This window comes from Urocitellus parryii, chromosome 4, assembly GCF_045843805.1.
Source record: "Urocitellus parryii isolate mUroPar1 chromosome 4, mUroPar1.hap1, whole genome shotgun sequence".
In the NCBI taxonomy this organism is placed as follows: domain Eukaryota; kingdom Metazoa; phylum Chordata; class Mammalia; order Rodentia; family Sciuridae; genus Urocitellus; species Urocitellus parryii.
This window is the reverse complement of record NC_135534.1, coordinates 64,436,576-64,556,327: the sequence shown is the minus strand read 5'-3', so window position 1 is coordinate 64,556,327 and position 119,752 is coordinate 64,436,576. Positions and strand designations below refer to the sequence as shown.

The following is a 119,752-nucleotide window of genomic DNA, read 5'->3' as shown; positions in this document are numbered from 1 at the left end:
AGAGTTGTTGTCCTTGTCCAGTTCAGATAAATACAAATCTACACTTCATGTTGTTCATATACTCTGAAGAGTAGGAAAAGTGAAGGGAAAGGGAAAAAGAAGGAATAAAGGAAAGGTTCTTTGTATATATGTAAAAGGATTCCCAAGGCTACTAGAATATTTCAAAAGGTCAGAAAATCTAGAACCCTAAATGGAGGTAAAATCAGAATCTATGGATAAAAAGATATCTTGTCAGTATCCATGAATCCATTGGAATGAACATTATTGTTGCCAAATTCTACTGCTGATGTCATGTGTTATGAAGGTATATGAACTTACTCAACTTCTCACATTTTTCCATATTAAATGTGACCAGAAATCCTTATATATCCTTCATTCTTTAGCTACTGACTAATTTTGTGTCTAGCCTCTAAAAACTAAGAATTTATTTTATTTATTTATTTATTTATTTATTTTAGTTTTCAGCAGACACAACATCTTTCTTTGTATGTGGTGCTGAGGATCGAACCTGGGCCACACACATGCCAGGCGAGCGTGCTAATGCTTGAGCCACATCCCCAGCCCCCTTTTTTTTTAATATATATTTTTTTAGATAAAAGCTAAGAATTTCTTGGGGAAAATAAAGACAGCTTGACATAGGCCACTTTCCAGGTACAAGACTTCTGCTTTTTTACTTCATCCTTGAGCTATCAAGGACAAGTATGAAGTGTGTGTGTGTGTGTGTGTGTGTGTGTGTGTGTGTGTGTGTGTGATGCTGGGGATTGAACCCAGGGCCTTGTGCATTCAAGGCAAGCAGTCTACCAACTGAGTTATATCCCCAGCCCAAGTGTGAATTTTTTAAAGAAAAAAAATTATAGTTGTAGATGGACAGAATGCCTTTATTTTATTTATTTTTATGAAATGTTAAGGATTAAACCCAGTGCCTTACACATGCTAGGCAAACATTCTATCACGGAGCTATAGCCCCAGCCAAAGTGTGAACTTTTTATGTACTTATTCATCTTTGCATCCTAGCATTTAGTCCAGAGCCTGGCCCATGGTATTATGCATCTGGCAAACTGACTTAATGTTTCTTCTTCTTCTTTCTCCTTTCTCCTACCTGTAACTCATCTCTACTATGACATTTCCTGTTTGTATCTTCACAGGTGGCATAGTGGAGACAGAAAAGGGAGAATGAACATAGAATATGAATTCAGATTCAATCCTACTTCTGTCATTTATCCACTATGGTTTTGAAAAAGAGAGAGTGGTAAATGCTTTGGGGATTTCAAGTTTGGCTAAAATATAGATATATAGAGAAAACTGGTGAGAAAAGACATTAGAGAGGCAAGATAGTGTCACATTGTTAAAAGCCAAGGGGAAGCTTTGATCAGTCAAGACCAGTGAAGAATGGAATAATGGAGGAAAGAGTGGAGTCAGGGAGTCCAGCTGGAAGACTAAGATGGTAATTTAAGTAAGAAGGAAGAATTTAAGTTAATTTAAGTTAAGGAGGAATCAATATGAGAGATGTTTAGGAGGTAGAGGACAGACTTTGGTAACCAATTAGATGTAAGCAGTAAAGGACATTCTGAGTTAGAATATGAGTACTGAGCATCAGTCTTTTGAGTTTTTTTAGATTTTTTTTTAGTTGTAGATAGACACAATATCCTTATTACTTATTTTTATGTGGTGCTGAGATTCAAACCCAGTGTCTCACAAATGCAAGGCAAGTGATCTACCACTGAGATACAACCCCAGTCCCTGAGCATCAGTCTTTAACTAGGTAGTAGATTAACCAGTTTCACTTTCTCCCAGGCATGGGACCTGCTGTTGCCCTTTCTTTGTTTCAGGGAAACGCCTGTGGCCATCAACCTAGAGTACAAAATAGATTGAGGTTCATCCAATCCCTCCTTAACTCCATAGGAAAGATAGAAGAAAAGGGGATGGAATATTTGGTTGCCACTGCTGCCTCAAGTCAATCCTTCGGGTCTAAATTCTGGATGATTTTGCCCTTCATGATGAGGAAATATTGGAAGAAAATCAGCTATGATAATAGGGCTAACAAAGAGAGAATCAAGTAGTAATTTATGATCACTTCACTTTAAAAATGATTGGACTTGGGGCTGGGGATGTGGCTCAAGCAGTAGCGCGCTTGCCTGGCATGCGTGCCGCCTGGGTTTGATCCTCAGCACCACATACAAACAAGGATGTTGTGTCCGCCAAAAACTAAAAATAAATATTAAAATTCTCTCTTTCTCTCTCTCTCTCTCCCCCCTCTCTCTCACTCTCTCTTTAAAAAGAAAAAAAAAAAAGAAAGAAAAAAAAATGATTGGACTTCCAGGCGTGATGGTGCACACTGGTAATCCTAACAAATTTGGAGCCTGAGGCAGGAGGATATCAAATTTGAGGCTAGCCTCAGCAACTTGGAGAGACCTTGTTTCAAAAAAAAAAAAAAAAAAAACGCTTGGTAGAACACTTGTCTAGTACATGTGAAACACTGAGTTTGATCCTCAGCACCACATAAAAATAGATAAATAAAATAAAGACATTGTGCCCATCTACAACTAAAAATAAATAAATAAAAATGGTGTGGGATGTAGCTCAGTGGTAAAGTACCCTTGGGTTAAATGTTCAATCTCTAGTACCACAAAAAAAAAAAAAAAAAGAAAGAAGAAAAAGAAAAAAGGACAAATCCCTTTCTTTTTTTCTCCTCCATGCCATTTTTCATGCTGCCATCAGAGTGAAGTTTTATTTTTGTTGTTTTGCTTTTGGTACCAGGGATTGAATCCAGAGCACTTAGCCACTGAGCCACATGCCTAGCCCTTTGTAAAATTTTTTTAAAATTTCGAGACAGGGTTTTAGTAAGTTACTTACAGCCTCTCTAAGTTGCTGGGGCTGGCTTTGAATTTGAGATAACTCCTGCCTCAGCCACCTGAGGTGCTAAGATTACAGGGATGATCCATCATGCCCAGGCAGAATATTTTTTTCTTTGGTACTGGAGTTTGAACCCAGGGTCACATTATCACTATGCCATGTTACCAGTCCTTTAGATTCTTTGTTTTAAGACAGAGTCTTACTAAATTACTGAGGGTCTTGCTAAATCGCTGAGGCGAGCCTTGAATTTGTGAACCTACTGCCTCAACCTCCTGAGTTGCTGGGATTGCAGATGTCTGCCACTGTGCCAGGCCAGAGTGATAGTTCTAAACACAAATATGATCTTGATACTCATCTGCCTAAGGTTATTTAATGTCCCCACCCATGCCAATTAGCAGTGCTATTCAACAGAACTTTCTGCAGACATGTAAAAAAATATCTGTTCTGTCCATAGGCAGCTACCAACCACAGTGGCTATTGAGCACTTGAAATTAAACTAATCTGACTTAGAGACTGGATTCTAAGTTAATGTATTTAATTAATTTAAGTATAAATCTAATGTGTCTCCCTTTAGTGGCTTATAGGATCAACTCCAAACTCCTGAATATGCATACCTAGTCCTTTATTTTCTAAGTTCTATTTCATTTCCCACCCTTTCAACAGCCAAATAAAATCCTGTAATTCTGTAATCATAATATAGTCTATCACATCTCCCTGTTTTTGCACTCTCTGCTGAGATGATATTTCTTTACTCATTCATCTGGAAAATTCATATTCTGCTAGCAAGACACAGGTTAATAATACCTTTCTAAGCAACTTTTTCCAACCACTGTACAGGAATGGTGTGTTCTCTTTTCTATACTTCCACAATCTCTTTCTCCTGCCCCCAACACAGACTACTGTAACTATTTCCTTATTTATGTATCTTCTCCATTGGGTTATGAACATTTTTAGAGAAATATTCTTTAATTTTTTTTTGTATCCTCAGCATTTGACATAGGTCAAAGGACATAATGAGGCTCTAACAAATGAATGAAATAATTAATATGTACATATTGAAAAGTTGCTAGATAAAACTATGGATTTTAGATTTTTCCCAGATCTTGCAACAACAACAACAACAACAAAAAAAAAAAAAAAAAAAAAGGATGGAGATACCTGGCATTTCTGGATTTATTTTCACAAGCTAGACTTCCTTTAAAAGCTTTAGGGGCGGAAAAAAAAAAAACCACCCTGCTCCAGTACTCAGCATAGCCACATCAGAGAAAACCTTAGGGAACAAAAGAAAAAAAGAGAGGCCCTTTATGTTTGATCAGGTTAAACTTCCTTTAAAGTAATCGTTCTATACTCACCTATAATATAAAGTTTCCCAATTGTGTCAAAAAGCTCTAATTTATGGCTTAAGTGAAAATATATAAATTAAGCTTCCTCAAATTAAAAAGTATTTTATCTTCAGTAGGATTTTTCTGCTTCTATTTTTTTTTTTTTTTGTTTAATTTTGGTACAAAGGATATCATACTTAAAAGGAACAACAACATAAAAGGTCAGAGGCAAAAGAGGCTGGCCACCTAGGAAAAGACAGAAAGATGGTGCTTACTCCCAGCCTCTTCTTAACCTATTTTCTGTTTGTACAGGTCTGGGCTGAGTGAGTAGTGATTACCTAACCCTGGAGAGGCACCTAAAGGATGATGAAAGTGATTGAAAAAAGGAAGTTCAAGTGGGTAGTGAAGTCGTAGTAGCCATCAGAATGAGGAGAGAGGGTGCAGTGAACCACTTACCAGGCAACTATGTATGCAATTCAGACAAGAATTTTTTCTAGAAGCCCAAAACCTGTATTCTGGTTGATCCAGGTCAGCTCAGCTCCAGCACAGTAATACTAGAAGAGTTCCTGCTGCATAGAGTTCCTCCAGCATAGAGATACCAGGATACCTGTAAACCTGAGATTCTATCCTCATCTACCCTCTCATTGTTACCTCATTTTATAATTGTTAACTAGAGACCCATATCCAGGCCAGTTCTGAAAAACAACCCCGTTAATGAAAGACCCCCGTTTCCCTGTCCAAGGAGAATCACAGGAAACACTGGCTGCAAAAGCTCGAGGTGGTTTATTGGGACACAGGCGCCTGCGGGTGTCCAGCAGAACCTCAGCCGGAGCTTTGGTGAACTGGCACACCGGGCTTGGGGATACAGAGATTTTTATAGGGTTTGGGCCAGGTTGCGCGGGAAGCAACAGGTTTCTTATTGGTTTGTTTAAATCTAGCATATAGGCCACCTAGGGGGTACAGGTCTGCATTCCAAAAACCACAGGTCTGCATTCTATTCTTTCTGTTCCTGCTTATCTGTTCCGGTTTATTCATTCATGCCTCAGGATGCGGGTGCTCTGTTCTTCAACCGGTTGTCCGGAAAGCATGCCTGGAGCCTGAACCTGTTTATGGCCTGCCTGATACCTTGGTTTCATATCTTGGCCTTAGGTAACTGGGCTAGGGTCTTTCAGTTCAACATTATTGCAGAGCCCCTGAGCAGTCAATCTCTCCTTCCCCAGGCCACATGGAGAGGATCAAAAGGAATTAAGTTATTTCTATACATCAAATAAATAAGTGAATAAACCCATGGAAACTCCCTCCACTGGGCATGTGGTGCATGACTGTAGCCACAGCAACTTATGAGGCTAAGTCAGGAGGATCCCTTGAGCCTGCAAGTTGAGGTCAGTCTATGTAACATAGTGAGACCCTGCCTTTAAAAAAAAAATGTTGTGGATATATGGAGCTCAGTGATAGAGTACCCCAGGTTCAGTACCCAATCCCAATATGACCAAAAACAAATCAAAACAAAACAAAACCTCTGCAGTTGAAGCTGAACCATATTTGGATACCTAGGAAATCTACCTGGGAAGGTGGGGTTAGAATTCTAACTTCTTTATTTTCTTCTTTCCTTCCTTCCTCTCTCTGACTTGGAACACAGCTATGAGGCAACACTCTAAACTTAAGGAATTCAACTTTGAGAAGGTTCCTATACTTTCGTAATCCTACTTCAAAGAAAGCTTCCTCCTTTCTTCTGAGGTATTTTCTAGTCCAAAATGTTATAATTCTTGAGTTTCTCAAGACTGTACTACTCTAGAATCCTAGTATCATAAAGACTAAAATCTTCTAATGCCTGTGGAACAACTTTCAAAGGGATGGTGAAGTTGTGGAATGGCCAGTTCTTAGCAGCTCTCCTTTCCTACCTGCCCCACCTCCAATCTGCTATCCACTCGGTTCAGTGTTTAAATGCTCAATTGGGAAATATAAAAATTATGGCACATTCATCCACGGAATACTTTATCCTATGGGTTTTGATTGAACCCGCAGGCAGCTTAATCACTGAGCCACATCCCCAGCCCTTATTATTTTTTATTTTGAGACAGGATTTAGCTAAATTGCTGAAGGTCTCGCTAAATTGCAAAGGCTGGCCTTGAACTTCCAATCCTCCTGCCTCAGCTTCCAGAATTGCTGGGATTACAGGCGGGCATCACTTTTAATGCACTCTATTAAAATGATAAAAAAAAAAAAACCAGTATTCAACCAACAAATACATATTAGTTTGTCCCATTGTATTAAAAAAGATTCACAGAAAAATAATGACAGCAGTTAATCATGGTTTTCTTTTTCTTTATTTTTAATTGGTGGGTGACTAAATCATTACTCTTTTCATAACTTTTCAGTTTTCTAAAATATGCATGTACGTTTATAATCAGAAAAAAAAATTAAGTTCAAACGTGTCAGGCCACACCTGGCGCCGCCAATTCAAAGAGATGAGTCATCTCAAAAGAGAGGGAAGAGACAACACGGCTGGTAAAAGGAGGCTTGAAAAGGAGGGACAGGCACAAGATAGAGTGGGGACTGAGCAGCTCAGCCACAGTTCAACCCGGAAGCGCTGACGACTGCACAACATAGAACAAAACTCAGCAGCAAAAACTGAAGATAACGTGGCTACCGCAGACTGCCAAGGCCAGCCAGGACCAGCTAACCCCGCCGCTCTCCAGCCAACCCGGATAGCCCCACCCCTCACCTCTCCCCATTGGTCCGCTGAAAGTAGTTTGAGTACCAGGGCCCGCCTCCCGCCCTGCCAGTGAAGGGGCGCTCCTCCTCCATTAAGACTGGGGCGGCCATGCTGAGTGTGGTCCCCCATTAACGGGTGCGGCGGTTTTCTTTCTCGGCCTCCGCTGACTCGGTCCCTCGTATTTTACCGTAGTTTCACCTTAATCACGGGCTCTTGAGGTCCCGAAGGAAACATCTGGTTTTCTACTAAAATGATCACCTGGGAGCTGGGGTTTGGCTGAAGTGCTCACGTCTCCAGCCCTGCCTCCAATTTCCTGGAGGCCTATGGGTTTTAGTTTCTTAGAGGTGACGTCATCACAAAAACCTTTCTGAGGTCCTAAAGCCCGATGTTAGAATCTCTTAGCCCAAAGTCAGAGCTTCTTATAGACTGGGTGACCTGGTAATTCACTGTTCAAACTGGGACTGCTATGAGAGTGTGTTTGCAAAGTTCATCCATGTTGAAAATACCAATACTTTATTCTGTTTCATGGCTGAACAATATATCTTTGTATCCATCTATTGTGGACACTTAGGTTGTTTCTGTTGACTATTGTGAATAATACCATGAATATTGTGTACAAACATTTGTTTGAAGGTTTCAGTTTCTCAAAATTTTTGCCAACGCTTTAAAAAATTTTTTTATTTTGATATTTTAAAGCCATCCAAGGACTCTGATATGGTGTTTTACTGAGGTTTTGGTTTGCATTGCCCTAATGAATCATGATGTCAAGCCTTTTTTCATGTGTTTTTGGTCATTTGTTTATTTTCTTTTTTCTCCAAAATACTTTTTTAGTTGTAGATGGACACAATATCTTTTATTTATTTTTATGTGGTGCTGAGGATCGAACCCAGTGCCTCACACCTGTGAGGCAGGCACTCTACCACTGAACTACAGCCCTGGGCTCCCATTTGTTTACTTTGTTTGGAGAAATGTCCATTCAAGGCCTTTGCCCATTTTCAAAATGAATGGCTTCTATTTTTGTAGTTGAGTTGTAGGAGTTCTACATGTACATCCTGGATATTACTTCTTTTTTAAAAAATATTTATTTTTTAGTTGTAATTGGACACAACACCTTTATTTCACTTGTTCATTTTTGTATGCGGTGCGGAGGATCGAACCCAAGGTCTCGCTTGTCCGAGCTGAGCGCTCTACTGCTGAGCCACAACCCCAGCCCCTACTTCTTTTTTAAAGTATTTTTTTTAGTTGTAAATGGACCTTTATTATTTATTTACTTATTTATTTGCAGTGCTGGTAATTAAACCCAATCCCTCACACATGCTAGGCAAGTGCTCTACCACTGAGCCACAATCCCAGCCCCGGATATTACTTCTTTTCAAGATATATGGTAAATATTCACATGTATGTGTGTATATGTATATTTATTTATTTACTTATTTATATTGGTTGTCTTTCCACTTTCTTTGTAGTGTCCTTGGATACACAAACATTTTTTAAATTTAATGAAATCTAATTTATCTACTTTATTTTAGTTGTCTGTGCATTTGGTGTCATATTTAGGGAACCATTGCCAAATCCAAAGTCATGTAGTCCATCTCATTTTACAGGCATAGAAATTGAAACCTTCAGGGAAAAGGCCTAAGGTCTCAAGGTCACTGGAAGTTAATGACAGCTGGGACTAAGACCCAGATTTCTCTTCACAACCAATGCTAAAAAACAACTTTTGAAAAAAATCATTGAGTCAAGGTTTATTTGCAATAATAAAATGTTATAATAGAGTAAAAACCTTCAGAACAATTTTCCTCCCAGAATAAACAGAAAAGGTTTTATATTGTTCAAATTATTGTGACAGTGGACAACTCTGATTGAATAATGTTTGCTCAGTAAATCAGCAAACAAACTAGGTTGTGATCTTTGTTGTAGTTGTTGTATGCAGGGGCTAGAGATTGAACCTAGGGTCTCGCCCATGCTGGGAAAAGGCAAGTGCTCTGACACTGAGCTACATCCCCAACTCAAGTTGCTGAATTTTTTTATACCTTTATTATTATTTTGGGGGGGTATTGGGGATTAAACTCAGGGACTCTACGACCAGAGCCACACCCCCAGCTCTATTTTGTATTTTTTTATTTTTTAGTTGTACACAATACCTTTATTTTATTTGTTTATTTCCTGAGGATGGAACCCAGGGCCTCTCATGTGCTAGGCAAGCGCTCTACCACTGAGCCACAACCCCAGCCCATCTATTTTGTATTTTATTTAGAGACAGGGTCTCCCTGAGTTGCTTAGTGCCCCACTTTTGCTGAGGCTGGCTTTGAATTTGTGATCCTCCTGCCTCAGCCTCCCAAACTGCTGGGATTACAGGCTTGCGCCACCATGTCTGGCTTCTTTATTTGATTTATTTTTATGTGGTGCTGAGGATCAAACCCAGTGCCTCATACATGCCAGGCAAATGCTCTACCACTGAGCCACAAACCCAGCCCTCAAGTTGTGGTATTTGATATCAAAATAAACGGAATCCTGGCTTACCTCGGGACACAAAAAGTTTATAGAATGACCCTTTCATTCTATAAATGGCTTGAGATACTAGGATTTAAAAAAAAAATCTTTCCTAGAATATTTATCTGAAGGGTTCCGTGTCTGAAGCCAAGAACCAAAATGTCAACTTCACTTGAAAAAAGTTTTTCAACATTATGCATTAATAGAAATGTCCTAACAACATTTAGTTTTAAAAATTTTTGAAAAATGGGCTGGGGATGTGGCTCAAGCGGTAACGAGCTCGCCTGGCATGCGTGTGGCCCGGGTTCGATCCTCAGTACCACATACCAGCAAAGATGTTGTGTCCACCTAGAACTAAAAAAATAAATAAATATTTTTAAAAAATTTTTGAAAAGATCATCAGGTCTATTAGAATTTTTATTCTTATTTTATTATTACTTTGAAAATAAATCATTAGGATTTTGTTTTTTGAGATTTACATGTGCAATTATTTAGGGCCTGAACAAGACTAATCCTTTTCTCATGTCAAGGTGAATGTAATTAACAACAATGCTTCACATGAAATTCATTAATGAACATTTAAAATAGCATCATTTTAGCTGCATAAAGTGGTAAATGCTTATAATCTCAGCAACTAGGAAGGCTGAGGCAGGAGGATTGTCTCAGAAATTTAGCGAGACCCTCAGCAACTTAGGAAGACATGTCTCAAAGAATAAAAAGAATTCGGGATATAGCTCAGGGTTAAAGTGCCCCTGGGTTGTATCCCCAGTCCCATAAATACATACATACATAAAATCATTATTTTTCCTTCAACATTATAAAGTTGGGTATAGAGAGAAAATAACCAGAAGTTACAAGGACAGGAGGGAGGAATGTAAGATCCTATACTAATGTGAGTAGGTTGTAATGATTCCTATATTCTAATAAGCTTTTAAAAATAGTACATGAGAGCTGGGCACAGTGGTGTACACCTATAATCCCAGCAGCTCAGGAGTCTGAGGCAGGAGGATTGTGAGTTCAAAGCCAGCCTCAGCAGAAGTTTATATGCCTGAAAGCTGATTGGAAATGAAGAAGACATGTAGATTCTACCACACGGCCTGCGCAGTGGTTTCATTAATGAGGTTCTAGGCATAAAGTTAGTTAGACGAGATCGAAATAAAAACACAAGACTCAGTTACCTTAATTTTATTGCTAGGTCCAAGACGGCTCCCCTCTCTGGTTCGCTCCTCTAGCCGCCCAGCAGGGCAGCAAGGATTACTCAGGGCTAGCAGGAGAGAGAGAGAGAGAGAGCACGCCGGGGAGTAGCCTTTTATTAGGGAACCAGAGATTCAGGGGAGAATTCCATCCAATGAAGGTTGAGGGGGGGCTGCACTCCAAGGTCAGGGTCAGCGATTGGGTCCCCGGGGTCAGTGGTCAGGCACACCCCCACACGGATGGGCTCTCATCAGGAGAGGGCCGGGAAAAACTTCGACTTATGCCAAAGTGCCTCAGACCCTCAACGGGAGGCACCCGATCACGTGTGAGAATGGCTCCCAACAGTAGATATTCTCCGAGCTCAGTAGTTCTGGAAAATGGAGTTTTCCCAGAGATCAAAGAGGGGGTCTTCATATGCCGTGAATTGCTTCAACCCCCTGCCCACCTATTGTGAAACCTTCTATTAAGCAATTTGCTGTAACTCCTTCTCTAAAATAAAAAGTAATATTTATCTACATCTAGCTATTGGATTCTCACTTCAAATGGAATATATGAAAAACTAAACTCATTATCTTCTTCTCTTTATAGATGTCCTGTGCCTGTTTAGGTACTTATATTTTTCATTCCTTCCCTTAGAATCAAATTCCTTAAATTAAAAAAAAAAATTCTTGCCTCCATTTCTTCATCTTGAATTTACTTCTAATCCAAATAAGGTTTCTGTCCTAATTACACCATTGATATTTCTTAGACCCAGGCCACCAGTAACTCTTCAAAAAAAAATAACACCTTTTTAAGCTATAATTTCTATGCCATAAAAATTACTCATGTTAGGTGTATAATTCAGTCATTTTTAGAAAATGTTCAGAATTGTGTGATCATCACCACAATCCAATCTTAGAACATTTCTATAACCACAAAAAGTTCCCTTGTGCTCATTTGCACGTTATTCACCTTCTGATAGCAATTCAGTGAACGTTTTCACTCTTCAGATTAGTTGCTCTGATGTGTTTGATGCTGTAGAGACCTTACCTTTCTTTCTCTTTTGGGAGGCAGGTACTGAGGACTGAACCTAGGGACATTTTACCATTGAGCTATATCCCCAGTTCTTCTTATTATGTTTTTTAAATTTTGAGACAGGATCTCAGTAAGTTATCCAGGTTGGCCTTGAACTTGACATCCTCCTGCCTTTCAGTGCGCAGTCCTCATCTTTCTTTTTGAAAATTATCTTCCCATGTTGGCTTTCCTGTCAACATTCTTTCTTTTGGTATTACCCCTAACTGCCTGGAATTTCTTTACAGATTATCTTCTCTTTCTGAGTTTAAAGACTGATGGGCATGGTAGTGTACATCTATAGTCCCAGCTACTCAGGAAACTGAGGTTGGTGAATCACCTGAACCCAGGAATTCAAGGTCAGCCTGGACAACATGACAATCCCCTCATAACAAAATAAAAACAAACAAACAAACAAAAACCCACTTTGCTATTCTATAGGATTTTGGCCTGGCCTTCTTATCTTCCACTCTACTTAAGTCATAATGATCCATCTTCATTACCACAACAGACACCGCTAAGATGATGACTCAAAATCTCTATCTCCAGCTCACACTTCTGTCCTGAACACCAGACTGATATGGTATAGTAATGCAAATATTTATTACCAACAGTGGTTCATCTCTTGGACTTTATCTATAATAAAATGTAGGTAAATCCAGGTGCGGTGTGCATGCCTGTAATTCATTCTGGAGAAGAAAATTAAGATTCACCCAGATCTTACTAAGTTTTTAAAGTGGTGTTTTAAAGTGGTGGATGAAGTAGTAAATGTATGTATGATATCTGCAGTCTATCAACCATAATATACTCTTACAAAATCTAAGTTGGAAGCCAGGTATAGTGGCACACACCTATAATCCCAGTGGCTTGTGAGGCTGAGGCAGGAGGATCACAAGTTCAAAGACAGCCTCAGAAACTTAGCAAGGCCCTGAGCAGCTCAGCAAGACCCTGTTTCTAAATAAAATACAAAATAGGGCTGGGGATGAGGCTCAGTAGTTAAGCACCCCTGAGTTCAATCCCCGATACTCCTCCCCACCAAATCTAAATTGGAGTTGTAAAGTAGTTGCACCTCTATTACCCAGGTGATTTTTTTTTTTTCAGTCCTGGGGATTGAACCCAGGGGCATTCTACCATTTTTTTATAAGGAGGAAAAGACAGAAAGTGACATTGGCAGTCCAATACCAATGTTTTCTAGAGTCAATTTTCAGTATGTTCTGTCTTAAAATATTTAGTTGTTCATTTATTCCTTCCACAAGGAATTTGACTACTGCATATCAGTAGTTTTCTGTTGGAAATACAAAGCAAAAAAAAAAAAAAAAACAGTTGTTCTGCACTTTTGAGGTTACATCAATCTACTGATAATACAAATGTGTAAAAAATTCATGGATATATGAAACAATTCTGGCCAATGAGACGTAACGGGGAGTATATTGAGGGATTCTGGGATTTTTTTTTCACATATAAATAGAGATACAGAGAGGCATCTCCTTTTTCTGCACTTGATAGTATCAGTATGTGTCAATTTTAACTATGGCAGCCAGCCATCTTACAATTTTTCAGGAAACAAGTGCCTGAACAAAGTCAATATTCTGATGAAGGCAGAGCAGAAAGACAGAAGAACCTGGTCTTTGTTGATATGTCTGGGTGGTAATTTACCAATCCTGAAGATGTCCTAGCTTGTGACTCCTTTTTTAATCTACCCTATTGTTTAAACTAATTGAGGTTGGGGATTCTGTTCCTCACAGATGAAAGTTTCTTTCTTTCTTTTCTTTTTTCTTTTTTCTTTTTTTTTTTTTTTTTTTTTGATACCTGGGATTAAACCTAGGGCACTTAACCACTGAACAACATCCCCAGCCATTTTTTATTTTTTACTTAGAGATAGGGTCTGGGTTAGTTGCTTAGGGCCTCACTAAGTTGCTGAGGCTGGCTTTGAACTCATGATCCTCCTGCTTCAAACACCTGAGCTGCTAGGGATTACAGGTGTGCACCACTGCACCTGGCTCAGATGAACTGTTTCTAACTGATAATGTTAGTAAATGTATCACATAGCAAATAAACTGTGTCCCCACCATCACCGCCAGTGGAATAACCAGTGGAAGACAGTGGATTAACCAGGCTCAGTGGTGCAAACCTGTAGTCCCAGCTAGTCTGGAGGCTGAAGCAGGAGGATGGTAAGTTTGAGGTCAGACTGGGCAATGTAGCGAGACCTTTTTTCTCCTTTGGTGTGTGTAGTAGGGCTCAAACCCAGGGCTTTGTGTATGTTAGGCATGTACTCTATCACTGAGCTACATACAGCCCAAAGACCCTGTCACAAACAAAACAAATAACAAAAAAAAAAAAATGTTGCATGTGCATAAATAGCACATATCAACCTTGCCATAATATCTGGTGTCTGTGTTGTACTAGGTGTAATATAGATGTTTTTGCAAGCCTCCTCAGTGAAGGCTATACACTGACCTTGATAGTCTCAGATGTGCACAGTGGAAATAGCAATTAGTATGTCAGGTGAAGTCAGGAAGACAGATAATAGGATCAGTGATAATAAAATCTTATTTTTTTCTACACCAGAGTTTATTTGTCAGAGCTGACAAATAAAGACCATCTCTCCATAGATAAAGAGAGAGACCATAAAATCTTATTTTTATGGATGAAAATAATGAGAATTTTCAACTGATTCTACCACCAGCAGCTGGCATTTTATACCCTAAGGGGAAAATCCCAATAGTAGTAATTTTCAAGTTGGTTGATAATACATTGTTTCTTTGCTGTTATCATAAAGCTTTTATACAAATTTTAATATACCTATCTTTTCTCTTTCCCTTTTATCTACTCAAATTTTTCCAGTGTGCCAACAGACAACTGAGATTTCACCCTTGTCATAACTTCTCTAATCTCTTAGAGAGGACTTTGTTCCTTGTTTAGCAATTGTTTGTGCAACATATTGTGAGATCTCTATTATTTTGAAATGTTCAAATATTTATTATTTAACTTTTCACATGGACTTCCTCTTCAACTAACTCCTCAAGGGAGGGATTAATGTTAAGGTATCACACACAAGCACCTCACCTATTGGATAATAAATTATTAGTTGATTAAATTGTCAAATGAACAAATAATTTTTTCACTTTTTAACTGATGTATTACAGTTATACACAATGGTGGGATTTGTTGTTGTATGTTCATACATGCACACAATATAACAATATAATTTGGCCAGTATCATTCCCCAGTATTTCCCCTACTCCCCACCCCCTGTCCCTTTCCTCTATTCTACTAATTCCCTCTTCATGAGATTCCCCATCTTTCTTTTCCTTTTACCTCTCTAGCTTCCACATGAGGGAAAACATAACGACCCTTGACCTTTTGAGTTTGGCTTATTTCACTTAACATAATGTTCTCAAGTTCCATCCATTATGTTGAAAATGACATAATTTCATTTTTCTTCATCACTGAATAAAACTCTACTATGTATATATACCACATTTTCCTTATTTATTCATCTATCGATGGACACTTAGTCTGGTTCTATAGTTTGGCTCTAAATTGTGCTGCTATAAACATGGGTATGTATGTATCACTATAGTATGATGACTACGATTCTTTAACATAAATACCAAGAAGTGGTATAGTTGAGTCATGTGGTGGTTCCATTCCTCCATACTCATTTCCATAGTGGTCATACTAATTTACAATCCCACCAACATTGTAAAAGTGTTCTCTTTTCTCCACATCCTCTTCAACATTTATTATTATTTGTATTTTTTTTAATTTGGAGAATACTTTATTAGTTTCTGTAATCAAACCTATATAGATAAGAACTTATATATTTAATACAGTGTGTTACCCCTGTACAAATGGGAAAAAGTGAAGTTTAACGTTTCTAGACCAATATGACTGTTAATTTCTATACAATGCCAACTCAACACGGTAAACTGGAACACTTTTTCCAAAGTTGATTATTATTTGTATACCTGATGACTACCATTGTGTCTGGTGTGAGATGAAATTTTGATTTGCATTTCCCTAATTGCTAATGATGTTGAACATTTTTCACATATTTGTTAGTTATTTGTATTTCTTCTTTTGAGAAGTGTCTGTTTAGTTCATATGCCTATTTATTAACTGGATTATTAGATTTTTTTGGTGTAAAGTTTTGTGAGATCTTTATATATTCTGGATATTAATTCCCTGTCAGAGAGTAGCTAGCAAATATTTTCTCCCATTCTGTAGGTTCTCTCTTCAAATTCTTAATTGCTTCCTTTGTTGTGCAGAAGCTTTTTAATTTTATGCTATCCCATATATTAACGCTTGGCATTATTTCCTGAGCTTTAGGGGTCCTATTAAGAAAGCAGTTGTCTGTGTCTATATGTTGGAGTGTTGATCCTACATTTTCTACTAGGAGTTGCATCATTTCTGGTCTAATTTCTAGGTCTTTTTTAATTTTAACTTGTTATATATGACATCAGAATGCATTACAATTCACATTACACAAATAGAGCATAATTTTTCATATCTCTGATTGTATACAAAGCAGATCACATCCTTCTTGTCTTCATACATGTACTTAGGATAATGATGACCATTGCATTCCACAGTCTTTCCTACCTTTATATCCCCTCTCTTCCCTTCCCTCCCCTTTGTCCTATCTAGAGTTCATCTAATCCCCCATGCCCTCCCCCAACCACACTATGAATCAGCCTCCTTAAATCAGAGAAAATATTAGGCATTTGTTTTTTTGGGGATTGGCTAACTTCACCTAGCATTATGTTCTCTAACTCTACCCATTTACCTGCAAGTGCCATGATTTTATTCTCTTTTATTGCTGAGTAGTATTCCTGTGTTGTGTGTGTGTGTGTGTGTATCACATTTTCTTTATCCATGTATCTTCTGAAGGGCATCTAGGTTGGTTTCACAGTTTAGCTATTGTGAATTGTGCTGCTATAAACATTGATGTGGCTGTGTCCCTGTAGTAATTCCTAGTTCTTTGATCTTTCGAATTGATTTTGTGCAGGGTGAGATATAAGAATGTAGTCTCATTCTTCTTCATATGGATAACCAGTGTTCCTAACACCATTTGTTAAAATTGTTTAAATTTTGTTAAAATTGCTTTTTCCAATGTATGTTTTTGGTGACTTTGTCAAAGATCAGATATCCGAATTTGTGTGATTTTGTCTCTGTGTCTTGTATTTTGTACCATTGGTCTATGTGTCTGTTTTTATTCCAGTATCTTCTGAGTTTGGCTTATTTCACTTAACATAATGTTCTCAAGTTTCATCCATTTTCAGTTTTTGTTACTAGAGCTCTGTAGTATAATTTGATGTCAAATATTGTGATTCCTCCAGCATTACTTTCTTTGACTTGGAACTGCTTTGGCTATTCTCGGTCTTTTACTCTTCCAAATGAATTTTAGGACTATTTTTTTCCAGTTTTGTGAAGAATGTCATTGGCATTTTTTTATATTTATTTTTTAGTTGTAGTTGCACACAATACCTTTATTTATTTATCTTTTATGTGGTGCTGAGGATCAAACCCAGGGCCTCCTACGTGCTAGGTGAGTGCTTTACTGCTAAGCCATAACCCAGCCCATGTCATTGGTATTTTGATGAGGATTGCATTAAATCTGTAGAATGCTTTTGGTAGTCTAATGGCTTTTCTTTGGTACTGGGGATTGAACTCAGGGATGTTCAACCACTGAGCCACATCCCCAACCCCGCCTTTATTTATTATTTTAAAAATATTTTTAGCAGTAGATGGACACAATAACTTTATTTATTTATTTTTATGAGGTGCTGAGGATCAAACCCAGGGCCTCCCATGTGCTAGGCAAGCGCTCTATCAGTGAGCCACAACCCCAGGCCCCAGGCCTTTTTAAATATTTTATTTAAAAACAGGGTCTCTCAGCTAGGGATGTGGCTCAAGTGGCAGCGCGCTCGCCTGGCATGCGTGCGGCCCGAGTTCAATCCTCAGCACCACACACAAACAAAGATGTTGTGTCCACCAATAACTAAAAAATAAATATTAAAATTCTCTCTCTCTCTCCCTCTTTAAAAATAAATAAATAAATAAATAAATAAATAAATAAATAAAAACAGGGTCTCACTGAGTTGCTAAGTGCCTCACTTAAGTTGCTGAAACTGGCTTTGAACTCCTGATCTTCCTGCCTCAGCTTCCTAAACCATTGGGATTACAGATAGGCACCACCACGCCTAAGCTACCTAATGGCCATTTTAACAATTCTACTTGTCCATGAACATCTTCTGAGGGCTTCAATTTCTTTTTTTAGTGTTGTATAGTTTTCATTGTAGAGGTCTTTCACCTATTGGTTAGCTTTATTTTTTTAGGCTATTATAAATGGGAATGTTTTCCTAATTTCTTTGTCAACAGATTCACTGTTGGCATATAGGAAAACTACTGATTTCTGTTATGTTTATTTTGTAACTTTGTTGAATTTGTTTAGCTCTAGCAGTCTTTTGGTGGAGTTTTTTTTTTATCTTCTAAGTATAGGATCATATATATATGATCTTTTATATATATCTTTTCTTTTTTAGTACTGGGTATTGAATCTATATGCACACTACCACTGAACTATATCTCTAATTTTTTATTTTGAGACAGGGTCTGGTTAAATTGCCCAGGCCCACCTCAGACTTGTAATTCTCTTGCCTTTGCCTCTGGAGTTGCTGGTATCACAGGCTTGCACCACCACACCCAGCATTCTTTGATATTTCCTCAATATTATCTTCCAACTTTTTCATTTTACATTATTTTTTAAATCTATGTATTTATTAGTATTGGGGATCAAACCCAAGGCTTGTGCATTCTAGGCAAGCACCCTACCACTAAGTTATATTACCCAGTCTATGAACTGATTTTTATATTGAAGGACCTCAATATTCAGGATTTATAGGCCTTTCTCTGTAAGGTTTTAGTTCATCTTAATGAAAAATATGTTAGTCTCTTTCTGGGCATATGTGACTGGCTGTCAGTGTTATGGAAGGTGCTTGAGTGCTTAAGAAGAGATGATTAGTTCTCAGTCTCCCTATCCTCTGGCAGCACCTCATCCAGGTACTCTACTATACCTGGTTCACAGAGCCTACAGCTTCTTGTGGCCAGTTCCTCCACAGAGAGGGATAGGTTTAGAACTGCTGTTTATATAATCATTGATACAATTTCCTTGTTTTTGGCCTCTTGTTTTACCCCTGCCTTATGTGGTCCCTGGTGTTTTACACTCCTGAGCCTTTCTGTGTTCTGCTTGGTTGATTGGCTTGCTTCCTACTACATTCTCCTTTAGTAACACTCTGTGCTCTTTTTAGTTATCACAGCTCATTTTTTGTTTCTCAACATATACATATATACAGTACTGGGGATTTAACCCAGGGGTGCTTAACCACTGAGCCACATCTCTAGTCCTTTTTTTTTTTTTTTTATTTTGAGACAGGGTCTCACTAAGTTGCTTAGGGGCTTGCTAAGTTACTGAGGCTGGTTTTCAACTTGCAATAATCCTGCCTCAGCCTCCTGAGTTGAATATAAAGTATTTTGATTCTGGATTAGAGATGTCAAAACTGGAGTTTGCATTTTAACTTTTTTATTCTTCTTTTGTAGTGGTTTCAGAAAAGGAAGAGGCAGAAGTATCTTTATCATCCAAAACTAGGTTTGTTCAAGTCTTCCCCATGACATTGTAACTTATCTCACTGGATAGTTTGAACTATGACTCCTATAATGATTTTGGTATCTTTTGTTTTTACATATATAAAGTCCTAGTCACTTTGTGCCATTCAAAAATCTGAGGAAATGTTCAGAAAGACTATTTTGGCTTCTTTGGCAGGTTGCAATTTGATTGTATATTCTGTTGGTATTTCAGCACAAGCAGTATTGGTCTCCCTTTTTTGCCCTAAGATGCTGTTTTTTATAGAAACAGTCATAGAAGCAGTTCTCTTTTACTCTGAAAGTGATTATCTCTGAGTAGCAGGTGGAGTGATTCATTCTCCTGCACATCTTAAAGGAAAATTTATTATTTGTGGGGTTAGCATGCAGGGAGAGGAGAGCTCCAGCAATATGTTAGGTATTACACATAACAAGCATAAAAAGAAGCAAATTCTTCCCCCACTGCAATTTCAAAGCCTGGAAGTAACACTCCACTTATCAGTCTCTGAGAAATCACATTATTCATAACAGGGACCATGATTCACATGAGTAGAGCAAAATGGAATTATCAAAAATAGATTTTGGAGATCAATCTGTAGCAAAAATATCTCTGACTTAGCTGTAAATTGGCTATAATTATAGGAAGGACCAAAATTCCACTTAAGTTCTACCACCTTCTCCTCCACTTTAACTAATAACCTTTATTGGTCTCTCACAGTATCATTATAGGTCAATGTATTTGGAAAGCAGGAATTTTTTTTGGGGGGGTAAGCTTGGAGAACAAGTTGAATTTTTTCCCTTTTTTAAAAAATATTTATTCATTTTTTTAGGTGTAGTTGGATACAATGCCTTTATTTTATTTATTTATTTTTATGTGGTGCTGAGATCGAACCCAGGGCCTTGCATGTGCTAGGTGAGCACTCTACCGCTGAACTACAACTCCAGCCCCTCCTTTTTTTTTTTTTTTTTTTTTTGGTACCAGGGAATTGAATTCTGGGGCACTCAATCACTGAGCCATATTCCCAGCTCTATTTTATATTTTATTTAGAGACAAGGTCTCACTGAGTTGCTTAGCGCCTAGTTTTTGCTGAGGCTGGCTTTGAACTTGTGATCCTCCTGCCTCAGCCTCCCCAGCCACTGGGATTACAGATGTGTGCCACCACACCCAGTGAGAACAGATTTTTAACATGAGATACTTCCCTGTTTTTATGGTCCTTACCAAAGGAGACTTACTTAGAATGTGAGGGCGATCTGGCTGTGATTGTCAAGAGTTGATCAGGCTGATCTGTGTCTTCTTCCTCCCTTACCACTGCATTTATATCCCTCCCAAAGTTGAGAGTTGGGTGGAAAAGATATTTGTATTATAAAGACAAACTTCCCTGACAGAGGGCCATTCTTTGGTAAAGGGTATAAGAGTAGCTGCACTCTCCTGCTAGAACTTCCAAACTCTCAAAATGAAACTTATACATACTTTGTATTAACTGTGCTCATTCAATTAATCACCTTGGGTTGAGCATTTTTCACTTTTTTGCTTCATATATTGACTATTATTTTTAGTAGCAATGATTAACCTGTAGAGTGGGCTAGAAGAGCATCACATTTGATGGAATTTGGATTCATGCCAGACCTATTATTTGTTTCAAATATGAACAATATGATTTCGGTCCTTTTACCTGGTCAGTTTTTCTCCTTTTATTGACTTTTTGCCTCTCTAAGAGCAATAAATTCTTTTTAGGGAATAGTAAATAAGAAAAACCAGCTCAAATTTGATAAGTACTACTGTATTCTATTACACACACATAATATTCAATGTCTAATGTTCAAGGAACTATGCAAGGTGGTTTTTTATTAGTTGTAGGTAGACACAATACCTTTATTTTATTTATGTATATGTACACCTCACATGTGTAGGTGAGCGCTCTACCAGTGAGCCGCAATCCCAGCCCTATGCAAGGGTTTTAAGGGACGAAAAGATTAGAATGCCTGCTGCTTTCAGCTATAACAATAACAGAGAAATACAAACATATTTGTATTATAAAGACATTAGTAAATATAATAAATTTTTTATTTTACTAAAGAGAAATCTAGTATAGGGTTGGCTCATTATGCCTTTTACTTTTTTGCTTCTCCATCCTCAATGGGTTAGCATTTTTCTTTAGAATTATAATGTTCACAAGAACTGTTTTAGCTCTATCATATCTTTACACAATCACATCAAATAGCAGAAAAATGGCAGTTTTTCCTCAACATACACCTTTTCACCAAGGAAGAAAATCTATCTCAGAAGCCTCTAGCATATTTCCTTCATTTCCCACTGGTTCAGATTGAGTTATGTGTCTATACCTTAACTTAAGGGAAACTGGAAAAAGATCTCTCTGTGTGTGTATTTGTGTGTATCTTGTATTATTGGATAGGAAACTAATAATTTCTTACACTAAGAATGAGATGAGATTTCAGTGCTCCTTCAGAAGCTTTGTGTCTCTCAGGGCAGAAGACAAGTTATACATTTATTGCATTTCAGTGTGGTAGATTCCTGGACACACTTATGGTCATCAAATTAGAAATTCCCTTTAAACTGATCAAAGAAAACTTTGAATTTGTAGCTGCCAAGGCTGTTCTCTCCCACTGTTCCCAGTTTTTTGTTATGAGATCCAGTCTGGGCACCTTTTCATAAATAATGTTTAGAAATCAAGTATCATTTTATATAACATGTTTTTGGGCAATGTTCTTTTTCTTCAAAATGCTCTTACCTTTCCTTCTCTGAATGTCCAAATCCCATCCATCCTTTGAAGATAAATAATAATTCTTATTTCACTTAAACAAAATCCGTTGCATGCTTACTATGTAGCAAGTACATCGTAGTACTCTTGAAGTTTCAGGACTTGGGAGCTCCTATCTCAACAAGCCAAGAGCACTGGTCTCATGGAGGTTAATGGTAAGTAAGATGAACAATTAATGAGGACTTATTAAGTGATGGGAGAAGAATAGGGTACAATGGGAGAACAGGCAAGGATACTCACATTGTTGGTGGGAATGGGAGCAGAAAGGAAACCTTCTTGAAGATATCAGTGGGCTGAATGTTTGTGTACCCTATAAGTTGATATGTGCGGAAATTCTAATTGCCAATGTGATGGTATTAGGAGGTGGGCCTTAAGTGATTAGGTAATGAGGGTGGAGCCATAGTGAATGGGGACGACTGCACTTATAAAAGAGATCCTAGAGAATTCCTCGCCCTCTTTCTGCCATATGAAGACACAATGAGAAGATGGTTGCCCATGAACTAGGAAACAACCCTCAATCTTCTAGCATCTTGACCTTAGACTTCCCAGTCTCCAGATCTGTGAGGAGCTTTGTTGTTTAAGTCCTCCAGACTATGGTATTCTGCTGTTGCAGCCCAAAGAAACAAAGAAAACATCTTCTTCTCCTTTTTTTTTTTTTGGCACCAGAGATTGAACCCAGGGGCATTTAACCACTGAGCCACATCCCCAGCCTTCTTTTATATTTTATTTAGAGACAGGGTCTTGCTGAGTTGCTTAGGTCCTTGCTAAGTTTCTGAGGCTGGTTTTGAATTTGCGATCCTCCATCCTCAGCCTCCTGAGCCAGGGAGATGGCTAAGACAACTTCTTTAGGTGGTAACTGAAGGAGTATGAATTGGTCTCTTTCAAATAATAGGGAAGAGCACCATCTGTCTTCATGACTATAGAGACCAAAGCAGGAAGAAGGAATTAATTCAAAAAGCTCTGGAGAAAGTATAAATAATTATAGTTCCAATCTTTAGATGCTGCTTTAAAGGCTACTTCAGAAAACAGCTAAACCCTGTCTCAAGAAAGAAAAGGAAGTTGGATGTGGTGGTGATTTGGGCATCTGAGGCAGGAGGATTGCAAGTTCAAGGCCAACTTGGTCCATTTAGTGATACCCTGTCTCTAAATAAAACTTAAAAAGGACAAGGCTGGGAATGTGGCTCAACAGTAGAGTGATTTCCTGGCATGTGTGAGCTCCTGATTTGATCCCTAGTATGGTAAAGGGGAAAAGAAAAAAAAAAGCAAACTTTAAAAACTTCAAAATATTTGGGGTCTTCCATTGGGAAACAGAACTACCTGTCTAGGTGACTAGGGTACAAAGCAGCAGGGAGGAATTGATTCATAAAGCTCTGGAGGAAGTATAAAGTAATTATAGGAAGAGCAGGAAAAAAAAAGATTAAACAGAGACATGAGATGGGAGGGAAAGGGAGAGAAAAGGGAAATTGCATGGAAATGAAGGGAGACCCTCATTGCTATACAAAATTACATATAAGAGGTTGAGAGGGGAATGGGAAAATAAACAAGGAGAGAAATGAATTACAGTAGATGGGGTAGAGAGAGAACATGGGAGGGGAGGGGAGGGGGGATAGTAGGGGATAGGAAAGGTAGCAGAATACAACAGTTACTAATAAGGCATTATGTAAAAATGTGGATGTGTAACCGATGTGATTCTGCAATCTGCATTTGGGGTAAAAATTGGGAGTTCATAACCCACTTCAATCTAATGTATGAAATATGATATGTCAAGAGCTTTGTAATGTTGTGAACAACCAATAAAAAAAAAAAGAAAAAAAAAGTAATTATAGTTCCAATCCTGAAATTTTTCTTTAAAAGCTTTCAGGAAGCATAATGAATTGGTACTATAAGATCCTTGCTTAGCATCTTGGACTGCCATCTTAAGTGACTGCTGTCATTTTAAGGAAAACTTCCACTTTTCCTGCCCAAATAATTTCTGTGAATGGGTCACCACTTCCTCATACCAACCCAACCCCTAACCACTGGGGCATTAGGACCTGCCCAGCTCTGATTCCTAAGCCTCCCCCATAAAAGTCCCAGAACTCAAGCCTGTTTTGCCTCTCTTCTATAGACAGAGAGCCTTCATTTGTTAGCTCTGACAAATAAACTCTCATATGTATCTCTGCCTGGTCTCTGTCTTTCATTTCTTACTTACCTGTCTCTCATTCCTCGCTTTCCTTTCAGAGAAAAAAAGAAAAGAAAAATTAACTTTTTTTTGTAAGAACTTTTTAAAAATAGTTTCTTTGTATTGGATGTTCTTTGTGTGTCAGGGTTCTAGGTTACTGTTGGGGACAGCACTGTCAAACATGAAAAGCTACTTGTAAATGAAATATTTTAAAAAAATCAATGGCCATGTCATGCTTCAGGTTTTTATTATGTCACTTATAGATGCATGTTCCAAAATCATGAAAGCAGGAAGGGATTTTGATAGATAAGAAGGTTTTAGGATATGATTGTTGTCTTGATAAGCCAGAATAGTTGATATTTTTAAGAACTTCAGTTCTGGGCTGGGGTTGTGGCTTAGTGGTAGAGTGCTTGCCTAGCATGTGTGAGGCAGTGGGTTCCATTCTCACCTCATATAAATAAATGATTAAAATAAAGGTCCAGGGCTGGGGTCTTGGCTCAGTGGTAGAGCACTCGCCTAGCACATGTGAGGCCCTGGGTTCAATCCTCAGCACCACATAAAAATAAAGCTATTGTGTCCAACCACACCTAAAAAAACCTTAAATAAATAAATAAAGGTCCATCAACAATTAGAAGAAGAAAAAGAAGAAGAAGGACAACAACAACAACAACAAAAACAACTTCAATTCCTCTCTTTAATTTATTCTAGGCCAATAATTCATCCCAGGGCTTGAGAAGGCACTTATTTGATCTTGTCATTCTGAGAGTTAATTAAATAATAACTATCAAATCATGAGGAAATGCATATATGTGTTTTATGAATGATAAAGATACTATACAGGAAAGTAAAGACTTTAATTATTAGGAAGCTTTTTTTTTTTGCTAAGACTGGCCTCCAACTTGGATCCTACTGCCTTAACCTTCACCTTCTGAGTCCTGGGATTATTACAGGCATGTACCATTTCATCCAGTTTGGGAAGCATTTTTTTAAAATCTTCTTTTAAATTTTTCAAATTATAGATGAACACAATATCTTTATTATGTTTAATTTTATTTATTTTTTATGTGGTACTGAGGATTGAACCCAGTGCATGTGTTTGAGGCAAGTGCTCTGCCACTGAGCCACAACATTAGTCTCTGGGAAGCATTTTTGATACCAGTTTGTTTTTGTTTTTTTGGGAGGGGGTACTGGGGATTGAACTCAGGGGCACTTGGCCACTGAGCCACATCTCTAGCCCTATTTGGTATTTTATTTAGAAACAAGGTCTCACTGAGTTGCTTAGCACCTCACTTTTGCTGAGGTTGGCTTTGAATTTGTGATCCTCCTGCCTCAGCCTCTCAAGCTACTGGGATTACAGGCTTATGCCACTATGCCCGGCTGATATCAGTTTTTATTTTTACTCATTTATTACTTTTTGCAGTACTGGGATGCTCTACCACTGAGCTAATAAACCTAGGCCTTTTAATTTTTTTTTTTTTTAAATTTTGAAACAGGGTCTTCTTGTTAAATTGCCATGGGTGGCCTCAAACTTGTGATCCTCCTGCCTCAGCCTTCTGAGTAACTGGGATTACAGGCATGAGACACCATACCAGGTTTTGACATCAGTTTTTTAAAAGGTCTTTCTGAGTGCAGAGATTTCTTTTCTTGAATTTTATTCCACCTCCCTGTGATGTGGCTGAAGTTGTATGATGGCAAATTCTCTAATTTGATAGTTCTTTTTTTAAAAAAATACATATATATTTTAGTTGTAGATGAACACAATATCTTTATTTTTATTTTATTTATTTTTATGTGGTGCCAAGATTGAACCCAGGACTTTTGGGTAAAGCATGCAAAGTAAGTGCTTTACCACTGAGCTACAACTCCAGCCCATAATTTCATGATTCTTTTTTTTTTTTTTTGCCAGTTATTATGACATAGACATTTAATGATTCCTACTGAGAAAATATTTCATGATTCTTAACCTTGTGTTTTTTCTTTAATGGAATTTATTTAGAAACTTTTAAATTTATTAGCAGACTTTAGAGTAGTTTTAGATTTACAAAAAAATTACACAGGCTATAATACAGCAAGTTCCCATATACTCCCGCTTTCCTCTATTAAAATATTACATTAATATATTTTTTAAAAAAATTTTTTTAGAGAGAGAGAGAGAGAGAGAGAGAGAGAGAGAGAGAGAGAATTTTTTTTGATATTTATTTTTTAGTTTTCGGAGGACACAACATCTTTATATGTGGTGCTGAGGATTGAACTGGGGCCGCACGCATGCCAGGCAAGCGCGCTACCGCTTGAGCCACATCCCCAGCCCCACATTAATATATTTGTTACAACTAATGGATCAATATTAATGAAAAGATTTCCTTTATTTTTTGTATTAGGTTCATTTTATGTTCCAGGATCCCATTTCACTGAAAAATTATATTCATGTTTAGTAGGAAGGATTGAACCGAGGACAGTTAACCACGGAGCCACACCCCAGTCCTTTTTATTTTTTATTTTGAGACAGGGTCTTACTAAGTTGCTTAGGGCCTTGAACTTGCAGTCCTCCTGCCCGAGCCTCCCTAGTCTCTGGGATTACAGGCATTCTTCACCACTCCTTACTGAAAAATTATATTTAATTGTTCTGCCAATTGTCATGTTAGAATCATGTTAATGTGTCATGTTAGTTGTTCACATTACACTTAATTGTCATGTCTCTTAAGGTTCCTCTTGGTTGGGCCATTCGCCTCCAGTTTTTTGGATTATGAATCAGATTGAAAATCTGATAAAAGCTATGGATCCTCTCCACATAAAAATTCACATGCTTCAGATAGCTAATATAAGAGAGGTCCACCCATATTCAGAAGCACTCCTTTAGGAGGAAAGGATGATTTTTAAAATATTCCCTTACCCAGATTTGGGTTCTAGTTCAGGCTTTCCCTCGGATTTGTTCTGTGACCTTTTGCTTGTTGCATGAGCCTGTTTCATCAACTGTGATCTGATATCTAAACCCATTTCTAGCAAGGTAGAAGATGGGCATCACCTAGAGTCATCAACATCTGAGGAACAAGGGTATGTAACAGAGGACCAAGAAAAGTTAGGCTGGGGAAGTGGACGGGTTCATCAATAAGGTGGCCGCAGTTCACAAGAGAAAACCTAGGTTCTATTTCATAGCTTTGTGGATTTTGCAAGTCATTTCCACCTTCTGGGCTTCAGTTTCCTCATCTCCAAAATGAGCAGGCCCTGTTTCTGGTAGTTACGAAACTCCTGGGAACAACAGAGAATGATATCCAGTAAGATGCCTTGTGAAGAATTATGATGAGAAAGAAGATGGAGAAGGTAGGTGAAGGGTGATCTGAGGAAAGTGACGCCGAACTGACAGCTTAAAAAAAGACACCTATTACACACCTTATGGCTACCCAACTCCACCCATGCATCCTTGGGTCATTCCACCTCCTGGCCCCGCCTCCGCCCCACCTTTCTTCCTTTCCTCTCCCCTCCCCTCAGGGTGTAAAGCGCCACACTTCGCATGGCCGCCGTAGTACCCCGCTTTTCACCGCTGGAGGGTCGCGCGCGCTCTCGCGCCGCCACCTCACTCCTGTCCGGGGCCGCCCTCGATCTTTTCTGATTGGATCCTAGAGTAAGTGATGTAAGTGCTCCATTTTTTTTTTCCACCCCCTCACTTACCCTGACTTGCCCCGCCTCTTTGCTTCTCCCGACGCCAGTCGAAGTCCTGCCAGCCCTAGTCTCTGCGGTGCGGGAGGAGCTGAAAGAGCCGCTACACCAGGAAGGTGCTGGCGGTGGCGCGCACGCATTCACGCACGCACGCCGGCGGCCGGCTGGGCGACTGGCTCGCGCCCGGGCTCGCCCCGCGCCGCGCCAGAGGCTCGCGCACTCAGCAGGTTGGGCTGCGGCGGCGGCAGCTGTGGGAGTCGGGGCGCTGCGTGTGAAAGGTCCCAGACGCGTCTGCGGTTCCGGCTCCGCCACCCTCAGCTTCTCCCACCTTAGTCTCGGTGCCGGGTGCTGAGGGAAGAGACGGCGCTAGCCTCGGGAGCCCCGCGCACACCCCTGGCTGCCTCCGACACCGCCCTCCTTCCCTTCGCTGCGGCTGGCCTCGCTCGGTGTTAGGCTACTCTGCGGGAAGGCGGCGTCGGCGGCGACGGCTGCGTGCTGTGGAGAGTCCTGCTGCCCTCCAGCCTTGCTCCTTCGCCTGGCCCTGCAGGGGCCTAGAGAGCTCGGCGCCCGCCCTTCCGCTCGCCTTCTTCGTCAGCCGGTTGGAGCAGCGTCGGTCCGGGAGGTCTCTGGGCTGAGGCGGCGGCAGCTCCTCCGGCTCCATCATGTCCGCGGGCGGAGACTTCGGGAATCCGCTGAGGAAATTCAAGCTAGTGTTCCTAGGGGAGCAGAGCGGTGAGTGCGCGGCTTCCCCCTCCTGGCAGCCGGCCGCTGCCTCCCCGCACCGCCCCCAGTGCGGCCCTCTGTCCGCTGAGCTCCCTGCTGGCCTCGCATCGGCGCCGGGTTCCACCCTAGCCTGTCCCCCGTGCTCCCCGACTCCTCGCCAGCGTGAGTCGGTCGGATTTTATGCGGGTCCCCAGGCCCTTCGGTCCTGACTCGGCCCTGTCGCGTCGGTCGTCCTCGCTCCCCAGTCCTCACCCCGCCCAGCCCTGGCCTCCCGTCCATCCCTTTCTTCCTCTGGTCCTGGTCGTCTCCCCTACCCTGGCCCTCTCACTCGAGCCCCACCCTTATTCTTTGCTCCTTCTCAGTTCTTCGGCTATGTGAGGCCCACTCCGAGAAGCCCCACTGCTTCGAACCGGCCCTCTTCAACCTTGGGCAAGGAGGGTGGGATCTGGGCGTTGTTTTCCCCAGAGGCTTGGCCCTAAGAAGTGCGAATCTCCTGGAAGGTGGGAAGTGATAGGAAAAAATTCTTGGATGGTTTTCATCTAGGTTGAGAATTAGTTTGAGTTGTAGAGGAAATATATCTGAATTGGAGGCGACTTGAAAATGGGGTGAGAGGGGTGGCGTTAGCAGTAACGATTTTTGCCCCTTGGGTTGGGCTGTGGCTTGTTGAAAAAGCTCATTTTCTTCTCTTGACTTTCATCACTGAAAATTCTTTTGGCAGTGTTGATGCTTTTTCTGTCTTTGCCAGATGCTATGTCATGATCATTTTACTTGAAATTTTTAACATCTCACCTCTCCTTATTCTCGTTTTAACATGAAACAGCGTTGGATTCTCCTCATGGTGGTGCAAATAGGAATTGCTGTGGAAATATTAAGTCATTTCTTCTTGAGCATTTTCCAATTTTATGTTTAGAATTCGTGTGAGAGAAGGCTTAGAATAACGAACATCTTTGTTTTTGTAGGATTTTCTTTGAGTAATGTAGTAGAGTAGGGACAGGTTAATCATCTGGTCATCTAAATTAGATTTAAATATCTCTTGGGCTAAATGATTCTATGAAAGTATACCTAATATTTTGTAATATCTAATTGAGTGCAATTGTTATGTCATTTACCTGGTCAGGGTTTGCTGTTGCTTTACTTTATATTAGAAGCAAGATTTCAGTTTGTAATGGTTGTCTCTAAGATCACTTGTAGAAATAACTGTTTTATGCTATCTATATTATACAAACTTCACAGTAATTCTGAAATTATCATCCTTCTTTGTTTTTCTTACACTTTTCATGATCATCTTTAAAATTTAGAAACTTGAGGTTATAGAAAACATTAGTTATTTGTTTTTGACTAGAAGGTATATATAACTGATGTAAATTCAGAGTTTTGTTACTATCTTGAACTATTTGTATTAATTTGTATGGCATTACAGCAGGTTAATATTAGTTGCAAAACTGCCTCCAGTTGGACCTGGGAAATAAATTTTTTTCTTCTTTTTTTCCTTTTCTCTACTGTGCATTGAACCTTAGGAAAGTACACTACTATTGAGCTAAATCCCCAGTCTTTTTATTTATTTATTTTGAGACAGGATTCCCAGAGGCTGACCTTGAACTTGGATCCTTCTGCCTCACCTTCCTGAGTTTCTGGGGTTACAGGCCTGTGCCCCGGTGCCTGGCTAAGGCTAATTTTCTTTTTTTTTTGTCCATGCCTGGATTAATAGAACGGGAGGATACAGTCTTCTTTGCTTATGAGTTTTCTTTAAGTATAAAACTGTTTCCTTAGGTGAGTAATTTAGTAAAACCTATGAAGTTGATTTTGGTCCAGCTACTAGTATAATAGATGGTGGCAATTATAATTACAATTATAGTTACAATGGCAATTTCAGGACAATCCCATACATAAAATATAGCTTATTGGTCATTATTGATAAATATTTTCCAACGTGCTAATTGTGTACTCCAGGAATACTATTATCTACTATATGTTGTGATGCTGTGCTGTTTAATTTGCATGAAAAACCCATTAATCTGTCTAGGAAGTTTTTATGAATAGAGATGAATAGAGATCTTAATTTCCTAAGTATCTGCAGGTCTTTGAATTTTGTATTTGTGTTCCAAATCATTGTAGTTTTATGGCTTCTCATTTCTTATTTCTTTAATCTATTAACTCCTCTTCAGTCCCTTTTACCTGATATTCCTGAACCTTGTTAAAGTTAAAAGAAAAAAACAAACTTTTTTTAAAAAATATTAATTTAGTTGTAGATGAACACACAGTATGTATTTATTTTTATGTGGTGCTGAGGATCGAACCTAGTGCCTCACGCATACGAGGCAAGCACTTTTACCACTGAGCTACAGCCCCGGCCCCAACTTTTTAAAAAAAAATTTTTTTTTAGTTGTTGATGAACCTTTATTTTATTTATTTGTATGTGGTGCTGAGAATTGAACCCAGTGTATCACACATGCTAGGCAAGCACACTTCCACTGAGCCACAACCCTGGCCCTTTTTTATTTTTTTATTTTTTAAGACTAGTTTTAGAGCTGGATGCAGTGGCATCGAGAATTCAAAGCCAGCCTTAGCAAAAGTGAGGCGCTAAGCAACTTAGTGAGACCCTGTCTCTAAATAAATACAAAATAGAATTGGGGGTATGGCTCAGTGGTGAGTGCACCTGAGTTCAATCCCTGGTACCCTCCAAAAAAGAATAATTTTAGATTTTCAGAAAAATTGAGATAGTACAGAGGGTTCCTGTTTATCCCTATGCCCAATTTCCCCTGTTATAAACATCTTACATTAGTATGGTACATTTATTACAGTTAGTGAACTCATATTGATGTATTATTATTAGATAAACTCCATAATTTATTCAGATTTCCTTAGTTTTTACCTAATGTCCTTTTTCTGGTTTAGCTCTCCATTCAGTATACCACATTACATTAAGTTGTCATATCTCCTCAGCTCCACTTACTTAGTTTTTCTTCAGGATTGTGTTTGCATGCGTTTGCCTGTATGGAACTATGAGATTGATTATCTTTTGAGGTTACTATGTTGCTAAGTAATTCTATCCAATAGCTTTGACAAGATAGATTGATCCCTGTTTTCATGGTCAGTGTCTTATGCATTAGCAAAGGTCTGTAGAATCTATGTCATGTTGATGTAACTCTTCATGAATTATTTATTTTTAGGTCTGTTAGAATCCTGCAGTTCAGCTTTCAAAAACTGTAATCTGTGACAAAGACTTGTATATTTCCTTAATAACATTTACCACATTTATAATTATCTTATCATCCTTCCCCACCTACTGGGAATTGAATCCCACGACTTTTTGCTTGCTATTGCTAGGCAAGGGCTTCGCCACTTAATTACATCCCCAGTGCCCCCCAGCCCTGTGCTTTTTAAATTTTTTTTAAAATATTGTTTTTAGTTGTTGATAGACCTTTGTTTTATTTATGTATATATATGTAGTGCTGAGAATCAAACCCAGGGCCTCACACATGCCAGGCAAGTGCACTACTACCGAGCCATAGCCACAGCCCCCACTCCTGTGCTTTTTTAAAATTTTGAGATAGTCTTGATAAATTGTCCATACTGGCCTTGAACTTGTGATCCTCTTGCCTCAGCTTCTTGAGTAGCTGGAATTGCAGGCATGTGCCTCAGTGCACCTGATTGTTACTGCCATAGCTGCTGCCACCGTTGCTGCGCTGCTGTGCTGCTGCTGCTGCTGTATATTATTTTGTGGTTCTGGAAATCAAACCCAGGGCCTTGTGCATGCTAGGCAAGTGTTCTACCACTGAGCTACACCCCCCCCAGTCTAATTATCCTTTTTTTATATATATATGTTTATTTTTTTAGTTATAGTTGAACGCAATATCTTTATTTTACGTGGTGCTGAGGATCAAACCCAGGGCCTCACACATGCTAAGCCACAACCCCAGCCCAATTATCCTCTTTTTTTTATGTATGTGTTTTTCTATTTCTCACAGCAGGATGCAGTCACATGAAAATAAAAGCTGTCATCTTTTTTGTAATGTATCCCCATTGCTTAGCATGATACTAGGTTCATACTAACTGCTCAGAGATATTTAGTGAATGAATGAATGATGGTTGAATCTAATAGTAATCAAAGCTAGTGACCTATATATACTATGGTGAAATCTATTTTTTATTTAATAGTTTAACAATAATATTTTGTGTTTATATTATTTGTTTGTATATAGGATGTATATAGATGCTGGGGGATGAGATAGGGAAACCAGTAATTTAAAGGCTTACCCAGTTCACTTAAAAAAAAAAGACTAATTTTCATTTTGCATATATTTTTAGTTGAGCAAAATTAGTCTTGCTTTATTAAAGCTATTAAATTATTTGCTATTAGACTCTCTTGTAATTTCTCTAGTAAACAGGTTTAACAAAAGAATATTGAAATAAGTAATTCTTGAAGTTTCCTTCAGGTATCTCTTTTTGTTCCTACTTCTGACTCTTGTCTTTTTTTTCTTTTTTCCAGTTTTTTAGTTGTAGAGGTATACAATATCTTATTTCATTTTTTATGTGGTGCTGAGAATTGAATTCAGTGCCTCACACGTGCTAGGTAAGTGCTCTTCCTCACCCTCTGACTCTTGTATTGAATTACAGAGGTCATTAGAAAGGTCAATAAGTGGTCTGTAAGGTTTTATTATATAGATAAGTGTTATTGATTATTAACTTGAGAATGTAATATCAGGGAGAAGTGCATACCTAGTACTGCTTCTTTTTTATACTTTATATTTTCTTTTAATTTATATCAACTCTTTTAAATTGCAGTATGCTAGGTAGGGAAAAGTGTCTGTCCTAGTGTCCTAGACCAGTAGTACTGAGCAGTTTATATATATAAATACTTTTATGTGTGTGTATGTATGTGTGTGTGTGTGTGTGTGTGTGTGTGTGTGTATATATATATATTTATATTTTAGTTGCTGGTGGATATTTATTTATTTATGTATGTATGTGTGGTGCTGAGGATTAAACCCAGTGCCTCATACATGCCAGGCAAGCACACTGTGTATGTATGTATGTATGTATATTGCTGAGGATTAAACCCAGTGTCTCATACATGCCAGGCAAGCACTCTACCACTGAGCTACAACCCAGCCCTGAATAGTTTATATTATTATTCACACTATCTTATATTAGGTATTATATATTTTTTTCCTGATAAATTCCCTGTATGTTTCTTATGAGTAGACTCTATCAAACCACTTAACTAGTAGTTTTCAATAAATATTTGTTAAATTATTTTAAATACTAAGTATTTCTCATGTGCCAGGCTCTCTCAGAAAAACTTTACATTTATTGACCAATGATAAGTACCATTATTATCTTTATTTTATTAATGAAGAAACTGAAACATAAAGAGATATTGAGTAATTTGCCAAAGGTCAATGGCCAGTGCTAACATATGAAACCCAGATTTGTGCTCTTAAACATTAACTCCACTGTTTAGTTTTAAGGCTTTAAAACAAGATATGGAGAACATTCCTCTTGAGTGTCCTTACTTGCAATATGAATCTGTGGAAATGGCTCGATACTATCTAATTCACTAGTTCTGAAAGTGTGGTCCACTGATGCCCTAGTGATCTCTCAAGATCCTTCAGGGGGCTCCACAAACCTCCTGGGGGAGAGGTCCAAACTGTTTTCATAATATTAAGATATTATGTGATTTTTTTCCACTTTTATTCCCTTACAAGTGTGTATTCGAGTTTCCAAGAACCTACTTGATGTGTGTGATCTTAAAACAGACTGAAAGCAGAAGCATCTATGAGCATCTAGCTGTCTTGTATTGTCAGACATTAAAGAGCTCTGCAAATATATAAAAAACTCCACTCTCTTACTAAATTTTTGTTTGCAAAATACCTCTTTTTCATTAAAAAAATTATTGTTAACGTGATAGATTTATTACTTTGAATGTATTAAGCATTTGAAAATTTTCCTAGTTAATTCTCAATATAGTAGATATTGACATATATTTATATTATAAACTGAATTCTTTAAGGGTTTAGAGAAGAAAAAGTTTTAAGAACACCAATCTACATAATACAATAATATAAACTGTATTACTGACTCTCATACTTTTTCCCTATTATTATATTACAATTCAAAAGAGTTGATCTAAAAAAAATCAATAAAAAGTTAAAAAATACTAGTTGTGCACTTCTTCCTGCCATTATATTTCTAAATTAATAATTTATAACACTTGTATATATATTAAGATCTGTGAACTATTCAGTGATATTCCTGAAAGGACAATAATGTCCTTTTTCTATTCCACGATCTTATCTAGAATATACTACATCTCCTTGGGCCCTTGTCTGTGACAGTTAAACTGGACTACTTTAATTTATTGCATTCTATTTTAAAAATTTGCAAGAAAACAAATTTTATTATTTATTTTTACAGCCTGGGTGTTGAACCAGAGGCACTCTACCACTGAACTACATCTACAGCATCTCCCCCTTTTTCAAATTATAATTTTGAGACAGGGTCTTGCCAAGTTGCCAAAGCTAACCTAGAACTTGGGATTCTCCAGCCTCAGTTCCTGAGTCTTGGGATTATGGGCGTGAACCATGATACTCAGCTAAATTTTATTTATTTATGAGATCTCACTATTTTGCCTAGGCTGGTCTCAGACTTTTTGGTGGGGGATACTTTGACCACTGAGTTACATCCCATCCCCAGCCCTATTTTATATTTTTATTTAGAGAGAGGATTTTACCGAGTTGCTTAATGCCTCATCATTGCTGAAGCTGGCTTTGAATTTATGATCCTCCTGACTCAGCCTCCCAAGCTGCTTACTGTCAAACTTGATGGGCTCAAGTATTCATCTTGAGGTTAAAAATTATTAAATTTAGCTGAGTGAGGTAGCACATAACTATAGTTTTAGCCTATAGTAACTCTTAGTGGGCAAAAGTGATCCTCTGCCCTCAGCTTGCTTAAAGGTTGGAACTATAGGTATGTGCTACCATATTCAGCTAAATTTAATAATTTTTAGCATCAAGCTTCCTTGTTCAGAAATTCTTAAATCTATTCTTATTTTGTCTGGTTGAGCTTTTCTTATTTGGGAGGCATTATACTGTGATAAAGATGGCTTTTGAGACAAAGCTTTGCTTGTATTTTTTATCCCCATTTTTTTTTTAAAGAGAACTTTTAAATATTTATTTTATTTTTTTAGTTTTCGGCATACACAACTTCTTTGTTTCTATGTGGTGCTGAGGATCGAACCCGGGTCGCACGCATGCCAAGCGAGCATGCTACTGCTTGAGCCACATCCCCAGCCCATTGATCCCCATTATTTTTAACATGTTTTTCAACAATTAAAAAAATTCTTCAGAGCTAACTCCTTTTGCTTTCTAATGTGACATTACTAATCTCATAGTATTTTCTTTATCCTCTGAATATAAATATTTTGTTTGGGTCAGATCAGTGTTTAATCTTTACATTACTGTAATTAAGGAAATGATAGTCATAGTTGAGCCATGTAGCATATTGATAACTTGTACTCGTAAATTTTTGTTTTCCTTTGCCTTGCTTTTTTCCTATGTTTAGTTCATATGCTTATTGCTGATTTTTCCTAAATTCTTTACCAACAGTTTAAGGCCTCTTTCACTATGTAAGAATGCATCAGGTTTTTATTCATTTTGATCTTCTTGGGACATTATTCTAGAACTTCTGACTTATTTTAATCTATACTAGTTATCCTTCATGACTGGCATACAATTGTTAATCTGGGATTTGTCTTTACCAATCAGTCTGAAGTTTTTCTTTATTTCTTTTTTTATGATGGTTGGGAATTTCCTAGATTACACATTTCCTTTGTTGTTTTATTTCCTTGTTATATTGAACATACTCACCAGTACCTAATAAAGGAAAATGGGAGGAAAAATTTCTTGACCCTATGTGTCTGAAAATGTATTCATATAACCTCACAGAAGTTTGAAGACATTTGTTACCATTCTGACCCTGCTTTTTTGACTTTTGACACTGTGTATCTATTTTCATTTTCTGTCTGGGTACTAGTTTTAAATTCTTTCGAACTAAGGACTCATGTCCCTTAGTTTTTTGTTGTTGTTGTTGTTTGTTTTGTTTTGTTTTAACAAAACTTTTTTAAAAAAAGAATTTTTTAGTTGTTGATGGACCTTTTATTTATGTATGTGTTGCTGAGAATTGAACCCTGTGCCTTATGCATACTAGGCTAACACTCTACCACTGAGCTACAACCTGTCCCTTAGTTTTAAGAAAATTTTTGACTTACTAATGAGCTATCTTCTCCATTTTTAGATCTCTCTGGAATTCTTATTAAACTTCCTGGATTGGTCTTGTGATTTTGTATTATCTTACCTGTTTTCTTTTTCTTTTGGTGGTGTTGGGGATTGAACCCAGGGCCTTGTGCATGGGAGGCAAGTACTCTACTAAATGAGCTATATCCCCAGCCCCTTTACCTGTTTTCTATTTATTTTTCTATTTAGTTCTAACAAAATTTTTCCAACTCTTCTTCTATTGTTTTATTTCCACTATCATGTTAAAGAGCTTTTCGCTTTCAGAAGCATCTTTTGATTCCAGTATCTTCTGTCATTTTTAGGATATTATAATATATGGCTTTTTTCTGCATGCTCAGTTTTTTACAAATTGATTTTCACCTGTTAGTTTTTCTGTTTCCTGTTTGATGTGGTTCTCAAAAAACTATTGATTCTTAGCTATTCTGTCTATTTAAAAGTTAAATACTAAAAAATTTATTTTAGCCTTCATGTGAGTCTATGGGATTTCACTGTAGGACAGTTTGTATTCTATTTTTGGAGGTGGAGGAATCTCTATTTTTTTTTTTTAAATGTTAGGTTTTTAAGTCTTTTGCTGACCACATATCCTGAAGAATTGCTCAATGTCCTATTGGAGAGAATGATCCTGGTATATTCTCTCTGAATGGAGAGAGGGTTTAAAGTTATAAGTGAATGGATTTAGTCCCCCCCATTTTCTTTTCTTTTTTGGGGTGGTGGGTGGTGATGATAGTGGTGTGGTGAACACTAAGCACACCCCAGGCTCTATTCTCATTGTTTTTAGTTCTGTTTGTACTCTGTATTTTTAGCCTCATTTGTACTCTCAATCGTACCTTGTTTTCTCTAGTCCAGAAATCCTTTTTTCCTTTCTCAACAGGAAAGTTCTGATTTTCTGATGAAGTAGAGCAGGAACCTGATTGTTTGGAATAGAGAAAGGGATGTAAGAGAGTCAGTCTACCTGTTAAACAGACCGATCTTCCCTTTCATTATTAGGGCCACTTTCAGCCTTATTTCTGTGTGTACTTGGTGCTAACAGTTCTCTGGCACAAATTAGAATGTTTCTCAGCTTCCCCACTATCAGTTTTAAATTGATCTTTATGTAGTTTGTTGGGCAATACCACTTCTCCATTTGCTTTTGAGCTTCTATTTTGGATGAATTAGCTTTTTTGAAAACCAACACTTACATGTAAATATTTAGAATTAGATGTTTCAGAGTTTCTATTCTTTTTTTAAAAGCACATTTAAAAAAATTAAAAACACCTGTTTACACTCATGCTCATAGTAGCCAAAAGATGGAGGTAATCAAGTGTCCATCTGTAGATGAATGGATAAACAAAATGTGATTAGAGGGGCTGGGAGTGCATTTCAGTAATAGAGTGCTTGCCTATTAGGAAAAAAGTGATATATACACATGATAGGATATATTTAGCCCTAAAAAGATAGGAAATTCTGACACATGCTAGAATATGGATGGACCTTGTGGATGTTATGCTGGGTAAAATAAGCCAGTCACGGAAGGATAAATACTACATGATATTTATGATTAATAAGTAGGTCGAAATCACTGTTATCTTGTTCTGCCATTATGAGGTTGCACAAAACTTTGTCCAAACACACCACATAGACTTCTCTTTTGAGATGAAGTTTAAAACTCTTCTGTGTAAGTTAGTTTTTCATCATCCACTTTTTACCCTCCTTACTGTTATTCACCCATCTTTTCTTATTACTATAATAATTGAGTCTTTTTGGCAGGAGGTTGTGATACCAGGGATCAGGGGAACCCAGGACCTCAAGAATGCTAAGCAAGGGCTCTACCATTGAACTACCTCCACAGCTCTAATATGTTTTATAAATCATCCTTTAAGGTGTGTGCTATATAGAAGAATGCTTTTTAAATCTTCCATTTTTTAAAAAATCATCCATTCCTAAGAATCATGTAATCTTAGCAGTTAATTATCTATTTAACTGATACTCATTGTACACGAGGTTCATTATAATGGGTGATATGGTTGTTAACAAATAGTTTCAGTCTCTGTCCTCTTGTGTACAATTGATAACCTGGAGCTTTATAGCATATTTAAATTTTTTATGTTACTCTGTACCTTCCAACCTCTGTCTTTGAACTTCCCCTTCAATTCACCCTTCTACATTGATATCAGAGTGAACTTTATAAAAATGAAAATTATAGAAACTTTTTTTTACCTTCAAAACAAAAATGTCATGGATGGGTGTGGTGGTGCATGCCTCTAATCTTAGCTATTCAGAAGCCTGAGCCAGGAGGATAAGTTCGAGGCCAACCTCAGCAACTTAGACCTTGTTTCAAAATAAATAAAAAGGACAGGGGATGTACCTCAATGGTAGAGCACTTGCCTTGCATGTGTGAGGCCTTGAGTTCAATATCCAGTATTGCAAGCAACAACAAAAAATGAAAAATAGAATATACAATAAAATAAAAATTTAACAACTAACTAAGGGGGAGAAAGATTTGATATCCCAAAAATCTCATATGACTCTATAATCAATAGCTCATGTTGAGGAAAATGGTTTCTCAGAAAAGACCATTGGGTTTATCAAGAAACTAAGTGATTTTTCTCCCTAGGTACTGGGGATTGAACACAGGGACAGTCTACCACTAAGCTACATTAACATGCCTTCTTCTTTTTCTTTTGAGACAGGGTCTTGGTAATTTGCCCAGGCTAGCCTCAAACTTGGTATCCTTCTGCCTCAGACTCCTAAGTTGCTGGAATTATAGCTTAAATGTGCATTACCCGGCCTTGTCTAATGAGTAATTTTTAGAAAGTTTTGGGAGTCAAGGATTCAGAAGTAGGCAGTGGGAATAAATGGCATATTAAGAAATTAATTTAGTCATGTATAACTAATTAGAACAAATTTAAAAAAATAATTTGCACTTTAACCAAGTACTGTGATTTGGAGTCCTTAAGATAGTTTAAGATTTCAAACTTATTATAAACCCCCACTATAATTCTTCCTCAGCAGTGTCAGTAGTTACCAAATATATAAAACCCCCACCCTGGGCTGGGGATGTGGCTCAAGTGGTAGTGCGCTCATCTGGCATGCACAGGGCACTGGTTTCGATCCTCAGCACCACATAAAAATAAAATAGAGATGTTGTGTCCACTGAAAACTAAAAAATAATTATTAAAAAATTCTCTCTCTCTCTCTCTCTCTCTCTCTCTCTCTCCCTCCCTCCCTCCCTCCCTCCCTCCCTCCCTCTCCCCCCCCCTCTCTCTCTCTTAAAAAAAATAAAAATAAAACCTCCACCCTTGTGCCAAAGTGAGTTATTTGACACATATCCCACATATTTTTTCAGTATTTTGACATGGTTGCTAAAAGATTAAAGATCTTATTTAGCTATTCTTTTTTTTAATATTTGTTGATTGACATTTATTTGTTTGTTTGTTTATTTATTTATATGTGGTGCTGAGACTCGAACCCAGTGCCTCACGCATGCAGGCAAGTGTGCTACTGCTGAGCCATAACCCTAGCCCACTTATTTGGCTATTCTTGTGTATAGATGTAATTACAGAAACCTTTATTTGGCAGTAGTCTCTTTTATGTGTTTTTGGGTTATAATATTTCAGGTTCTCTAGATTATCAACTGGACGGATGGAACTTTCTGAGTTGGCAAAAATGTCCAATATCTGTGCTTTCTAATGTGGTATGGCTAGGGAATTGACTTTTAAATTTTATTTAACTTTTAACTTCAGTAGTTTCATGTGGCTACTTAACACTGTTTTTAGTCTTAATTTTTCTCTTAAAACTGAAGAATATTCCAGAAATGCATGTATATTCACTTTTTTCAGTTATTTACATGGTCATGGTGAATTAAGTGGAATATAATAAAGAAATAAGGAATGTGATGTCTCAGATTTAGACAGATTTTTAGGCTTGCTCTGGTCTAAATATATTGTGATCTGCTGGGTGCGGTGGCTCACGCCTATAATTCCAGCAGCTTAAGAGGCTGAGGCAGGAGGATCACAAGTTCAAAGTCACCCTCAGCAAAAGTTAGATGTTAAGCAACTCAATGAGAGCCTTTCTCTAAATAAAATAGAAAATAGGGTTGGTATTGTGGCTCACTGGTTAAGTGCCCCTGGATTTAATCCCTGGTTCAAAAAAAAAGAAAGAAAATATTGTGATCTGTAATATTTAATGATACAACAACAAAAAAATCTAGTCTTAAACCTTTTAGATCTCTGTTTTTGTTTTTTGTTTTGTCTAGCATAATGCCCATATAGGCAACCATAAAATATTGAATGTATCCAATCATTTGAATTTCAAATATTGAATTTGTCCTATTTATCCTATAGGTTCGTGTCTTTTCCTTAAGAGGGTAAGGGAAGTATCATCACAGTATTGTTTTTTTTTTTTTTAAAAAAAAGGTAAAAGACTAGATGGTTCCTGAAGTTAATGATAGGATATTCTTCATTTGTAAACTTTTTATGTTTATCAAATTATTTAATATGGAGCATTTCTTTCCTTTGGCCTGTGAAACATTTAAAATTTATTGTGATCTAAGTGGGTAAATTCTGGAGTAGTAGTTAGGAAAACTAAATGACACTTGAGTGTGGAGCTGAGGTTGTGGCTCAGCTGTAGGGAACTTGGCTAGCATGTTTGAGGCCCTGGGTTCAATCTTCAGCACCACATAAAAATAAATAAATAGAATAAAGATATTATGTCCAACTACAACTAAAAAATAAATATAAAAAAACACTTGAGTGATATTTACCTATTTATTTATTTATATGTACATACATACATACTAGGAATTGAGCACAGGGGGCTTAACCACTGAGCAATATCCCCATCTCATTTTTATTTAAAAAATTTTTTTTAGTTGTTGATGGACCTTTATTTTATTCATTTATCTATATATGGTGCCGAGAATCGAATCCGGTGCTTCACATATGCAAGGCAAGCATTACACCACTGAGCCACAAATCCCAGCCTCTTATTTTTTGAGACAGGGGCTTGATAAGTTGCTGAGGCTGACTTTGAACTTGTGATCCTCTTACCTCAGCCTCCCAAGCTGCTGGGATTACAGATATGTGTCACCATGCCCGGCTTACCCATTTATTTTAAAAAGATGCAACTGAGAAGAACTAGATGGAAAAGGTGCATAAGACAAGATATGGGGAAGGTAGAGGAGGTTTCCATGCCCACTCCAATCCTCAGTGTGTTCAGCAACTCAGAAGCTCTCTAGATCTTGTCTTTAGATTTTATGGAAGCTTCTATGCTTAGGCATAAATCATTGACTGTTGGTGATTAGCATAAACTTCAGCCTCTGTAACCTTCCCTAGAGGTGGGGCTTGAAAGTTCTAACTCTATAATTATATGGTTGGTTCTTCCAACTCTGTAACCATATAATGACATAGGTTGGTTCTTCTGGCTACCAGACTCCCATCCTTTAAGGATTTCCAAAAGTCATCTCATAAACAGATATGATTAAAAGGGGTTTGTTATGAATATTAAAAGATGGAAGGAGCTGGGCATGGTAGTGCATGCCTGTGATCCCAGTGACTCCAGAGGCCAAGACAGGAGGATTACAAGTTCAAAGCCAGTCTCAGCAATTTAGTGAGGCCCTGTCTCAAACAAAACAAAACAAAACAAAAAAACCTGATAGTCCTTTTCACTTTTACAACTTATATAAACAGGGAAATGACTAGAGCTTTAATAGCTATGTGTCAGAAACTGTGGATAGACCCAAATATGTATTTTTTCTTTCCTATGCAATGCATTTTATTTACTGACCTCTCTGAAACAAGCCAAAATTCTTGTGGCTAATGGAACTTTCCGTGCTAAAATGTTCAACAGGACAAATTTCTATCAAAAAAAAAAAATTAATGTAGTGCTTTCACTTCACTCTTGAGGAATCAACATATGAACATTACATTTAGATGGTAAAATCAAATTAAAAATATAGGCTAGCCGGTCGCAGTGGAGCATGTCTGTAATTTCAGCAGCTTGGGAGGCTGAGGTAGGAGGATTGCAAGTTCAAAGCCAGCCTCAGCAAAAGTGATATGCTAAACAACTCAGAGATCCTGCCTCTAAATAAAATACAAAATAGGGGCTAAAGATGTGGCTCAGTGGTCAAGTGCCCCTGAGTTCAATCCCCAGTACCCCCCAAATAATGTAGGATAAATATGAAATCATGTCATATTTCTGGTTTCCTAGAAAAGAAAACAGTTGTGGCAGTCACCTTACTTAACACCTTGGTTAAGTAAGAAAAGAAAATGAGCAGGGGTGTCATAGAGGTATACAAAGATTAAACAGTTCAAATTATCCTTAGCCCTTCTGAGAAATATGGGAAATATATAGCAAATAATCTGTAATATGATGATTTCGGTCATTATAGTTATCATTTTGTCCAAATATATTTCTTATATAATAATATCACATTTCCGAATTCATATGTTGAAGATATAACCTTTAGTACCTCAGAATGTGGGTGTGTTGGAGACATAGTTATGATGAGTTCGTACTGGGGTATGATTCTAATACAGTATGGTTGGTGTCTTTTTAAAAAAGGGAAATTTAGGCATAAATGTATGGAGAATGCCACATGAAAATAGAGAGCAGATTTCTGCTTCTATATACCAAGGAATGCCAAGTATTGCCAATAAACCACCAGAAATTAGGGAAGAACATTGGAACAGATTTCTTCACAGCTTTCAGAAGGAGCCAGTTCTATTGATACCTTAATTTCAGATTTCTAATTGCTAGAACTGTGGAGCAATATATTTCTGTTGTTTACATCACTTGTGGTGGTACTTCAAGGCATTTTGTTACAGCTTCCCTAACAAGCTATACAGTGCTTAATATCCCTTTGCAAACAAATATAAAACTTGAAATAGCAACTCTTTTTTTTTTTTGAGAGAGAGAGAGAGAGAGAGAGAGAGAGTTTTTTTAATATTTATTTTTTAGTTTTCGGCGGACACAACATCTTTGTTTGTATGTGGTGCTGAGGATCGAACCCAGGCCGCATGCATGCCAGGTGAGCGTGCTACCACTTGAGCCACATCCCCAGCCCTCGAAATAGCAACTCTTGACAAGTATAATGATTAATGTTTATGTGTATTTCCTATGAGACTACTAAGTTTTTTTTAATATATATCTTTTTTAGTTTTCGATGGACATTTATTTATTTATGTACTTATTTATATGGTGCTGAGACTCAAACCCAGTGCCTCACAAATGATAGGCAAGTGGTCTACCATTGAGTCTTAACCCCAGTCCCAAATTTTTTAAAATAGTTGGACTATCTTTATTGTTTTGAGCAAATCCATTTTTTTAAAAAATTTTTAGTTGTTGATAGATCTTTATTTTATTTATTTTTATGTGGTGCTGAGAATCAAACCCAGTGTCTCACACATGCCAAGCAGTTGCACTACCACTCAGCCCCAGCCCCAGCCCCAAGCAAATCCATTTTTTTAGTTGTGGATGGACACAATACCTTTATTTTATTCATTTTTTATTTTTATGTGGTGCTGAGGATCCACCCCAGTGCCTCACACATACTAGGCAAGTGCTGTACCACTGAGCCATGACTCCAGCCCCTGCAAATTCATTTTTTTGAGATAATTTCCAGATATTGGTATGTTTGTTTTCACATGTAATAATAATCAGCTAACATTTAATTACTTATTACATATCATGCCTTGTGTAAATGCTTTATGATTTTAATTCATTTGATTCTTAAAACCAACACTGTGAGAGCCAGGCACAGTGGCACATGCAGAAGAATTACAAGTTTGAGGCCAGCCTTGGCAACTTAGTTAAGACCCTATCTCAAAATAAAAAAGTCTGGTGATGTAGCTCAGCTCTAGAGTGTTTGCCTAGCACACCTTGCCCTGAGTTCAAACCCCAGTACCGGCAGGGGTAATATCGGATTGGATTATAACTGATGGAATTAAAATATTCATTTACGGATCCATACTATTATAAATAAATAAGAGAACAGAGAATGTTTTTTTCTTATTAAAAAATCTCAATTAGAACACTACAGTAATAATTGTAGCATGTGAGATCATTTTGATGAGAGTTAAAATTAGTGGGCAAGAGCTTTGTAATGTTTTGAACAACCAATAAAAAAAAATAATAAAATAAAATAAAATTAGTGGGCAGATTTTTGAGAATGAACATTTTGCATAGCCTCAAAGTATCTTCCCCAGTCTGAAGAAGAGGGGGCCTTAAGCTGAAATAGTGAAGTCAAGTTATATGTGTGGAAGAATTTCCTGATTGAAGATAACAGATTGTGGAAATATTAGAGTGAGTGATAAAATTACCTGGAGAATATTTTTTCCCAATTAAAGAAGTGGTTGGTTGTTTTTGTTTTTTTTTTTAAGATAGAGAATTTATTTATTTTTTTTAAAGAGAGAGTGAGAGAAGAGAGAGAATTTTTTAATATTTATTTTTTAGTTATCGGCGGACACAACATCTTTGTTTGTATGTGGTGCTGAGGATCGAACCCGGGCCGCACGCATGCCAGGCGAGCGCGCTACCGCTTGAGCTACGTCCCCAGCCCTGTTTGTTTTAAAACACTTTTAATTGTAGATGGACATAATAACTTTATTTATTTTTGTATGTGGTGCTGAGGATTGAATCCAGGGCCTCACTGAGTGATAGGCAAGCACTCAACCACTGAGTCACAATCGCAGCCCAAAGAAGTGGGTTTGGAAAAAGCTAAACGTGTTCAGATGAAACCTGGAGTATACCTACAACTCTTAACGATTCCTATTTTGTGTTCTGTAGTATAATATTGTTGATTAAATGTTCTGTTCCCTAGTTTTAGTTTTCCTTCCTTGTCTTGATATAAGCCCCCACCATTGACTCCAGATGTGTTTGTCTCTTGAGCTATTATATCCTCAGACCTTTTTATTTATTTTGAGACAGCCTCACTAAATTGCTGAGATTGGTCTTGAAGTTGAGATCTTCCCTCCTTAGCATCCTAAACATCTGGGATTTTAGGCCTGAATCACTTCACCTAGCATGAACTTCCTTCAGGTTTCTTTCAGTCTCTATTATATAAATCTATTATGTGGTATTGGTGGGAGGCCAGATAGGGAGAAAAATGGTAGAATGAATACTATATAATGTGTTTGCCTAGAAGTAGTAGAGGAAAATATAAAAATAAAAAATGAATAGCCATACTACCCATGTTAAGATTAATTAGTCTCTGATTGAAATGATCAATTAAATTTTAGGGCTGAGAGTGGAGCTCAGTATTAATGTGCTAGCTTGATATATTTGAGGCCCTAAATCCCCAGAACTACAAAAAAAATTAAAAATTAAAAAATCTAGATCTCATTTTTGGCACAGTATGTTCTAGCACCTGGGTTCAGTTCCCAGAACTGCCAATGAATGAATGAGTGAAATTTCTTTATCTAGGAGAATATAATTAATGCACTATTAAAGATTTTGAGAATAAGCTTAGCTAAAGAGCTTTGAATGAATACAGAGGACATGCAAATTAGGTTTTAAATTTAGATGTTGCTAATCTTGCTGGGGAAAGGAGCTATTTTAACTTTGGAGTCTGATCATAAATGGACAGGAATTTGTGAAAAGATGCTGAAGTGTATCCTTGAGTGGACAGTATGAAGAGTAGAATGTAACTCCATTTTTCTGGAATTTTGGGGGTAACTTCATTATAAGTAGGAGGCATTGGCTTGAATGCTGAGCAAGTGAGAGACAGATCCTGATCTACTATTTGGGGGTTCTCCTTTTTTTAACATTAATTTTTAATTGTCGATGAACCTCTATTTTAATTAATTAATTTATTTATATGTGGTTCCAAGAATCAAACCCAGTGCTCCACACATGCTAGGCACGCTCTCCACCACTGAGCCACAATCCCAGCCCTGGGCAGAAATTAAACAAGGGGTTGGGATTGTGGCTCAGCGGTAGAGCACAGGCGGGTCCCAGGTTTGATCCTCAGCACCACATAAAAATAAAGGCATTGGGTTGTTCATCTACACCTAAAAAAATAAATATTAAAAAAGAAATTAAACAAAAGCCAACCTGCCTTGAACTAAAATACAGAAAAGTTTATTCTCTCAAAATGATATATTCCTATATTTTAATGTTTTTTGCAAATTTAAAATTCCATGAGACTTGTGACTTTCATTTACTAATTGTGAATTTTTTTTGGTGGGGGGGTGGGAATACTGGGAATTGAACTAAGGGGCATTCAACCACCAAACCACATCTCCAGCCACCCCAACCAGCTCTAGTTGTGAATTTTTTAAAACTGGTGTTGTTTAATATTTGTTCTACTAGAATTGGAGGGAGAATATTGTCAAGCTTTGTGTTTCTTCCTTGGATTTAGATTTTTTATTATTTCATTATTGTGATATCCAGAAGTATTTTTCAAGTTTGAAAGTTATTGGGTTAAAATATGCCATCAGGTGAAAAATTAATGTGCACATAAAAGAGATTCAGTCATTTTTTTTTAGAAACAAAAAGTTAAACAAAAAGTTTTAACAGATGGTATTGCTTTATCCTCTCCTACAAAGCATGTGTCCAAAAGATGTACATGTTTTTCCTAAGCACACCAACCTGCTTGCTTGATTTTTGTCACTCAGTAGCAATTTTTTCATGAACAGAAAATGTTAAATGTTAATGTAAATAAATGTATCAGTCTTTTCTGTATGATTAGAGATTTTTGTGTCCTAATTAAGAAGTTTCACAGTGTTTGGTAGTGTACGCCTATAATCCTGGCAGCTCTAGGCAGCTCGGCAAGCTGAGGCAGGAGAATCACAAGTTCAATGCCAGCCTCAGCAACTTAGGGAGACCTTGTCTCTAAGTAAAACATAAATAAAAAGGCTGGCACAGACACACACTATAGCAGCAGCTTCCCCAGCCTGATGCGATGGCACAAGCCTGTAATTCCAGTGACAGGTGAGGCTGAGGCAGGAGGATTGCAAGTTCAAGGCAATAGCAAGACCCTGTCTTAAAATAAAAGGTAAAAAGGACTAAAGATGTGGATCAGTGGTTAAGCACATCTGGGTTCAATCCTAGATACAAAACAAAAACAAAAAGCTTCTTCATACTTAAGTAATGAATTAGTCTTTTCTCCCTCTCTGTGTCTCTGTGTATATAGATATAGTGTGCATGTGTGTGTTTTCTCCCCCACATCTCCCTACATAATACATAATAGGGTTTCCACTTAGGGGTCCTTTATCCCTACCCTTTGTTTATTTTTTGTTTTCCACGTAAACCTTTTGTTTTCATGATTTTTAAATCACATTTACAGATAAAGGAAAATTCTAGGTCCAAATAGATAACAATGAAGGTACTACTGCTAGAAGGAACGCATGCCCCACACCTAAATAGCAAGGGACACCATGCATATCACCATGTAGTCTAGGTAATTAGAACAATGAAAAGAACAGGAGACTTGGTATAGTCCATGCAGTACTTTCTGACCCCTCCCCTTCATGCTGCAGAACCAAATAAAAACTGTAGTACCTCAGATGAACCATAATTGGGTCCTGATCACACTGAAAGAACCACATCCCATTGCTAATATTAGGCCAACGGTGTTCGTTACAGAAAGATATCCATTAACAAATATAAATATCAAAATAACAACAGTTTTGCTTCTTTTAAGTACAGCAGTGGATTAATTTCACCTCCCAAGGGCTTAGTCCAAAAACTTCCTATTGGCATTTGCACCAAACAAGACTCCCCATATTTCAGGCATCATCTGCTGGGCTATGAGATCCAGCTGGCTTTCCAGGGAGTTGGAACCCTTTATTTTACCATCCCCATTATAGATCTTAACTCTTAACTCCACTAGCTATTTCCTCAGGCAGGGTATAGGCCTCCTGATCGATCAACATCCTTCTTGGTGACAATTTTGTGTAACCTTTACCAGAGGAAAACCTTGTTTCCTGCAGTGAACAGTCCTTAGGGGCTCCAACAACTGATACAGAGCTTGGAGGACCAGCTGATCCAGCAGCACTTGATACCTGGTTGTATCTTTTACCACCTTGCTGACTCTCTGTTTTGCTTCATTCAGTAAGTCAATGATAAGGTCACCTCTTGCTCGGGACTTGCTTGATTGATCAAATTGGACATCTAAATTTTCTTCTGCTGCTCAATTTGTTTTTCTTCCTTCTCATAGTATTCCATAATATCCAGGTTTTGGGTTTTCACAAAATGGCTTTTCTCAATGTTGAACTCTTCTTCTGCCTTCACATCTATTTCTTCTGCTTTCTCATTGGCTTCTTGTTCAGTGAAAGCCATCATGTGTTTTATTGGTAGTGGAATAGTAGTTTAATTCCACTGGGACTTACCTGATTCTGCATGTCAGCATCACTGAGAGCCATGGCAAAAGCAGTGCTAGGCCAGTGGGCAACGGAAAAATTAATCCAGTGCTCTTTTATTTTTTGAGAGAAGGTCTTGCTAAGTTGCCCAGACTGTCTTTGAACTTATGATCCTTCTGCTTCAGCCTCACTAACAGCTGAGATTATAGGCATGTGCCATGTTTGGAATTTATTATAAATTTTATAGTGGTTTTTAAATTTGTTTTTAAATTTTGCCTTTCGCATTTAGGTTATAATCCACAGAAATTAGTTTTATGTGTACTGTGAAGTAGATGTCAGATTTTTTGCCTTCTTTTAACTTTCACTTTTTTATTAGAATAATATATATATATTATTATGCATATACGTGTGTGTGTGTTATAGCCCAATATGGATACATAATTATCCCTACATTATATATTTTTTTGTTTGTTTTGGAGCTATAATTTTGAACCCGGGAACATGCTCTAAATCTGAGCTATACTACCAGCTACCACATAATATTTTGATTGATTGATTGATTGTGGTGCTGGGGATTGTATGCTAGGCAAGAGCTGTACCACTGTAGCCCCACTGTATTAAGATAACCTTTTCCCCCTTGCTCTAACATGTCACTTTTGTAATAATTGTGTATAAATTTATTGGTCTGGTTCTGGAATTCCTATTCTCCTAATTTAGTTTGTCTACCCTTTCAGCAGTACCAGACTATCTTACTCACTATAACTATATATAACTATATACAAGTTGCTGATTTCCCAGAGAGCAAACCTCCTAACTTTTTCATTTATTCAAAAGTAAATCTTAGCCTTTTGCCCCTATGGGGAAGATTTTTAAATTAAGGTTTTGTTTCAGTCAGCTTTTGCACTGCTGTGACTAAAAGGACCAGACCAGAACAGAGGAGGAAATTTATTTCGCGTCTTGCAGTTTCAGAGGTCTCCAATCCGTAGACAGCATGCTCCATTCCTTGGGACTCAAGGCAAGGCAGGACATAGGACATCATGGCAGAAAAGTGTGGCAGAGGGAACCAGCTTACATGATCAGGAAGTAGGGAGGGAGGTCTCCACTTGCCAGATGCAAACATGCCCAAAACCACCCCTCAATATCCACCTCCTCCAGCTACACCCTACCACTCAGTTAATCCCAGTCAGGGGATTAATTCAATGATTGGGTTAAAACTCTAGAACCCAATCATTTTCCCCCTGAATCTATGTACATTGTCTCACATGTGAGCTTTTGGTGGACACCTTATAGGTCTTGTTGGTCCTTCTCCTTGTGTGTTTGTCTCCTGCTTCCTTAATTTCTTGTTTCTTAGGGTCTATTTTTGTTGATCTTTTCTAATTTTTTGAAAGATATATATAGCTCATTCGTTTTTTTGCTTTTTGCACCCTAATACATGCTATATATATGTGAGTATAATTATATAAAATTTCCCTTTAAGTGCTGTCATTAAATTTGAGATTTTATGAATATGTTTTGGCTACCTGAAAATAATGTGTATTTTGCATTTGTTAGGTATAAATTCTGCATATGATTACTCAGGGTTATTTTGGGGGGAGTACCAGAGATTGAACTCAGGGGCACTCAACCACTGAGCCATATCCCTAGCCCTATTTTGTATTTTATTTAGACACAGGGTCTCATGGAGTTGCTTAGCACCTTGCCATTGCTAAGGCTGGCTTTGAACTCACAATCTTCTTGCCTCAGCTTCCTGAGCTGCTGGGATTACAGGTGTGTGCCATCGGGCCCAGCCGATGACTCAGTTTTGTTAATCTTGTAGTTTAGATCTGTGTCCTTATTGAACTTTTGTCTGTTCTGTTACTGAAAGAAAAAAATGTTAAAATCTCTCACTGTGAGGGGCTGGGGTTGTGCTTCAGTGGTGGAGCGTCCACTAGCATGTGTGAGGACCTGGGTTTGATCCTCAGCACCACATAAAGATAAATAAAGGTATTGTGTCCATCTACAACTAAAAAATGTTAAAAAACAAAACCAAAAAAAAAAAACCTCTCACTGTGATTGTGCCTCTATATGTTTACATTTATATTCTTTTCATTTTTATTTTATGTGCTATTAAGATTTTAATGTTTGGCATACATCTTTTTAATTGTTATATTTTCTTGGTGAGTTCTGTGTTTTTTTTTTTTGTGTGTGTGTGTGTGTGTGTGTGTGTGTGTGTGTATCAGGGATTGAACCCAGCGGTGCTTAACCACTGGGTTAAGTCCTTTAACCACATGCTGGTTTATATTTTATTTAGAGACAGGGTCTTGTCAAGTTGCTTAGGGCCTTGCTAAATTACTGAGGCTGGCTTTGAACTCTCAATCCTCCTGCCTCAGTCTCTGAGCCACTGAGATTACAGGTGTGTGCCACCATGCCTGGCTTGTGAATTGAATCTTTGATCATCATCTCAGGTGTTCCTCTTTATTTCTAGTAATTCTTTTTGCTCTAAAGTTTTCTTTAATTTTCTTAAAAATATTTTTTTAGTTATAGATGGACACAATACCTTTATTTAATTTATTTATATGTGGTGCTGAGGATCGAACCCAGGGCCTCACATGTGTTAGGGCAAGCACTCTACCACTGAGCCACAACCCTAGCCCTTACTTTAATTTTTGTTTGTTTTGCTTTTACTCTTTTTTTTTTTTTTTTTTTTTTGAGATAGGATCTCAATAGGTTGCCCAGGCTGGTCTCAACCTGGGCCCAAGGATGTGATGGTGCACTATAACCCCATGGATTGCCAGGGTTGACTGAACTGATCTGGTGGGCCAGGAGGGTGTCCCCTTCCTCCCTCGGTACTCCAGGTCCTACCCTCCCAAAGCTACATGCTTGATCAAAAAGGTCTTCTCCAGTAGAGGAGAAACATTCTCAGGTAGCTAGGTTTTCCTGTTAGAATCTCCAACCAAGCTTTCAAAAGTGGCCTCAGGTGATCCTCCTGCCTCAGCCTTCTGAGTATCTGGGACTTCAGGAATGCTACTGCATCTGGCTTTATTTTTTTTTGGTATCAGATTGAACCCAGAGGTGCTTAATCACTGATCCACATCTACAGCTCTCTTTATTTTTTGAGACAGGGTTTTGCTAAATTGCTTAGGGCCTAATTAAGTTGCTGAGGTTGGCTTTGAACTCTGTATCTTCCTGCCTTAGCCTCCTGAGGCCCTGAGATTACAGGCATGTACCAATGTTGTGCCCACTGGCTTTACTTTGATAATAATATAATACCATCTTTTGGTTGTGTTTTCTCTCTTTATTTTCAGCCTCTTTATATTCTTAGTTTTCAGATGTCTTAATAAGTAGCATATAGTTTAGTCATTAGTTAGGCTTTGTGCTTGTCCAATCAGATAAACTTTTAAAAATTGAAACATCAGTACACTTACATTTAATATAATTATCAATAAGCTGGGTACAGTGGGGCATGCCTATAATCCCAGCACCTCCAGAGGCTGAGTCCTTGCTCTCAAGTTCAGGGCCAGGCTGAGCAGCTTAGGGGGCTTCTGTCTCAAAAATATAAGAAAAAGAAAAAGGGGTCGGGATGTGGCTTAATGGTAGAATGCCCTTGGGTTCAACCCTCACCCAGTTGGGGGGGCGGATTATGAAATGATTTTCAAAAGACTACAAATTCAAATAACACAAGAAAGGGAAAAATTGTCTAGGAAAAAAAAAGCACATTAAGAAGATGGTGGATTTATTTTAAAACCAAATATATATAAGTGTGTGTGTGTGTGTTTGTTTGTTTTTGTAATACTGGAAATTGAACCCACAGGTCTTTGACTAAGCTACATCCCCAGCTCTTTTTTTTTTTTTTTTTTTTGGTGCTAGAGATGGAACACAAGAGTGCTTAACCACTGAGCCACATCCCCAGCCCTTGACTCATCTTTTATCCTTATGATACATTGTTTTTTTGGGGGAGGGAGGGTTTACTGGAATTTGAACTAAAGGGCACTCAACCACTGAGCCACATCCCTATCCCTGTTTTGTATTTTATTTAGGGAAACAGGTCTCACTGAGGCTGGCTTTGAATTCACAATCCTCTTGCCTCAGCCTCCTGAGCTGCTGGGATTACAGACATGGACCACAGTACCAGCTACATTCTTCTTCTTCTTTTTTTTTTAATATTTATTTTTTTAGTTGTAGTTGGACACAATACCTTTTAAAATTTATTTTTACATGGTGCTGAGGACCGAATCCAGGGCCTCGCACATGCTAGGTAAGTGTTCTACCACTGAGTCACAACCCAGCCCCCTTCCCACATTGTTAATGTATAACTTGTGCTATCTGAAATACTTTTCAAGACTTGAGGCTGAATATAATTTTGAAAGACAATTTTTTCTTTTCTTCAGGCATAACCATATGTGATAACAAATTTATAAGCTCATAATGTAACCAGGAAAGAGAAGTTCCACAAAACTACATTATATGAGAAAAGGCTCAGGCTCCAAAGTACATAGTACACTTGGAGAAAAAGTAATAGCCTTTCATGATTGGCAAATGGTGTTAATGTTTGTCAAGGGTGGGAGATGAGACTAGAGGCTAGGCTCAAGTTTGATTGTAAAAGTCTTTAAATACCTGCTAAAGACTTGACTTTATCTTATGGATACTGGGGAGCCCTGGAATGTTTTATAAATTGAGAAAAGGTTAACCCGTCAGTCCATAGGTTAGGCACAGCACAGTGCTTCCTTCTCTTGTTCTCTTTTGTATGTATGCATATTTATTTCCTTCAGTGGTTTGTAAACTCATTTTAGATACAGATCTTATTTGTTTTTGCATTCTCATCTCTCAACTTCCTTATTTACTAGCAATTAATAGTTTTGGAATGGAGTAAGAAATAAATACTAGTCGGTAAGCATTATAATATTTATTTACTTTTTATCTTTGGTAAGAATATCTAGTGGATGTTTATGTATTTGCATCTTTCTTGTTTTCAACTTTAATGTGAGTAAAAAAAATTTTTTTTTAATTTAGGGTTTTTTTAGATCAATTTTAGGTTCACAGCAAAATTGAGAGAAAAGCACCGTGATTTCATATACACTCCTTGCCTACGCAAATACTTAGTCTTATCCTTTTTCAGTATCCACCATTAGAGTGGTAGATTTATTTAAAATGATGAATCTACATAATTATTATCTAGAGTCCATCATTTATATTGGGTTTCACTTCTGTGAATTTGGACAAATGTATAATGATATGTATCCATCATTGTTGTCTCATACAGAGAGTTTTCACACTTTTAAAAAACACAAAAGTTTTGCAAAAATAAAAAAGAGAGCTCATGTATAATGGCATAATTTGGTATGAACATATTTTATATAGAATATAGAGTTACAAAAATTTTGCTGTGAATGGATAATTATGAATGTAATGCACTCCACTATTGTCATATATGTAAGAAATAAATAAAAAAAGAAAAAGTTTTAAACATCTTCTGTCCTCTCCCTGTTTATCCCTACTTCTAGCCCCCGGCCAGCTAATATTTTTACTGTTTCCTTAGTTTTGCCTTCTCCAGAATGTCCTATAGTAGTTGGAATCATACAGTCTTTTTAGATTGGCTTCTTACATTTAGAATCATACATTTATAGTCCCTACATGTCTCATGGTTTTATAGTTTATTCCTTTTTAGTACTGAATAAATTCCATTGACTGGGTAAACTTCAGTTTGTTTATCCACTTACCTACGGAAAGACATTTTAATTGCTTATAACTTTTGGCAGTTATGACTAAAGCAGTAACATCTTTGTGCCACTTTTTTTTTGTTTTTTCTTTTTTCCTGTGGTGTTGAGAATTGAAACACAAAGTGTTCTCTACCTCTGAGCTATATCCCCAGTCCCCCGTATGCATGCTTTATGTGTAGGTAGGTTTTTAGCTCTTTGAGTATTACCACTTTTATCATCCTGAAACTCAGAGAATCTAATAAATATTGTAAAGAAATAAAACACCTTTACTAAAAGGAACTTTGGAGTCATAGATACGATGTATTTAATTCAACAAATATGTATAACCAAACTCATTCTCTTTATTTAAATATATGATTATGTAAGTGTGGTTTTTGTTTCATAACTTTAGGAGAAACAAATCTTTATTCAGTGTAGGTCTAGAAAAAGGTTGCTATGTTATTAAACTTCAGTGTTATGGACTGGGTTAGCAACATTAAAGTAGTCTAGCTTGGTTTAATTGATTTTCTGTTTTGCTATAGAATTGCATCACCTAGGGGAGACATCCTTGGATATGATAGTGCAGTGAAGTTGGCTTGCAGCTGAGTTTTTCTACTGTGATCCCCAGGTACTTTTCTCAGCTGTCTTTGTTATCATGATGGAACAGTGACTATAAATAATGTTTTTTGCTTAGCTGTGTTCTTAAAATCATAGCATATTATTTAAGCTGTGATTATGATAGTGCATTAATATTTTATAGCAGTGTCTGATTTAAAAAATAAGTAGAAAATTATAAATGTCTAATTGGTCAGATTCAGTACTATTTGGCCTGTGTAACTGACCAAGAATTGTGAAGTGGGTCATAATTTGTCATTTATGGGTTGCAGGATAATTGAAGTTTCTTCATTTGTACAAACACTAGTCTTACATTCTTTGAATCTTGGGTATTCTTTACAAATCCTCTGTAGTTTTTTGGTTTTACTTTTTATTTTTTGCTATTAAGAGGTGTTTTTTTTTTTTTTTTCAAAAGCTGAGGGCTTTTAATTGAACGGAAGATAACAATTTTTGATGAAAGTGATCCAGGCGTTCAATGCATGAATTTAATTTTTTTGCATACGGCAAGGTAGGTGAGCCACAGAATTCTCACACACCATAATATAACAAAGAAACAATGCTGTCAGAGAATTATCTTCTGGTGAAGAAGTTTAAATAGAGTAAGAAATACACTATACATAAACATACCCACAAAAAGCCTAAAACTCAGGTTGTGACAAAGGGACCTACAACTGAAACAAATAAAATTTGAGGAAAAAAAAAAGGGATTCAGGAATCTTTACAAATAATCTTTTTTTTTTTTTAAATATTCTTTAGTTTTAGGTGGACACAGTACCTTTATTTTACATTTTATGTGGTGCTGAGGATCGAACCCAGTGCCTCATGCATGCTAGGCGAGCACTCTACCACTGAGCCCCAGCCCCAGCCCCAGCCCCAACAAATAATCTTAGGAGCAGACATTTCTGCATCAGATTGTTAATGACTAAAACACCCCAAAACTTTCAACAGCATTTTAGTGTAACCATGCAGATTTCCATGAAATATTATTATTATTTTTTGCTTATTTCCTTTTTCTTTCTCAAACTCGGCTATCTGATTAAATATATTGAGTAAATTTTGAGGTAAATTTTTTTTTTTAACTCTGCTTTCTGGTTGCTCTTTGCTATTTAGTCCATCTTCTTCTGGAATCTCTGTTTTGTTATCTTCCTCTTTCATATTCTTGATTTGTATTTACCCAGTATCTTTGCTCATGTCTACTGAAATCATGTGATCCAGAATAAGTGTATTTTTTGTGTTTTTCAACTGACTTCCAAGAATAGTCTGAACTTGCTGGTGAAGTTGAATACCTCACAGAACCTGGCTCCCACCTTTTATAGTGCTCTTTTCTTCCTTCTATGTCTTTTTCAAATCTCCTGTGACCATACATTTTTATCTTGTCCTCTGAATTCCTATAGAAGGAATCTGAGGAATTTCTTCTACTGGAAAAATGTCTTTCTGATTTATATGGCTTTTCAGTTTTGCTACTACTTGCCTGGGTTTTATAGCTATTGTAAAAATCTCTTGGATCTTCAGACCTACCTCCAAAATCATCTGGTATTTCAGCTGAAGAGGAAGAGAGAGGGCACTTATCTTTCTCTTTTACCTGTGTCTTTTGATATTGAAACCTGTCTTGCTTTTCCAGTAGTTTTTCCACTTCTTGTTTTTGGTTAAGAAAAGATGCAGAAGTATTACTTGGAACTGGATAGCACTCCTCTTTCCTATTATGATCTATCTGACTTGAGGATGCCCTAGATGAATGCCTTTTGGAACTGCAAGAAGACTCTGACCAGTTCCTCTTTTGTTTCTTATGCCTTCTGTGATCAGAAGAGAAAGAAGATGAGGAAGAAACTGATTCATCAGCAGAAGAAACACTTGAAGAGGAGGGTGATTTTCTTCTTCTTTAGCCTTTTCTCTTTTAAGAGCTTACACAACTTTTCTGCCCTTGTTTCTATTTTCTTTGTTTTCTGCTTTCCTTCCTTTTCAGCTTGTTTTTCTCTGCATATATTTATGAAGTTTCTACAAAGCATCCTCTGCATCTTTAAAAGTCTCATCTAAAGCCAAAGCTTTCTTATAGTACCTTTCAGCATTTAAAAACTTTTCTTATTCTTCTAGCTGCCCTCCTCTTTCTACAAGTGTTTGGCAGAGGTATTTTCTTGCATTTCTGTGAGTTGGACAGTTTTCCAATGCAAGCTCAAAATCTTCTATTGCTTTGTTCAGACTTCCTTTTGTTGCATATAATGCTCCACGAGCTACCAAAGCTTCCACATTTTGCTTATCTATTTCCAGAGCTTTATTGTATTCATTCATAGCATCCACATGGTGTCCAACCTTAAAATAAAAAGTATAAAACGCTTCACGAATTTGCATGTCATCCTTGCGCAGGGGCCATGCTAATCTTCTCTGTATCGTTCCAATTTTAGTATATGTGCTACTGAAGCGAGCACCTATTAAGAGGTTTTTTAAAAAAAATTGTGGTAAAAGTCAGGCATGGTTGTGCATGCCTGTAATCCCAGCGACTAGGGAGGCTGATGTAGGAGGATCACAACTTGACCAACCTGGACAAGCTATTGACACCCTATCTTAAAATAAGATATAAAGGGATAGGGACATGGGTCAATGGTAGAGCACTTACCTAGCGTGCATGAGGCCCTGAGTTTGATCCCCAGCTCTACAAAAAAGAAAATTAAAAAATTGTGCTACATAACTTATAACAAAAGTTACCATTTTAGGCATTTTTAGGCTTATAGTTCAATGATATTAAGTACATTCACAGCTGGGTATGGTAACACACACCTGTAATCCCAGCAGCTCAGGAGACTGAGACAGAAGGATCACAGACAGGTTCAAAGCTATCTTCAGCAATTTAATGAAACGGTAAGCAACTTAGTGACCTTGTCTCAAAAACCTAAAAAGGACTAATGATATGGCTCAGTGGTTAAGCTCTGTTGGGCTCAATCCTTGGTACCAAAAAAAAGTATATTGACATTATTTATACCACTATCACCACTATTTGTCATCCATATAAATTTTGTGTGTGTGTGTGTGCGTGCAAGCACACATGTGCGAATGTTTTGGTTTTGGGGCAATACTGGTAATTGAACCCAGGGCCTTGTGCATTCTAAGATACATCCCCAGCCCTTTTCTTTTAAATTTCAAGAAAGGGTATTGCTAAGTTGTCCAGACTGGCCTCTAAATTGCAGTCTTCCTGCCTCAGCCTCCAGTAGCTGGAATTATAGTTGTATAATACCACACCTGGCCCCATAAGTTTTCTCTCTCTCGATACCAGGGATTGAACCCAGGGGCACTTAACCACTAAGCCACATCCCCAGCCCTTTTTAATTTTTTTTTTTATAATATCTTTTTTTTTTAAAGAGAGAGTGAGAGAGGAGAGAGAGAGAGAGAGAGAGAGAGAATTTTTAATATTTATTTATTTTTTTTAAGTTCTCGGCGGACACAACATCTTTGTTGGTATGTGGTGCTGAGGATCGAACCCGGGCCGCACGCATGCCAGGCGAGCGCGCTACCGCTTGTGCCACATCCCCAGCCCCCTTTTTAATTTTTAGGCAGGGCTTGGCTAAGTTGCTGAGGTTGTCTTTGAAGTTGGAAACTTTCTGCCTCAGTCTCCTGAGTTAACAGCTGTATTGAGATAGAATTATATAATCCAACCACTTGAAGTGTATGGTTCAATGGTATATGATATATATATATATATATATAAATATGTGCCATTTACTGTATATTATTATATTTTATAGTATATATTATATTTACAAAGTGGTGCAACCTCAAAAAGAATCCCTGAATCCTTTAGCTATCACTCACTATTTCCCCCTCCCCAGATGTAAGCAATCACTAATCTATTTTTTCTTTCTGTATTTGCAGGTTTTAAACGTGTAATAAATGGGATTACATATGATCTTTTTTTTAAATATTTTTTTTAGTTGTAGTTGGACACAATACCTTTGTTTTTATGTGGTGCTGAGGATCGAACCCAGCGCTTCGCACATGCTAGGCAAGCACTCTATCACTGAGCTATATCCCAGCCCCCATATGATCTTCTTTGACTTGTCTTTTAATGTGGTGTTTTCTTTTAGTAGCAGGTATCAGTACCTCATTCCTTTTCGTGACTGAGTAATATTCCATTGCATGGATAATCACTTTTTGTTTATACATTCATCAATTGATGGACATTTGGTTTGTTTCCACTTTTTAGCTATTTTGAATATTGCATACTTTATGTTAAAATTTCATTATCATGCAGTTCAGATTATTTTTATTAATCTGTGACTTTGTAAATCCAGGGGTTACAAATAATACTTCTTGGGTTGCAGGGTACAGTGCCAGAACAGAGGGTTCCATTCCCAGCACCACAAAAAAAAAAAAAAAGAAAGAAAGAAAGGAAAAAAATGGCTGGCACAATGTCTGACTATCACAGTGTATCCCATTATTATATATAATGTACCAATAAAAATTTTTTAAAGGAAAATAAAATAAATAGCAGGCATAGGTGTTATAATGCTATAATCCGGCTACTTTGGAGTCTGAGGCAGGAGGATAACAAGTTCAAGTTCATTCTGGGTGGCCTAGCCAGATCTTGTCTCAAAACTAATACAAAATTAAAAAGGGCCAGGGATGTAGTTCCTTGTGCAAGGTCTTAGGTTCAATCTCCAGTGTTTAAAAAAAGAAAGGAGGAACAGGGCTGGAATTATGGCTCAGCAGCAGAGCGCTTGCCTCGCACATGTGAGGTGCTGGGTTCGATCCTCAGCACCACATAAAAATAAAAAATAAAATAAAGGTATTGTTTTATCTACAACTAAAAAAAAAGAAAGGAACAAAGGAGCGAGTGAGGATGTTATCATTATTTCCAAGCATTTCAGGACTTTCTAGATTATCTTTAGTTATACATTTCTTGTTTAGTTTCACTGAAGGTAGAGAACATATTCTTCATGATTTCAAAACCTTGAAGTTTATTAAACCTGCTTTATGGACTATACTTGTTTTGTTTTTTATTTTGGCAGTGGTAGGTTTTGAACCCAGAGCCTTTAAGCATGCTAAGCTCCACTACTGATTTATACCCCCACCTGCTAGCACTTGTTTTCAGTTAAGAGATACCTTTGTTTTGAATTATCTTCAGTTTTCCAGTGAAATCTTAGATTGAGAAAGGGGACTATCTTCTAAAATATTAATGGCTTACTGCATTCTCTGAGCATGGCCAATCATATTAAGCACTTTGCTGGTATTAAGCAATCAAGATAGGAAATGTTATCCTTATTTTATAAAATTGGGAAGATTAAACTGTACAAGTTACATAGCTAGTAAAGTTGATAGGTAGAATAGACAAATCCATAGAGAGGAAAGTAGGTTAGTGGTCACCAAGGTCTGGGGAATGGGAGAAATGGGAAAATGGGAAATTAAATGGTTGTAGGAGTTTGTTTTTTTGTTTTTTGTTTTTTTTTTTTGAGTGATGAAAATGTTCTGGACTTGTTAGTAATGGTGGTTGCACAACTGTCCGAATATACTAAAAATGATTGAATTTTTTGCCTTAAAAGGGCAAATTTTGTGGTATGGGAAAAGTAGGACTAGAATTCAAATCCAGAAGCTGTCTCCTCAAATATTGCCTGTTCCTCGGTAAGAAATTGGGATAGGTTTAATATTTGAAGTAAAAAACTGAAAAGAGTATCTTAAACTATCTTAACTGTATCTTAAAGTAATATCCTGCATATGGTTCATTACAAATTAGCTTTTCTTACTTGAATTTGAAGAATTCTGTTAATCTCAGGTAGAGTTACAGATTTAAATTTGTTACGTTCTAAAAATAAGTTTTCTGATTCAGAGAAAGCCATGAAGTTTGTTAATTTTTCTGACTAATGTCTCCTTCAGATCTCATCTATAAAATCATTATTCTCTGGGAAGTTTTTTCTTACTATCCAGTCTCATTATAGAAACTGTTCCCTTCCCATAACATAACTTCTGTACTTTTTATAACACCACAATAATTATTTCTGTCTTGCACACTTAACCTTGACAGGACTAAGTTTTAATTGCTTTTATATTCATTCAGTCCCTGGCTTTTAGTATGTGCTTGTTCAAATGAAGAAATATGTGAGTAGGTTCAGTTTTGCATTATATTTGCTCTGGGCTACACATATTTCAAAGATACAGCCCTGTCATTTGGATTAGGTTTCACACCTGAGTTGTTTGCTAGTGTTTGTTGTATACTAAGATGAAATAGGAATCCTATTGAGATCGTTGGAATGCAAGTTCTTATGTAGAAGTGCAAGAGGGTATAATTAGTATGTTAAAAAAGACATGGTTCAGTTTCAGAAACAGTATTATAAATGCTGAAATTAGGCTAGCATGTCGGTTTTATTTCACTGAAGAGGCATTGTGGATATTATTGTAAAATTTTATAGATTATTTATCAAAAGTCATCCCTTGATCTCTTCTTGTTTGGTTCCAGGACCCCTTGGATAACTAAATGCATAGACACTCAAGTCCTTTATATAAAATGGTTTAGTAAAACCTTGTGTATATCCTCCTGTATGCTTTTTTTCTTGCTGTGTACTTTAAGTCGTTACTTATGATATTTATCATTACTTGTAATACCTAATATAACGTAAATGCTGTGTAAATAGTATACTGTATTTTGGAGGGAATGGTGACCCCCCCCCAAAAAAAAAAAATCAAGTCTGTACATGTTTAGCACAGACATTTTTTTTTTTTTTTTTTTGGTACCAGGGATTGAACCCAGGGATACTTCACCACTGCCCTTCCTTCCTTCCTTCCTTCCTTCCTTCCTTCCTTCCTTCCTTCCTTCCTTCCTTCCTTCCTTCCTCCCTCCCTCCTTCCCTCCCTTCTTCCCTCCTTCCCGCCCTCTTGAGTTGCTTAGTAATTTAGTGAGGCCGGCTTGGAACTTGTCACAATCCTCTTGCTCAGCCTCCCCAGCCACATGGATTACAGGCATGTGCCTGGCCAAACATGAATTTTTTAAAAGAATATTATCAATCCACACTTGGTTGAATGCTCAGATGCATGACAAACAACATACGTTTTAGAATGGCATGTTTGAACATTGCATTGCACTCTTGTAAACCAAACTAGACTATTTAGTTGTCTTTTGGGTGAAAGTATAGCTTTTTGAATATGGAACTACTGCTTCTTTATGAAGGACTTAATTAGATAGACAGTAGTGTTTTGTTGGTAATGATTGATCAACCAAGACTAATGTAATGGTATAATGATGACAAATGATACATATTTTAAATATTTATTTATTTTGTGGTGCTGGAGATCAAACCCAGAGCCTTGTGCATGTTAAGCATATGCTTTACCACTGAGCTGTAGCCCCAACCCTGAACTTCTTATTTTAGTTAAAACACAAATGAGCATACATTCGGTAATTAATGTAGGAACAAGGTTTTTCCTTCTTCATGGGTCAGTAATTGCTTTTCAGTTTGTTAATTGCATGAATCTTAACAGTTTTAGTAGTTTTTTTTTGCGGGGGGGTGCTGGGCTTCATGCATGCTAGGCACTCTGAGCTACATCTGCAGTCCCCTCTTCTGACAAAAAGTAATTTACATGACCTAACAGTGTACAATATCATTTATAATTCATGGTTTTTGCTACTGTTAGTAAGATTTCCTTCCTTCCTTTATTCATTCTGTTGTGTTTTTTTGGGGGGATGTGGGTACTGGGGATTGAACTCAGAGGCTCTTGACCAGAGGCACATCCCCAACCCTATTGTGTATTTTATTTAGAGACAGTCTCACTGAGTTGCTTAGTGCCTCGCTTTTGCTGAGGCTGGCTTTGAACTTGCCATCCTTCTGCCTCAGCCTCCTGAGCCTTGGACCACTTCGCCTGGCTGTTGATTCTTTGTACCAGAACAATGCTTATCTTTTTATTTTTTGTAAGGTACAGTTTTTATGTAAATCAGGTATCAACAAAAACCCCTGCATCAGCTAAGGATAACAAGTTCAGGAACCTTAAAGATTAGATTGGTTGTGATATTAGATTTATTTTAAAACCCAAATAGCTCCATATGTGTAGCTTCAAAATGAAACAATTCTAATAATGCTCTTGTGGTGTTGCAACTCTAATGTTTGCCTTTGTCTATTCAAAATTTCCTCTTATACAAGCACTACATTGAATTAGGATCCACTGTAATCCAGCGTGACCTTATTTTAACTTGATTACAATGTAAATTGAAACAGGCAAGAATTTATATCCATGTAAGGTCTGGGTGAATGTGAATTTTGGGGGTATGGTATTCAACTCAGTTCAGTAGCCTCTTAGGGAGGAGGGAAAAGTTGGGATGTTTATGTGTTTTGTTGATCTGATTTAAGGTGGCTACTTTAATATGAGAATTGGAGCCGGGCACTATGGTGCATAACTGTAATCCCAGTGACTCAGGAGGCTGAGAAAGGAGGTTCTCAAGTTCAAGGCCAGCCTCAGCAATTTAGAGGCCCTAAGCAACTGGGTGAGACTCTGTCTCAGAATAAATAATAAACTGGGTGCTGTGGTACATGCCTGTAATCCCAGTGACTCTGGAGGCTGGGGCAGGAAGATTGCAATTCAAACCCAACCTCAGCAATTAATGAGACCCTGTCTAATAAAATAAAAGGCTGAGGATGTGGCTTGGTGGTTAAGCACCCCTGGGTTAAATCCCTAGTATTAAAATAAATAAATAAGTATATAGGTAGGTAGGTGGTAGATAGATAAATAAATAAATAAATTTGGGATATATATTATAGCTCAGTGATAAATTGGCCCTAAGTTAAATCCCCAGTTCCCTCCCATCCCCTGCAAAAAATAAACTTGATTAGGATTGGGTAAAGATTTGTTATAATAGCTGGATTTGTGAGTATAATAACAAATCTAGTGTTTTGAGGCAAGGTTGAATGAATCTTGGAGAGTAAAAGGAATAGTTTGTCCTTTCCCTCCCTCCACCCCTTCTTTGTCTTTCAGATTGAACCTAGAGGTTCTACTACTCAACTACATCCCCAACCCTTTTTTTAATTTTTTATTTTGAAACAGTGTCTTGGTAAGTTGCTGAGGATTTTGCAGAGTTCTCCAGGCTGACTTTGAACATGGCTATTCTCCTGCCTCAGTCTTACAAGTTGCTGGAATTACAGGTGTGCAACACCACCCCTGACTGGAGAAGTCTTAAATATATGACTTGTTGGAAATTTAACATATTTATATACCCCCATAACTGCCACTCAAATAAAAATATAAATCATTTCCAGCATTCAGAAGATTCCCTGGCCCTCTTTGCCATTAGAAACCCCTTCCTATTCTGACTAAAATTTGCCAGGTTTGAATTTATGTAACTGGAATTATTCAATGTATGTTCTTTGAGTTCTCTTTCCTTTCATTCTATGTAGTGTCTGAAATTTATCCATGTAGTTTTATATATTAGTAGGATATGTTGACTTTTGCCTGTGTGAATTTTATGGTGATGCCACAATTTATACATTCTGTTATTGGTAGGTATTTGGATTGCTTCTGGCTTTTTGCCATTATGAATAACCCTGATGTGGCTCAGTGCAGAGCGCTTGCCTAGCACATGTGAGGCACTGAGTTCAAACCTCAGCACCACATAAAAATAAACAGATAAAGTAAAGGTATTGTGTCCATCTACAACTAAAAAAAACCTTTTTTTTTTAAAAAAAAGTCTTCTTTATGGGTTTTGCTTCAAATACCATAAACTGCCTCTTTTCTTACTGAGCTTTAGATTTTTTTAAAAAATAAATGTTTTGTTATTTGCTGTTATGCTAGAACTGTTTTCAGAGGCATTAAATGTTTAATTTGTTATAATATCAACAATTTTTTTACTAGTTTCACTGGGAGTGTGTATGTCAGGCTGAAACTATTTCCTTGGTCAGATATTTCCCATTTGGAGCTTGCCTTTTCAGTACTTTAATATCACATTGTCTTATTTACTGTAGGTTAATGATAAATCTTAAAATGTAGTAGTATAAGTTGCCCAGTTTTGTTCTGTAAATTTGCCTTGGCTATTCTAATTTACTTTTTCCTCTCCAAGTAAAATTTTTTTTGATGCAGGGTACCAAGGATGGAACCCAGGGATGCTTAGCCACTGAGCCATATCCTCAGCCCTTTTTATATTTTATTTTAAGACAGAGTTTTGCTAAGTTGCTGAGGTTGACTTTGAATTCACTATCTTCCTGTCTCAGTCTCCTAGGTTGTGCCACCGCCACTAGAAATGTAATTGATTTTTGTATACTGGCCACCTATACTGAGAATACTTTTTCCCCTCAGGTTTTTTGTTTGTTTCTAAGTTGTAGATAAACATAATACCTTTATTTGTTTATTTTTATGTGGTGCTGAAGATCAACCCAAGTGCCTCGCACGTGCTAGGCAGGCACTTTACCACTGAGCCGCAACCCCAGCACCTCCCTGTCAGATTTTCATAGGGCATATGAAAAGAGGGAAAGGTAAAGGCCAGAATCTGGCCTCTAAAAATTAGCTTAAAATCAAAAGTTTAAGTAACTTTTCATACTAAAATGTAATGTAATTTATGTAATACATACTAAAATGTAATTCATACTAAAGTGGAAATGACTTGTTATGGATTTTATTCTCTCCAAAAGTATTTATATTTTGGGAAGCATTAGAGACTTATTTATCCAATGCCTTTATAATTGATAGAATTTCTTGCATTTATTTAATACTTAGTCTGTGCCAAGATAGAAAAATAATTTGGTATGTTTTTGCTCTTGGAAATCATGCTGATTACTAAGGAAATTTTACAACTTTCCACTATTTTTGGCCTAGTGGTCCTTTCCTAAAAATACCAATACAGAATACAATTGTGATTTCTCTGTGTAAGTAGTGAGATCAGATTCTTTATTATTATTATTATTATGTTTTGTAGTTGTAGATGCACAAAATACCTTTATTTTATTTATTTGTTTTATGCAGTATTAATGATCGAACCCAGTGTCCACACAGGCTAGGCAGGCCGAGATCAGACCTCAGCCCGAGATCAGACTCTTCATTTTCCTCAACTCTTAACTAAACACTCTTTCCTGTCACTGTTGTTATACTGGGAATGGAACCCAGGACCTCTCATATGCTAAGCAAGCACTGAGTTACATCCTCAGCCCTTTTCATTTATGTATGTATGTTGAGATAGTGTCTCACTAAATTGTCCTCTGAGTAGCTGGGATTATATGAAGGTACTACTAGTACATGTGCTTTTTTTTTTTTTTTAAATTTGTTCCTTTTAGTTATATACATGACAGTAGAATGTTTGGCATATTATGCATACATAAGTATGGTTTATTCTAATTAGGATCCTATTCTTGTGGTCATACATGAGGTGGAGTTACCCTGGTAGTGCATTCAAATACAAGACTAGGAGTGTTATGTCCCATTAATTCTACTGTCCTTCCTATTTCCCTCCCCACTCTCTTCCCTTCATTTTCCTTTGTCTAATCCAGTGGACTTCTATTCTTTCCTTCTCTACCCTCCCTTGTTGTGGGTTAGCATTCACATATCAGCAAGAACATTTGACCTTTGTTTTTTTTGCGATTAGCTTATTTCACTTAACATGATATTCTCCAGTACCATCCATTTACCCACAAAAGCCATAATTTCATTCTTCTTTATGGCTGAGTAATATTTCATTATATATGTATGCCATATTTTCTGTATTCATTCATCCATTTAAGGACACCTATAGTTCCATATAGTTTGGCTATTGTGAATTGAGCCGCTATAAACATTGTTATGGCTGTGACTGTAGTGATTTTAAGTCTTTTGGGTATAAACAGAGTAGTGGGACAACTTGGTCAAATGGTAGTTCCATTCCAAATTTTTTTAAGGAATCTCAATACTACTTTCCATAGTGGTTGCACCAATTTGCAGTCCCACCAGTGATGTATGAGTGTACCTTTTCCCCCACATCCTCACCAACATTTGTTGTTACTTATATACTTGATAATTGCCATTCTGACTAGAGTGAGATGGAAACTCCGTGTAGTTTTAATTTACATTTCTCTAATTCTAGAGATGTTGAACATTTTTTCATATATTATTTGACCATTTGTATTTCTTCTGTGAAGTGCCTCTTCAGTTCCTTTGCCCATTTATTGATCCGGTTATTTCTTTTTTGGGTGTTAAATTTTTTGAGTTTTCTGTATAACCTGGAGATTAATACTCTAAGATGCTGGGCTGGGGATGTGGCTCAAGCAGTAGCGCGCTCGCCTGGCATGCGTGCGGCCCGGGTTCGATCCTCAGCACCACATACCAACAAAGATGTTGTGTCCGCCGAGAACTAAAAAAAAAATAAATAAATATTAAAAATTCTCTCTCTCTCTCTCTCTCTCCTCTCTCACTCTCTCTTTAAAAAAAAATTTAAAAAAATACTCTAAGATGCTGATAAAGATTTTTCTCCCGTTCTGTAGGCTCTCTGTTCACATTCTTGATTGTTTCCTTTGCAGTGAAGAAGCTTTTTAGTTTGATTCCATCCATTTATTCTTTTTTTATATATATTTTATTAGTTGTTGATGGACCTTTATTTATTTATATGTGGTGCTGAGGATCAAACCCCAGTGCCTCACACATCCTAGGCAAGCACTCTACACTGAGCCACAAACCCAGATCCCCCATTTATTGATTCTTGATTGTACTTCTTGTGCCATAGGAGTCTTATTGAGGAAGTTGGCTCCTAAGCTGATATGATGTGGGGTTGGGCCTACTTTTTCTTCTAGTAAGTGCAGGGTCTCTGGTCTAATGCCTAAGTCCTTGATCTACTTTGAGTTAATTTGTATGCAGGATGAGAGATAGGGGTTCAATTTTATTCTACTACCTATGGATTTCCAGTTTTCCCACCACCATTTGTTGAATATATGTTTATGGCACCTTCCTCTAGTATGAGGTAACTGTATTTATGTGAGTGTGTCTTTGTGTCTTCTATTCTGTTCCATTGGTCTTAATTTAAAGAGATTGTTGTCTTTAACAACAATATTGGCAAACTTGGGGGATAATTGGTTTTTAATTAGGGTTAGTAGAACCATTACAGATTTTCTCCATAGAATTAAATTGCAGTTCTTCATAGAATTGCCTGAGAACACAATGTGTTAACTAAGCAAATATGTTTTTCTTTTCAGTTGGAAAAACATCCTTGATCACCAGATTCATGTATGACAGTTTTGACAACACTTATCAGGTAATTTGTTTTTATCAATTTATGATAGTTTTCTATTCTGTGTTAGAAGTAACATTCAAGATATTTTTTAAATTTTACTTGTAATATTTACATGTATTCATGAATGTAGAAGACTTTCTGTAATGTGTAAAATACTATATATATAATATTTATACACACACACACACACATATATATGATCATATATATGTTTTTTCTCACAGTTTTCAACCTTATTCAATTTGTCTCCTCTCCTAAACTTTATTGGAAGATCATTTCTATACCATCAGGGAAGGAATTAGAAGTGATAGTGGATGTTTTCTTATAGAGAATTAATCCAAGTCTAGGAATTCTATAACATTTTGATCTATACTTGAAATCGAATAAATGAGTTAATGAAATTAAAAATCATTAACATAAGAACTTTGAGAAATTCATAGGTGGAATTAAACAGTATACTCCTTAATAAATGTCAAAAATGAAATTATAGAAATTAGAAAATACTTTGAGATAAATAAAAAGATAAAACACAATATATCAAAGCTAATGGAAGACAGCTTAAAAGCAGTACTATACAGAAAAGATTAAACTAATAACTTAATCTTCCATCTTAAAAAGCTAGAAAAAGAAAAGCCAAGTAAGCTGAAGGAAGAAGTTACTTTAAAATTTAGGTTTTATTATTCAGTTATGGTGAACCCAGTAACTAGATCAGGAAATGATTGACAGAAGGCAGGGCTAACCTTAAATGGGAAAAGTTAGGTTTTTTGGTTTTGGTGTTTTTTTCTTTCTTTTTTGCAGTACTGAGGATTGAACCCAGGGCCGTGCACATGTTAGGCTAGGTCAAGTGCTCTGCCACTGAGATATATCTCTAACTTGGAAGGCCAGGTTATTATTATAGAGTTTTAATGTTTCATTATAGAGAAAAGATTAATGGTTGAGGAGATAGATAAGCTAATTATCTTGCTATCATCATTATACAATGTAAACATATATCAGAACATAATTTTGTACCCTATAGACTTGTACAATTTTTATTACTTTTAAAATACATACACACTCAACAAACTAGAAATAGACGGGAACTTTCTCAGAATGGTATCATTATATTTAATGAGAGACTGAATGCTTTCTCCTCTTTTTGGTACCAGGGATTAAATCCATGGGCGCATACCCACTGAACCACATCCCCAGCCCTTTCTATTTTTTATTTCTAGATAGGGTCTTTCCAAGTTTCTAGGGAGTCTCACTAAATTGCTGAGACTGACCTTGGAGTTGCAAAGTCCCTGGGGTTATAGGCTTGTGCCACTGTACCCAACTCAAAAGCTTTATTCTTTTGTGATTATTATCATTTACCATTTATGTCTTTTGAAGACTTTAAGTGTTGTCTCATTGTTTTCTTCTTCATTCTAATACATCACCATTTGAGGCATTAGAAATTGTTCACATAGAAATCTGTTAACCTCCTGTACTTTCATTTTTATTTTCCTTTCTGTGTTTTCATATCCATGATCAACCAAAATCAATGATTTTTTTTTTTTTTAAATATTTATTTATTTTTTAGTTATTGGCGGACACAACATCTTTGTTTGTATGTGGTGCTGGAGGATCGAACCCGGGCCGCACGCATACCAGGCGAGCGCGCTACCACTTGAGCCACATCCCCAGCCCCAAAATCAATGATTTTTGTGTTATGTTTAGTAGAACCATTACAGATATTCTCCATAGAATTTTCTTTTTAGACTGTCAACTTCTATCCTAATTTTTTTGTTCAAGTACTCTTATTATAATTACATAAAATTTTCTGCCAGCAATTTGGATAAAAACCTCAGATCCTCTAATTCTTTCATAATATTTGTAAACATCAAGTTCTGTTTTCTTCTACCTTCTACTTTCCTACTTTTCTACCTTAAATTCCATGGGAAACATTGTTAAATGTCTAGACTCCTTTTGGTTCAGTTCATCTGCTGGCAAAATCCATATTGTAATTGAATTCATCATTTTTTTCTCTTTTTGAATATGTTAGTGTTGCTAGTGTCAGCTGGGTTATATAAATTCTACTGAGTTTAGTAACTATTTTATATTTATTCTATACTCCTCAAACCTGATCTTTATATCACTATAACCACTATTCTTTGGCCCTTACTTTGAAGACCATGTTTGTTAGGGAAATAGAAGTTAGTGAACAGGAAAACTTTTTTACTTTTTTCCTTACATCAGCTCTAGATAGGTAATTATACCAATTCTTTCATTCTAATATGGGAAAGGTCTTCTTCCCATTGAAACGAAAGCCAGTCCCAGCCAGGATATGGTGGCACACACCTATAGTCCCAAGAGCTCAGGAGGCTAAAGCAGGAGGTTCAAAAGTTCAAAGTCAGCCTCAGCAATTTGGCAAGGCCCTAAGCAACTTAGTGAGACCCTGTCTCAAAAATTAAAAAAAAAAAAAAAGCCAAATCCACAGGCACTGTTTTATATCCTGGGTACCAGCAATGAACAAATAGACCAAGCCTTGCTCTCGGAGAACTTCTAGTGGGGAAAAATTGTACAAGTTAGCAATCAAATCATTCATCTAGTTAAAAGTGCTATGAAAGAACTTCCTTAAAGTGCTGGATTTGTAGCTCAGTGGTAGAGCACTTGCCTCGCATGTGTGAGACACTGGGTTCAATCTTCAGCACCACATAAAAATAAGTAAATAAATAAAATGAAAGTATTGTGTCTATCTATAACTAAAAAAATAAAATAAAAGTACTGCCTTAAAGAAAGAATGGTCACAGTTTGGTAATGACTTTGATCTATATTTGCCCAGTCCCAATTTGCTATTTTTAGAGGAGGAAGAGGGTACCTTTTTTGACTGTTACATATCATGAAATTTATTGGTAGTCAGTTTTAAACTGTTGCCTGTTAACATCAGTGCATGTCCTTTTTTTTGTTTGTTTGTTTCAGTTAGATTGACGATTAAACCCTCTGGTATGATATTAATTAGAAGCAGAAGAAGAAGACATACATGTCTTGTTTCTGTGCAGTGCTTCTATTTCTTTTCAGCAGAGGGCCCACAAATGCCAGGCTCAGGGACTAAAGAAGTGTTGAGGTTATTGGGCCAGATATGAAGAATTCCTAAGGGTATAAGCTTGAATCTGTGAGAGCAGAACCAAAAAATCACAGCATAAAAAATTTGAACTAAGCCTTAAGAATTGGAAGCAAAGATTGTAGAGTTTTCTGGATGTATTAAAAGTACTTTAATTATACCCAAATTCTCTGAGAAATTAAGGAGACCTTTTAAGCATACCAAAAGTGCCATTGATGGAGTGAGGTTATGTGGAATTTGACAGGTAAGGAAAGATTTTGATTCTTTGTGTTAAAGTTGCTAAGGAAGCCCAATGTTATGTACTTTGGCACTAAGAGGAGAGGCTAATTTATGATTATTCGCTATGATTTTTTTCATAAGAAGTACAGTACTAGATCGAAAGATATAAATCTATCAAAGAAAATTTGTGTGACATATAGCACTCTACATTCTTACTTAGAAAAATTGGCTTTAAATTGTATCAGGTATTTTCTGTGTGTGTGTGTGTGTGTGTGTGTGTGTGTGTGTGTTTATGTGTATGTTACTGGGTTCTAAACCCAGGGATGCTCTACTACCAAACTAAATCCCTAGCCCTTTTTCTTTTTCATTTTGAGACAAAGTCTCACTAAGTTAGGAGGTGCCCAGGTTGGCCTTGAACTTGCAATCCTCCTGCCTCAGCCTCCTGAGTAGTTGAGATTACATGTATACACCGCTGCACCCAGCTCAAGTATTCTTTGAAGATCAAGAATTGACCATATGTATGTGGAAGTGATTCTCTTAAGTAGCTCCTGTTTTTCACAGTTCTTTTTCCAATTGTAAAACCATAGACTTATCTAACAGTTTCAAGTTTTAGTTTGAACCATATTGTTACAATTTGTATAATTTAAAAATAATAAAACATTTGCAATTTTTATATAGTTCAATTTAATATAAGCTCAGGAAAGATTTCCACAATTGGAGTAAATTAATTCTTTTTTAAAAAAATATTTATTCTTATTTGTTATACAAGATGGCAAATGCAATTCATTTCATATTACACATATAGAGCACAATTTTTCAAGTCACTGTTGTATACAAAGTATTTTCACACCACTCATGTCTTTATACATGTACTGATGTCTAACTCATTCCACCATCATTCCTTCCCCCTTCCCCCCTCCCATTCCCTCCCTCCCCTTTGCCCTATCTAAAGTTTCTCCATCCCTTCTATGCTCCCCCGAAATTGCCATTATGAGTCAGTATCCTCATATCAAAGAAAACATTCGGCCTTTGGAGTTTTGGGATTGGCTTGCTTCACTTAGCAATATATTCTCCAGCTCCATCCATTTACCTGCCAATGCCATGATTTTATTCTCTTAGGAGTAAATTCATTCTTGAGCAAGATAATGTTGCTCAGAATAACTTCTGAAATTATTTTAGATTTAGAGGATTTATTATTCCAAAGGATATTAGAGATTACCAATAAATATAAGCACAAGATGGCATAGATAAATCAGTAAGTTTTAGGCACATAAGGAACATTTTCAGAAAGATGGTGGTAATTGAATATACCCTTAACCCTTTAAAGTTAAAGCTCTAAGCCAGGTGCAGTGGCACACACCTGTAATCCCAGCGGCTCGGGAGGCTGAGACAGGAGTATCTATTCAAAGCCAGCCTCAGCAATTTAGCAAGTCCCTAAACAACTCAGTAAGGCTCATCTCTAAATAAAATACAAAAAAGGGCTAGGGATGTGGCTTAGTGGTTAAGTGTTCCTGAGTTCAATACCGGGTACAAAAAAAAAAAAAAAAAAAAAAAAAAGCTCTAGATTGTTCTACACAAAATTCTAGTGTCCTTCCAACAGAAATAAATAAAATCCCAACTGGTTGAACCACTTTTCTTCCTTTCTTCTCCTATAATCAAACCCAGCTTGTGTATACTAGACATTCATTGAGCTATACCTGTAGCCCATGAACCACTTTTCTGATTCAGTGTTTGATTTCATGTTTTTAAATATGCTTTAATTTTTTTTTGATAGCACATTTTTTTATTTTTATTTTTTTAAGAGAGAGGGAGAGAGAGAGAGAATTTTAATATTTATGTTTTAGTTCTCGGCGGACACAACATCTTTGTTTGTATGTGGTGCTGAGGATCGAACCCGGGCGGCACGCATGCCAGGCGAGCGCGCCACCGCTTGAGCCACATCCCCAGCCCAAAATATGCTTTAATTTTTAATAACTCGTTTAGAAAATCCACAGTCTACCTGGTTTCTGTTCTGCATAATACAACACAAAGATATTTAGGGGGAAAGTAGATAAGGCACACACATGTACATAAAAAATACATAAGCACATTTACTAATGGGATGATTATATCTTCTGTAGTAGAATTTGCATCGATATACTTTTTCTGGGTCCTTTGCCACCTTTTTTCCCCCCTCTCTTTTTTTACTTCCCAAATTTAATTTTGGATTCTTCTTAAACTTATCTACTTTTTCCCTTCATTGTTCTAGTCTTTGCCTTTTTCCTACGCTTTCACTGTTTCTCCTTTTTTTCCCTCCTCTTCCTTGATGGGCAAAGTAGCAGCCAGATAACAGAATATTTCATTATTTGGATCAAAGAAGGAAGCTGATAATCATTGTGTAGTATGAGGAAAAAGTTTTCCTTGCCTAATTTTCTTTTTTTAAAATATTTTTTTTAGTGGTAGATGGACACAATGTATTTTTGTGTGTGTGTGTGTCTGTCTATCTGTCTGACTATTTACTTATTTTTATGTGGTGTTGAGGATTGAACCTAGTGCCTTACATGTGAGGAGAGCACTCTGCCACTGAGCCACAATTCCAGTGTCTAATTTTCTTTCCTTTTTTTATATATCTTTATTTTATTTATTCATTTATTTATTTTACATGGTGCTGAGGATTGAACCCAGTTCCTCATGCATGTGAGGCAAGCGCTCAACCACTGAGCTACAACCCCAGCCCTGCCTAATTTTCTTTTATATTGGAAAAACTATCTCTTTTTAAAATCATATTTCTGGGTCTCTGGAAATCTGTGGCATTAGGACAGTTGACAAGCCATTATATAGAAAATTCAGGCAGAACAGCAATTCACATCAGTAATATTGTATAAAATTACTAGTGGAACAAATAGCACCAACCTGCCTGGGGAATATTCAGAATAATCTTCAAACTAGGGTTCAAATACAGATGTTTGAATATTCAAATATAAATATGAAAACTAAAATTCTTTGGTCTTGTTATCCGTAAAATGAGAGAAACAAGGATGAGAATAAGTTACCTTGCAGGAATGTTTGATGATTAGAAATGATCATATAAAGAGCCTAAAGTAATTCCTAACAAAGAGAAGTGCTTAATATGTGGAAGCCATTATTACTGAAAATTTTATTTCTTCTTACTTGGCTATAGTGTATCTATTTGTTGTTTCTTCTACAATCATAAATCCCATTTGCACCTTAACTGCTGGCCACACCATTATTTGTTAACTTTGTCTTGTTTTGTTTTATAGGCAACAATTGGCATTGACTTTTTATCAAAAACCATGTACTTGGAGGATCGAACAGTGAGTAATGCTTTCAATGTGCAGTTTTCTCCAACACTCCAGGTTAGAAAACTCAGATAAACTATAATCAGTTACTGTCACCATCAGAAGTACTTAGCAGTTACCAAAGTTGGTGTATAGGCCTTGAGAAAAACTGTTATTACCACGAGTTGTTCTTCACATTCTGACTTCTTATACCCAATTGAAGATCCAAAGAGGAAGAGAACGTCAAGTGTTTTGTAAAATACTAATATCCCTAGCCCTGTTAAACAAAATTTGTTGTCTTGATTTGGAAAAATGACAACAGAGAGCTTTAAGAGAGAAAAGAATTTTCACGAAGAAATCAGAGTTGCTGAAGACCTTTGGAATATCATTTGAGACATTCAGAAATCTATCATTTATTTATTTATTTTATTTATTTTTTTTTTAAAGAGAGAGTGAGAGAGGAGAGAGAGAGAGAGAATTTTTAATATTTATTTTTTAGTTCTCGGCAGACACAACATCTTTGTTGGTATGTGGTGCTGAGGATCGAACCCGGGCCGCACGCATGCCAGGCGAGCGCGCTACCGCTTGAGCCACATCCCCAGCCCAAAAATCTATCATTTAAATATTATGCTTTTGTGAACTTCCAAGATTTTCTTTGGATAGGATATGTACCAAAATGACTAAATAGGAAGAAATAATGTATATTTGCACTTGCATATTTATCTTCCATTCTTTTTGAGTTTTCCCTTTTAAATACAATGTAAATTCTATATTCTAGCTTACTCTTCCTTGAAATGATTCCTGTCACCTAAATAATAAATAAGTAGGTGCAATATTGCAAGACCTGCATCCCCCCAAAACTATTTTATCTCAGTGTTATTTCTTATTAGTGTGAATTTTTTCTTTTGGATGTTTTCTTTTGTCTTCATATATAATTACCATTTCTTAAACCTTGAAAGCTGGGAAACTGCTTTACACTGGTAAGAACTTGATGCTTGTTTTCACACTTTTCATCTTATAATGTAGATGTGAGAAAGTAAAGAAATTTTTATGTAGGGTTGCAGAAAGATATTTCTCCTTTTTGATGCATTATCTATAATGTTCTGGGGAGAAAGAAGTACAGTAGTGAAAGACCCAATATCAGAGCTGGAGATGTGGCTCAGTGGTAGAGTGCTTACCTAACATGCAGAAGGCCCTGGGTACAGTCGCCAGCACTGCAAAATAAAAAACAAAGCAAAACAAAAAAACATGCTTGTAATCCCAGCTACTCCACAGGCTGAAGCTGGAAGAGCACAAATTCAAGGCCAGCCTGGGCAGCTTAATGAGACCCTGCCTGAAAATAAAATAAAAAGGATTAGGGATATAGCTTAGGGGTGAAGTGCTGGTTTAGCCCAGGGTTCAATCCCAATACTGGAGGTGGGGAGACAAAAAAAAAAAAAAAAAATCCATTGTTCTAGACCCAGTGGGAAAGACGTTTTAGCTTTAGAGAGGCTTTCAAAAAGCTTAATTCCTTTACTCTTGTTAGCTTGAGCTACTCATTGACATTTACCTTCATTTTATCTTTTATGTTCAGTATTTGAACATCAGTAGTCTACTCTTTGTAATCTGGAAGATCAGGATTTTAAAAGATTATAAGGAGGGAAAGAAGTGAATTCATATTTCTGGTTCTGTGTCATCTTTCACAGTGGCATTTTTCAGTCATGTACCTTCACAGCGAGCAAATTTTTCATACTATATTTTTTTGTAAAGGGAGTTTTATGTTAATTTTCATTCCTTACTTCCTTGCAACCTCTTGCATGAGTCTTCTTTCTACCTTTCATCCTCCCCCTTTACAAAAAACATTATTTCTTTTTTTTCTTTTCCTTTTTTTCCCCAAGTTTTAGTTTTTTTGTTTTTGTTTTGGTTTTTTTTTTTTATTTATTTTTTCCCATCCCACAGATCAGGCTGCAGCTGTGGGATACTGCGGGTCAGGAACGTTTCCGTAGCCTCATTCCCAGTTACATCCGTGATTCTGCTGCAGCTGTAGTAGTTTACGATATCACAAGTAGGTATATTGCAACGGGTTGACCTTTCTTATTTTTCTTGCTTGTTTGACTGATTTTGTTGTTAGGTACGATTGCAATTATGGGACACAGCAGGTCAAGAGCGGTTCAGGAGCTTGATTCCTAGCTACATTCGTGACTCCACTGTGGCAGTTGTTGTTTATGATATCACAAGTGAGTGGGGGGAATTATGCATTTCTGATCTTCTTCAACCTCTAGCTTACCTGCATGCATGTTCTTGTCTTGTGCTTGTTTTCCTTCCTGGCATGTGAAAATAAGTTTTGTCATAGCAAACTTTATCACAGACCAGCCAGGTCAGAAATACTTGCATTGGTGTTTGTACCAATATGCTTCATTTCTACTGTGCCAAGTTTTTCACCCCAGAATTGTCTTTCAGGTCCAATTATGAATCTTTTTAAAATATTTTCTTAATATCCTATTGTTCCTAAGCCATGCCTTAATTATAGTGGAATTATAGTTTCCTTTTTCATTTAATTTGATCTCAGATTTCTCTAATATAGAAGTATTCTGCATCTAAGCCTCTTGCAAAGTTTTCCAAATCTTACCAGGCTCTGTTGAGGCTATTAAAAGCTTCTGCTAGCAAGCTTTTCTCTGCTTCCTCCTTCCAGCCATTCTTTCTTTAGTGAGGAAGACAGAGAAAACATAATGTGCACTTCTCTATTGATGGTTTTTGTTTGAGCCATATCTAGATTCTTTGACATACTTTGCTGCTAACAAATTACACTTAGGTTTCTCTTCAAGAAAAATGTTTAAATGGGAAATGAAACAAGTAATGTTTTTTTTTTCTTTTCCCCAAAGACTGAGCAATGCCTTTGACTTTTGAAGTGACTAAATTTTCCATGGCACATTGGAGACTGACAGGAAATGCTCTGTGATTGAAATTGTCTTTGAAAATTCGTTTATCTATATACATAAGGCAATGTTTAATCATTCCATATAGTGGTCCATACTTTATGAAAAAAAAACAAGATTATGTAGCATCTTGGACTTCTTTAAATTATTTTTACTGATTTGAGCTGGTAATAATATTACTAGATATCTTTGTATATTTGCTCAGACATCATTAGCTACTAAATAGTAATTGCAATGGCAAGATTAGAACTTAGAAGATTGCATCCAGGGATTTTTTTTTTCCTTTTTTTTTTCTTTTTTTTTTTTTTTTGATAAGTACTATATGCAATCTTTATTCTCTTGCAGCTTTACTTTGGGTTGCTATTTGTTTTTTTTTAAGTATGTTCATTGTTATATATTGACCAGTTTTGTAGCTTTGACATGTTTGTGCTCACTTTAACCAAACCAAATGAAACTTGGTATATTTTTCTTTAAAAATTCCATAGATGTGTTAAAATATTAGTAAATTGTTTTCTTTAGCCACTGTGAAAAAGATTTTGAAGTACTCTATTTAGAACCTATTACTAGCACCATCCCCAAAAAATAAAAAAATCTAATACTGGAAAAGATGAATTCTTTTAGAAGTGATTCTGGTGCATGAAACTAATAAACTTCAGGATAAAGTGATCACAAACTGAATAAGCAACACAAACACAGTGGTGTTGAAAGCTATTTGAAGGCTTTACAAATTTTTCTGGATGTGTTGGGACTTACTGGCTGACATACTTTTGGAAATGCTTTCTTTGTCATATTTGGTATGTGTAAGTGATCAAAAAAAGCATTGTGGCAATATAACACCATATTATCTGCCATAGCTGTCCTTACATTTTAAAAAGTTTTAAATTTTTTTCCAATTATATACTACATTGTGCTCATTTGATTATTATTTTTAAAAAAGTTTAACTTACTATATAAAAGGAACCTTGAGGATTTTATTATTCAGATTTGTTTAGATGATTGACAGATGTAATCAGATAAAATGGAGTTATGTTGTAGGCACATTAAAAGTGGGTTCATAATGTGCCATCCCTCTTCCAACTTGCAGGGTATTTCAGGGAGTGCTGTCTGTCACTTAAGGAGCATTTCAGTAACACTAATCTCTCTGTCCACCCTCCTATACCAGATGTTAACTCATTCCAGCAAACTACAAAATGGATTGATGATGTAAGAACAGAAAGAGGAAGTGATGTTATCATCATGCTAGTAGGAAATAAAACAGATCTTGCTGACAAGAGGTATGAAGTGGGGGTTTTTTGTGTGTGGAATATCTGTTTTTTGTGTTTAGCTATTGTTACTTTTCTTCATTAAAAAGTTGTTTTGAAAGGAGGTATGTTTAATCAGCAGTTTAAGCTTTTCTTTAATATGAGAATCTGAAATATTTAATATGTAAACACTAAACTCAGTACTTACGGGAAAATGAGTTATTTTGTGGAAGCCCATGTAAAAAAATCTCTTGTATAAGATTGTTTAAACATGAAACCTGTACATATTTTTTATTTTTATAAAGTCTGTCATAAGAGGAAACAGTGTTTTGTTAGAGAACAAACCATTTTTAAAACATCTTTTAAAAATTATGATTAAATATACACACTTTATAATCTCATTTGTTAAATTCAGTGGTATAGGCTTTTTTGTGCTTGTGATTTTATTTTATTTTTAAATTTTTTTAAATTGTATGATTGAGCCAGACTGTGTAGTTGAACTGAATATCTTAATTGTGGAAGTCAAAAGTGCAAAGCCATATTGAAGCCATAGGATACAAAGTATATTTACAAGGATACAAAGTATATTTACATATACTTTGTATAACTTTGTATAGCCACAGGATACAAAGTTTCAAGAAAAATCTTTCTTAATTTAATTCTTTATTTTTGCAGTACTGGGGATTGAACCCAAGGGTGCTCAACCACTGAGCTTCATCCCCAGCCATTTATTTAATTTATGTATTTATCTTTGATGGACACAGTATTTTAATGTGATGTTGAGGATCGAACCCAGTGCCTCACACATGCTAGGCAAGCATTCTTCCACTGAGCCACAATGTCAGGTGCTGCCCCCCCCCCTTTATTTATTTTTGAGACAAGGTCTCACTAAGTTGTTGAGGCTGACCTCAGGTTGGATCTTCTGCCTCAGCCTCTTTAGCCTTTGGGATTACAGGTATGTGCCACTGCACCAGACTAAAATCTCTTAATTTAAAAGTAAATTCAGGGGCTGGGGATGTGGCTCAAGTGGTAGCGCGCTCGCCTGGCATGCATGCGGCCCGGGTTCGATCCTCAGCACCACATACAAACAACGATGTTGTGTCTGCCGAGAAATGGAAAATAAATATTAAAAAATTTAAAAAAAAAAAAAAGTAAATTCAAATATGACTTCATCTTTTGTAATCAAATTTTTTGTACATGAATTGCTTATGATGCAAATTTGGCTTTTTTAATGTATTCAGTATGAAAAGTTGAAGATTATATTGTTAAATTTACTCAAGTTCCTAAGTACCTTTATTTTTTTTTTTTTATTTTATTTTTTTTTTAATATTTATTTTTTAGTTCTCGGCGGACACAACATCTTTGTTGGTATGTGGTGCTGAGGATCGAACCCGGGTCGCACGCATACCAGGCGAGCGCTACCACTTGAGCCACATCCCCAGCCCCTAAGTACCTTTATTGTTATGTAGAAAGATATAGGACGATTGTACGTCTGCATTGTTTCTCTTTTATAGCCAGAGTCATCTATGGAGGATGCTTTTAAAAGTGTCTGTTCTTTTATTGCTTTTTTTTTTGGTAGTAAGGATTGAACCCAGGGGGAGCTCTATTACTGAGCCATATCCCCAGCTCTTTTTATATTTTGAGACAGGGTCTCACTAAGTTGCTGAGACTAGCCTCAAGCTTTGTATCTTCCTGCCTCAGCCTCCCAAGTTGCTGGGATAACAGGTCTACGCCACCACACCTGGCTATTACTTAATATTTCAATTGAGTGCACAAATGCTAGAAATTTTAATAATTTTCTTTAATGTAATATTTGTCAACAGCTTTGGGGTTACCAGCTTTCTTAGTAATTTTTGCCAGAGTATCACCTCTCACCTTTTAATTTTTCCAAGAATAGAGCTTTTTCATTATACTAAAATGACTTCCATATGAGTGAAAGATTTCGCTGTTTAGCAGAAATCACTAAAAGAAAATGTTTTGGTCAATGTTTAGTAGAAAGGGTGGCCTTATATAAGCATGACATGAAATTCTGAAGCCATAAAGGAAAAGATTGTTCAGTTTGAATACATAAGGGTCATATTCATTTATAAGATTGACAGTAATTCAGAACATTGATAATACACAGTGTTGTCAAAAGTTTGAATAAGCAAAAACTCTCATACACTAAAAAGTAGCTGTTAGTGGGAGGGGCAGTTTGACAATATATAATTTAAAATACTCACTGACTCAAATTTACCTCTAGTATTCCTTAGAGAAGCCCACAAAACACTCAAAGATGACCATATGAGAATTTTATTGCAACATTACTATAATGCTGAAAATTTTAAACAGTTCAAATGTCTGTCATGAGCAGATAGGATATATAATTTTGGGAAGTATTGAAAATACTTAGTAACCATTAGAAAGAAAGACGAATTTATTAATAATCTACCATATATCTAACACATGAAGTTTAAAAAAGCACTTGATCGGTATATCTAATATGACATCTTTCTGTTTAAAAAGATGGTAGAGATATTTATTTGCTTAAAACAATTTTAGATAAGAATACATGAAAATTAACCAGTTACCTTTGGGAAGGAAGCGAGATTATGGTGGATTTTATTATTGATTAATCTTTTGTAGTACTGGAGATTGAACCCAGGAGCACTCTACCACTGACCTCCCCAGCCTGTCCTTCCTCCCTTCCCTCCTTTCTTTCTTCTGTGATTGAACCAGGGGCACTTTACTACTGCACTAAGTCCCCAGCTCTTTTTATTTTTTATTTTGAGACAAGGTAAGATGCTTAAAGCCTTACTAAATTTCTGAGACTGGCCTCCTCATGCCTCAGCCTCCTGAGCTGCTGGCCTTTTCCTTTTTAATTTGAGATGGAGATGTAGCTCAGTGGCAAAGCACTTCCCTAGCGTTCCTAAGTTCCTGGATCCCCAGTACCACAAAAAATAAATGAAGAACATGACTGTGCATGGTGGCTCAGGCCTATAATCTCAGTTACTCAGGAGTCTGTAGGTATGATACTCAAATAAATAGTTATGAGGAAGGGAGGGTTGATGTGTAATGCCAGGAATAGTGGCTTATGCCTGTAATAAGTGATTGTGGAAGCCAAGGCAGAAGGATTGCAGGTTTGAGGACAGCCTCAGCAATTTAGCAAGACTCCATCTCAAAAAGTAAAAAGGACAGGGGAAAAGCACAGTAATAAGGCACCCCCAGGTTCAACCCCCAGAAACGAAAGACAAATATGGTATATAATATACAATTACATAATAAGAATATACTTATAATGATTTAAATAATATGTTATTTGCTATATATTATTATTACATGCATATATATGTATATATAAACTCTAGATAGTGATTTCAACTTATTTTAATGCATTTGTGTCAATTTTTTTTTTAAATATCCACAGATTAAAAACTTAGGACTTAATGGGTTAAGGGAGAGAAGTAAACCATTAAAAAAAAAACCAGGGAGCTGGGATTGTGGCTCAGTGGTAGAGTGCTCGCCTAGCACGTGCGAGGCCATGGGTTCGATCCTCAGCATCACATTAAAATAAATAAATAAAATTAAATAAAATAAAGATATTGCGTTTAACTACAACTAAAAAATAATTTTTTTAAAGTAGGTTATTAAGTTTTGGTTTTTGTGGGGTTTGGGAGGATTTGTTTTGTTTTGTGGTTCTGGGTATCAAACCCAGGGCCTTTACCTCTGTCATTGAGTCTCATTCCCAGCCTGTAAGTTTTTGTTTGTTTATTTGTTTGTTTTGTTTTGGTACTGGGGATTAAACTCAGGGACACTCAACCACTGAGCCACATCCCCAGCCCTATTTGTATTTTATTTAAAGACAGGGTCTCACTGAGTTGCTTAGTAATCTTGCTGTTGCTGAGGCTGACTTTGAACTCTCAATCCTCCTGCCTCAATCTGCTGGGATTACAGGCATGCACCCCATGCCTGGATAAGTTTGTTTGTTTGTTTTTACTTTATTTTTTAGTTTTTATGTGGTGCTGAGGATGGAACTCAGTGCCTCAGGCTCCACCACTAAGCCACAACCCCAGCCACCCCTCACCCCCAAGTTTTCAACTGTAAAAAAATTACAGGATGAGGGCTGGGTTTGTGGCTCGGTGGTAGAGTACTTGCCTAGCACTCGTGAGGCACTGTTATTTATTTAAAAATAAATAAATAAATACATCTACAACTGAGTCCATCTACATCTGAAAACAACAATAACAAATACATACACACACACTCAGAGGATGAGCCAGTAATCCTAGCTGCTCAGAAGGCCAAGCAAAAGAATCTCAAGTTTGAAGCCAGCCTGAGCATCTTAGCGAATTTTTTTTAAGTTTGTATTATTATTTTTTTAATATTTTTTAGTTATAGTTGTCAATATCTTTATTTAATTTATTTATTTATTTAAAAAAATTTTTTTTAATGGACAGAATGCCTTTATTTTATTTATTTATTTTTATGTAGTACTGAGGATAGAACCCAGGGCCTTACACATGCTAGGCGAGAGCTCTACCGCTGAGCCACAACCAACCCCAGCCCCAAGTTTGTATTATTTTTAAAATAGTTTAAAAATATATTTTTTTTTAATATCTGGGGATATAGCTCAATGGTTCAGCATCTCTGGGTTCATTCCCAGTACTACCAAAACAAAAGAAAAATGTTACCAGACAAGTAAAAGCAAATCTGTTAAAAAAAAAAAGAATCTTTTAAGCCGGGTGTGGTCACAGATCCATATAATCCCAGCTACTGGGGAGGCTAAGGCAGGAGGATTGCAAGTTCAAGGCCAGCCTGGGAATTTAGCAAGACCCCTATCTCAAAATAAAATTTAATGGCTGTGGTTGTAGCTCAGTGGTGGAGCACTTGCCTAGCATGTGTGAGGCACTGGGTACGATCCTCAGCACCACATAAAAACAAATAAAACAATGTTTGAAGCATGATGTTCCCTTTTAAAAATAAATAGATAAGGGGTTGGGGCTGTAACTCAGTGGTAGAGCATCTGCCTTGAACATGTGAGGCACTGGGTTTGATCCTCAGCACCACATAAAAGTAAATAAATTGTGTCCATCTACAACTAAAAAATATTTTACAAGAATAGTTTTAAAAATAAATAAATAAAATTTAAAAGAGATTGGGGATTGTAGCTGAGAGATAAACTGTTCTGGAGTTAAATTTCCAGTACAAAAAAGAAAATAAGCATGTGTTTATACCTTTTTATTGATTAAACAGGGTACACAACTGTAATCCCATCTGTTCTGGAGGCTGAGGCAGGAGAATGAGAGTTCAAAGCCAACCTCAACAGTCTAACAAGGCACTAAGCAACTCAGTGAGACCCTGTCTCTAAATAAAATACAAAATTGGGCTGGGGATGTGGCTCAGTGGTTGAGTGCTGAATTCAATCCCCTCTACCAAAAAAAAAAAAAAAAAGTTAAATATAATACATACACACACAAATGTACAAAGTTTAAGTGTAGTGGATAATTTTCCCCCCTTTAGTTTTTGGTATTGGGATTGAGCCTAGGAATGCTTTACCACTGAGCTACATTCCCAGTCCTTTTTTTGAGACAGGGTCTTGCTGAGTTGCTTAGGGTTTCACTTAAGTTACTGAGGCTCACCTCAAACTTTGATCCTCCTGATTCTGCCTCTAGAGTCCCTGGGATTATAGGAATGAGTCAATGCACCCAGCCCACAAATTTTTAGATTAATATTGCCTGTATAACCATCATCTATATGTAGAAAAGTTATTTTCAAAACTCTGTTTATAATCTTAATAATGTCGTATTTCAAAAATAAGAATTTATCTTTTTTCTACAGGCAAGTTTCAATTGAGGAAGGCGAGAGGAAAGCCAAAGAACTGAATGTTATGTTCATTGAAACCAGTGCAAAAGCAGGATACAATGTAAAGCAGGTACATGTCCATTGAGTATTAAAAAACATGAAATAGTTGCATGAGTGTTCTGTTCTATAGTGTATAGTTTTCATCCAGTTAGTAACAAGGCCTCATGAATTAGCAACATTTCAGATAGTGAAAAAAGTAAAAATGAAGCATGGGAAATGGGAAAATACAAACTTTTCAGATTATACACAGGACAACTCTTTTTTTGATTGCAAAGTTGTAAACTTACCATACTCCTACTATATTCCTACTTGAAAGTAAGCTTTCCTAGTTTCAGAGGTGGCAAGATTGTGATAAATGAAAGTAATTATTCATTGTCAGTTTTGCATGTGGTAAAAGTACATTTTGGTGAATTTATTCTTAATAAACTACTGGTGTTTAAACAGTGTTAACAACAGGAATGTTTCAATGGAAGAGAGCAAGAAAATATAGAAATCTCACATTACAAAGTTTTTTTTTTTTTTTTAACTACAAGTGATAAAGTAAAATCCTTTCAATTAGGATGAGCCTCATGGGGAAAAAAAATCTCTATATTGTTTTCATTTTTGCACAGTATTTTCCATTCCCTCCTTGTCTTGTACTATTAAGATGTCAGGTACATCTCCTCTGACATTTCCTACCCTACCTCCTGGCTAGGCCAATAATTTTGTGTTTTCACAGACCCCTTGCTCCTGTGAAATCACTATTATGGAATCTTACCACAATGTATTGAAAATCAGTCTCTTTCTTTATCTCTCCCCATCCCCTTCAAAATTACATAGTCCCAGAACTTGTGTGTGGAAGTATAGCAAATGATAAGTAGTTGAACCTGTAGAAGTCACGGGCAATTTAAGATTTTGAGTAATAGAAGTTACTACAATATTATAATGAGCCAGTGTTCCAGGAAAAAGCAGTAGGTAACCTTCATCTGAATTTCTCTATTAAAAACATTTTGATAAGGTTTTGAACTAGTAGCTTTTATGTCATGCTACAGAATATCTTTTTTGGGGTTAATGTTTTGAAGTTCTAGGATCATCAGCAAATATAGAACACTACTGATAACTAGGATCTTCATGATGTTTAATCACTCCCAAATTAACAGCTTTATTTAAGTATAAGTTGTATATCCTAATCCAAAGTGCTCCAAAACCTGAAGTGTTTTGATCACCTACCAGACTTCCTAAGTGGAAAATTCTACACCTGACCTTACAGGTACATTCAAATTATTGCAATAAATTACCTTCAGTCTGTGTGTATAAGAAACACGAATGAATTTTAGATTTGACTTGAGCCCCATACCCAAGATGCCTTATTATTTATATACAAATATTCCAAAATCTGAAATCCAGTCCCAAGCATTTCAAAAAGAGATATCATATGATTTATATAATTATATGTAACATATTATTTATATACTGTGTTTATATGCCATAAATTTTGCTTAGTTTAAATGTACAGGTCAATTATTTTAGTAAATCTATGGCATTGTACAACTATTGCCACAATCTGACTTTAGAATATTTTCATCACCAAGCGCATGATTTTTTTCTGAAAGCTGATCAATATAGACAGATATAACTATATTCTGATAATGAAGAGAGATTTATTTTATAGAAGTATCGTCCTAAATTCAATACCATTTACTACTTTGTTGTTCTTATTTATATGGTATGTGTGAACATCTGGTTTTGCTGAAGTTACTGATTCTATTGGGACTTGATATCACCATTCTTTTAAATGTACATATAACGAAAATTACTTCTAAATTTTTGGAACAGATCTACCTTTATTTATTTATTTACTTATTTTAGCTTCCATCTTTTTTTAATATTTATTTTTTAGTTGTAGTTGGACACAATATCTTTATTTCATTTTTATGTGGTGCTGAGAATCAAACCCAGGGCCTCATACATGCTAGGCAAGAGCTCTACCACTGAGCCACACCCCAGCCCAGCTTCCATCTTAACTCACAAAAACCATTACCTGTTTTCACTTTATAGGGATAGGATTTTATTTTAGTATTTGGAGACCATGCTTTGTTTACTTATATAATTCAGTCAAGGTAGAAAAATCCTGGAACCCCCAAATGAGAGAATGAAATAAAAAAGAAACTAAAATCTTTATTTTTTTTTTAATTTTTTAATGTTTATTTTTTAGTTTTCAGCAGGCACAACATCTTTGTTTGTATGTGGTGCTGAGGATCTAACCTGGGCCACACGCATGCCAGGCGAGCGTGCTACCGCTTGAGCCACATCCCCAGCCCCTAAAATCTTTATAATAGACATTTAAGGGGCTGTGGCAGCACCCATCTGTAATCCCATGAACTCAGGAGGCTGAGGCAGAAGGATCATAAATTTGAGACTGACCTCAGCAATTTAGGGAGACCTTATCTCAAAATAAAAAACAAAGGAATGGGGAAATAGTTCAATGGTAGAGTGCCTCTGGGTTCAATCCCCATTACTGAAAAAAAGCACATTTAAGTAATAGGTTAAAATCTTTTCCCTTGCAACTAGCAATGATTAATCATGTAAAATTTATTTCTGTCAAGAGAAAATGACTTGTTAATTTGTCATATTAACTAAGAAATACATTGCCCTTTTTTCCCCCCTCCCCTTTTATTTTTTTGGTACTGGGGATTGAACCAGGGAACTTAACCACTGAGCCATATCCCTAGACCTCCCCCTCCCTTTAAAATAAATAAATGTATAAAATTTAGAGACAGGGTCTCCTTGAATTGCTTAGGGCCTCAATAAATTGTTGAAGCGGGCTTTGAACTCACTATCCTCCTGCGTTACTTAGCCTCTCAAACCACTGGGATTACAGGCATGTATCACCATACCCGATTGCATTATTTTGAGGGGTAGGCAGGGGCTACCAGGGATTGAATTCAGGGGCACTCAACCACTGAGCCACATCCCCAGCCTTATTTTGTATTTTATTTAGAGACAGGGTCTCACTGAGTTGCTTAGCATCTCGCTTTTGCTGAGGCTGGGTTTGAACTTGCAATCCTCCTGTCTCAGCCTCCTGAGCCCCTGAGATTACAGGCCTGCACCACTGCGCCCAGCCTCACTGCATTATTTTTGATGGTTCCCTGTATGTTGAATTTTTTATAACATGTCACCTCTTTTCTTTCTTTTTTTTTTTAATAATTTTTTAGTTGTAGATAGACTCAATATCTTATTTTTATTTATTTATTTATTTATTTATTTATTTTTATGTGGTGCTGAGGATTGAACCCTTGGCCTCACACAGGGGAGACAAGTGCTCTACCACTGAGCCACAACCAGCCCCATAATATGCCACCTCTTTTCATTCATTCTCATCTCTCCTGAAATCAGAAATGTTCCCAATATACATTTTGGATAGATGACCAAAATTGAATATTAGTATATAGAATGAATTTCTGAAATACAAAAATAAATCTAAAACTTTATCCTAAAAACATAATCAGAATTTGATATAGTGCCATATTGTCAGTTACAGTACTTTTTTTTAACTACCTATTTTTATATTGGTGGGGGAATGCTAATTTTTGCTTCTTATTTTCTATAAAATATGTTTTCCACCACACTTTATATTATTTATCATAAAATCAACGGATACTGGAGATTTTCCTGATGCATGAAATTTTGAACTGACAAAAGTTGGTATTCTTTTTTTTTTGATATTCTACTTTTCACTCAATGCTAATATATCATAACTTGAAAAACATTAGAATTATCTAATTTTGTACTAATTAATTTTTTAATTTAATATTTTTTTTTGTGTGTGTGTGTGTATGGTACTAGGGATTGAACAAGAGACAGGGAGCACTATACCACTGAGCAACATCTTAGCCCTTTTTTAAAATTTTTATTTTGAGACAGAGTTTCCCAAATTGAATTTACTATCTATCCCCCTGTCTCGGCCTCCCAAATCTCTGGGATTATAGATGTATGCACCACTGTGCCCGGCCTAATTAAATTTTTATTATCACCTACTGGGTTAAGAAAGGCATAATCTTCCTAAAGTTATCTATTATATTGTGTCAATCTATTCATTTAGCTTTTGTAAGTTTTTACTTTTGTTTATAATATTAGCTTTCAGAGTCATTATTTATTAGAGTATTTTTATATCTAAAATGTTTACCTATATTTGGAACTCCAAATAGACCCACTACCTTATATAATTGTTAAATTGATTTGATATGTTAGTAATTTGTAACACTACATGATCTTTGATTTTGCCCAATTTCTGGCATATCAGAAATGATGTTAAGGTAAGCATTCTACAGTTTGGAATGTGATAGTCAGTTTGGGAAAAGTATTGAGGCAGATGCCTAATTTGGTACCTACTAAAATCCCCCTAAGCCTTATAGAACCAAAACAATTAGTCTTTTCCTTTCTTCCCTATTTCTGCCCTATTGAACTGTTGTCTAACAGATAAAATCTTTAGTTTGCTCTTTTTGTATACTTCTTTGCTGCAAACATTTTACGCACAGATCCAGTTCCTCATCTCTAGCTTTTCATTCGTTCTGTTGCTTCTCATTTTTAGCAACATTTATGGAGTACTTAACTCATTGAGTTTTTCAACCAAGAGATATTTTTGGGGGGTGGGTACTGAGGATTTAATCTAGGGGTGCTGTAATTGAGTCATATTTCCAACTGTCGTTTTTTTTAAATTATTATTATTTTTTAAATTTTTTTAGTTGTAGTTGGACACAATACCTTTATTTTATTTATTCATCTTATGTGGTGCTGAGGATTGAACCCAGGACCTTGCACATGCTAGGTGAGCACTCCACCGCTGGGCCACGATCCCAGCCCCTCTTTTTTTATTTTTTATTTTGAGATGAGAAGGGTCTCACTAAGTTGCTTAGGACCTTGCTAAGTTGCTGAGGCTTGCCTCAAACTTGGGATCCTCCTGCCTCAAGCTCCCAAGTCAGTGGGATTACAGGCATGCGCTATGATGCCTGACGAGCCAGGTAAAATTTTAAAACTGCATTTAAATCCCAGTTCAGATGTTACCTCCTAAGAAATTCTCATGCTCCTAAGGAGGGCTTCCTTCCTTTGGTTTTTTTAAACTAAGGATTGAACCCAGGGTGCATAAGCACTTGGCCACATCCCTAGCCCTTTTTATTTTTATTTTGAGACAGGTCTCACTAAATTGCTTAGGGCATCAGTAAGTTGCTAAGACTGGCCTTGAACTCTCCATCCTTCTGCCTCAGCCTCCCAAGTCATTGGGATTATAGGCTTGTGCCACCATGCCCAGCTGAGGAGGGCCTTCTTAAATATATATTCTCATATCATTTCCTATTTCTTCTGTTTGTAGTGACTCATTACATTGTGACATAAGGAATTGTTTGAATCTGTGCTTTGCCACATTGCAAACTGATGAATTAAAAAAATTTCTTGAGCTGGGCACTGTGGCACATATCTGCAGTCCAGCTACTTGGGAGGCTTAGGCAGAAGAATCACAAGCTTGAGACTAGCCTGAGCCACTTAGTGAGCCCTATCTTAAGATAAATATTAAAAAAAAAAAATTGAGAAATGTAGCTCGGTGGTACAGTGCTTGCCTAGCATGTGTTCAATCCCTGTACTACCAAAAAAGAAAAAATTATATCCCTTAAAGAGTCTCAGTGCCTTAAGTTAGCAGGCACATGGTACAAGGGAGTTAAATCCTATAGAAATTCTATACTACATGCCTAACTAAAAGAGAAATAATTGAAATGATCAGGTGGTTTCTTATGACATTCTGCTTGTTCAAAGTGTATGCCTAAGATTAAGTACAACATAAGAATTATGAATCTGTTGTTTCTTTAGTCAGTATCTGTTCCCGGGTACTTCTCAAACATCTCACCAGGATTGGGTGTTTTCCTATTGAAGATAACTTTTTGTAATACTTTACCTCAAACACAACCCAACCACTTCCTCTGGGCTTATTCACATGATCTAAGAAAGGCCAGCTGTGTTGGATTTGAGAAGTCTTATGTTGATCTCTAAAATAGTATTTTTCTAAGTAATTATCAAAGCTAATTTTGACTAACCTCACTTTCACTACGTATAATTCACTGTCTTTAGAACCTAACCCTTTGTGAAAGAGAAAAATTCCACTATATTGTCTTACTAAGATGAATGAGAAATTTCACTATACTGTTTTACTAGATGAACATGAGTTTCTGTAGTACCATATTTCTATGACTCAAATGATATTTTTGCTGCCTGTTGCACAGCTATTTGTTCTTGTTTTGTCTCACCTGTTGGAAAACAGAAATTGTGTCTTTGTTCATGGTTGGTATTTAGCATGTTTTTCATATGATATTCATTTATGGGATGAATAGACACTTTAATATGCCTTAATGATGCTTAAGTCTAAGTGAGGAATAACCCAAAAGCCATAGCCTTTCACTCATTACCCCCTGTTCATCCATCTTACTACCACCTCTCTCCTACAGCTCTTCCGACGTGTAGCAGCGGCTTTACCTGGAATGGAAAGCACACAGGACAGAAGCAGAGAAGACAGTATCCTTTTTTTTTTTCCTCCGAAATTTTTATTGTTGATACTAGCCTTCAGATTTTTCCTTTGCTGGCTAAGGAATATTGTGCCATTTCTTTTTACAGCTAGGGATTGATGACTCAGATAGACAAAAACTCAAGAGGTCTTCTACACAAATGAGGTCTACTATATAAAGTATCATTTGCAATGGCTGCTCACTATAATTATTCAGTGAGAGTGTAGGTTTTTTATTTGCTTTTTAATAGGTAGGAAACTTTTAGAATCCCAATCTCCTGCTTCTTTTGAATCCCATTGGCTCAGGACTTTTTCCCCATAAGCTATCATTTTCTTTTCCTACCTTTTCTAAGATTTAAGCTCTGTTCTAGCATAGGCAATAAATAACTCAGAATGCAATTTTATCATAGACTCTACTTTCAGAAACAAAACATAATGAAGCACATCTAATAATCAGTTATTTCCAAGGATTTTTGATTTTTTAAAAAAAATTTTCTGTAGCTATAGATGTACAGAATGCCTTTATTGTATTTTTATGTAGTGCTAAGGATCAAACCCAGTGCCTCACACGTACTAGGCAAGCACTCTACCGCTAAGCTACAGCCCTACCCCCAAGGATTTTGAATTTTAATGTTTCATTGTTTTATGTTTTATATTTATCTTTAATATTTTTCCATATGTAGACATTTTTATTAAACCATAGAGTTCATAAAATTTTGTGTTCAACCCTTCCCACTTCTAAATATTTCATGTTTTTTCAAGCCACCTTTATTTTCATGGTATAATGTATTCTACTGAGTTGAAGTGGCATTACTTATTAAATTTCCCGTTATGTGAACTCTTGTATACTATTGTTAAATGTTTATTATAGATGATTCTATAGGGAATATCATCTTTGTATTTTCTTACTCCTGTAGAATATTATCCTTAGGATAGATTACTGTGAATCGAGCTTGTATTTCATTCTGACTCTTGTTACATGTAATAGACAGAAGCAAGTTTTTTCCATATGATTACTGTGTATGGTGGGGTAGCTATATAGAATATAGCAACTGTGTAGGCTCTGAAGTCAAATAGGGCTATAAGGGGCTTGCCAAAGATGTCAGAGTAAACAAGAATTAGAAGTGTGCTTTTCTGTTTATGGTTCCTTAAATTTTGTTTCAGTGATTGACATTAAACTGGAAAAGCCTCAGGAGCAACCAGTTAGTGAAGGAGGCTGTTCCTGCTAATCCCTCATGGCATCTTCAACCCTTCTCCAGAAGCTCACTGCTTTGGCTCCCGTACTCTTTCATTGACTGCAGTGTGAATATTGGCTTGAACCTTTTCCCTTCAGTAATAACGTATTGCAATTCATCTTTGCTGCCTGTCTCGTGGAGATGATCTATTAGCTTCACAAGCACAAAAAAGTCAGTGTCTTCATTATTTATATTTTACAAAAAGCCAAAAGATTCTAGCATATTCCAGTGATAACCTTAAAGATCAGATACATTTTCTTAACATTTTTCTTTTTTTAATGTTATGATAATGTACTTTAAAATGATGGAAATCTCAACAATATGAGCATGGCTTGGTTAAGGAGCAGTATGTTCTCAGCAGCATTTACTTACCTACTTGATCTTTCCCTGCTTTCCTCACCACTCTCTTATCTGCATTCCCTATTCTCACCCTCCCACAAAGCAAACAGGAGGTGGCAATGCAGCAAACCCATTGGAATTATCTTTCAATTTTATAGATAGCCACTTGCTCTAGGCCAAGATGTCCAAAATTATTCTTGAGCACTGATATAAATTACTTAGACCTTCTTTGAGGTCAAAACTTAGCCATCATGGTAGGCAATGCTTAAATGAGGAAAGGGTTCTGGTGTATCCTCAAAATGAGTCCTAATGAACATACTGAGTACTTACAAGTAGATGAGCATAAAATTTATTTCTGACCAAGACAAATGACCCTTTCACATGTACTTTATTAGACTCTGGGAGAAAAAAAATAACCAAATGCTTCAGAACAGGTTTTTAATGTTTAATTATTCATGATAAAATTAGTTCCAATTAACTCTTTCTCCCAAGGTTTTTAAAATTGTTGAGATAGCTATTGTTTGTTTTAAAACAAAAAACTCCACCCTCACCCTTTTGAGCAATAGATTTTGCTTGTATTTTCTTTCTTTTAAAAAATGCTATGCAGGCAAGGCATTGTGAAATCAAATTCCTTTAAGAAACAGTGGAAGAATTTAAATTTGATGACTTGATCAAAACTATAACAAATAGAAATAATGATATCTAAAGCTTACCCACAAAAGAACCCTCACAGAATAGCAAATACCCTACTCTGAACATTTGAAGTCAAAATTAAAATGGAAATAATTTTCTTGTAAGCCCCTAGAGGCAGATAAGAACATTGAAAAGGGAAAGGAGAGAATGGAAACAAAAGTCAATATTATGCAGATTTATGCCTTATTTTTTAGCATTTTTTTTTAAATGTTGGGTCTTTCAAGCTGGTTTTGCTTTTTATTAGATCTGTATAGTTTGGTTAATTAACTAGTGATTTAGTTTTATATTTAAGCTACAATTAATCTTTTTCTTTGGTGATATTTATTTCTTTGCCTTTTTTTTTAACTTTGAATTTTTAGATGTTTTGGTGAATCTTTTTAGAGCTTCATCACCATGGCAATATGCATTTCCCTTAAAACACTGCAAACAAATATACTAGGAGTGCACCCTTTTAATCTTTACTAGTTATTGTGAGATTGCTGTGTAAGTTAATAAACACATATGTAAATACATTGTTTGCAGGGAGAAAATTTCTGAGTTAAAGCTCAGGAAAAGCCTGCTGAATTTATGTTGTAAGCATTACTTAACACAGTATAAAAATGAAAAGACAACAAAAATAACTTCATACTTCCTCGTCTTCTCATTGCTACAAAACCCTTAACTCAGAAAACCTTGCTCCCCCTCTATTCCTCTTCCTCCTTCACTTTTCACTTATTGTCACCTTGTAATATTCAGAGAGCACTTGGATTATGGATCTGAATAAAGAAATGTTTTCAGGTAATCATTAGCCCACATACCTGTAACTTATACTCAAAGATGAGATGAGAGTTGTAAAGTGCTTTTATAATACAATATTATTGTTAAAAGCAAGGATTGACTCTTTTTGTTTTATTTTGACATGGCATGTCCTAAAATAAATATCAATTCAATATGGCAGATGGATCATATTCTTTATTTGAAAGAAGTTGTGATTTCTGAAAAGTCTTCCTACACTGTTGCATTTGATTCTTTTTATGTATCTTTAAGAAAGTAACCAGTATGCTGCTTTTAATATTGGTCTTTTTATTTGGCTTGGGGTTCTTTAACTGAAGCAGTGAAGTGTGTTCATAGTCTAGGCTTTTTTTTTAATAAACACAATTTTGCTGCCAAATATATATAAATAAAACACTAAAGAAAACAATTGTTGACTTGGTTTCCCATTCCTGCCAAGGTGTTGAATTACTATAAGAGGAACATGGAAATCAGAAAAATAACAAGGAAAAATGTGAAAAACCACTGGGGAGTCCGAAGACTTTTCAATTGTTGGAGGAGTGGGAGAGTGGCTGCCACTTGAAAGATGGCTCTGGTAAAGTCAGTAATAGGATTATAGTTATGTACCCCATAATGACATTTCAACCAATGATGAATCATGTATACAATGGTGGTCCCATAAGATTTTAACAGCCAAAAATAATTCCTTTTGGCTACTGATATTGTTACTGATACCCTAGACCAAAGGCCCTGCTGGAGTTCTGATAGACTGGATTCAGTTTCGTTCCCATATCAGAAATAAGAACAATATAAAAAGGAAAAATGAATTTAATCGCAGTTTGGCCAACTAGGAAGGTAGCCAGTCTGCCTCTAGTAATCCTGCCAGATTGTTACAATTTATAGGACATATAAAAGTCCAGCACATACAATTATGTACAATACATAATACCTGATAATAAATGACTTAGTTACTGGTTTATTATACTACACTGTTGGATGCCACCGTAAAGCTACTTGAGTGGTCTTTTACTCGGTACTGAGCCATGGAAGTCTTGGGAAGGATCCTGGCATTCCCATGTGTAGACTGCCCAAGATGTGAGATCTCTGCCCTTGCTCTACTACTGGGATTCTGACTGAGTGTAACCCATTGGAAACTGGACAGCTCACCTGCTACCATGGCAAAAGAACATTCCATGAACAATCTTTGATGCTTTCCCCATATAAATAAAGCAAACGCAGGCTCTTGTGCTCTCTTTCCAGTGTGGATGCTTGACCCCTAAGATTGAAAAACTGTCCCATCCCTGCTTTCTAAAATTAATTCCTGGGTCCTATGGTTTCTTCATTTTTTTCTTTTTCTTAGCTTTATTTCACAGCCAGCCCATTATACACAGAGGAAACCCAAATTCCACCGCCTGCAGGGGACATGCATGAGACTATACCTTTAACATTATTTTTAGAGCATACTTATAAGAAAAAGGTTACTGTGAAACAGTATGCCACACTGCCCCCAGCTGGCCTCATAGCTTGTTTAGTGCATCTCTTGATTGACTCTTGTGCTTGATTTAGTCTTCTGCTGTTTTGTTCATCCTGGCCCCAGGAGCAATAAGCTAATAGACATGGATTCCATGTAGCCTAGGTTTGTAGTAGACTGTACCATCTAGGTTTGTGTGAGTACAAATGTTCCCACCATGGTGAAATTGTGTCCCTTTGTTAGTGAGGACTGACTTTATTAGGAAAAATGGGTTTTTTTATCCTCAAACCCAGGGCCTCACGGGTGCTAGGCAAGCGCTCTACCGCTGACCCACAACCCACCCCCACCCCCCCCAGGAAAAATAGTTCTGCTTTTGCCTCTTCTGAACTACACCTTTGCTTTGGGTCAGGGATTGGCAACTTTAGCCCTACCACCTAATCTAACTTGTTGATTTTTTTGTTATTTGTTTTCTCAGTATTGGGGATTGAACTCAGGTGTGCTTTATCACTATGCTACATCTTCAGCCACTTTCATTTTTACTTTGAGACAGAAGTCTCTCTAAGTTCCCCAGGCCAACCTTGAGTTTGTGATGTATTGCCTCAGCCTCCTAAGTAGCTGGGTGAAAAGCAAGTGCCACTATACCCAGCTCTGCTACCTGTTTAAATATTATTGGAACTCAGCCATACTTTCACAGTACAAGGTTAGAATTGAATAGTTGCAATAGAGTTCATGGCTCAAAAAGCCAATAGGATTTATTATCCGGCCCTTTTCAGAAAAAAGGAATAAAGGCCACAGATTAGAATACTGCAAGTGTCCCCAGGAGTAATAGTAAGGTAGTGCTGCTGTCAAGTGAGGAATTGATGAAAATAAAAGTAAAGCCCTGGAATAAGATGTGTCCCATGGGGATAACAAAATAGGGCTAGGGATGTGGCTCAGTGGTCAAGTGTCCCTGACTGAGTTCAATCCCTGGTACCTGTCCCCACCAAAAAAAAAGAAAAAAAAAAAAATTCCAGTGTGCATCTTTGACTTATCAGCAGATACTTTAGTATTATACTATTTTACATAAGGTACAGGTAATTTAACAGAGTATAATTCTATCTTCCTACCCTCCTCCCTGTCTTCTCTGCCATTTTTTGAGATTTATCCATAATTTGGTACATATATATTCTCATTTTTAAATATTCTATTTTGTGACTATTGCAATAAATCCATTCTTCTAGACTAGGTTGCATAGGGTGTTTTATCACTGAGCCACATCCTCAGTCCTTTTTTTATGTTGTGACAGGGTCTCACTAAATTGCTGAGGTTGTCCTCGAATTTTTGATCCTCCTATCTCAACCTTCTAAGTTGTTTGTGTTTCAGGCATGTTCCAGTGTTCCTGGCTTAATTCAGAACTTTAAAAAAAATTATTTTGATGACCATATAAAATGATATGTAGGCCACATGTGGTCCATAGGTCACCTCCAGATTATATTGTGTTATCTTCAAGGATTAATGTATGCCTTTTTCTGTGTGAATAATTTGAAAATCATGTACTAGACAGCTGGAAGAATTAAACATTCATATTGCAGTTCTATTAATGAATAGATTTAGAAGCAAACTGTATGTGTGATGTCTTTTTGCACTTTTAGGGGGATTGAACCCAGGGGCACTATACACATCCCCAGCCCCCCCTTTTTTAATTATTTTTTTAATAGTTGTAGATGGACAGCATGCTTTTATTTGTTTAGTTTTTTATGCAGTGCTAAGGATAGAACCTAGTGCCTCAGACATGCTAGGCAAGCACTCTGCCACTGAGCTACAGCCCCAGCCCCCTAACCCTTTTTTTATATTTATTTTTCTGTTTTAGTTGGACGCAATATCTTTATTTTACATTTATGTGGTGCTGAGGATCGAACCCAGGGCCTTGCATATTCAAGGCGAGCACTCTACCCCTGAGCCACAACCCCAGCCACCCCCCAGCCCTTTTTATATTCTATTTTGAGACAGGATCTCGCTAAGTTGCTTAGGACCTTACTAAGTTGCTGCGGCTGGCTTTGAAATAACAATCCTCCTGCCTCTGCCTACCAGCCCTCTGTGATTACAAGAGTGCGCCACCACTGTGCCCTACTTCTTTTTTGCACTTTCACTATTCTGTTAGGGGGAGTGAGTGGAAAACACTGTAGCCAAAGTGTAGAGATGTTTTTGGGAAAAGCCAGAAGAGAGGATAAGGGAATAAGGTGAGGAGATAGGGACTTTGCAGGTAGACCAAAAACCTATCTCCTTATGGAGGAGATAAACTGTAATATAGTTTTTATTTTTTCATTTTCTTGTTTTCCCTTTGGTTACCCAACAAGTTCAGTAAACTCTGATGGATTCATGTCTTCATGATGGGGTTGGCAATGACATGGACAATGAAAAGCTAGAGCAGCAAGGGAAAGCTAGTCCACACTGATCCCCTCTTGGTACCCAGGTGGAAAGAATAGACAATACTTAAAGAAATCTTGACAAGTGATGACGAGTAAATCCAAGCAGACTAAGGTGTTGGGGGGGGAAAACAACTGGCCAGTGGATAAATTCTAGGTCTGGCAGAGCTGGGGTTGTGGCTCAGTGGTAGAGCATTTGCCTAGCATTTGTGAGGCACTGGGTTTGATTCTCAGCACTGCATAAATATAAATACAATAAATATGAATAAATACAATAAAGGTCCATCAACAATCAAAAAAAAAGTTCTAGGGCTGGGAAGCATTTTGGTCTGAGCTAAAACCCAACTCTTATCAGTTCTCTGGAGGCAGGTTTCAGGTTCAGCTGAGGAAGGACATCTGTACTACCCCATAAGGGAAAGGGAAAGAAAGGTTCCTGTGGGTGGCATAAAGCAGTAGAACTGTCCTAGCAAGCCAAATAGGCATTTAGTGTCCTTTCCAGCAAGTGTTCTTAGTAGTTCTGACCTGGAGCCATATACTTGGTTCTGGAGAAGTGCTCAACTGTCCAGATGCTCAGAGTGAACAGACCCTGTCTACAAAATCCTCTCAAGGAGGGGGCTAGTTGAGCTACCCCAGTGAACATCATGACCTGAACAACCAGGCAGCTCTTGGGCTGTCCAATTTGCATAGATTGTTTTATCTGAGTTTAGATTGTTGTCTATGGGGATTAATGTTTTTCTCTATATAATCTTTCTATCTTTCGATTGTGACCATGTTCTTCCCTTGCCTCACATATTTTGAGGTTCTCTGTGATCCTAGGAGTCTAGTTCAACCTCCTTCCCCAGCATTGAAGACCCCTGATAGTCTGATCTGCTGACCCTTAGTTCCCTCTACAGTCAAATCACACTGCACATGTGGCTGCATCCAGTGAAATCCCAGCATTGACTGATTGAGTGTTGCTTTGGTGTTTTTCCTCTTCTTCTAACAACTCTCATCAGACCATAGTTGGGGCATTTTTCATTTAATCCAATTTAAGACAATTACTTCCTCAGATTCTGACACAGCATGCATGACTTTGGGCAATTTACTTTCCCCCACTGCATCTGTTCCTTTGTAGGTAAAACAGATATTAACAAGTGGCCCATGGAGATGTTGTGAAGACCTAGGAGATAAAGAATGGGAAGCTCTGGGCAGTGAATTTGAGTGGTACCAGCTCTAAATAAAGGACTCAAGTGCCCTGCCCTGCAGCTCCCTGACACATTCATGGGAAAGAATCTGGATTGCTTAGGCATTTCCTACATACTGATTCCTAAAAAGCCCTGAGACTGAGTCCCAGAGAGAAGGTACAGAGGAAAGGGTCATTCTCAGAGGCAGCCTCAGAGATGTCCCTGCAGGGGCGTGCAACATACCCTCTAGTGAGATGGCTTAGTGGAGATGCTACTGAAAGACTTGAGAGGGCAATGGGTATCTGTTAGAAAATTAAGGCTGAGGTTCTAGAGCATGAGTTGAGTCTGATACACTGCTGGAGCCCCAGAACACAGTGCAGGTCTACCTTGGGCCTCTGAAGAAGTGCTTGCATTTATGCTTTTGCCTGTACCCATACAACTTCCTGGACTGGTGAGCTTGCCCATAGGGTTCTTTGCAACCTGGCCCCACCCACCAATCCTTCTCACCATGCAACCTGCTGTGACAAGAGACTGATTCTCACACTCAGTAAAGGCCTTTGCTCATGCTGATACTTCTTTTTCTGTATAAAGACTCTTTCTGCTCAGATGGCCAAACTCCTACTCCTTCCAGGTTCAAACTGAAGTTCCACTTCCCACTCCAAAGTTTTCCCCAGTTCCCTGGCAGACTCCAGTACCTCTTCTTCAGAGTTTCCATAGCACCTTGTTCCTCTCTTGCCTCAGTGAATCATTACTATTTATATGTCTCCGCTCTAAGTTGGTTCTCAGGAAATATGACTGAGATGGATACCTATATTTTTGTCAGCCAGCTCTCCTGATCCTACTTTTGGCAGTGTCCTAAATTTCTTTCAGGACACTGTCCCATCCCTGCGTAAGCCCTGGTTTTTTGATTTGTTGTTGTTGTTGAGGGGATGGGATGTTTATTTTGTTTGTTTAGTACTTCAAATTAAACCTAGAACCTCGCATATCCTCAGCAAGTACTCTACCACTGAGCCACATCTCCAGCCCTTTTTATTTTGAGACAGGGTCTTACCAATTTGTCCAGGATGGCCTTGAACTTGAGATCCTCCTCCCTCAGCCTCCTGAGTAGCTATTTCTGGGCCTAACTATCCCTTATTGTTTTAGACTACCATTTTCAGACTACTATGATTGATTCAGGGGTGGCTATAGGACCAAATTTGTACTGATATGTCTGTCACGCTCAGGACTTCCTTCACACTGTTAGAAGAGAAACTGTTGGCCAGGTGTGATGGCACAGGCCTGTAACCCAGCTTAAGAGGATGAGACAGGAGGACGTCAAGTTCAAGGCAGCCTCAGCAATTTAATGAGACCCTGTCTCAAAAAATAAAATGGGCTGAGAATGTAGCTCAGTGGTGGTGCCCCCCACCTCATCCAAAAAAGAAGACAAATTCTTTTGACTGGTTTTGAACCCAGGAACATCAAAGTCAGGAGCTGCTGGACTCCAGACTACTGCAGCCTTCAAATGAGCCAGCCCAGTGGATGTAAAGATAGAAACAATGCAAAGTTGAAGTGACACTATTTGAGCCCCTGGTATTTGACTTCTCTGTTATGTGTCCCCATGTTTTTCCTTCTTTGACTTGAATCAGTTTGAACAGGATGTTTCTGTCACTTCCACTTTAAGAGGCCTGATATATGTTGGTTGTTTTCTTCCCTGGTCAACTCATTTCTATAAAAAACAATTCATTAGCCAGGCATGATGACACATGCTTGTAATCCCAGCTACCTGGGAGGCTGAGACAGGAGATGACAAGTTTGAGGCCAGTCTGGGTAACTTAGTGAGACCCTGTCTGAAAAAATAAAGGGCTGGGGATGTAGCTCTGGGTTCAGTCCCTAGTACCAGGAAGAAAAAAAAAATGATTCAACTCTAGAAGGAAGGTTCCCACTGGAAAAGACAAAACGGCACAGGTCTCTCAGACTAGCAGGCAGGGCCTGCTGTGGATCATGCATCAGCTCAGATAACAGAGACCCTGGCACAGCCCCTCCTCTTGAGTCCTCAGGGATGGCCAACTTCAACCTACCACTTGTGGGTAGGAGAAGCAATGTTCAGAAAGGTCAAGTGACTTGCCCCAAATTGTTTAGTTAAGATAATGTCACCAGTTCCACCTGACCTCAGAATCCAAACTCTTCTCATTATTAAGAGAAGGCACTGGTAGATGCTGGGCCACAGAGATGTCCCAGGGAAACCGGGCCTCCTGGGAGAACAAAGCAAAACAAGCCAGAGCCAGTTCTAGAGCCAACCACATCTTTATTAGTCTCTGCAGCTGAGCCAATGGAGCCCCGTCTACAGGGGACATTAGTGAGCTACTCTGGCTACTGGGCATGGATGCTAGCTAGCATTTCTACTGGCAATTGGGATTGGGTGGAGGAAGAGACTGGAAGGGACCAAATGGGCAGACTGCTGGACCACCTTCAGGCAGGCACATGGGGAGCTTCCCAGAATGGTATAAAGATGTGTCAGTCCCAGAGGGAAACACTGCTATCTCCCCAGAGTGAAAGATCAGACAAAGCCTGAGATGGGGACAGTCACAGCAATGGACAGAGCTCCTGGGATCAGAAAGGCATTTCCTAATGGAGGCAACTTTCTAAGGCTGGAGCTCCCAAACAGAGCTCACCTGACCCCCAACCGGGAGCCCCCAGGTTCAGTTCAATTGTTGTCATGGGGAACAAGGAACCCAGGAAGATGGTACTAGGAAGGATGGAGCTGAACTCAGAGTATTTGGGGTAAGGATATGTCAGTACTAACAATACAGGCAAAATATTCATCATAGGTGCAATCCTGAAACTTCACTCCATGAAAAGGTCACATCTCCCATTTACCTAGCAACAGCCTGGAGGCCCATCATGATCTGACCCAGCCCAACTGATCTCCCCTTCGGACATGCCATGACATTCAGGGCTCTAAACTAGTCAACAAGAGCACTCCCAATCCACCCGCTTTGCTCCCTGCCCCTACACTTGTCAAAAGACACAACTGCAGTTTTAGCACAACGTGTTTGTTTACTTCTGTTTTCCCACTAGGCCTGGAGCTGCCCCTAAAGAGAGCAGAGCGTGCAACACGCGTTCTCTTTCCAGCACCTGAAGAACTTGAAGCCAAATGAAAGTTATATTACTGTCTTCGTGTGGTTAGATGAAATATAGGTATCTATAAGGGATTTCTGGGGTGTCTAGCAGTAGAACCACGTTTGTGCTGAAGATGTTAACTTCTTCCGATGGGTGGGCATGGGGTGAGGGTAAGGAGTGGGAGGGATGGTTCAAGCCCAAAAAGGGCTAAAGGAGAGGAAAGGGCTCATTTGGCTTGGAGGGTAGAGGGTGGGGTCCAGGAGGAAAAGGGGTTTAGCCGTCTAAGCGCAGGGTCCAGCGCTCCAGTCCCATGACTCAGAACCAGCAGGGCGACCACATAAGTGAGCCCAGTGCGGCGCCGGTGGCGGCTCCGGCAAGCATGCCCATGGCCAGCGGGGCGCCAGCACTGTAGCAGGGATCCTCCCGCACTATTACGTGCGTCACGCCGGGGCCTGCGGAGACAGCCGGTGAGTATAGTATCAGCGACTTAGGAGAAACCAGTCATCTTCATTCCCTTTCTGCGTGACTCCAGCCCAACCCAATATTAAGGCACTGAATCCATACTCCCCAGTCGGAGAAACTGAGGCCTTGACGAGGTAAGGGATCCACACTACCACTTCCCTCCCGGGTCTGCCACGGACGTTCGGTAACTTTGGGGCCTGGGCGGGGCGGACCTCTAAACACACCACACTGCACCTATGGGCGACTGCGGTTCCCAAGTTAGCCACCAGACGTCGCTACGAGCTCAGGAAAGATTGCTGGGAAACCAAACTGAGTAAGTGCGAGCCTGGAGGCTTCTCTGCAGCATCGAGCACTATTTTTAGCTCTCGAGCTGCTAGGAGTTTGCGGAGTTCCTGCCTGAGAAAATACGTAAACACTAAAAGGGTGAGGCTGGTCCTAACTGCCAATGACTCGTGGACGGGACCTGGCATTGGACTGAGAGGCAGGCTGCGGATAGGGGGACCGTGAAGGGGCTGGGCTTAAAGGGTGAGGGAAAGCTTACCTGCGTAGGGCGGCCCGTAGTAGCTGCGGACATACGTGGCCTCATGCGCGTTGGGAGGCACCACCTCGTAGTAGTCTTGGTACGGGCTGTAGACGCGCACCTAGAGAGTCCAACCTGGTCAACTGCCCAGGAACTCCCTGGTCTGGATTTGGTCCCCAGTCCCCTTGCTACCTAAGTTTAGAAATGGGCCCCCAGGCACCAGCCAGCTCCTGGAAAGTCCCACTTCTCCACAAAGTCCATGGTCTTTTTTGTTTGCTGGTTGGTTGGTTTGTTACTGGGGATTGAACTCAAGGGCCACACGCCCACCCCTCTTCTGTATTTTATTTAGAGACAGGGTCTCCCTGAGTTGCTTAGCCCCTCGCCTTTGCTGAAGTTGGCTTTGAACTCATGATCCTCCTGCCTCAGCCTCCCAAACTACTGGGATTACAGGCATGCGCCATTGCGCAGGGCCTCCGTAGTCTTTTGTATTCTAAAAATTCAGCCCTTAGATCCAGCTCCCAGTGATGATGCCTCTCACTCTGGTCTCCTACCTTGCTAGAGAAAATTTTCTATGACTCCCAACTTCCCTTCACAGGTAGCAAAGGTAGACTTTGCTAATTAATAAGTGTATAATGGTCTCACTTAAAACCCAATTGATTTCTCCCCTAGTCATAGGGTGGGAATATGGCCAAGTCCCAGGCTGAAAATAAAGAGGGGTTAGGGAGAAAAAGAGGAAAAGGAAGGGTAGGAATGAGAGGTAACCAAAGTAACTGTTATCGAGCATCTACTGTGTACCAGGCCCTGGGAGAGGTATTCACCTGTGCTACCACCTCTAATCCTTAAGATGAGTATTATTATCTCTCTACCACACAGACCTGAGGACCCAGGTTCAGAGAATGAACAGTGTTCTCTGCAGAATGTACTCATTGCCCGCCCCCATCCCCCAGATTCTTCCCAACCCTTCAAAACCTAGCTCAAAAGCCACCCACTTCAGAAACCCCTCCTAGTCTCAAAAAAAAAAAAAAAAAAAAAAAAAAAAAAAAAAAAAAGCCTTTCTTCCTGAATTCACTGTGGACTTTACTTGTGCCTCTCATTATCATTTCTCTTGGCCTTTTCTACCTGCACTCCAAATGTGAGCTACCTGTGAGCAAGAACTCATTAAATTTGCTAGACCAGCAGGGTCTAGCACGTGTCAGGAACCAAAAAATAAATGCTGGGTTAAATGGAAGTTCCCAGTCCAAGAGGGAGCAGACCTGAGGAAGGGGTAGGGTCCCCTTCTCCCCTTCTCTCCTGGATCGTTCTTCTTAACCCCCTTTCATCCTATACTTCTATCTCATGGGGCTTCACACCTGAATGGTCCCACTCCCTTTAGAAGTCAAAGTGTCTCAAACTCCATTAACTTGGAGTGACTGCAGCATTTCACCATGCACCACACCTGTTCCTCTCCCAACAAATGTTTTTCTCTAAGAATGCCATCAACACACACACAAACAAAGAATTTAGGTTGGCACCCTTGTCTTCACACACTTGTCTTGCTTGTCACTTCAGCCACTAGGTCTCATGATTTCATCTTCTAAATATGCTCTTCTGTCCATCCTCTTGGCCAATGTCAAGAGAATAAGCCATTAGCACACTGATTTCAAGTCTCCATGCCATTTCCCTCTAATAAGGATGACTTCTCACCTTTTCTCATTCAACTACCTAATTTGCGTTTCAGATTCAACTCAGGTTTGTTCTCCTTGAACTTCAATTTCTGTTGTGGTCTCATCTAGACACCCAGGTAGCTCTTGGACTTCCCTCTCTCTCAGCTGATCAATGATAAAGCCTTGTTTGTATCCTTGTGTTGGTCTCTCACAAGACTTGTAGACCCCTCAGGTTCCAATCAGTAATATGGTAAGTGCCTAATAAATGTTTAATGACCTTAGCACAAGTGAATCAAATACAGATGGGAGGGGCTGGGGTTGTGGCTCAGTGGTAGAGCACTTGCCTCTCATGTGCAAGACCCTGGGTTCGATCCTCAGCACCACATAAAAATAAGTAAGTGAAATAAAGGTATTGTGTCCATCTACAACTAAAAAAAATAAATATTCAAAAAAAAATACAGATAGGAACTAAGGTCACCCAACTCTGAAACTCTGAGTTGAGGTTTAAGTTAGGGAGAACAAGTGGTGCCTGGGCAATGCAGGGGGCTCAGACAAGCATGTTGTAGGTCCTCAGGCTCAATTAACTGCTGGTTGTGTTTCCTCCCCAAGGGCTTTCTGGATGAGGTAGCCAGGATCTGGGCTTCATGCCCAAAAGGGGCTGGCGGGACTTAAGCACTCAGATCCAATTTTACTGTTTGAGAAACTGAAATCCAAAGTTTCCACTTGCTCTGCAGTTTCGGTGAGCCAGTAGCCTTGTGAGGCCCTGACGAGGGTGGAAAACACCACCTCATGTCCCTCTGGGGCACCTGTTTCTACCCTCCAGGTCTGGGAGGCCCAGAAGTAAACTCATGTAGATCACCTGGCAATAGGCAACCTGAAAGCTTAATCTCTGATTCTCCCCCTCTTCTGGAGGCCCCACCACTTACATAGGAAGGGAAGAGTTGGTCTGTCAGGGGCCACACACAAATAACTTCCTTTTCTCCAATAAACTTATACTAAGGTTTACAGTCTTTTAAATCCTATTTTTTTAGGCATTGCCACTTTAAACAAAGTTATACCCTAGGCCATGCATAGAGAATACCTCAGAATGAAAAGCTAGAGTCAGGTGCAGTAGTACACACCTGCAATCCCAGCTATCCAGGAGGCTGAGATAGGAGGATGGCAAGTTGGAGTCCAGACTGAGCAACTTAGCAAGACCCTTTCTCAAAATAAAATGAAAGGGGCTGTAGATGTTATTCAGTGGTAGGGTACTTGCCTAGCATGCATGAGCCCCTGGGTTCAAACACCTGGAACCCCCGCAAAAAAGGGAAGGGGTCTAGGAGTCCCAGGCATGTCATTGATGAATTGAGTAATGCTGATCTAGCTAAGTAACCCTCAGAACTTCAGCTTCCTCATCTGCAAACAGTCTTTCCCACACTGCCAACTCCCAAGGAACTGTGAGAATCCAGCAGAGCCACATCTATTAGGCAACCATGTGGCCCGAGCTCTTCTAGGCTCAGAAGTCATGCACGTCAGGATCCCCAGGAACAATCTGTGTGATATATGTTTGTGTTTTGCTGTGGATTGACCCAGGGCCTTATGCATGCTAAGTGAGCATGTTAGCCCAGAAATCTATAGTTTAAAAAATTCACTCCTGAGGCTAGGGATGTAATTCAGTGGTAAAGTGCTTGCCTAGCATGCCTAAGGCCCTGGGTTGATCCCCAGCACTGCAAAAAATAAAGTTAAATCTATAAACACTACAGATTTCCTATGCCCCACCCCAGACCTATGAAATTAGAGCATCCAGAGGTAACATTTTAATATCTGTTGTTGTTTTAAGTCCCTAAGAAAGTCTAACACACAGCCTCACTGAGCACCACTGAGCAAGAAGAGTTCATAGTCAACTGTAAGACTACAGACACTCTACTCAAGCCCCACTGCCACCTATCCCATCCTGGCTGGACCTGTATTGAGCACTGGGGACAGAAGCGGTTCAAGCCCAAGTCCTGATTCCAAGAAACATTCAGGGAGAGGAGAGGCAGACCCAGACTAAACTATAATAGGTGGTAATAATGCCATACTGAAGCCTGGCCCTGCCCTTCCCTCCTTCCTCCCTCCCTCCCTCCCTCCCTTCCTTCCTTCCTTCCTCCTTCCTTCCTTCTTTCATTCACTTGTCCCATGAGCATACTCTGAGACCTATTTCTGCTAGACCCTCATGTACTAGGAATGTTCAGAATAAACTGTCCACATCACTGAGCACATCTCACTGAGGAGGTGGCAGCATCTGAGGTGGGTCTTTAAGGATGAGCACCAGTTTGTAGGTGAATGAGAAAACTAGACGTCTTGGTGGCAGAGAGAATGGCATTTATAGTGCGGGGAAAGGAGAAAGCAGGAGTGGCTGGGGCAGAGGGCACAGCAGAGCACAGGGATGAGGGGAGGTAGCAGGTGAGACTAGCTACATTCTACAGGCCTTAAAAACCAGGCCTTGGTGGGTATCCAATGAGTGTGTGTGAGAGGGAAGAGCGGTGACTGGGACTGTTTTGGAGAGGCTCATCCTGGTGTCCAGAGTGGAGGCAGGGAGGGCTAGCCAGCACTTACCCAGATTCGCCTCTCAACCTTACAGGGATTCCACGATCGGGTCACACACCTGACCTTGGGGCAAACCCGGCGGCTCCTGAGTGGGACGGGGGCTCCAGCTGGGGCCTGCTCAAGCCACAGAAACCCAAGAAGGGGGAGGGACATAGGTGTCAGAGGCCCTCTATGCCTGGAGAGACTGAGCTCTTAGCAGGCCCTACCAGTGCTCTCTGCCAACTGGGCTGGGGCAAGGGGGTATCCTCTTCCTTTTCAGCCCAAGGTAAGGAGGAGAGACACAGAGAGGGATGGTGACTGCAGACTCTTTCTAGCCCGCCTTCACCTCTCGAATGCAGCTGGTTCTCCCAGTCTCCAGGTAGGAGAGGGCAGCTCAGCTCTCAAGTGTCCTCAGCTCTCATCTACCTGGCCCCCTTCACCACCACCACCCCCGCCTGGCCCTTGGCTGTTTCTGTCCCCAGGTTCTGTGTTCCCTGGTACATCCAGGTCAGGGACTCCTCCTGGAGTCTTCCTCCAGAGTGGGGCATGAACCTGTAGCATATGGAGGTCACACCTGCATAAGCACAAGGACAGAAAAAGCCCACAGACATGAATGCACACAAACAAAGCAGACACAGGTACAAAATCATTGACACACACACCTACTCTAAGCGGGGGCCCAGAGATGTGTGTGTGTGGAGCAGAATGAAGTAGGATCAAGGGTGGGGCACAGAGAAGTGGTCAGCAGAGCAGCAGAAGGGTGGACAGATAGAGAAGGGCCAAGGCAGCTTCATAGAGTCAGAGTGCAGAACGGTCAATCCTCACCTTCCATGGAACTGAGTAGCCCTCCCTACTAGAGGGCTTTGGAGCTCAGAGTCCTGTGAGCCCGACCTGCGGACCACTGTTCCAGCCTCCTCACTCCTGGCTTCCTCCAATCCTGGAAGCCTGAGTCTGTCCCCCAAAGTCTAACAGCCCTCTCTACATAATGTCCCTTATTGTTCCCACAACCCTCAAGAAAAGTCCAGTTTGAGGTCCTTTGTGACGGGGCCTCAGAGGTAATCTCTCCCATGTCATTCCCTCCATGCTAAGCCACCCAACAGGCCAGACTCTGGGCCCTCTGCCACATGCCTGTGCACACACTCGCACACATCCCTGCCTTTACTCTGGCAACTCCTTCTGCAGATGACAGCCTCCTCTCAAAACACAGGCTCGTCACTGAATTAAGACCTAGACTTTGGACATGACACTTTTTTGTCTCTGGACCTTAGCTTCCCTATTTGTAAAATGCAACTGATGATATCAACACCCAGGCTCTCCCCACCCCTCTTCTAGGGCTGTGGGAGGATGAATTGGCATAACTGGGTGCTCAGCACAATGCCTGGCCCCCGAGGGGGTTTCTACATGCATCCCAGGCTCCTTTGCTCTTTCCCAGTAGACTTTCTCTCTAGATGACAGCAGGCTCCATTATGCCACAAATAGAAGGAGCAAGCATAGATTCTGGAATCTGACAGGCAGGAATAGAGGTCATGCTGGGCCTTGGCAGCTCTTTAAACTCACGTCTCCATCAGTCACTAAGCTCTTTTGACTGCATTTCCTAAATATGTCCTGTAATCATCAGCCTGTCTCTGCCAGTGAGGCCTCCATCCAGAACTGTTGCCTGAACACTGTCCTGGCCTCCAAGCTGGTCCCTAGGCACCCACACTACAATTCATTCCCTAACTACCAGCCAGACTCTTATTAAAAATCCAAGTCTGTCCAGGTGCCTTGGTGCATGCCTGTAATCCCAGAAGTTTAGGAGTCAATTTAGCAAGGCCCTAAGCAATTCAGCAATGTTCTTCTTCTTCTTCTTCTTTTTGATATATATATTTTTTTTAGTTGTAGATGGTCACAATACCTTTATTTTATTTATTTTTATGTAATGCTGAGGATTGAACCCAGTGCCTCTCAAGTGCTAGTAAGTGCTCTACCACTGAGCCAAAACCCCAGCCCCAGCAGCTCAGGAGGGTGAGGCAGGACGAGGTGCTAGGCTGGAGCTGTAGCTCAGTGGCAGAGCACTTGCTTTGCATGTGTGAGGCACTGGTTTTGATCCTTAGCACTGCATAAAAATAAATAAATAAAATAAAGGCATGCTATCCATCTACAACTAAAAAAAAAAAAAAACCAAGGTGCTAAGCAACTCAGTGAGACCCTGTTTCTAAAATAAAATACAAAATAGGACTGAGAATGTAGGTCAGTAGTCAAGGGCTCCTGAGTTCAATCCCTGGTACCAAAAAAAAAAAAAAAAAAAAAGAATAAAAAAAAAAGTCTTGGGGATGTGGCTCAGTGGTAAATTTCCCCTTGGTTAAATTCCCAGTAATTAAAAAAAAAAAAAATCCAAGTCTGGCCAGGCATGGTAGTGTACACCTGTAATCCCAGCCACTCGGGAGGCTAGGGCAGGAAGATCACAAGTTCAAGGTCAACCTCAGCAACTCAGTGAGACCCTGTCTCAAAGAATAAAATGGGCTGGATATGTAATTCTGATCTAATCATGCCATCCCTTTGTTTACAAATTTTTGATGGCTTCCTGATGCTCTTAGCAGAAACCAGCATCCTTAACACTGCCCACAAAGCCTGGTCCTGCCAACTATCCTTTCTAACTGCCCCCCATCCTGAGCTTCAGTCACCTCAGCCATTTTTCCTTCTGTTGCTCTACCTGCCACAATCTTAACCCCTCTCAAGCCTTTGCACAGCCATCTACCATGGATGGATCAACCGTCTGATTCATCTACCTGGAAAGCTGTTCCCTTCACTACATCCCCACACTGTTTACCTGGTCAATTTCTGTTTATCCTTCGGGTCTCAGCTTAAGCCTTATCTGAATTCCCACCTGGATCAGGCCACCAAAGAGTCAAGAGCAGTTACCACTATTGCAATGAAATCATTAACTAACTAATCAGTTGTTTCACATCTGACTCCTCACTAGGCTGAGTCCAGGAGGACAGGGCCCACATCCCCTCAGTTCATTTCTGATCCCTGGCACTTGTCACAGCACCTAGAACATAGTAGAAACTCAGTGAATATTTATTGTACAGAATGAATGAAACTCAGTCTATATCTGCAGAAACAATAATCCCAGGTAGCAAGGTTGACCTCACAGGACTATTGTATTTGGAATTAGACCTAAATCACACCTGGAACATAATAGTTGCTCGATAAAAGTTCCTTTCCCCTAGCTCACATGCCACCCCCTCCTCCAAGTCTTCATGGAGGCTTCTTTTTTTTTTTTTTTTAGAACACCCTTGGTCTTCATGGAGGCTTCTCTCCCTCTCTCCTCTGAGTTACCAGCTGGCTGTCTTTCCTCTTTTTCCTTGTGGGACTCAGGGAATCTGAGTCTGCCCAGGCATAGGAGCACTAGATTGAGAACTGCTGACAGGCGGAGACCGAGTCTGAATCACCCATGATTCTATGGCACATGGGGCTGGGAAGGAGGGAGAGAAAATGGGGCTCACCGGAGTAGAGTTCGCCTCCAGCAATGCCGTCTTCCATGCTCTGCAAAGCAAACCCCCAAGTCCATGAGGTGATAGTTTGAAAGAAGGGGGTTCAGACCTTCACATTCTAGACTTTTCCTCTCTAACTCACTCTCTAACACCAGTCTCATGAAAAGGAGTCAGATCGGCTTGACTCCTTCAGGTAGACAAGAGTGATCCTCCCCTGCCCCTGTCACATGGATGGACCCTTAGTTAGGCTAATTCATTCTTAGAACACAGTCCCCTCCCCTCTAGAAGTTCCAGTTTTTCCATAGATACAGTGGACTTAGGGGGGTCTCTTAAGGGACTTACGATTCTGACATGCCGGGGCGGGTGCTCTAGCTGCGGCCCACCTCCACATAGCAATCCTACAAACACAGCTCTCCAGAGCTCTGACCCTTGGGAATGCCCAGTGGACACCAGACAATTGGGCCTTTGTTGGTTGCCATGGCACCTGGCTGGGGTGGACAAGGCGGCTCTATGCTGTGTGCCTGGAGCTCAGCTTCCCCCACTCCCACACACCCATCTCTTTACTCTCCCCCCAGCGCAAAGGCTAACCCCCTCAGCCCGAGGGGAGGAAGGCAAGGAATGTGAGGGAACAGATGGTACCCAAGGACACCTCCAGGCTCAGTGTGGATATGCATCTGACATTGGGGTTCCCTTGCCTGGCACACAGGCAGGTTTGGGTCTACCCTTCAGATCTCAGTCCCCATGTCAGGGCATCTGCTCAGAAAGGAGTAGGAGGCAGGGTCCTTTTTCAGATGCCATTGGCTTTGTTTGCTCTTTTATATCCCCCCAACTGAAGACTCCCCTCAGAAGCTGCTGCATACATTCTGAATGCCCGGGGACCATGCACCTGAGGCAGGTGTACACACCTCTGCCTCCACACTTTGAGCTCACAGATCATGTGAGGAGCCCACTGCTTACTATACCAACCATCATCATCTGTCTCGCTACTGCCCAGCCTCCATGACGCCACCTTACTGGTCTCAGACCCTCTTCCTACTGTTGGGGAACTGGAAGGCCCAAGAAGAAGGGGGTGTCTGGTTGCATTCCCTAAGATTCTGTCGCATCCTCTCCCAAGAACTACTCACACAGCATCATCCCTAGTCTCTGCGCACAGGTGCAGGCGGGAGCCCTCCCGCAGGTTCACGGTCAGCAGGCCATCTCGGCTCCGGCCCTCTGGGGGCTGTATATCTGGAAGCAGACAAACACTGGTGGACTTTCCACAGGTATAGGTCCCAGATCCCCCCAGAAACTAGGAACAAGAACAGGAACTGATTGGTCTTTTCTACCCTCCTCTGATCCCCACACTTTCTGAGGATTCTGCTATACTTTTCAAACCCTTTCAACCAACCCACATTACCAGCTTCCTTATGAACATCTCCCAGTTTTCTCTGTTATAATTGTGGCCTAAATCTTGGTTGAAGAATTTAGAGACTTCAAACCTTGGTTGAAGAATTTAGTGTGACTCTTAGCCAGTCACTTAACTTCTCTGAGTCTCCTTATTTCATCTAGTTCATGTCTGACTTGTCTCTGCAACTGGCACAGAGTAGGAACTTGACAAAGCAGTAATTTCTTACTTCACCTCTAACTGAAGTGGGGTTGACAAAGGCCCAGAAGCAGTGTCAGTGGGAGCCTTCTGAAAGCTGCAAAGAGGCTTCCAATTGCTGGTGTTCTCAGAAACAGTGGAAGGACTCTCCCCTGGACACAATGCCATAGAGGAAGGGCTTCTGCTCACCATGACACTCTTGGCCGATCTTTATGTCACGGACATTGAACTGGATGAGCACACGGTCTTCCTCGTCCTGCGCTGTCTCATCATGGTAGTAGCCTAGCGTCCCGTCCAGCCATAGTGCAAACCAGTTTCGCTTCCAGCGGCGGAGGATGGAGCCTGCGTGATATTCCAGACCCACCCGGCGAACTAATCCCAGAGCCTGCTGGGGGCAAGAGCCCCAGATGGGCTCCCAGAATCCCCTCAATCCTAGCCCTCAGTATGTTAACCTCTTAACCCCTTTCTTGTATATCCACCTCTAAAATGGGCACAGGGTCCCTTTCTGTCTTGTTCAACACCTTTCTCTCACTGGCCCATACCTTACCAACATCTCCTTACCCTAAGCCTCTCTCTTCTCTCCTATCTTGGCTTGTATGATAGTCATTTGTGTCATGTCTGCCTCTTCTACCAGACTGGGGAGGCCACAGCTACCCACACAGATCGTAAAACTAGCAGAACCTGTGTTTAGTGTTTGCCAAATTGAATGGGCAGGGGGCATGGGGTGTGGGGGTCTTGGTCCCAGGGGTTCCCAGGATAGCTCTTGTTCAGATCAAAAATCCGGTCAGAGACAGGTCTGAAAGCCTGAAACCACTATAGCTTCAGACATTTTGCAACTGGAATCGTAACAGGAAAGAGCAGACATAAGACGGCTTCTCAGAGCTTTGTGGATTTCAAAGCAGAGATATTTTCCTTTTGTTCTGGGACTTGTTTGTGTTCCAGCCTTGGATTGGGCTGCTGAGGACACACAGAGGGTCAAACTCAGTCTGTGTCCTGAGAAGCTCACACTCTAGGGCCAGTATGGGGTGGAGGACTGTGAGACCCACAAGTAAAGACAGTGAACCGGGAAAGGGGTCTCTGAGCCAGGCTGACACAGTGGCAAGAGTGAGGGTTAGAGGAAAAGTCAGAGAAGGCTCATCAAATAAAGGGACACCTGGCTGAATGTTGATGATTAATTAGAAGTCTGCCAGGCAGTCAGGAATAGGAGGACACTGGGCAGGGAGAAGAGCATGGACAAGGGAGGAGAGGAGAACTGATTTTCCTGTTGTTGGCCTAACACTGCTTCCCTCACCCCTGCCCAGGAACGAGAAGAGGGATAGAGAAGGGTCTGGCTCAGGATCACTCACTCTGTCTCCACAGCCAGCCGCCCCTCACCAGGGCCATTTCTTCAAAGGGACTTTCCAGGATGGAGTCAGGCGGGACCTGTCAGAGGAACCCAGGCACACAGTCCTCATCAGATTCAGACTCCCTGAAGAACCCCCAGTTCTCCTGGGGAACCACCCAGGGAACTTTTAAAGCAGTAAACAAACAAGAGCCAGGCAGCCTCCATCTCCTCCCCATTCTCTACTCCAGCCAGAGAATGAGAGCTCTGTCCTCTGTCCTCGTGGGGTCATCAGGGCTACCACCAGCTATGATGTGGCGGGGCAGGAGTGGGGGTAGGGATCAGGAGCCTGGATTCCAGTCTCAACTCCAAATCCTTTGTCAAGTCCCTTGTCCTTGACCTTCCAGGCCAGCCTCAATTTCTATGAAACTGTGTCCCAAGGCAGGTAGAAGTGTGTCTGTGAAGCAGGTAGGCGCTGGAGGGAGGAACTCCTAAAACTCAAACAATATTAGAAAATGGGATTCTGAAATGCTAGCAGCACAGAATATCAGAGTCATGGCAATAACTGAGGGAATTTCACAGTAAGAAAAGCCTCCCTCCCAGCTGAACCCCACTGGATCCACTCACAAAGTGCATAAAATAATACTTTAACAGCAGCTATGACTAATGGAGTCCTGTGTGCTAGGTGTACTTCTCTGCTTTCACCTATCATCTCATTTAAGCCTCTTAGCCATCCTTGCTATAATTCCCACTTAAGAGATGAGGAAACTGAGTCCAGTCACTTGCACAGATCCTGTTGATTAGCAGTAAGCACTAAAGCCGGGATCCACACTCAGCAGTCCTGGCTTTTCATCATTAAACCCAGTAGGAGTTTTGAAAACATGCAATGTTCAGGTCAGGCCCCATGACAATTAATCATCAGTTGTGGAAGAGGCAAGCACTGCTAGTCTCTAAAGATTCCGAAGTGATTCCACTGCACAGCAAAGTTTGGGAGTCGCTGTGGGCGACTACCTCACTTTGTCCCCATTGTAACTTTGTTAGGAGTAAAAGGAGTTTTACTCCTTTCGGATGGACAGAGGGGCAGCAAATGACTTAATCCACGTATATGACAAAACTTGGATTGGAAACCAGGTGCCCTCTATTCCTAATGGTGAGTTATTTGTGAGCAGGTGTGTCTACCCCGCCCCCACCTGCTCACACCTGTTTCTGCGTAACAAGGGCTGGCACACCTGGGGTGGAAGACCTGGCCAGGTCTCTTTTTCTCATACGCTCCCTCCCCTCCAAGCTGACATAGATCAAGAGGCCAGGTGCAAACTCCCTCTCCAGCCCCCCTTGATGCACCCACCTGTCTACACCTGTTGTGGATGCTGCTGCCAAAACCAGCGCTACTCGATGCAGCTGCCACCCAGCCCGCTGCGCCTGCGCTTTGTGCGCCTCAGAGAGCCTGGGGCATTTCACTGCCAGGCTTCGCCCCGGGCCTAGAGGCCCCGGGGCCCCGCCCTGCAGACCCGCCCCACCCCCAGGGAGGGGGCGTGGCGCGAAGAGGTGATGACCGAAGCATGCTGGGACTTGTAGTTTGCAACCCTGCAGGAGGGCAGGAGATGCTCACATGAGTGGTAGTCCTTTACTGACCCGGCGGGTCTTTTTTTTTTTTTTTTAGAACTGATATTTCTTCTCAGATTTTTTATTCCCTAAATGAAGCAATTAGCTCAATGTATAAAATAATTTTTTTTTCTCAGTAAAGGAGCATCTATTACATGCCAAAATTAAAACCCAACTACAAAACTTTTTGACTAATGAAGCCTACACAGTTTTCACCTAAACAAATTTGCTCAATAAGTTGACTAAATTTGGGGCTGGGGATGTGGCTTAGGCGGTAGCGCGCTCGCCTGGCATGCGTGTGACCCGGGTTCAGTCCTCAGCACCACATACAAACAAAGGTGTTGTGTCTGCTGAAAACTGAAAAATAAATATTAAAAAAAAATTCTCTCTCTCTCTCCTCCTCTCCTCTTTCTTTAAAAAAAATTTTTGACTAAATTCTAAGATGCTTATTTAAAAAAAAAACAAACATAAATTTAAAAAAATTTTTTTAATTTTTTTAAAGAAAGGGTCGCACTCTGTCGCCCAGTCTGGTCGCCAATAATTCCCTTACCTCAACCTCCCAAGTACCTAAGTGTGCACCAACGCGTCCGTTTTATTTTACTAAAACGTTTGCTCACTCGTTAATTGTGTATATTTTCTTCAGTGCTGGGGATCGAACCCAGGGCACGCAACATGCTAGGCACGCGCTGTACCACTGAGTTGTAACCTCAGCCTTTACAACAAATATCCCCCCTCCTTTTTTTTTGTACTGGGGATTAAACCCAGGAGCTAGAAGAACTCTACAAATGAGCTACATTCTCGGCCCTTTTTTATTTTGAGACAGGATATCACAAAGTTGCTGAGGCTGGCCTCAAACTTGTGATCCTCCTGCCTTAGCCTCCCGAGTCGCTGGGATTACAGGTGTGTGCAACACAACTATGCCCAGCTAAAATAATTTTTCTTAAGAATTGGGCTCCGGGGCTGGGGGTTGTGGCTCAATGGTAGAGCGCTCGCCTGGCACGTGCGAGGCTCTAGGTTTGACCCTCAGCACCACATAAAAGTAAATAAATAAAAATAAAGGTATCATGTCCAACTACAACTAAAATTTTAAAAAATAATAATAAAATTTAAAAAAAGAATTTGACTCCAGCTGGGTTCCTGGCGCACACCTGTAATCCCAGTGATTCGGGAAGCTGAGGCAGGATGGATGGAAAATACAAGGCCAGCCTGGACGACTTAGTGAGACACTTTCCCAAAATAAAACAAAAGGAGCTGGGAAGCGCTCAGTGCTTGTTACCATGAGGGAGGCCTGGGTTCATTCAATCCCCAACCCCATCCCCATCATCACACACAGACACAATTCTGTGCATGAACACTGGATGTGTGAGTACAAGGCTATTAAAAAGGATGGCTGTGCCAATTGTATCCTGTGAGCACCCAAGAACAAGGCCATTAAAAAGTTCTGCAGAGGCCAGGCGCCGGGGAGCACGCCTATAATCCTAGCAGCTCCGGAAGCTGAAGCAGGAGGATCAGGAGTTCAAAGCCAGGCTCAGCAATTTAGCCAGACCCTGTCTCTAAATAAAATAGAAACAAGGACTAGGGTGTGGCTCAGTGGTTAAGCGCCACTGTATTCAATCCCCGGTACAAAAAAAAAAAATTCCACAGAGCAAGACCTGCAGTGGTGTGCACCTATATAATCCCAACAATTAGGGAGTCTGAGGCAAGAGAACCACATGAGCCTAGGAGTTCCCAGGCAGGAAAGAAGGAAAGAAAGAAAAGAAATGTTATTAGAAACATTGCAGAGGGCTGAAGCTGTGGCTAGTGGTAGAGCCCTAGCCTGGCCCACCTGAGGCACTGGGTTTGATCCTCAGCACCACATAAAAATAAATAAAATAAAAGTATTGTGTCCATCTACAACTAAACATATATGAAAGAAAGAATGAAAAAGAAAAGAAAGAAAGAAATGTTGCAGAAGCTGCAGCCTCACTTGTCAGAGTCATTCTGGAAGCCAGTCTTTGGCACCTGTGGCTTCCAAAGCTGCCTGTGAAGCTCCATCACTGCATGAATGTGCCATTCACAACAAGGGAGGGAGGCAGGAATTGACTTCCTTAGTCTCACAGGGTTGAACACCCCACCCTAATTTAGACTTGCAGGTGCTGCCCCATCACCTTCACCAAAGCCCACATAAAGAGCTGAGTTTTTAAGTATACTTTTTAAAAATCAATTTTAAAAAATCTGTAAACTAATTTTCTTAAAAAAAAAAAAAGAAAAAGAAAAAAAAAGTAAAGTTTCCAGGAGAAACCAGACTCCAGTTTTGCATGGTTTTTGTTTGTTTGTTTGTTTTTGTTTTTGGTTCTGGGGATTGAATCCAGGAATGATTAACCACTGAGCCATAACCCCAACCCTTTTTATTTTTTATTCTGAGACTGGGTCTTGCTGAGTTGCTTAGGGCCTCACTAAGTTGCTGATGCTGGCTGTGATCCTCCTGCCTTAGCCTCCAGAGCCACTGGAATTACAGACATTTGCCACCGCCTGGCTTGCATGGTTTTTTGTAGCTTGGTTTTTAGAAAGTACGGCACTGGGCTCCAGGGCAGCCTCTGACATGCCCTTGCCCTCCACTCCTAGTTTATTGTCTCCTGGGGAGACTAAGTGTAAACACACAGTTAAAGCAAAGAATGTGATTTAACAAGGAAAAACAAGAGTCAGTCTTTGACCAAGAGATTGTGGAAGGCATCCCAGTGGAGGTTGAAAGGTCTCAGTGGATGGGTAGTAGCTTTACAGGCTAAACAAGAGTCCATATGAGCTCTGGTCAAAAAGTTCAAGGGTGGCCCGGCACTGTGGCACACACCTGTCATCCCAATAACTCAGGAGGCTGAGGCAGTAGGATTACAAGTTCAAAGTCAGCCTCAGCCATTTAGTCAAGGCCCTAAGAACTTAGCAAGACCCTGTCTCAAAAAATAAAAAGGGATAGGGATGTGTCTCAGTGGTTAAGTACCCCTGGGTTCGATCCCCAGTACCCTCACCCCCCCCCAAAAAAAAAAGTTCAATTGTGCATTATTTTTAGAAAATGGAAGACAGTGTGGGGGAGCATGGAAAGTAGCAGATGATAAAGCTGTAGAGTTTGCTAGATTATAACATAAAGGCCTTAGATGACAGGCTAAGAGCTTGGATATTATGGCACAGTAGTAACTGCAGCTTGGGAAAGTGTTTCAAGGGTTTAGGTGGTATGATAAATGGGTTGCATTTGGGAAAAGTTCATCTAGAGCACAGTCAAAAATGGATTAGAAATCCGAGAATGGTTGCACATGTCTGTAGGTCCACCTATTATGGAGACTGGGGCAGAAGGATGGTTTGAGCTCACAAGTTTAAGATCAGCCAGGGCTATATAGCAAGATCCCAATTCAAAAAATAGAAAGAGAACAAAAAAGATTGGAGAGTTAGAGGGGCCCAGCTCCCAAGTGGGGAAGAAGAGTGTTTTCTTTGTCTCCTAGTTCTGCCTAGGTCTGCCCCATCCAGGATCATTTCCTTGAATTGCCCGACTTCAAATCCCCACATAGGAGCAGACAAGGCATACCTTCCAGAGATCAGGGATTGCTAGGGTCTGAAAGGTTCCTGGTCCATCCCCTATTTAGGAAGGGCCCACCCCACCCCTGGCCCTCATATTCAAGAAAACTTTCCTTACCGGAGTTGCAGGGCTCATGATTCCCAGGCAGTCAGAGAAGCGTTTCCCAGCAGCTTCTGCACAGGGGCATTTCCCTGAG

At 38.7% G+C, this 119,752-nt stretch overlaps 2 protein-coding genes, 1 non-coding gene and 2 pseudogenes across 4 annotated transcripts; 1 reads left to right on the top strand and 4 right to left on the bottom strand.

The window, feature by feature from the left end:
• Positions 1 to 28,033: 28,033 nt before the first annotated feature.
• Rab6a (RAB6A, member RAS oncogene family) lies at positions 28,034 to 93,505 on the top strand. 2 transcript variants are annotated; one of them, XM_026409150.2, is made up of 9 exons: positions 28,034 to 28,599; positions 55,380 to 55,465; positions 68,565 to 68,623; positions 75,164 to 75,217; positions 77,292 to 77,397; positions 79,259 to 79,370; positions 85,155 to 85,248; positions 91,649 to 91,715; positions 92,869 to 93,505. In XM_026409150.2, exons 3-9 carry the CDS (start codon positions 68,594 to 68,596, stop codon positions 92,931 to 92,933), a joined length of 528 nt encoding a protein of 175 aa, XP_026264935.1. In that variant the 5' UTR covers positions 28,034 to 28,599; positions 55,380 to 55,465; positions 68,565 to 68,593; the 3' UTR covers positions 92,934 to 93,505. The 2 variants fall into 2 exon arrangements, with proteins under 2 accessions (XP_026264935.1, XP_026264933.1); XM_026409148.2 differs by lacking the exon at positions 55,380 to 55,465.
• LOC113197004 (V-type proton ATPase subunit E 1-like) lies at positions 48,538 to 49,225 on the bottom strand (annotated as a pseudogene).
• On the bottom strand, positions 56,368 to 57,798 carry LOC144254686 (tetratricopeptide repeat protein 14 pseudogene; annotated as a pseudogene).
• LOC113197012 (U6 spliceosomal RNA) lies at positions 57,769 to 57,875 on the bottom strand. The gene has a single exon (XR_003302643.1). It is a non-coding gene; the product is annotated as a U6 spliceosomal RNA (small nuclear RNA).
• Positions 93,506 to 102,032: 8,527 nt separating the features above from the next.
• On the bottom strand, positions 102,033 to 115,905 carry Plekhb1 (pleckstrin homology domain containing B1). Its single transcript, XM_026409134.1, has 7 exons — positions 115,756 to 115,905; positions 114,436 to 114,511; positions 113,279 to 113,431; positions 112,632 to 112,734; positions 111,520 to 111,559; positions 103,863 to 103,962; positions 102,033 to 103,311 (listed from the first exon to the last, which is right to left on the bottom strand). The coding sequence occupies exons 2-7, from the start codon at positions 114,470 to 114,472 to the stop codon at positions 103,175 to 103,177; spliced, it is 570 nt and encodes a 189-aa protein (XP_026264919.1). The 5' UTR covers positions 114,473 to 114,511; positions 115,756 to 115,905; the 3' UTR covers positions 102,033 to 103,174.
• Between the last annotated feature and the right edge of the window lie 3,847 nt (positions 115,906 to 119,752).

Coding starts and splice junctions, on each gene's coding strand:
- Rab6a (XM_026409148.2), top strand. CDS start 28,530: ATGTCCGCGGGCGGAGACTTCGGGAATCCGCTGAGGAAATTCAAGCTA. Junction 28,600..68,564: donor GTTCCTAGGGGAGCAGAGCG/GTGAGTGCGCGG, acceptor TTTTCTTTTCAG/TTGGAAAAACATCCTTGATC. Junction 91,716..92,868: donor GGACAGAAGCAGAGAAGACA/GTATCCTTTTTT, acceptor ATTTTGTTTCAG/TGATTGACATTAAACTGGAA.
- Plekhb1 (XM_026409134.1), bottom strand. CDS start 114,472: ATGGCCCTGGTGAGGGGCGGCTGGCTGTGGAGACAGA. Junction 111,560..112,631: donor GAGACTAGGGATGATGCTGT/GTGAGTAGTTCT, acceptor TTTGCTTTGCAG/AGCATGGAAGACGGCATTGC. Junction 103,312..103,862: donor CTACGGGCCGCCCTACGCAG/GTAAGCTTTCCC, acceptor CTGTCTCCGCAG/GCCCCGGCGTGACGCACGTA.